Below are 114,681 nucleotides of genomic sequence, written 5' to 3' on the forward strand. Positions count from 1 at the left end.
ATACATCTTTTAACCTGCCTATCATTTTCATGACACAAAGCTTAGCAGTAAGTCCATGGACCTCTAAGCTTGCCTCTCCCTAGTTCAGAGAGTACCCCGATGCCCTATAGGGATCATCTTTCTGAACATCATTTTTCTAATTCTATTTTGTATTGTTATATTTCATGTGTATGGATGTTTTGTCTAACTGTAATGTGTGGGTATCATGTGCACCTTTGGTTCCCACAGAAGACCAAAGAGGGCATCAGATCACCTAGAACTAGAGTTACAGACTCTCGTGAGCCAGTGTGTGGGTGCTGGGAAGCAAAGCCCAGGACTCTGGAAGAGCAGCTCTCTCCAGCTCTTTATGAGAACATAAAACCTAAAGACAAGAGGGAAAAGACCTAGAAAATAGGATAAGTCACAGTTCAACGATGCATTTCAGGCTAGCGCTGTTGTTCGGTTGGTAGAGTGCCTGCCTAGCACACACCGGTCCCTACATTTGAGTTCCAGCCCCATATAATCCAGGAATGGGAGCAAGCATTTGTCACCCTAGTACTTGGAAGGTTGAGGCAGGTGCATCAGTGTAGCCATCCAGCGGCCACAGAGAACCACTGGGTTCACTTGGAAGGAGAGCTGGGGATGGACTAGGATGAGTGGATGAGAGAAATAAGGAGCCAAGGCAAAAGTTCTGATCAAGGCTCAAAGTTTAATGTTCTGCTCTGAATAGATAGGGGGAAACCCAAGGACCTATCCTCTGTTTTCAGCTGGGTTCTGTTGCTTTGTTTCAGCTGGATTGAGTTCCAAAGTAAGCTCAGTAGGCGGTCTGCTCTTCAAAGCTCAGGCAGGAAGATGCAGATGCAGCGAGGCTAAGCCCTGACTCAAGCCAGGTTGTAAAAACCATAGGAGACTAGTTTAGCCAACTCAAGCCTGGGAGAAGGGCACACACCGGGAGTTCAAGCTAGCCTGAGCTGATATTCTGAGTGTCAGGCTAGCCTGGGCTAATATTCTGAGTGTCAGGCTAGCCTGGGCTGATAGACTAAGTGTCAGGCTAGCCTGGGTTGCAGGATATTCTCTCTCAAACAAAACAGAAAATGTGTTTCAGATCATTCCAGTTAAGGAATTTATGGGGTATCTAGAATGTAAACGTTTTGCTTTGCACTATAAATAGGAAAGGTGACTATCAAAGGGATATTTTCTGCCCCACCTAGGGCTAATTCCCATGTAGGACACAGACACAGTAGACAGAACACAGTTAACACTGAGAAGTAACAGAAGCAACTAAGACCACAGCCTGAGCCTGTGGAGACCTGGTGAGGAAGAGGAGGACAGAAGGAAGAACGTGATTATAAAACGTGATTAAAGGAATTTGCAGTGGTGAAATTCTGTTGGTGTTTGAGCTCAAACAGCTCAAGGGATCACTCAAGGGTCACTCCAAACCTCATCTGCTCTGGCAGCTAAGTGACAACTGGAAACAGCTGCCTACAAAGGGACAGAAACTGCCCACCTCACCCTCATTACCAGCTGTCATGACAAGATCCAGGCCTACATTGCTCCTATCTAAGTGTCCAAAGAAGGGGAGCAGATGACATGCCCTTGGCGAGGATGGCGCACAACTCCTCCTGTCTTTTTTGCTGCATCATTGTACAGCTCAAAATTGCTGTCGTAGACATTGCCATCACCACATGGATTTTTACTAGTGAGAGAACGAAGGAAGAAGGGACTAGAACTTCCTCCTTTAGGACATTGCTGGCACCTCTTCTTGCACCGAACCAGAACCAGTCTCATTGGCATTCAGAAGCTGGGAAGGACACTAGAAGTATTCATTTACTGGGAACTGGGGAACCTAGCTGTAAGAGCCTCCTTACTCTGTTACAAACCGAAACATATTTGCCCTAACCCAGCTTACATGAGCAATAAAATCTGACCACAGGTGGACTGTCTCTCTAGTATACTGCACCCTGACTATGTATGGTCACATGGTAACCAAAGAGCTACTGAGCCTGAGCCAAACCCAAACTGAAGGTTGTCAAACCCCTAATAAAGTGTAACACCAGACTGGAGCAACTGGGTCATCTCTCTGTGTGATTATGAAAACAGCCCCTTGTGGTCAGAATGCATCCGACAGCATCCTCTGGCTGTAGCAATCAATGCCTGTTTCCAGAACCTGTTCTTGCTCAAGTTTTCTTAACTCTCAGGTTTGTTTTCCTTTTAAGGCATGTGAAGAGTAAGGGCTACTGGGGAACCACTTGTATTTACTACCACCCACGGGTCAGCAAGCAAATGATACCACATAAGGGATTTTAACTCTGTTTTCCTCCAGGTTGAACTTGGCATATCCTGACTCGGCCTCAGCATAGAATTTCTCTGTGTGTACTGAGGACAGGGAGGTTATTGAAAAGCAAACGGAAAAATATAAAAAGCATCTTTCAGCTTCTGATGACAGCTTTCACGCAAAATCAATAAGTTAAAGCTCAGATGCTTTTCCCACAGACTGCTGTTCTCACAGCCTGGAGGACCCAGGGCAGAGTGATGGGTGGGTACATTAGCACTTCTGGAAGGTGCTCTGGTCCCTCTCCAACTAGGAAAGATCACTAACATTGAAACAGACCACGGGGAAGGCTGACATTTTGCAGATCAGAGCTTTTATCCATCATGCTGGATTTCTATGCATGTTATCTAGGTTTATATCTCATCACAAGTGCACTTGCCACATGAGAACACATATGATGTGTGCAGTGGGAAAGAGCCTGCCTGTATGCTAATATATTACATGGTAAAATATATGTCAAAACAGGTGGGTATTAATTTTAATGACACAAGCAGACAGCATACCAGAAGCAGAGGGATTCAAGGAAGTCTATACTGTTCTGCTCCTCCCCGCAACACATTGAACGATGAATTCAGACCCTACAAATTAGATGCAATGGACTATTGCAAGTCCAGGTCACTTGGTCACTGTCCAGTGGAATTTAAATTCATATGTGTTTTCCTTTGGCGTGTGTGTGTGTGTGTGTGTGTGTGTGTGTTTAAATAAACGATACTGAGATACTTCTAATGGAACTGAAATTTCCAATGAGTTAATGCCTTCCATTTTAGCTCCACATTTTCGCAGTGTCTAAATTCCAAAGACACTTGAGTTTTAGACACTAACTGTGCCCCTTACTATTTTAATAACACACATACATACATGCACACACATACACACACACACAGAGGGGGCGGGGAGACTATTTAGAATAAGTTAATTCAGGAATTAGAGACTGCAAGCCAGTGTAATTGAAAAGAGACACGCTGCCATATTGCACCAGAGCGTGCAGCAAGCATGGGCATTATTTTTTAAAAAATTTCAATTAAAATATAAGTACACAATCCTTTCCCATTTCTCCCTCCAAATCCCTCATGGGATTTATTTTTTGGTAGCAGATAGCTAATGGACATTGATATAGAGGAAAAGGTTAGCTCTTCATTTTTGATTTTAACAAATAACCAAATGAATATTAAAAAAAATTTTGTCCTTGGAGTTTAGTATATGTTGTCAGGAACACAAATCATCTTTTTACTGCATTAGTGAAATTTGCCTTTGGAGGAATTTAATTTGCAAAAGTCTAATGGCCCCACAGTTGCCCAACCACTGCCAGATCTGGAAGCCAAAGGGAAAAAGTACTTACTGGTAATTGAGTGATTCATCTGCCTTCCACAGTCCTTGCAAATGGGATCTGCAGGAGTCAGGTCTGGGCCCAGAGCCATGAAAGGCTTCTTGGTAATGAGGTGGGGGTGAAGTTAAATGTTCAAAGTGCTGACTACTTCCGGACAGAAAGGCTTCTTAGGAGAGACTTGTTCATTCTGCTGACAGGGAAGAGAAACCGCAGGAAGGAGAAGGAGGTGTATTGTGCACACCAACAGGCAACTTGTTAGTTCCATGAGGGCGCTCCACAGGCGATCACTAGCTCTGGCCAGTTGTGGCAGTGTGACAGCAAAAGATAATGAAATCCGAGTCCATTAGGCAATTATGACAATTTGCCTCTTAGAGTCACGTGGAGTCAGTGAACCCTGGGGGAGAGTCGTGCACAGACTAGCAGTGATGTCCCATGATGGAGATCCTCCTACCTCCACAAGCAGGTAGCTAAACTCTACATCTATGAAGTGGGGATATCTTACCGGTTTCAAAGGAGGAATCAGGAAATGCAAAGCCTTCTCCAGTTAGAAAATGTGCCTCTCTTCTGCAGAATAAGATCATAGGCTGGCCTCTCTCAGCAGCAGACAGGCAAGGGAGAGTATTGTGGGCAGAAGCCCGTATTGTGCTTCTCACCCTTAAATCCAGCCCCACCACTCACTTGACACCAGGTCCTGGGTAAGTGGTAAATAATGCTAAATGTACCTGTCACTTGCAGGAGTTGCGTCTGGGAAGCCAGATCTGTGTACCACCTGCTAAGGGAGACCATGCCACAAGGCAGGTTATGCTGTCTCTCAGGCACCACCCATGGGTGCCTTGGAGACTTTAAGCTTCCAGAAAAATGAGATGAAGCAATCAAGCAAGCTTTTCACAGGGGCCTCCATCTCTGGCGCGGTGTCCCATGCTAAACATCATCTGTGAGTCAGAGGCAGCACAGGCATCTGGTAAATTGTGTTTCATATACTTTCGTCAGTGCATTACACTCAGCTTTTACCTGACTTGAAATCAATACTACAGAGCGTATGGGATCATAAACATTGTCTAAGGGGCGGCTAGAGAAGCTTAGCAAGCAGCCAGTATCCCTGCCTGAAGAAGTTTGTGGTGTCATTCTCTCCACCGTGTCTGAACCCAGTGGTTCCAGGTAAGATACCCTGTGCACTGGCTGGTTTTGTGTCAACTTGACACAAGCTGGAGTTATCACAGAGAAAGGAGCTACAGGTGAGGAAGTGCCTCCATGAGATACAGCTGTAAGGCATTTTCTGAGGGCCCCTTGTGGGTGGTGCCATCTCTGGGCTGGTAATCCGGGGTTCTATAAGAGAGCAAGCTGAGCATGCCAGGGGAAGCAAGCCAGTAAGGAACATCTCTCCATGGCCTCTGCGTCAGCTCCTGCTTCCTGACCTGCTTGAGTTCCAGTCCTGACTTCCTTTGGTGATGAACAGCAATGTGGAAGTGTAAGCTGAATAAACCCTTTCCTCCCCAGCTTGCATCTTGGTCATGATGTTTTGTGTAGAAATAGAAACCCTGACTAAGACACCTTGTATACAATGGGAGGAAACCACAGAGATTGCACCAGAACTTGAGGTTGCACTGGAATTCCTCAGACAGCCAGAGGCATTTGGCAATACTGTCTGCAAGGGAAAGGAAGAACCGCAGGCTTTGTTTCAGGGGGTCATGCGTCCAACTAGTCAGGAACACCAGGGCAGATGCTGGGGAGACCAGCAGCTCCAGCACCACATGTCTAAGGTCAGCAGGAGCTGCATGGCAATGCCTAGGCAGGCATTGGAATCGCACCTAAAAGAGTGCTCCACTGTGGTTTTATTGCTAAGAAGTCTCATTTCAAGTCTAGTACCATCCTGCAATTAACAAGGGCTTTGCCCAGATGCTGCTGCTGCTCAGGGCACACTGATATTGCTAAGAACTGAAAGAGTTACTTCCTTTAGGCTATTGAATAGTTTTAAATGTTTCTGTCCTCATAAGGGCACATAAACCAAAACAAATTAAATGAAGCTCAACATGCATCTTTTAAGTTCCTTTTAACCTAAAAGGAACTTGATCAGTTATGATCAGTTAAAGGAAACACTGAGAAGAAAACTACACACGAATCTGTCCTGGGTTCCAGAATCTGGAGGAATTAATCCGAATCCCGATGAGCTGATGTGAAACGGGCATTTAAAATGCATTTGTGAAGTTCATGAAAGAGAGGCTTTGTGGTGCCTTTCCGATTATAATGCAGGTGGGTTTGGGGTCACAACAAACAGCCAAAATGTAAAAATATGAATAAAATATTAATCTGAGCCGATTTGGTTGGCAGTGGTCTGCTTGCTCAATGGTTTGTTTGGGAGACTGGACTGGTGTGTTGTTAATGCTGAGATTCTCCCAGCCACCACAACATCTATGCTGTCAGTCTTCTGTGGTGTCGATGCAGAGTGAACCCACCCACAGCTGACAGGGCAAGCTCCCAGAGCTACAGATTCCCAGTGGAGGAGGAACACGGGAATGAAAGTCAGGGACCAGGCTCGCTTCCAACCTGTCTACAAGTCCAGGTTGGACAAATCTCTGAGGTTTTCCCCATTATCTAAAATATCTGCAGGTTTGTTTCCATCCTCAAATTGTGTTGTGCTCTGAGGATGGAGGGGTCTGGACTCTGTGCGTCCATCCACAGTCTCCAGCATTCAGTTGCCACTCAATGATACTTTACATTCTATTCATCTTTTCCCTCTTGTAAGAGTTCTAAGAATTTGGTTTGATTATGACTCTTTCTGAAGAATGTTAGGAACAGCTGTTTTTCTTGAAAAGTGCCAAATTTGCCAATTGCATGATCCTGTCTAAACCACTCCTGCTTCATCCTCTGGTCTAGTGTTGCTCTGGGAATATGCCACACAACCTAGAGTTGAGACTGAGAAGCGTCATTTTCGAAGCAAGTTACTAGAAGGGAAGGGACATAGATTCTTCCAATTATCACCTTAGGCTACCAAGCCCAAATGCTCTGCCTACTTGGAACAAAACCATGCATAAATCAAGGGCCCACGTTTAGGGTCCACAATTGTCAATATCCTGTCATCACAGGGTACCAACTCCAGATTGGCAGTACAGCGTCTCTTCCAAGGGGTCCTTCCATCACTATGTTACTAGCAGCATTGTTAACAGAGCTGGAGGGTCACGGGGTCACTTACAGATGGCCTCATAACCTTTAAGTGAGACCCTCCATAGGATTCTGGAAGTCCCTGGAGTGTGCCAGCTGAGTCCTTCTGGATGGGAAACAAGAATCCATTTTAGTCAAGATAAATTACTGCCCCCTTTTAAATAAAAAGAGGTTAGGGTATTTAATGTGCCACCAAATTAGTATTAGCCAGCATATCAAAGTCCCAGTCAATATTAGCGTCTATTGCCAGAAGGTTGGATTTGAAAAGTCAGATCCCAGTCCTCTGAGCTCATGTGTGACTAGATATTGACTGTGAAATGCTCCCAGGCAATACATACAAACATGGGTGAGACCACTTCCTTCTGCCAAAGACATTTTCTGTAGAGGGATTTGATAATCAGCCACCAAGGACCAAACCTTCCAGCCCTGGAGGAAATGAGTTCTTTGGCCTCACTTGGGTATCATTCCCGTCATCTTTAGCAGTCACTTTATTGTCTATCTCATGGTCGTGGATCTTTATCACACTCTGAGGATGAGATGGCAGAACAGAGGTGGATGACTGAGTCTTGGCACCATCCCTGAGCTGACAGTCAGTTTGAGGCAGCCTGCCTCTGTGGTTCTTAAGCAAATACAATGTCGTTTCTTCCAAAGACACAGATCTCCATCTGCAGGAATCAAAGGCATTATAGGTAGGTACCACCACTGATAACGGTGTCACAGTGTGTCCTGGGGGATACGTAGAGTCATGAGTCCCATCTCAGAGACGAGAGCTCCAAAGCTGAGCATGTAACTTGCTTAGGGCCACACAGCTAGAGACTGATAGAATCATGAAACTTGGCACTGTGTGGACCCTAAGTCCAAGCTCTTCATGAACTTATGCATGTCTATGAGAGGCCAGGTGGAATGGACAGGACGGTGGCCATTCTCCAGATCTGACGGGAATTGTAGCATGTGAGCCTCTAGCAAGCCACATACTCCAGCAGAGCTGCCATCAGCAAGCCTAGTGCCTCGCACCTACTGTAGTGGGTTAGTAACCCCAAATGCAAAAGTCAGCATCCAAATTGCTGGAGCCTATGTGGGAAAATAGCCTTTACAGTTCCCATTAACTTACGAATCTTAGATGGAGCTCTTCCCGGCGCTCTCTTGCCCTCCTTTATTCCTTACTCTCTCCTTTGTCTCTTGACCCCCCTGGTCCCCCTCTCTCCCCGTTCTTTTCCCCCTCTTTCCACATGGTTATGGCCAGCTCTCACCCCTCTATCTCTTCTTTCTCTCTTTACTTTTCTATCTCTTTTCTTTCCCCCTACTTTTTTACCTCTCTACCTCTCCCTTTTCACTTTATTTTTCTACAATAAAGCTTTAAAATAAAATTAAAAAAAAAGAATCTTAGCCAGAGAGATCACACTGAATGTCTGAATGGACCCCAAACCCAATGATAAATGTCTTTATAAGAGCCATACAGGGAGACCTGACAGAGGGGAAAGGGCTCAGTCTGACTCAGGAAGGAGACATGGAGGTGATGCAGTTATGAGACAAGAACCCCTAAAGGAGACAAGAACAGAATCTTTTTTTGCCAGGGCCTTTGCAGGGGGTGCACAACCAGGTTAAATCATTGACTATGGACAACTGGCCACAGAAACTGATTAGGATGGAATAAATATCCTGTTTTATGCCACCACGTTACGGCAATCCCAGAGGCTAATCAGGCAGGGAGCCTCCTCTTCTCTTCTTCATATGTTTACTCTCTTTCTCATAAACGTGAGCAGGAGGCTTACCTGCGGGTTTGACTGCTTGCCTTCCTCATGCAGTGAATTTCTATCAGATCCCTGTATGCTCTAGGGATGGAGTGCAAGTTAGTTCCTCAATGGAACGAAGTTGATCTCTTACAGAGATATGAACCCATATTTTTTCCCTTGGGAAGAGGTGCAAACCTACTATATTCTCAAGTCTGAGTCGGCTTCAAAAACACTCAAGCACTCCTGAGAGCCAGTCAGCGCAAAGGCTGTATGCAGAGAGATGCTCACAAGACAGAAGGTAGAACACACGTATAAACATACATGTACACATACATGTACACATAGACTTTAAAATACACATATACATATATACACAGAGAGAATGAGAGAGACAGAGACAGAGACAGAGACAGAGAGACAGAGAATATGCAGCTAGCTTTTAACAGGCAACAACTCCCTTACTGGACAGGATAATACATTAGAGTTCAGTGCTGGCTATGACTGGCTTCTTTTGGACCTGCTGCCCAGCGAGGTTCTGTCTTAGTTATGGTTTCTATGCCATGATGAAACAATCACAAAAAGCAACTTGGGGAGGAAAGGGTTTATTCAGCTTACACTTCCATGTCAAAGTTCATCATTCCAGGAAGCAGGACAGAAGCACAGGCAGGCCGGAACCTGGAGGCGGGATCTGATGGAGAGGGCATGGAGGATGCTGCTTGCTGGCTTGCTCCTCATGGCTTGCTCAGCCTGCTTCTTAGAGCCCTAGACCACCATCTCAGGAAGAGCACTGCCCACAGTGGGCGGGGCCCTCCCCCATCAATCACTGATTAAGAAAATGCCCTATAGGCTTGCCTGCAGCCAGATTTTAAGGAGGCATTTTCTTAATTGAGGTTCCCTCCTCTCAGATGACTTCGACTGTGTCAAGTTGACATAAAACTAGCCAGCCTTGGTACCATAGAGTCCCCAAACATTGCAGGGTACATCTATTGATCTTGACTCTATTGTTGAAGACACTACGTTTGAGTCATGGAGCATGACAAAATCCAAGGTGTACAGGCCCGGAAGCTGCATCCTTTCTGGCTAGCTTTCATGGTGCTGGAAGGTGCTGTGCAAGCTACTAGAGGGGAAAGGTCATCTCCAGTCACACAGCCATGAGCCCTGTAAGACACTCTAACAACAGATCTGAGAAGACACGCCAACGGCTGCAATGAGCTTGTGCTTCATGGAGAACCCAACAACTTTCGGATTGAACTTTATCCTACTCTATAGGGTGAAGCCCATATCTGGCACCATTATTCAACTAACCTGTAGCCGGACAGGTCAGAGGCCCTAGGGGAACACCTTCTACTACTGCGCTGCCAAATGGACAGATTATTAAACTGACATATCATCATCACTTATCAATACACCCATAGATGAAGGGATCTCTCATTCCCTATCTGAGAAGCTAATGTTTGCAGAGATAGTACTATAATGGCCCACCGTTAGCCACAGTGTAGAGAGTGAGAGACTGCAGAATTCTCGGGCCCCAAAGGAACACGTACACTGCACTCCAGTCCCAAGGCTCAAGGATCCCTCAGAGGGAAGGGAGGACAGAAAGAAGGTCAGACTCTGGTGTGGTAGATCACTGAAGGTTGAGAAACATCTCCTGAGTACAACACAGTAGTCCTAGTACCCGCACTGGCTGAAACCAGACGAATCCCGGAATGGACAGGTGGATGAGTTGGGCACACAATTCCAATACATAGCCATGGAGCTATTGGCAATTATTAGCTGCTGACGGAGGGAGAGGCAGGTTTCTTTCCTAAGAGTGCAGCCCCTGGTGAGTCTACCATACCACACTGGAAGACCTCACACCCAAGAATATTTGAGTGGCGCAAATCATTTTTAAGGAGAAAAACAAAGAGACATAGTGGGAAAGGAAAGGGTGGCCCGTTGGGAGTTAGGTGGGGGAGGTGGTGCGATACGACCTGAGCATGTGATTCGGTGCAGTCACTGTCAGTGACAGTCTTAAGGGGGGGGCGGGGCGGAGAACCACAAGAGGAAGATAAAGAAGACAGAAAGCTGGGACCAGGAGGTCTTGGAGAAGCTATGCCTTAAGCCAAGCAACTTAGACACTAGTTCCAGAAGAAAGCGGGAAGAAGCGTCAGCAGGAAGCCAGCCGAGCAGTGCTATACAAAGGGAACACAGGATATTACAAATATATCACAGGCCAAGCACGCAGTGGCCCTGGGACTGATAGCCTCGGCCCTTTAGGGTGGAAAGGGTTGGATTCTCAGGTTCTGAAGCCGCAGCTCCCCCACGGCTCTGGCCTCAGGCTACTGTTGGCCTTTTCCGGCGTATTCCTGTTTTTAGAAACGGAACTCTGTTCCTTCTCCACACTTCAGAGCCTCTGGGAAAGCCTTGGGTTGGCCTGGCTCTCAACAGAGGTATACTTTTAAAAAACGTTGTATGAGACTTTCAAACAACTAATAGAAAAGTCTAAAACAAAGATGAGGCAAATGGAAGAAAGGGGGCCACTGAACTCCGTGAGAGAGCAGAGCCAGGCCACAGACCACGCAAGATGTGGAACCTTAAAACTGAGGGAGTTTAGAAGCTGGGAACACTTGAAATGCGTCACTTTGGAACCGTGTCTGGCTTCCTCCTAAGCACAGGTGTGGAGGCAAAGGTTTGCAAAGGCCACTTAGCAGGGCAAACGTCACACAGCCAAGTGTTCTTCCTGCAACAAAAGCGTTAAAAGGATTGGAAAAGAAAAGTTCAAAGTTCTACACTTAAAACATGAAAGCATTGATGAAAGTTGAATTCTATTTCAATGGCAAATATGTAAAACACTATCTCAAAAAGAGAGTTCATTTGATACGGGGTAGAAAAAAGAAGGATACAGATTTTTAAAAAAATGAAGAATGATATGAGCTTATTCCAAGAAGGAAAAAAAAAAGAGAGAGATGTACAGTTTCAAGATGAGATTTAGATGGTATAGAAGAAGCCTCCACAGAACCAGAAGCTTCAACCAGAGTCCGAACTGCTACAACCGCAAGCTCCAGGCAAGAGGACTTTGGCTTAGAGACTTACCCCTTTACCCTCCCAGAGCATTATGGTACAAAGGACTTCACAGATGTTTACAGTTCAGGCCTGCCCCTTTGGTCACAGCCAAAATGAGTGGCCAAAACTACAGGCTGGTTTTGTTGTTGTTGTTTTTGTTTTTTGGATTTTTGGAGACAGGGTTTCTCTGTGTAGCTCTGGCTGTCCTGGAACTCACTGTGTAGACCAGGCTGGCCTCGAACTCAGAAATCCGCCTGCCTCTGCCTCCCAAGTGCTGGGATTAAAGGCGTGGGACACCACCGCCTGGCTAGGCTGGTTTTCAATAGGTATCCTAACTCTAAGAAAACATCCCTCACAAAACAGGACAGTCCATGTACTTCACGGTCACACCTCTGGAGTAGAATGCCCAGGGCTCCTTTGCAATCCATCGCTGTCACCACAGCATTGCCTCCAAGGGAAGGGAAAAGCCTGTGTGTTTGAAACAGAGTCGTTCTGCCCGACACGGGCTCTGATGCTGAATCTCCAGTAATCTGGTTGCAGGGGAAGGAGCTGATACTAAAATCTGGTTCCCTAATTGTTTCTAGATTATGTCAATAAAGACAGCAGAAGCTAATCGCTGGGTGAAAGAAAAAAGGTAGCTTTTCCAGGTCCCAGGAGGAAGAGGGGGGAAAGAGAGGGGGTGTTTTAGCCCGGCTTTGGAAGGAGGAACGTGAACCATGTAAGGCCTGCTGGTAGCTTTCCCCACCGGCGGAATTCTAAGGTAGGATAGCTGATGATGCCCAGCGGTTGTGTTATCTGGCTGGTTTTAAAATATTAAGGCTATCTGATGTTTTCCATCCACCGCGACTCAGGTGGGCAAGAGAAAGGGCATGGCCTGGGCAGTGGTCAGAGAGTTGGTTGGTTGGTCGATGTAGAGTGATCGCAGCTCCTGGCTGGCGTTCACAGGAAAAGCATGAGGTTGCAGTTTGGTGGAGCTGATAGAGACGGAAGCTACTTGGCTACTTGGCGAAGCTGCTGTGGGGGCTGGGGGAGACGGCATCTCGGAGCATAGCGCTGGGCTGCCGCACAGAGCAAGGAGCCAGTGTACATTTAAAATAACACGCGACATTTGATTATGCAAGTCCTGGGAGTTTAGGCGAACTTTGTAACATGGGCGTTCATTGTGGTTGTGGCATTTTCCTTACACGGCCCTTTGAGCTTCCTTCTCCTGTGCCCCTTCTAAGCAGGCACAAGGCATCCTGTGAGTTCCCTGCAGGCCTCTCACCTCTCACCTGACGCACACAGGCTGATCCCACAGCAACAGAGATTGGACATGGATTGTACATCGTGTCTCTCACCTTCCTGGGGCTTTGACTCTCTCTTTAATATAGTTCCTCATGTTGTGCTGACCCCAACCATACAATTATTCTGCTGCTACTTCATAACTGTAATTTTCCCACTGTTATGAATCATAATGTAAATATCTGCTAGGCAGGACATCTGATAAACCCTGTGAAAGGGAGATGTGGCCTCCAAAGGGGTTGAAATCCACAGTTGAGAACAGCTGCTCAATATAAGGTGGAGCCAGGATTTTAGTGAGTTTTCCTGTCCACTGGCCACACCAGTTATTAATTGTTATTAATGTGAAATGTTTCCAAAGGTGTTGGTCCCCAGGATGGGATTATTGAGAGACGGTAGAGCCTTGCAGACATTCTTAGGTCACTAGGGTATACTAGTCAAGGATCCCAGAATCTTCCACTATGTCTTTGTTTCTGATCTGCAGCTTAAGTTCCTCTGTGTGTGTCCTCTAGATAGGATGCCTTGCAAGAGGCTTAATGCAAATTGGCCACCTGAGATCTCTAAAACCTTGAGCCAAAATAAACCTTTTCTCTTTTAAAGTTCATAGCCTCAAGTAGTTCTCTATAGCATTAGAAAGAAGTCTAATGCCGATAGCACCCAAGACCAAAGTAGAATAAAGGTAAATGGGGCAATTTATCAACAATACTAAGAGCTTTATAGAGTCATTTCTAACACAATGCAGACTTCATTGTTTTAAAAATAAAGGACGGGCTGGGGAGGTGGCTCCGTGGTGAGGAGCACTGGCTGCTCCTCCAGAGGATCAGAGTTCAATCACATGGCAATTCACAGCTGTCTATAACTCCAAACCTGTGATCAATGCTCTTTTCTGGCCTCCCTGGGCACCAAGTGTACACATAATGCACAGACATACATTCAGGCAAAACATTCATGCACATAATAAAATCAGTATGTTAAAGATAAAGAGAGCATTCAAAAGCACAGGAAAGTTAGGGGGTTGTTCATATACACAGGTCTTAACTGTGGGTCTCTGAGTCATCCGTGTTCAGCTTTGTAGACTAACATGTAAGGAATGATGTCAGTGGTTGATAGAAAGCCAATCGCCTCTCCTGTCTGCACCCACTTCAAGTCATCAGTTATGCTTAAATTCCTCTGATCATGAAAGCAATAGGTTTTCATATGGAAGAGTCAGAAAAATACATGATGCATTCCTGAACCCAGTTGCCCAGAGTCCTTGTGCCGTCCTTTCAGAGATGTGTGCCTCCTTTCCATGTCCATAGTCACTCAACTAACTGTTCACCAGCTAAACACTTTTAAAAGTGGCTCTGTATACCGGAGGGATACACATTACTCAAGGAAAAACAAGGTTACTTAGTTTAATGTCCCAGTATGCACTAAGTATTCTGCAAGAGTTGTAAAAATCATAAAAGCAACACAACAAGGTCATAAAATCATTATTAGGCTAGAAATAAATCGTCAGTTACAAATGCCAAAGGAGTTTTTTTTTTGGTTGTTGTTCTTATCTTTATTCGTGCTAACTGGTAGAGGAACTTAAAAGCAGTTTTAAACATTTAAAATAATTATTTTATTAATTATTCGAGGATTTTATACAACACCTCACCTCCCATCCCAGTCCATCCCAGATCTACCTCACTCTCCCAGTGTCACGTCCTTTCTCTCTCTCCCACTGAGGCCAGTTTGGGTTTCTCTGACCACTTCTAGGCGTGCAACCTGGTGCCCGCAGACCAGGTGCCAGGCCCCAAACAAAGCTGACTTTCCCTCTTCCGGCCTCAATCAAACGCCAATAGTTGCTCAGCTACGGTTGTTGTTTCCCGCCCACCTGCCCTCCGCAGTGCTGAGCATTAGTCAGAGTGCCAGAGTTTTTAAAATCGCTATAATGGGTTTTGTTCACATGGTTTTATTATGTTTTCGGCACAACGTACTCCTAGGATAATGACAGTGTTTGCTTCTTATGTTCAGATTCATCGATGTGGCAGCAGCCAGCACTTTATGATCATTTCCTTAACGATTGGATTCTAAAGACAAACTAAGGCAGAGAACACAAGAACAACAGGAGAAATATCACTGCAATTCTCCTAACACTGCCTAGTAATTTTGAAGGAAACTGCCCACAACCGTGGAACATGTTGAGCCTGCTAATATGGGGCTCCACATACCCACAACTACAAGCTCCTTGTTGAGCTAGGAACGAAAAAGCAATTACTTCATACAGAACAAAGCAATCAATATCCTGAGTTAAAGCTTTTGCAGGCAAACACACAGTCATCCCTAGCACCACGATGAGCCGGAGCCATATTGTCACAGCCTAGAGGGCAGCTTCCTCTGGACTTTCCCTGTTATTTTGCCGTACGGATTGTCGAGAGGCAGCAGAACCTGTAGAGGAAGCACAGGGTTAACTTCAGAGAAAGCATTCTTCTTACCAATGTTAAAGCCAATGTTAAAGCCAGAATGTCACATTGTCAAGGAGGAAACTCCTCTGTAGGGCAATGACTTCAAGTCTATCAGGGCCCAAGATTCCTCACTATAGTTGATCTATAATTTGTTTTTTCAGAAAGTATAGGGATTTTGAGAGTTTTGTATGGGGGTTTTAGGTTATTGTATTTATGTGTAAATGTATGTGTGTGTGTGAGTGTGTGTGTGTATGTGTGAACTGAGAAGGGTGTTGCGTGTGTCACACCACTCTTGGGGAAGTCAGAAGATAATTTTGTGCAGAAGCATCTTCCTTTTACCTTTCTATGAGTTTCAGGGTTCTGACTCAGGTCATCAGGCGTATATGTCAAGTGTCTTTTCCTACTGACTATCTATCTCCCAGCCCTCAGCTTGTCAGTTCAGCTAGACTGCCTGGCCGTGAGCCCCCAGAGCCCTACAGTATCTACTTTCTTGGTGCTGTGACAACTGTGACTCATGTCACAGTGCTTGGCTGTTTCCATGGATGCTGGGACCCAAGCTCGGGTCCCCATGCTCACGAAGCAGGTAGCTTACTGACCACACCGTCGCACCAGCTGACGTGAAGCATCTTGTTTGTTAGTCATCAGGAGGATATGGATGTTTCTAAATGCATGACACAATCCTGCTTTTTAAAATCCGACGAGTAAACCTGACCTTCTCTGATAACTCATTTTGGACATCAGTCATTGCCCATAGCTATAATTCAGCCATGCCCCAAAGAGCATCTGAGGTCCACAGGGCTGTGAGCACAGTGCGAAAGGTCTAGTCGGCTGTGTTTTAGAGTCTTTCTATCTTCCCACTCTGTCAGTGTTGTTCCCCAGCCGTTGTCACTGGGCCTCAGCTTCCTGCTTCTCATAGGTTGCCTTCACGTGTGTGAGGACACTTTATTCATGGATAGGTGTGTGTGTGTGTGTGTGTGTGTGTGTGTTTGTGTAAGAGAGGGAGGGAGAGACAGACAGACAGACAGACAGAGAGGGAGAGAGGCAGAGAGAAAGGGAGGGAGAAGAGAGGAGAGGAGAGGAGAGGAGAGGCCGGGAGGGGAGAGGCCGGGAGGGGAACAGGAGAGGAGTCTTACTCCTGAGAATGCTCAGGGCTCTGATCTCCAGGCCAGGGCTAGGATCTAGGAAGGAGCTTTCTCTGCAGCTTTCTATTTTGTTCTCTGCAACTCCCGATGATAGCCCACTTCCCCTCCTCCCCCCTGATCATCCCCCCTCATTCCCCTCATCCCCCTCATCCCTATTCCTCCCATGCCCACCCCACCCTCCACCTCCCACGCTCTCTGCAGCAATGACACATCCGCTTAGCTCTGGAGGGGACGAACACAAGCCTAAGACTCAGTAGACACCTCGGAAACCCTCTGACTGTGTCGTGAACTGAGCACCAGCCTGATCGGTTTTTCGGTTTGGAGCTCCTCTGTTTTGCCTTTGGCAGACACAGCTAAGACTGCTTTCAGATCTGTCTCCTGCCATTCATCAAGAAATCATTCCTAAAGCTTCCGTCCTTATTCACAAATGCAGTGCACTGCCACCCTCCCTCCTCTAAGGAAAATAGTGCTGCCTATCCTTAGTGAACACGGGGCCGCCAAACTTTCCCTCTTCTACCAGCCGGGGCCCTAGATCACCTTGCACAAGATATGTATGCCTGGTGCTCACTGTCCAGCATCAGGGCAGGCACCCATGTGAGGCCGATGGTTCAGAGCCAGTGGAACCCACCAGCACTATTTGCAAAAGAGATATCAGGGACTGGAGGGAAGGTTGGAAGACTCCTGGTCAGCAGCTCTAAGTTTCTAGAGACTCTTTTGTTTAACTTATGCATCAGAGAGTATGGTCTCTACCTGCAGAACCATTCAAGTAGACAATCTGTTCCTTACCTCTCTCCCTCGCACACGCTAAAAGCAGTTACCCAAAATGATGCTGCAGATGGGTCAAAGGCCTATCACTGAAAATGTCCATGGGGCAGGGTCAGTTCTGATTTCCCAGGATGTGACCACAGAGGCCACCAGTCAGGGCTCTAGGATGCCTAGTCAGACAATTTGATTGTCACAGCTCAAAGGAAGTCGGGGCTGTGTATTTCCTGAGATAAAGGTTCCCTTTGAAAGCATACATTTCTTGTTCTTGCCATCGGTAGCACAAACACGCTTTCATCGTCTCCCAAGTGTATTGTGTGCTGCTGAATTGACTGTTTAATCAAAAGGTGGGCATGATAAAAGAAAATGAAAAATACAGCCTTCCTTTCCCATTGCCTCATGATGGAAGCATAGCGCAGCTGTGACCTTTGGTGGCACTTTCCCAAGGAGATCTTAGAGCTGTTTCCTTGGGCACACTCTGTTCCTTCTCTTTGTTCCTCTCTGCAACTAGCCTGCCTCCCTTGTGATCCTTCGTCCGCCTCTGGAGTACTCAGCCTCAGGCACTGAAAGACTCAGAGCCAAGGAGGGTTCCAATCAGTGGCAACTATAAATATTATCCCTGGGCAGCAGCTGCCACAGGGTTTAGGCACTGATACTGTCCCGAGTTGACAAGGAGACAGGAAGGACATAGGGCAGAAATGTGCTTTCAATGTTTCAATGTTCTTAAAGTCTCTTACCTCTTCCTTGTTGATCAGCCCCATTTTGGACATGTCGATGTTAAAGTAGTGGATGTTCGGAAGGCTGATTTCCATGTCTTCTATCTGAAATCCACAACAGCCTAGGTTAAACTGGGCACTGCAGACTCTCTCTCTTCCTCCATCTACCTCGTCCATCCTGACCACTTCTTGTGACCATGATTGTATCTTAAGGTACACTCCCATGATCCTCTGCTGCCAATTGCTCCCTCCACACTCGTCTTCCTATGAAATTGATGGCAGGTCCATTTCTTTCCCTTCAACATTAAACTTTCTCTAAAGAGCTCGGGCTCCTTGAGGTGGGAATCTGGGGGGATCCCTTCCACATCCATTGGTTTTCAGAAACCGGCCAGCCAATATTCTAACATCTTCCCTACTCCATCCCTCCTCAGAGGATGGCCACTAACACTCACAGGTCCTAGAATAAGTGTAAAATTGTAGACCCATATACATGACATAAAGATTTGGTGAACTGTATTCTGCTTTTGTAATTGACAAAAGTACTCATGTTAAGTCTTTAAGGTCATGTTGTAATTTAAAATTCTGACTCTTTGTGACCCTGTGCCAGGATATGACGTCATGGGAAAAGCCAGCCCAGCCATTGGGTGGGCCCCTCCTCCCCCTTGGGTCATGCACATAGATGTGCTCTGTGTGTGTCAAGCCATGGCCATTTCTCTGGTCCACTTCTAGGCCTAAGAATGTGTTGCTTCGTGAAATGAGCCTTCTCCCACAGAACAGGTCTCTAGTACAGATCTGTCCAGGTCCCAGGAGTCTCCAGACTACTGGGTGAAAAGTTCTGGGGGAGCTATAGGCACCTGAAGGGTTTATCAGCGTCGCTTCACCGACTCTGCCCAGTGGAGGTAGGCAGAGGCAGAGGAAGCAAAAAAAAGATGCTACAGTGCTAACCAAAAAAGGAGCAGCCAGTCTGGTCCAGGTGATGCTTCTCTCAATTCAACACAGCCTTGGCCCATGCTTTCTTGGCCACACCTCTGTAACATCATCCCACAAGTCTCCTAGCCTGTGGTCTATTATGACTTTTTTATCATACTGCTACCTGTGATCACTCTAGAATGCAAGTTTTACCATGGTATACTTTGCTATACTAAGTGGCCCCCAGTGGCTCAAAATAGAGCATAGACTATAAATAAGCCTACAATGTCCTCTTGACCCATTTACACCTTATGCCTATACACAGGAAAATGCTTTCCTCTTCGCATGTCACACACATGTGGTTGGCCCTAGACAGGAAAAGTCTGTGTCATGCCTATCTCCCATTTACACATCTATCCTGTCCCCTAGCCCTTGAGTATAAACCCAGATTACCCCTATTGTTCCTGAAGACTCAGCACATTCCTGTCCTAGAAAATCTAGCTAGCGGCACCTCTCATACTTCAGTGAGACTGCCCCCATATTCGCATAATAACCTATTATTGATCTTTTAAAACTTTTGTTTTCTTTGTTCACATAATAATGAAATATTTGAGGGCAGGGACCATGTCTAAGTTGTCTTTGTATCCCTTGGGCCCTGCCAAGTGATACAATAGATAAATAGGTGGATGGATGGATGGATGGATGGATGGATGGGTGAATGGATGGATGGATGGATGGATGGATGGATGGATGGATGGGTGGATGGATGGATGGATGGGTGGATGGGTGGATGGGTGAATGGATGGATGGATGGATGGATGGATGGATGGGTGGATGGGTGGATGGGTGGATGGATGGGTAGATGGGTAGGTAGATGGGGGTAGGTGAATGGGTGGGTAGGTAGATAGCTAGATAGGTAGATGGGTGGAAGGAAGGATGGGAAGATGGATTGAATTTCTCTACACCTATCATTTATACCTTGAAACATATAACCTGTGTCTAGTTATCTCTCTATCAAGGCATAGAAGTAGCCTGAAATTGGAGTTTAAGTCTGCAGTAGGTTGAAGGAACTCAAAAGAATTTTCAACCAAACCGCAGCACTGTGGCAGCGGCCTGTGTTTTTAGGTTGAACAGATTTTCCCACGTTCTGCTGTCTTTTCACTTGCTATAACAAGCTTTTGAACAACAACAGATGTCATTTCTCAAGTGTCTTCCACTCTCCTATTTTAGCACTAACTCTTCCTCGGAACTGACAGGAGACACAGTTCCTCTCCGTCCTCCCGATGCAAGTGACAAGGCATACCTCAGGAAGCTGGCTCAGGGACAGCACTTGTATGTCATAGAGGGTCTTCTGCACGGAAGGTGAGTATTCGCCTTTGTCATAGGGCCCAGCAAATTTCTGCAGGACAATGTCCCGGACAGCACCCCTAGGACATAAAGGTGGAGATTTGGGGAGCTCATATGATTTGTTCGGAATGCATTATAGAGCTAAAATGTAGGAGTGCCCAGAAAACCATTTTATGGACGATTTTTAGGAAGGATTCTTATTCTGTAATGCTAAAATGAAAACAAGCAGAATCCACTTCATATCCCTTCCCACTGCTCTCACTCTCAAACACACAGACACACAGACACACAGACACACAGACACACACACACACACACACACACACACACACACACACACCAACACTGCATTAAACAAGCACTAAGCAGCTAGCTCTTCTCATAGAGAAACTTGGCCCAAATAGCATCTCAGCATTAATCTTCCACCATGTATGCAGACAGGAAAGAATGACTCCCAAACAAAGACCCTCTCTCTGCTCATGGCTGTGGCCTTGAACTTCCCTTGTCAGGGGCTTAAGTCAAACACCACAGAGCCTTCAATACAGCACAGGCAGTGCTGTGATCACCCCTGTCCTCCCCTCCCCCGCCCTTTGGAGATGATAGATCTGAGCTATTTGTCTTTCCAGGGGGCCTACAACTCTCCCCCTGCCTGGCAGCCTCAGTGAGAAGATTCTCTCAACACCAATACACCAGGCTCCAGCTCCCAGCCAGAGCACTTGAAATAAGCAAGGAAAAGAGGACCCGAAGTGAGGCCCTTCCAAGCATTTAAAAGCCTCTCATATAATAAAAAAAAAGAGCAGGAAACCGACCTGTGGGAGATGCTTTGTAAGGGAGGGACAGATTCTTCCAACTCATCCCAGGGTGGAGCAGTCTAACAATTAGCATTTCCCCAAAGGAATTCAACCTCCAGAGCTCAGAGTTCAGAAGCAGACTGTTCCTTGTCAGAGTTGTGATAAAACTCACACTTTACATGGCTTACGCCTTTGTCATTTACTCTCTCCCTCTCCCTCTCCTCCCTCTCCCTCTCCCTCTCCCTCTCCCTCTCCCTCTCCCTCTCCCTCTCCCTCCCTCTCCCTCTCCCTCTCCCTCTCCCTCTGCCTCTCCCTTTCCCTCTCCCTCTCCCTCTCCCTCTCCCTCTCCCTCTCCCTCTCTGTGCAAGCACATATGTGTACATTCATGTGAGCAGCATATGTGTGCAGGTGTGTGTGTGTGTGTGTGTGTGTGTGTAGCACAGAGGTCAACCTTGGGTGCCTCTGTCAGTTGCTATTTTTTAGCACCAGGTCTCTGATATTTACCTGGATGGACTTTGGACTTTGCGGCTGCTTAGGCCAGGCTGCTGTCCAGCGGGCTGCAGGGACCAGCCTGGCTCCATCTCCCCACTGCTGGCTTTTATGGGTGAGCCCTGGGACTCAAATGCAGGTCCTCATGCTTGCAATGCAAACGCTTTACGAATGAGCTCTCTCCTCAGCCCATTTACAGAATGCTTCGGTGACAATCAGAGACTGTGGAGCTCAGCCCTGAGTGACCAGTTGTCACCATTTGCTCAGAACTGAAGTGGAAACTTCAGTATTGAAATGCAGACAGTCCCTCACAGGCTGGGCGGGGTGGGGAATCTCAGTTCAGGTCCCTTTGCATTGCTCTATGGCTAGGGATTGCCTTCATTTGAAGGAGTCCAGCCGCTGAAATGTCACTTAGGGTGTGGTTAGAGATACAGATTCTCTCAGGGGCCAAGGAGCAGGCCCAGGAGAGAGCCCAGTGATCTTTATTTTAATAATATCTTGAGTAATTCCATTGTGCACTTATGTTTGCAAGCTACTGATATAATTTGAAAAGAGGGGCTGGGACGACAGCTTGCTGTGTGAGGGGGTACCTAAGTTCCATCTCCAGCACCCACCCACATCATTATGCTGCCCCACCACAGAGAACACAGGCAGATCCTGGCCTAGCCAGCCAGCCAACTGAATCAACAAGTCCCAGGTCCCAGTAAGAGGCTGGTCATAAAAAAACAAGGGGGATAACGCATAACTCATGAGAAACGCCACCTGGAGATGTTCTCTGGTCTCCACATGCATGTGCGTACAGGTGCATGTACACACACACACACACACACACACACACACACATACCAGGGGGCAGTCCTAAAAAACTAGGATTTTGAGTTGACAGGTCTCTAGATTTCCTCTTTGCTCCAGGATCCCTTCAACCCGCCCCAGTTTTAGGTCCTAGCAGCTGCTTGTCATACCAGATAGCCTCGAAGTCCACGTCCCGTCTCTGGTAGCGCCACTTGCAGTACACTTGAGTAGCAAAGCATCGGTCCTTCACCTCTGGGAGAGTAGTGAACTGGTCCTTGATGAACCCTTCAAACCCAGACTGGGTTGTTTTCAAGACCTTGAGGTCTTTGATTCCAGAGTGAATGACTGGAGGTCCTGTGGCAGACAGAAGGGTAGGAGAGAGTGTGTATAAGCAGAACACTGTCTTTACTGATCACTTGTCTCTGCGGATTTCTTGCCAGCTTGGATTGCCAGACACTCTGCCCTCTCAATAGAAAGGTCAAGAATATATTGATCTATGCTGAGATGACACCCCACCCCTTCCTCCGGTACCTGCAAAGGTGTCTCAGGCAAGCCATCTTATGTAATGCAAGATGCCAGTCATTCAACTAGCAGTCTGGTATTAATTGATGGGATTCCCCACGGAGTATCTTCTCTCTGACACTGAATTGATGGGATTCCCTGACACTGAGGTCTCTTTCCTGCAGTATGGCCTCTGGTGGGTCTACAGTGGCTGGTGACACCAGTTTCCACTATACCCCAAGAACATCTTGGTGCCCTGGTGGGTATAATAAACTAAACTAAGGCCAGACAACCTCATTGGTGAGAAGTGATATGGACCTGTCTGAGTAAACAGAGTGGGATGAGGAGACTGTGGATCCAGGCGCTGGTCTGTATACTCAATATCCATAGAGACTTCCGACTTGGGGCAGAAGCTGCTTTGTGGGTATCAGGGGTTGCAGAAGGGGTAAAAAATAAACAAGGAAGATGATGATTTATTGTTTTCTCTCTTCCCTCATAAAAGAATGGGTGGTGGAAGGTGATGAGTACATTTAGAGGATGCTGCTTATTGGACTGCCAAGTAGTGCTAGCTCAATGCCTGTGGCAATTTCCTATTATTAAAAATTTCTTATGCTCTAAGAAACCAGAACTTTCGCTGCACCTCATAACCAGAGTTAATAATGCACCTTGAAGTTACTTAAGACTTAAGTCAGCTATCATACTGTGTACACAGCCTGTTTGCTTAGCCTGCCTCTAAAAGAAAGTGCAACAACCCATCTTACTTTCCTTGGATTTCCCATGCAATTGAGTTCTACAACTTAACCTAATAGCTTTAATCTGAAACTAGGTCCATGCCCCTAATCCAGAGAGCAAGGTAGGTAGGTAGGTAGGTAGGTAGGTAGGTAGGTAGGTAGATGGATAGATAGATAGATAGATAGATAGATAGATAGATAGATAGATAGATAGTTGTGTGTGTGTGTTCGCGCGCGCGCACGCGCGCGCAATGACAATCACTTGCTCTAAAGAGCAAACAGAACAAAAGCATTCTCATGAAATGACCATCAGCCATACATACTGAGGCCCCATGCCCTTACTGCTTGGTAGCATTGTGTCTGGGTCAGCTGGGCTCAGTAGAGTATCATTCCCTATAAACCTCCATCAAAGGTTTCTTAAAAGCACTCCTTGTTCCTTCCTCATGCCACGCATTCCGTGTCACACCCTGTTTAATGAGATGGAGTAAAAGCCCCTTGGTAGGGACAGGACAGACTGACAAAACAGGTAGGCACAGACTCAGTCAGCAGACTGGAGATAACAAGACATGAGGAGAGAGGTGGGAGATTCAGACCTGGGCTTGCTCTTGACTCTGGGAGGAAGCCTTTGATTTCTTTCCTTCCATGCAACACGGACTTACCCTGAGTTCTCTGGGGTCGTTACTAACACATTTAACCAACTCAAGGACCCAGATGATGGAGGCTTTGCATAGACTTAGGGAAGAGGAGCTTCTTTACATTTTGAACAGACTGTAGCTTTAGCAGCATAGTGGGACCTGGATAGGACATCACACTGACACACTGGAAAGCCCAGGATAGACTCGACAAGAAAGAGCTTTCTTCCTAGGAGATGTGGCAGCTGACAGCAAAAGCCAGGCAGAGTCCTGGGGCAACAGCTAGCTCCAGTGGATACAAACTTCTTCCTGAGCATGGGTAAGGCATCCTGAACAAGCTGTCACAAGGTGAAGGAGTCTGGCTGGACTCCTGGAAGTTTAGTACCAAGAAAGCTGAGGAACCACAAAAGTTTAGTAATGCAAATCCTTACGACTGTATTTGTATGTGCAGGCTCATTCAGAGGACAAAGAACAGAGGACAGAGGACAGAGGACATTTAGGGAGTGATTGAAAAGCCACAAAGTCCGAAAGCAGGATTCCTAAAGCTACTTCTCTCCAGTCTGTAAGTTGGTCCTGACAAATCCTATCCTTCATAGCCTGTCTAGTTGAAAAGGCCAAAGTCAGAGTTCCTGGAAATCACTATATGGTCTTAGTAAAAGGAGAATATAATTCACAGTCCACAATCAAAACCCAAGGGCCAGGCATGGAAGCCCATCTTTATGATATCAATACTTGGGAGGGTGAGACAGGACAAATGCTGAAAGTTAGAAGCTAGCCTAGGCTACATAGAAGCCAGCCTGGGCTACATATAGGGTTTATAGCAAGAAGGGTCAGAAGGCACCATCAAAACTCTTAAAATCCAATGGTTTCTTTTACCACCTGTGTGGCCTCAGTTGCTGTGACTCATCGAAAGACAGATAAGCAATACCTATATTTTGACATTTTCGAAGATACACAAGTCCTATCATCAGAGAACACAATGGCCAGAGGTTAGAGGTAGATCTGCTGATTCAGTATGTTCTGATTAAATAAAGGGCTCTGTATAGAATGTCCTCAGATAAACTGGCGTGGCAGAAAAATTTAACTTTCAGAAGTTCTCACTGGATGCTGCACTTGAAGAAAGCCCAGGAGGAAGGTGCCAGCGGCCCTGAATGCCTTCACCTGGCCCGGTTTGTCTAACTTTACATTTTGTATTTTTTCTTTCTGTTCCAGGCACAGACCGACACAGGTTCTTCTGTGTGCTAGGTAGGTTCTCCGCCTCCACAAGTGCACTATCAGTCTAGATTCTAAATGTACAAAGACACTGGTTCCACATCGCCAATATGCAACTGCAGTGGGTTTCAAACCCAAGAGAACAGCAGAGCCCACCACAGGTATCTGTTGAGTGGAGAAGTATAAGGTTGACTTATGTCAAGGGGCAACAACATCACAACAGAGTCCATTTCTGCCACTGTTACTGTTTCTCTTCCCCCCTCCCCCTCTCCCTATCCATTCGTTTCTCATACTCTAGGTAGCAAAGGAGAGGAAATGGACATCAACTTTGGCTGAAACCATCCAGTTTGTAAGCAAGTTTTTAGCTGCTGCCTCTCCAAGACATTTTTCTTAGTTAGTCCTCAGCAGTCTCCAGAGTAAATATCGTTGTGCAGGAGACTTTCATTTCTGCACCCATCCCCACACAGTTAGAAATGGGCAGAGGTGAGGTTTAAATTCAGCCGCACACCATGAGATTCCGTGATTTTTCTGCCCCGCTTTTAGATCCTTCTCCATCTGTGCAATGTGTCTCCTTCCTGAAGCTCCCTTTGTCTCTTTTCAGTACTTCAAAAGGGCTTCCCAGGAGAGTAGAGGGTTGCCACCTCCCATCCACAGTGAGCTTTGGGGGACTCAGCCTTCGAAAAGGATCTCCTCCATCCGCTGAAGAGGGAAGCATCACTCTCCAAAATGGCTCCTGGGCATCGTGGAAGTATGGTATTCCTTAAAATTTTACAGGGACTACAGAGATGGCTCAGCAACTAAGAACAGTCACTGTTCTTGCAGAGGACACAAGTTCAGTTCCCAACACCCACGTGGGTGGCTCACCCACAGATGAGAATGATCTAAAAGAGGGGCAGAAAAATCACGGAATCTAATGGTGTGTGGCTGAAATTAAACCTTCCCTGTAACGGCAGCCCCTGTGGGGTTTGATGCCTCTGGCCTCTGTGGGCCCCTCATGTGTACACACTCAACACAGAGACATAATTTTAAAGGGATAAAAAATAAATCTTTAAAAGAACAAATTACCTATGAGTTTCCAGTAAAAAGTAACTCCGATCATTGCATTACATACGCCATGTAATCTAATATGCTTTTCCCAATACCTCCTTCTGGAAGACATCACCCCCCTCCAAGTAAAACAGAAAACAGTCCTAAAACAGAACTAAAACAAATAGTAGGATCCCTCAAAGGTGAATGAGAAGGCAAAGGGAAACAAGGCTAAGGGCTCCGTCTCCATCTTCTCCAACGCATCTGCCTTTGGTCCCCCGCATCTACTTTGCTGCCAGCTTGGCTCCTCCCATAATCTTACTCATAAAGATGCCATTGTGTAGTGTTGTGTGTCTAGAATCCCCAGCTTTAGCATTCAAAGTTCCCTCAGATTAAGTCCCAGTGCCCTTCCTACCACAGCACTCTCCGTTTCCATGGAAACAATGCCTCTGGGGGAGTCACTTCCCTTCTTCCTGTTTTGATTTTTGTCATCTTTGGGATGGAGAATGTAGCCATGCCTGTTTTTTGGCGTTGACGTGTTTCCAGGGTAACATACATGAGGGTTTCACAGAATAGCCGCTGTGTCCAAAATACACTGTGAAAGTCTCCATGGTGACCTTGCTGCCACTGGCATTTCCACGCCCACAGTAACCACCTGTCAATGCTTTCTGAGCCCCACAGGGTCAATGGACTCTGAAACCAAAGGCTTTCGTCCTGCATTCCCCCAGCCCTGGAATGACACATATGGACCCTGGCTGAGCCATCTTGAGATGATTCACTCTCACTGCACACTGGAAACAAGAGAAAGGCCTTGCTCTTTCCAAAGTGCTTTGACACCCGATTCCCACAGCGTAAATGCCTTCTGTTCCCATGGATGATTAACTACTACCAGTTTTGTCCTAGTGGAAGCCAGCTACTCTGATGCCCTCCGTCACTCTGAACAAAACCAACAAAAACTATCCTCTTTGAATGTTGAAAGCATTTTTTCTCCTTGGCACACATTAGACAGACTGGATGAAATCAGAGTGCTTATTTTATCTTCTCTGCTGGCAGTGCCCCAGCCTGCTGAGCACTGGTAAAAACCTGAGGCTTTCAAATGCATGGGGCCATCAACTAAAAATATGCCCACACACACACACACACACACACACACACACACACACTCTAAAAAGATCCCAGTTTAAATCCGAAAGAAGTAATCCAACCAGAAGCAGTGGCATCTGGGTACCACGCCATGAAAGCACTCAACCAGCCTGTGGTCGTGCCCCTGAAGCCTGTACCCCACCTTCCCAGCACCGTCATGGTCGAGGGTTAGTGTAACAGGGAAGATTCTTCACATTTTACATCACTAGAGTATAATCTCTTCAGCTCCTAGTGTCCTCCTACACACTCAACAGATTGTGGTTTATCTCTCAGAGAAGCGTGCATCCACGGTTTAGCTCTTGAAGGGAAAGAAGCTCACTTTAAATTAATAGGAAACAAGCCCAGAACGTTACCTACGCATCAGGTGTCAAAAAAGCACAAAAGAGCTTTACTGAGCTGAGGTGGGGGAAGAACTGTCATGAAGAGGATAATTGCTTCCATAGTTAACGCCTCCAAAAAATGGACAAAAATAGCTAAAAGGAGGATATTTTAAAACCATATTAAATCATTCTACTATCAAACTGAAAACTTGTAAAAGGCTAGAAGCAAAAATTAACTAAGTCAGTGGTTCTCAACCAGTGAGTCGAGACCCCTTGGCGGTTAAACAAATCTTTTAACCTTTTACAGGGGTCACCTAAGACCATCAGACAACACAGATATTTACCTTATGAGTCACCAGAGTAGCAAAATTAGTTATGAAGCAGCAACAAAAATAATTTTGTGGTTCAGGTCATCACAACACAACAAACTGTATGAAAGGGTCACATCATTAGGAAGGTTGAGAAGCACAAAATTAGTGTTTGCCTCTGTGGATCCATTCTGGGACCTTCAAAGTCCAGGCAGTGTGATTCTGGGAGTGAAAGAGATGATGTCACCAGGCAGAGGGGTAACTTGGCTTACTTCAACTAGGCACCAAACAAGGTGATTTAGGACCTTGTGCCTGTCAAGAACTTCTCTTAAGAACCAAAGATCTGCAGTCCTGATGTCACAGGATGAAAGTCGCTGTCTTAGACGTGGTTTATCGCCCCTTAGATCTTTGGTGATAAGCACGCCAAAGACACACCCCCCCTTACTTCTTCCTTTTACCCAGCTTGTTACCCTTAAATCTACCCGCCCCCTCCTAGGGCTTTGATCACATCATGTCCTTCCTTATCTCAGCCTTCCAGTAGCCCTCATATCAGTAAGCGGGAGGGCTTCCTTTTTCCAGAATCGATACAGTATCTCTTACTTTTGTTGTTGGTTTTCCTTTGTTGTGTTTTATAGAATGGGAGCCATTGAATGCTTAAATAATTGTGAATTTTAATTCAAATATCTCAAATATGGGGGTTAATTTAGCTCAAATCAGTGATTCAGACATCACAGTGGGCGTGTCTGAATGCCCGGTGGTGCCCAGGCTCAGCTAAGCTTCCGGCCTAGCAGAGCCTTGGGAGACAAAGCCTTCACCCTGAAGATCCAATGACACTTACACCCGCAGCCCATGCTGTAGCCCGTATGCAGAGAGCCTAGTTTTCTTACTGGGACATGGGAAGTTACCAACAGCAGAACAAACCTTGACTCTAGGGTTGAACAAATTTCCCACTCCTGATTCTCTCAAGGACATAGCAGACTTTTAAATACTCAAAATTTCAACATAATGAGGTCTCTGTAAAGGACCCACCAGGAAGGAACAATGTAATGAGTTTTTTTAAATGATTATTTATTTATTACATGTGAGTTTAATGTAATGTCTTCAGACACACCAGAATAGGACATCCAATTTCATTGTGGATGGTTGTGAGCCACCATGTGGTTGCTGGGATTTGAACTCAGGATCTCCAGAAGAGCAGTCAGTGCTCTTAACCTCTGAGCCATCTCTCCAGCCCAATATAATGAGTTTTAAAGCAACATCAGGACCTAGGTCATCCAAGACTCAGCAGCTTTCCCAGACATTTGATTCAGGGAAGCAGGAAGGAGTTGAGTCCACCAGGTGAAACTCAGTCATTCTCTTGGGAAGAACCCCTGGAGATTCACATGAGTGACTGTGTGGGGGAGAAGGGCAGGATTCTCACCATTCTATTGGCCCCCAACAAACCACAGGGGCTTATAACACCAGACTTCACTGTAAGTGTTGACATGTATGGATTGATACAAGGGTATTTTTTCTTTTTTGATTTGGTTTATGTGTTGGCATGTATATTATGTGTGCATGTGAGTGTATGAGTGTATGCACCTCTGTGCATGTGTACAGTGTCTTCTAATGTTTTCCTCCTTGTTGCCTTGAGACAAAGTCTTTCTGGAAGCTCACTGTTTTTACTAGACTGACTGACCGGAAAGTTCTTAGGATCACAATGTCTTTTCCTCAAAGTATTGAGGTTTCATGCACAAGCACCCATGCAATAGTCCCAAGTCCTCCTACCTTCACAGCTGGAGCTCTGACCCACTGAGTCATCTCTCCAGTGCTCCATGCTTATGAAAATGATGATATCTCAAATTTGTATCAACTCCTTCCAGTTTAGTACTTAGATAATAAGCAAATTAGGAATTAGACATTGTCAGAAAGAGAATGTACACCTGTACTCTCAAAAGAGGGGCTGAGTAGAAATGGTCTCACATGCAGAGCCCTGTGTACACACATGTTTGCGTCCAGTGCACAAGGAAATCTGAATTCCCTTTCTATACATCAATCCTCTTACCCCACCCCTGCCGGACCTGCAGAATATCAGAGCTGCCTGAGCTTCAGATCAGTTAACTGGAACTTCTGGGCAACTGCCACAGGTCTATGTGTACCCAGAAGCTTTGCAACCATCTGCAGAGACAAAAGACTTGAACTACTCTGAGGCTGATCTTTTTACTCAGCAGTGCTGGCCTAGTGATTAGAACTCAGGTAAATGCTACCTCCTGGCTTGCAGGCTGGAAGAGAAGTCTGTTTTCTTTGATCATCAGCAGTGTCCTGGACTTAACTACTGTAACATCTGCATCCACTCCCCTGCCTGAAAATATCTTTGTGGAAATCACCAAGGATGTTTACCAACTCTAGAGTTCCTCTCCAGCTCTCTTTTAACCAAGATTTCTCAACCTTTTGTGGCAGATATCAAATCAATTTCCACTTCTGCTTGGACACTCAGTGAGGCAACATTTTGTGGCCTCCTGCAGTCAGGTGTGACTGTGGGAATCTCCCCCAGGGGAAGTGCTATGGGCCATTTATGACCTGGTACTTGTGTCTGAGGGATCCTGCCCTCTTCTTTTCTACAGTGTCTTTACAACTCCTACTTGCCCAACATAGCAATTTATGATCAAGACGAACCACAAAATAAGGACTAGCAAGGTAAGGCGGCCTAGGATTCTGTCTAACTTCCCCACAACTGATATGCATCACCTCTTACCCCCTGTCCCCCAAACTGGCCTTATAGGAAGAAGTCTTTGTGCTGGGTCATCACATATGGGTCTCTTTGCTTCTTGCTGTCCCAATAAAAACTTATTTTTCTTCTATTTCCCTGACACCACTTTCTCTAGATATCTCCTTCTTCTGCCTCTCTGACCAGTCTTCTGCCGAGGTCTTGAACTAAAGAATGTACCGAGGCCTTGAAGGCCTTATCTGCCCTTTTCTCATGCCGCATGATGACGGTCTTGGTCATCAACTAGACTAGATCTGGACACAACTACAACCCAAGCCACTAAGCATTCCTGTGAGAGACGTTCTTGATCAGATTGTTTGAAGCAGGAAGACACACCCTAATTGTGGGCAGTGCATCCAGGAGGCAGCCCCAATAAAAGGGCACAGAAGATGGAAGCTTCTGCTTTTTGCCTGCTTGCCTTTACTCTTGCTGGCAAGCCCATCTATCCTACGACGGAGGCATTCCTTCGCTGCCATTGGAAGCATGCTCCTGGGGCTTCCAACATAGATTGAAGACCAGCAGCTCGGCAGGAACGCTCCAGGCCTCCGCGCCAGGTTGGACTGCTGAGACATCCAACCTTACCAACTAGGCAACTAACTACAGGCTGCAGTTGCTGGACCATCAGGACCATATCATGTAAGCCGATTTACTAAATTACCTTCTGATGTATACGTATTTATTCCATCAGTTTTGTTTCTTTGCAGAGCCTGCCTGGTGAGTCGATATTCTTTTTGTTATTTCTGTTTTCTAGAACTATTTCCCTCCCTTTTCCATCTCTGGGGCTCCATTCACTCATCACCCATCTGTTGATGGTCTCCAAACCTATCTCCATCCACATTAGAAAATTCACTGTCCTTAGCTTCCAAACTTTATTCATGTGTATATTCTCTCTAGCTCCCAGTCCTTCCCCCTTCAAGTCCTTCACCTCCCGCCTTCCAGCTCCACTCAACCCCTAGCATGCCGGTTGCACATCTCCAAGGCCGCACAAAGTGTCTCCCACAAGCCGCCAGTCTGCGTCTCTACCTCTCTCACCTTATTCACCCCTCTCTTCATGTCTGCAGCAAATCCCCCCGTGTCTCACTCACTCCTTTCCACCTTCCAGCCTGTTCTCCACACCGGTCACAACTTGTACATAGCATATCCACAGCTTAAGGGAGGAAAGTTTTATCTGGGGTCAGGGTTTCATGGGGTTCCCACCCGAGATAGTAAGGAGAGCAGAGCAGAGGAGCCTGTGGTGAGGGGAACATGAGGCAGATTTGTGCATGTGGAACCAGATCAGGAACTAGAGAGCAGGGTCAGAACCAAGAGCTAGTCACCCCTTCTGCCAGCTAGGTCCCAGACACTCCCAACACAGCGAGCAGCTGAGAAACAAACATTCAAAATGAGTGTCTGACGAAGACCTTACGGGTTTATACATACACTACCCTCCCTCACACACATACACAAATACACTTATACACACAAATACACTTATACATACACATGCACGCACACACACACATGCACACACAAACAAACACACTCACTCACTTGACCATTACAGACCTCTGCTTTTCTGTTGTCAAACCAAGCAATAATTATGGCTACCCTGGGAAGAGTTGCGTTTGTACATCTCTGTTCCGTTAGGATGCCTCTAAATCCCTCCACTGTGGTCTCTAGCCAGTTGTGTTGCAATGACTTTGTTGGAGATCTGTCTCCCATAATGAAATCTACCATGGGTTCTCTGAGGTTAGGGAGAGTTCTGTGCATCTCTCATCCACCATCTTCTGTGGTAGCAAAGCCTGCTTGCTCGGTGGATAGAGCGTGGTGAGAGACACCAGCACTTCCCACAGATGGACTTGATTCTCATCAGCTCTCCTCAGGTGGGCGCCATTTCTGGTCTTTGACAGGGAGTTGAAGAGTGGGACCAAGAACATGCTAAGTTCCCAAACATTTGTGAAAGTGGATTGGGAGCTATGCTGACCAATCCAGTGGCCTGCAGCCATCCGCCATCAGCCAACATTGAAACATGTCTAAGGTGACTGAAGCTACACTGCAAATACAGCACAGCTACATGCTAGAGACCTGATATTCCACAGAACGAAATGACTTAGCATTTATTCCATAAATAGCATTTTTGGATTAAGCTAAATCTATCATTAAAAATATTTTTCCTCATTTCTCGTTGGTTTCCTAAAATGGCTACTAAAAATCATTATAATTACATGCAGAGTTAAGCAGAGCTGGATTAGACTCAAATTTCATGACAGTAGTCAGTGTAGATTAAGTAGGAGAACATTCCCTGTGAGTTAAAAAAAAAGTGTTTCCTTTTTGACTCTAAAATCACACATAAGGCAAGAGGAGAGGGAGAAAGAGACTGAGACCTAGGAAAAGAGGAAGGCAGGAGAGAGGACAAGATGGAGAATGAGTCTGTGCTGTTTTAGAGAACAGCTCAGCAGGGGAGGTTTACTCCCTGCCTAAGCATTTGGTAATCAAAATTGTCCTTTTGGTTCAAAATAACTTTTTGATTTCTTCCATAATAATAGTTTTATATTTTATACTATTATATTTTATTCAAATGCTGAGACAGCCTTAACTATATCTTGGTTTAACTCAAATAGAAACATTAACATATAAAGAAGGAAGAAAGGAACTAGAACAAGGCAAAGTTCAGAGTTAACACTGACTCTGTAATGGGCACTAAGGCATCTGGAGAGAGAAGTGTGGCTGCCATCTTTGCCTCTAGGCTTCGAAGTTCTTTGATCCAAATATAAATGGACTATTTAATTCTGCTTCTTATGACCTCAACAAATCGATGGGACACCAGCTTTAGGAACTTTGTTTGATCAGATTAATTATCTGATCAAATAGAAAGCTCTGTTATAATAATATTTTATAGTTTTAAATTGTAAATTAGCTCAAGAGAATAATGCATAGAATAAAGTCCTATCTCAGATGTAAAAGATTTACAAATTCTTTAAAGTTTTCCTCCATGCTAAGAAAAAGAATTGCTTAGGGCCAAAAAAACAACAAAACAAACAAAAAACCAAACCAAGTCAACAACAAAAGACACCTGCCTTCTCTTGAAGAATAAACTGTAGAACCTGGTTTCTTACCGTTCCTCATCTGCTCCACCTCACAGAAGTGCGTCCCCGTGGGGGTGTGAATGAACGCGTGGACATGCTTGACTCCATTCTGAAAGGGGAGACAAAGCTGTTGCCAATCACATTCCAGAAGAAAGCACGCAATTTCTTTTACTAAACAAGAGCCTAAATGATGAAACCTTTTCAAAACGCTTCCAGGGGACCTCTTCCACGTATACATGGGCTCGGGTGACGTGGTTAAAAGAAGAGAGGAAGTGCTCGCAGATGTTCATAGCAAAAGTCTCGATACTCTTGATCTGGAAAGAAAGAGAGAAACACTCCTGATCGAAAACATCTTATTTTAAAGACTCATCTGGCTTGCTTATTTTGTTTATTTTGAGTTTGGGGCTCACTGACTGTACCACCCTGGCTGACCTTAAACGAAAACCCCTCTGTCTACACCTAGTTCTGGGATTATAAGCTTCTGTGTCTGGTTTAAAGTATTTTTTTTGTTGTGTCGTGCTTGTTTAAGATAAGCCTCAAAGTTTAGCCCAGGCAAACCCTCAAGCTCACAGCACTCCTTCTGCATCAGCCCCCAAGGGCTGGGAAGAGAGGCAGCCACCGCTAAACGCAGCCAAGAGAAATACACGTAGCTCTTTCCTGATGAGTTGTTTCTTCCAAAGAGAGAAACACAAAATTAGGATCTAAGGAGATAAGATAGCCTGATCCTGTTTTTTCTCAACTGTTCCTGGGGTGGGTCATAGATTTCTATCACTGAGGACCCTCAATCCTGTTATTTTATTTTTTTAGTATTTTTTATTTTACATATATGGGTGTCTTGCCTGCATGCCTGTCTGTGCACCAGGTGCATGTCTGGTGCCATGGTAACCAGTGGAGGGTGTTGGATACCCTGGAACTGGTATTACAGGTGGTTGTGAGGCACCATGTTGGTCCCAGAAGTGGCACCCAGATCCTCTGGGTCTCTTAAGCCACCTCACCAGCCCCATCGTGTGTTTAAGAGAAACCTGTTTTGCACGAAAGGGGGTATCTGTGGATAAACACAAAGCAACTGTATTCCTGAATCTTTTCTCGGTGTGATTGCTAATACTGGGTTCTTCTCATAGGCCTTGCAAATAAGCTGCAGAGGTCCCAAAGAAAAAGCCAACGCGTAGGTGTGTCTGTTTGAACATTTCCATAGTGGGAAGTCCCGCCTCCGCCCCGTCCCCCAGGGTGGGCGTTCCCATCCCATCTCCTGGGTTCAGAGAGTACTGAGAAGGTGAAGGCAAGCTGAGCCCAGCTGCCATCTCTCTGCTTCCTTACTACATGACTGCCTACCCTGAATGCCAACGTGACGGACCACTTCCCAACCATGACGGAGTATAGCGGCAATTCTCAACCTGTGGCCTCAAACCCTTTAGTGGGCCCCTTATCAGATATGTACATTACATTCATAACAGTAGCAAAATCACGGTTATGAAGTAGCAATGAAATAATTTTATGGTTGGGGTCTCCACAAGGGTTGCAGCATTAGGAAACTTGAGAACCAGTAGACTATACACCCTCAAACCATGAGCCAAAATAAACTCCCTTCCCAACCTACGCTGCGCCCCCATATCCTGGAGTATGGGGTATTTTGTTACAGCAAAGAGAAAACTCAAACAGAAGACACAAAATTTGACAATGGAGTTTTCCAATAAGTAGAGTATCTTATAATCAATATTCTCTTCAGTGGCACAGCAATGGCATTTTCTACTACAAATGCACATTCTAAAAGTGATAGAGATTAAAGAAACGTGTTAAATTTAGTCTGAAATCCTCCGGTGACCTCGACTTGCCTGTTATTCCAATCTGAGGTAACCAGTTAATTTACCCAGGAACTTTTCCCCCTCAACTAACGAAGTTAAATTAAATGCATAAAATGGAGCAAGCTTTTCTGTAAGCCTGAAAAATTTAGAGTAAAAAGGAAAAATTTTAAAAATGGCACATATGCAAAAATAGGTTAAAAGGAAATGAGAGTTTAAAAAAGGCAGGTTCCGCCCCCACGCGAGCGCGCGCTCTGAATTTGCATCAAGAAGCAGCAAGCGTCTAAGAACGATTTTACCCCTCTGAGCTTCGCCAGGACATGCACTGTGTTCTTGATGGTGTCTGTGGGGATGATGTCGGAATTATCACCATGTAGGTAATCCTTTTTGGATCTCAGAGTCAGTTGCACCGAAGTTGCCACCTCTTTGATGCTGTGGTATTTTCCATCCCTTTGAATATGGAGAACTTTGACCATGTCCTTCCCATAGCCAGTTCGGACAAATTCAACTTCATCATTCTGTAACGAAAATATAACTGTCCGATTGAAGAAGGCTAGGTGACGTTAAACATGCCAGCTGCGGTCTTTCTAGCTTTTCATTTTATGAGACAACTATATCAGGTGAGATCCAGAACATGTGGGAAAGCAGTATTATGCCTGATCTTTAAACACTGGTCTTTCATGGGGAAAAGAGGCATATATGTGCATATACATACATTCATATATATATATATTTACCCTAGGGACAGACAGTCAGATGCAGGTGCTCATGGAATCCAGAGGTGTCAGGTCCCTTGGGCTGGAGTGACAGGCAGTTCTGAGTCATCTAATGTGGGTTTGTGGAATTAAGCTCTGGTCATCTGCAAGAGCAGTATATGCTCTTAACCCCTGAGCCTCTCTCCAACCTCTCTTGATAATAATTTTTGAACCTCCTATGCCAAAGCTACATCCTGTCTGTAACATGTGACCTGTCCCTGTAGCAGCTGTGGGGATTGACATCTTACAGAGCGTGGGCAAAGATGGGAGTGGCTTGCCTTCCTTCACTCGGTTTGTGAAGGGAAAGTTATATACATGCGCAGGTCTGATAACTCCGAACTATATAGAGGCCACCATGGAAACCAGCTTTCTTCTAGAAAATTCCATGACTGTATTAACTGGAAATACTTCCATGCTCCTGCATCCATTTTTTTAAAAAAGTGATATTTCTGAGAAAATGCTCTGTGATAATGGAAACAATTTGAAAATTGTTTTTTTCTATTTGCTTCCAGGAAAGAGCTGGGTAATTGGTGATGGGGTCCAGAAGAGCATCAGGAATGCAGAGCCAGGGCCATTTGTCTGCAGGGAGAGCTAAGCCTCAGATGGAGAGACATTTAATGAAGGGTTGGTGATTTATTCATTGAGATCTGTGTCTGGAGCTGGAGCTTTAGCAAGTGAACACATCCGTTTCTGCAGCTGCCATCCACCAGACTTGTTGCTAAGTGTTTGAGAGGAGCAAAGAATCGTAACCCGGATAGCTGTTTAGCATGGATATTGAACACTAAAGTGGTTATGAAAGTAGTAAAAATGCAAGCAAGCAGTGAACAACCTACAGTGCACATAGTGCACGCCCAGCACACACACAATGCACACATTGCACACACGCACAGTGCACACCCAGTGCACATCCAGTGCACACACTATGCACACATGGTACATACCCAGTGCACACACAGCTCACATACAGTGCATACACAGTGCACACACTGCACACACACACACAGTGCACACCCATTGCAGACACAGCACACACACAGTGCAACATACCACACACACGGTACATACACAGTGCACACACTGCACACACACAGTGCACACACAGCCCACACAGTGCACACACGGTGCACACACACAATGCACACATGGTGCACACACAGTGCACACACAGCACACACACACAGTGCACATAGTGCACACACAGTGCACACATGGTATATACACAGTGCACACATGGTGCACACACACAGTGCATACACAGTGCACACGTAGCCCACACACAGTGCACACACAGTGCACATATGTCTGGGTAGAAAGTCAGGAAACCTCTCCTGTTGCTCTCATTCAGGATGCCGGGAATTACCTAAAAATCTCTATATGAGAAGTCACCAGCTCCTCTGAGGAGAATTTAAAGGTATTAGCCAACATCAAAAATTATTGTTATTTCCTTAAAGAACATGAGGCATGGGAGGCTGTCGTAAATTTTGGAGATGTAGCCAGCCGGGGGAAGCTCTTGTTCATTGACATATACGAGGGTTCGGCATGTCTGGATTGAGTCATGCCTATCTAGGATAGAGACTCTTAGAGATGCACCCCCAAAGTCTTTGATCCATCCTTTGGGAACATCTTCAAAACAAAGATTAATAAGGCTCTGGTAACATAGCTCAGTGGGTAGACAGTGCTAGGTTCCATTCATCCCTAGTACCACATAAACTGGGCGTGGTGGTGCACACCTGCAGTTGTAGCTCTTGGGAAGGGGAAGCAGCAGGATCAAAAATTCAAGGTCATTTTAGGCCACTTAGGCAGGTCAAGGTCATCCAGGGATACACAAGTCCCCGTTAAAGAAACATTCATGTGGAAAAGAGGATGCCAGTAAGAAATATGACTTCCTGTCCAATATGAAATAAGAAACATCATGTTCTCTGAAAGCCTTGATGGTGGCAGAGAAGGAGAAGTTGTGTTGCTTCTGTAGCTTTGGGATTAGTCCAGACCCAATTATACTTGCCACGTTTAGCCTGGTGGCTTGGGACAAGTGGTTGGATGTCACTGAGCTTCAGTAGCATTTGCACCTCTGGGGATAACCACCGTGTGGAGTGTCTGAGGACTCTGCAAGCGCCAGCTTTGTTTCTAGTGGCAACAGTGGCCTTGCCAGGCAGTTGGATGTAGCTGCAGCAGAGACGACGACGACGACCAGTTGGTTAAGGATATTGACTTGTTAACACCAGAGTGTGCTGAGCTTTGGGGAGTCTACGGGGTGGGGGGCGGATTTGGATGCTTGAGCCTCTGTGATAGATTGGATGGTGATGGGCCAGGACCAAAAGTTTCTGAGCATATAAGTCATCTCTATCTTATGGGAGCCACTCCTCAGCTCCACTCCTCAGCTCCATCTTCTGCTATTACACATTAGAGCTGTAGTAGCTTAGCTTATGAGGACATGGGGCCCATCAGACATGCATTCATGACCCCTGAGCCTGTAGTCCACACACCATCTCTAGTGGCTGGTCTGTTCTCACCTCAGCTCTGATGCTGCCATTCTGAACTCAATGAGGGTCAGATACTTCCTCTGCCTCATCTTTCCTTTTAAACTTCCCTTTCCTTCTCACTCCCTCACTACCAAACTCTTCACCCGCCTATCTCAGGCATCTGTCATGTCTCCGGTGTTGCCTCCTGCAGGTAATCTGCCTTAGCCTTTCAAACATGGAGTAGGTGGCCCCTCTGATGTCTTGTCAAGATATTTGATATTGCCTCAGAATCTTTATCAAATTGTATCACAAGTACCACCTCGTGTGTGATTCATTCTGAAGCAATAAACTAGGAAAGCAGGAGAATGTTCTATGTTGGTCACCATGGCAACCTCAGCACTCAGCGCATTGCCTGGATCTTAAGCAGGAGCTTGATAAATGTGTTATGAATGAATGGATAGTGCTACTAACCACCTCCTCTGCCTGCCTGATGACACAGACAGCTAATGAAAACACATGAAAGATTCCAAGACAGGAAGAGTGGGTTCAGTTCTGATGCCATCAGAAAAAGTCCCCTTCCTGAGAAAACAGGAACAGGAAGGTGGGCCTTCTGATGATTAAAACTTAAGATCACAGGCATGGGCTGGCCAGAGAAGAGAGGCCCATGTTTGGTGAGGTGGCTCAGCAAATAAAGATGTCTGCCACCAATTATGTTGGTCTCCAAGTACTCATGTGGTGAAAGGAGAGAACCAACTCCCACAAGTGGTCCTCTGACCATCACACATCTCTCTCTCTCTCACACACACACACACACACACACACACACACACACACACAATCAGTCCAATAATCAATCAACAAGAAGAGGGGAGAATCCCAGAAAGACAAAATGGAGTGTAGAGAGTAGAGAGAGAGGCCATGATGTTTACATTGATAATACGACAGCATCCATGTAGAATGTAGCCATCCTAGCCCAACAATCTTTCAAGGCACATGAGAAAGAGAGGTCAGAGCTGTTGAGTAAGATCCTAAGCCAGGTGTAGAAGGGCTTGCATATAATCTCATCTAAGAAAGGATGACCATTAATTCAAGTCCAGCTGGGGTTACACAGCAAGACCTTGTCTCAGGAAACTGGACACCTGAGCAAGCTTGAGTTGGCTGAGTTTACTGAGAAATGAGTTAGACTAAAAAGGACCTAACCACCTCTATTAGTTACTTCTCTATTGCTCTGATAAAATATCCATGACCAAGGAAACTTATAGAAGAAATAGTTTATTTGGTTCCGGAGGGCAAGAGCCCACGATGGCAGGCAAAGGCGTAGTGGCAGCAAGAGGACTCACATCTTGAACAGCAAGCATGAAACAGAGAGAGTGAATTCAAAATGGCAGGACTCTTTTAACTCTCAAAGCCCGCCTCCAATGACCTACTTCCTCCAGCAAGGCCGCACCACTGGAACCAATAGTCAGTGCTCAAGATTATGGAGGACATCTCATTCTAACAACCACAGCCGTTGAACCTGAAGTGGGGGCACCAAATCCAGCATGGGATACCGGAAAGAGTCAGTAGATAGTGGCCAACGTAAGAACGAAGGCCATTCTCCCCCCGCTCTTCAGCCAAAGAATGCGAAGTCAGTGTTGGAACCCCACCCTGGACAATGCAGGTAGAGATCTACATCATGACAAGGGTTTAGTGGTACAGATGGCATCATTTGGAGAGGATAGGCTTTGACTGAGGCAGCCCTGGTGGGCATCTTTGTTCAACTACCATTAATTCCAAATGGATGTAAATGTATCCACCTATACAATTAGAGTAATAATAATGTCCCCTCTTAGAATCAATGAGACAAGTGCAAAGGACAAAGCATAAAGCAGCCAGAAGGGTGCCTGGCAAACATGTGCTCTATAAATGTTATTTATAATTATCACTGATTAAAAGAAATCACTTGCCTGATTTCACATAGACATATCCTACGGATAGAGATAAATAGGCTACATTCCAAACCAGAGCCCAAGAGGGTAAGATCAAGGAACATCTGTTCAGAGAGGGCCTGATTCCAACTGTCTCCCTTCAGGTAACAATGGCCTGATTTGAATTTTCGTCATCACTGATATCCATACCTTGGGCGGTCCTTCCTCAGGCTTGTATGACTTAAGAAGCAAAGCCACAAATGGAGAGACCATGTCCTACCGTAATACTCTGAACAAATCCTGACCAGGCTCTGTATAAGACAAATCTCGTTTCCTGGATGGCTTTTGAAATATACAGGGATTCAGACTTGTGAACTGTCTACAAATAATGTTAGCAAGACCTCTGAGATTTCAAAGGACTCATCTCGATATCCATGTCTACTAGGAATTTGTAAATTGCATTATCTCTAGCTGCACTAAAGGGGGGTTGGTTGTCGTAACAGCTTTAGGGCTTCTAAGTCTCAAGTCTGTTAAAACTCCTGGGTACCCAGTAGATGCTTTTTAGGCAGAACTATGTATTTCATGAAGATGTAACGAAATCTTTATGTGTTTGTGAGAGCAGGTGTGGGTCTTTCTAGGGCACATACTCGGATTTTATTCCATTACAAAAGAGTTGATGGCCTATGAAATATTAAGAACCATTTCTCTGTGCAACTTGGGACCCAAGCAGTTAGGGTGGCTTTGCTCAGTCTGATTTTCTAGGATCTAATCATCAGCCCTGAGACAGTGTGAAAGAGATGATTTGTCATTCTGAGTATGTGACCTTCTGGAAGCAGGGAGGCAGTAACGTGGGGGAAGAACAGTGCTTAAAGTCTGATAGCCTGAACCAACTGCCTGGACGGGGTTTTGTGCTTTTGTTTTTGTTTTATCATTCCTTCTGTCTTCCATCTATAAAATGGGATAATGACAGCGCCTATTACGTGTATTCATGAGGTTGCAAGGAACTGCTCAGAACAACGGCTGCCACGCAGTCATCGGTAAGTCAGCGAGCACTGCTGTCTGGCAGCCAGCGTGACCAGATATGATCGCTGCAACGCTTTGACACCAGCTCCATCACTGCTAAGCTCTGCTTCTCCCGTTGATAGCACAATGGTGAGAACCACAGCACACAGGTGCACACCAGTTTGAGCCATTCCTGTCTACAGATGAAACAAATCCTCATTGACATAAACTGAAGTTTGAGTGACTCCTAATTGAATAGGCACATTGAAGGAAAATATTTATAAGAGAATATTCTCCTCTGCCCAAGTACTGTGTGCTCTACTCTCTGCCCATTCCTGCATGGTTTTTTAAAAATATTAACATTTACATGTTAGTACCGACATGGAGCAGACACCCAGTGGATTCTTTTTACTTTCTAGATTTGGAACAAGGCAGAAACAGGTTCATTTCTCGAGCTACACAACTAGGAATTAACTTCAAGTTTCTGTGATTTTATCTGCCAGTCAACACCCACGCTCTATTCCTGTCTGAATATTCCTGTCTGAATGCCCTGTCTTCATTAGTACACCAGTTCTTTCCATAAAGCACGGCTCTTCCCTTTGAACTCAGGGTGGTCGCCAAGCACTAACACGGGGCTCACACACACCTTTCCTGATTCTCCTTTGCACACGTCAATGTTTTCCCAGCACTGGATCGAGAAAGCTAGAGCAGGTTCTCTCCACATCTGGCCCAGCATTCAGTGGTGCCCTGTGTCCTGCCACTAACGATTTGTCCAAGGCACAAAACTTCTCATTGGCAGACTATTTCAGGAAAGTTAGGTCATTTTTAGGTCAATAGGGGAAATTGTTTTGAGTTCTAAGACATCCTAACAAGCTGCAAGTTCTTCTCAAATGTGAAGAAGATGGAAGAGTACTAGAAGAGCTCCCCACATGAGTCTAGGATTTCCTCATGGCAATTTTTAATCAGGGTAGGAGAGATGACTGAGCAGTTATGACCACTTTCTGCTCTTTCAAAAAACCCAGGTTCAGTTTCCAGCACCCACACGGTGGTTCACAATTGTCTGTAACTCTAAATTCCAGAGCGCCTGGCACCCTCTTCTGACTTCTGCAAGCAACAGGTGCACACATGATGCACAAAAATGCAGGCAAACAAAACATTCATATATACAAAAGAGAAGTAAATCTTTTTAAACTAAGAATTCATTACAGGGAAAAATTGAGGTTGGCTTACAGACCTCAGCAGTTCAAATCATTTTCAGTCAATAGAAGAAAGAAAAACCCTTGTGGAACCAATAGAACCCCTCTCTATTGGATGTTATCTGAAATTGCAATAGTCTGTCAAGATTCATAAGAGCAGAATCATCTAACACACACCCTGGCTTTCTTTCCCTATTTGGTAGCTTCTTCCAGCACTCTGCCTTCTGTGGTCTTTCCGCTGTGCTGCACTTCAGTCCCTGCACCTCGTTACCCCATCTGCAAAGGAGGAGCCTTCAGTTGAGGCTGCCGCCACTGTTGTTAACCTCAGCTCTGTCCAATGTTTAAAAGTAAAGGATGCTGTAACATGGTGTCTGTTTGCATCTTCATAGGAATAGATTTAATGGCAGGAAAGCTACTGGGATAATCTTAGGCAAAACTAGAAGAGATTTTTTTTTAATCGATTTAAAGCAACTAGTGTTTTCCCTGGGGTCTTAGAACTAATATAAGGACCATCTCTACCTTGACAAGAAAGATTTTTTAAAAAATCTTAGCTATTTTGCATCTAAATACCACAATTCAGTTGTAGTGTGGCAAGTAAGACTTGTGGATAAGGAACTCGGTCTCTGTTTATCTGTCTCTCCTCTTCCCCCCTGGCCCTCCTCTGCCTCTCCTTTCCCTTCTGTTTCTTTCTTTCCTTGAAATCTGCCAAGGAAGTCTCTATATTCTCTACCCAGGTTTCTCCCTCCTTGAATGTTTTCTTGGGCATTATAAAATCTTCACGGAGGGGAAGGAACAATGACATAATATGAGAAAGACAAGCTCCCCTATGATCAATGTTAGTGTTGCCTTCGGAGACGTAATACATAACAATGATAAGAAGAATAAGTGATAGTGTTAGAATAAGAAGAGACAATGTTGGATGCAGCCGGTGATGGCGGTGTGTGAGCATGTGTGTGAGAGTGTGTATGAGAGTGTGTATGTGTGAATATGTGTGTGTGACACTGTATGTGAAACTGTGTGTGAGTATGTGTGTGTAGTGTGTGTGTGAATGTGTGTATGAATGTGTGTCTGAGTGTGCGTTATGATGATGTGTATGTGTGTATGTAGGGTGTGAATGTATACGTATGAATATGTGTCTAAGTGTGTGTGTATGTAGTGTGTGTTTAAGTGTGTATGTGTATGACAATGTGTGTGTATGTGTGTGTAGTGTGTGTGAATGTGGGTGTATGAATGTGTGTCTGAGTATATGTGTGGAGTGTGTGTGTGTGTGTGTGTGTGAGAGAGAGAGAGAGAGAGAGAGAGAGAGAGAGAGAGAGACAGAGAGAGAGAGAAAGAGAGAGAGATTGCATTATGTTTGCGTCATTGCATGAGATCTACAAAATATACGAGTCTGTACTGTTGTTGTGTGATTCTTCTGCGGAGTGGTTTAACACCCAGAAAGGAGATGTGCACTCTGTTTAAAGTTGACCCTAAAGGATGTTTCAAGCGATACTTCAAGAGAAGAATAAATTCCCCTTGCATGTCCATGGTGAAAAGAAAGGGTGACCTGTGAGCTCCCGGAGACCCCAACTGTAGGTGCTCAGTTGCTTTTATCTTTTACTCATCATGAAAAGAACCAAGGAAGAAGATCATTTCCCCGCCGGCCTCTTCACCAAAGCCTCAGGATAGGAAACCGGGAAGAAGGTACCCAGGGACTTCTAGAATAAGGATGGGAAAGATCACATACAGAATTGATACAGGCATCTCAAATGGACTGGAAGGAAATGCTACTGAGCTGTTTACACTAAAAAGGTCTGCTTCTCAGTGGCAAGGCTTGGAAATAAACATAAAAATAATAACCATGCATTGAGGGCTCGATATGTGTTAAGAAATCAGCATGTATGATTTCCTCTAAATCATCATGAGAGGCTTGTGAAGTACATTGTGGAGTCATTATTGAATAAGGAAGACACCAGGGCCAGTCAGGTTGCCCTCTCAGGACACACTGTGCGGGGAAAGAGGGACAAAATGAGAGCCATGTGCTGCCTACCTTTTAACCCTTTGTCTTCCTCCAGTCTGCCTGTCAGTCCCCTCTGGGTCTTCTCATGAGTGAGGGGAAGAACACACTGACCCTGACAGGGGCCACTACCAGACGACACTCTCAGTTACATAGCGTTCTGTCATCTAACTGTCCACCCACTGACTGACATCATCTTTTCTACTCCTCACGACAACTCTGTGAGCAGTCCAATAAAAACAGATCGGTAGTTTGACATTGGTAGGCTTATCAGTGAGAAAGAAGCAGCCCAGAGTCACACATGGTGCAGACTGGGGGCTGAGGCTGGACTGTCTTAGGCAGAAACTTAACAACCCCAAGCTGTCTCTTCCAGTACGCTCCCTTTTAACAGGGGAAATTCTAAACTCAGATGGCCTGTGTTGACATGGGCATATTTGTGCTGTCAGCATGAGGAGAAGTGAAAGGCAGGCCTCTCTGGAGCAGAGAAGCAGCGTGCCTTCAGCTGCAGGCGTTAATCATTCGAGGTGAACAATGACTTCCGCCTGATAAGACCGCTGGAGCCAGGAGTGAGTGAGAACGTAGAGCACCCAGCATGGGGTGCGGGCTGCCTGCCTCTCTTCACTGCAGCTGCCTCCCAGACTTACAAACACGGGATGAAATGACTGTGATGGAGTTCCCTACGACTGCATACACTCCTGTGCTGATGTCCCTCAGGCTTAATTCATTCTGCATTTTTATTTTGTGCATACGAATGTTTTGCCTACATACATCTGTCTATGTCTATGTTTGTATACATATACATACACATACACATGCACATGCACATACATCATACACATATACATATACATACATCATATACATATGCATACACATACATCATATACATATATACACACATATACATACACATACACATGCACATACATCATACATATATACATACACATACATCATATACATATGCATACATCATATATGTATATATACACATATACATACACATACACATACATCATACACATACACATACATCATATACATATATACACACATATACATACACATACACATGCACATGCACATACATCATACACATATACATATACATACATCATATATGTATATACACACATATACATACACATACACATACATCATACACATATACATACACATACATCATATACATATATATACACACACATCATATACATATATACACACATATACATACATATACACATACACATGCACAAGCACATGCACATACATCATATATATAACACATACACATACATCATACCTCATACACATATACATACACATATATCATATACATATATACACATATACATATATATGCACATATACATACACATACACATATATCATACACATATACATACACATACACATACATCATACACATACACATACATCATATACATATACATACACATACACATATATATGCACACACATACATCATATATCATATACATATACATACACATGCACATACATATACACATATACATATACATCACACACATATACACATACACATATACATATACATCATATATACACATACGATACACATACACATACAAAACACATATGCACATATATATCATATATATATACACATACACTCCACATACACATATGTTCACTACATGCTTGCCTGGCATAGCGGTCAGAAGAAAGCATCAGATCCCTTACAACTAGAGTTACAGAGCATTGTGAACCAACTGAACCAGGTCCTCCCTAAGACCAGCAAGTGCTCCTAATCTAACCACTGAGCCGCCTTTCCAGGCCCATCATTTTAAGTTCCTTATTACTCCAAACAGAAGTTTGTAAATTCATTTTGTCTACTCCACGAATCTATAAAGCTACATTGACTTAGCACTATGGAATTGACAAAGCAGTGTGCATGCTCGGAGATGGAAGGGTAGTCAAGGCAGATAGTGCTCTGCTTTCAGAGAAATGTTTCAGTAAAACATTCTTCTCCCATGAAAAATCAAATAGTTGATACCCTGAGCTTTTCAGGCTGTCTTCTAACAGCTCAGTTCTTTCATTAATGCATAAGAGAAACTAAATGCAATACATACACCAATGGGTACTACTGTGTACAAATAAAACTTTATTTATAAAAACAGCCAGTGTGCCAGATTTAGCCCACAAGAGTTTCCCTACCACTTTCTAGGAGAAGATTCAAAAAAGAAACAAGTCAGTAGTGACACATTGTGTTAACTAATTATGCTAAACATTAATCACTTGTCGGGGTTGATCATTCCACTGAAACAGTAGAGTGAGCTCTGGGGACATGGTAGGGACACCAAAGCCAGATTACGGAAGGCTTCCAGAAGGAACTGGCATTCCAAAGCAGCGTGGAGGGCAATTGGAACCAGCCTGATACAAGTGATTACCTATTCCCCGGTGACTCTCTCCTTAGCCACACACCTCGTGAACATGTCTTTGTTCTACTTTTGCTTGGCTTACTTCCTTTTTAATTTTTCTTCAACAATTCAAAGCCCCTCTCTTTCTTTGCCCTCCCCACAGGCACATATAAACTCTTCTTCAGTCTGTCACATTCTAGATTCCTCTCAGTCTATCAGCAGACTCGCAAAATCCGCTCAGAAAGAAAGCTGTGCTTAAACAGATACATCTTCTGGGATGTAAATCATGCTTCAGAAACATAAATAAATCCAGCAGCCTGACTCACAGGAGCCCTCACAGATCAAGTCAGCAGCCACAGACGCTGGAAACTCCCTAACTTTATCTTTGTCTTTTAAGCAATTTCACAGATACATTTGCAAGGACCATAAACTGAAGCCAAAAGCGAAAAGTACACACCAGTAGAGAGGTACCCACAATGAGTGGGAGAAAAAACAGCCAAGTCTAAGCTGTAAATACACGAGCTAGCTGAACCAGATGTGATGGACAAAGTAATACATTTGATATCTTGAGAGGGATAGATGATTGGGCATGAAGCAAATATTTGAAAAATTAATGTAGGGGGAATAAAATGGAGTTGTCTCAGAAGTGCTTCACATACAAACACAATGACAGGAGTCAGAGCCCCTCCACTTGTAGAGTCCCTTACACACACACACACACACACACACACACACCTACACATGTAGATACACACTTCATATAGACATATGTGGATTAATAGTCAGATAAGAACCTGTTGAACACATTTTTTGTTGTTTTAAAAAAAGAATTGGTTACTTTTGAGAGGTAGACTACATAACAGATTAATTCTCTGGAGAATGCAAAAAGCCAAATAAAGGATCAAGCGCTGGGGCGGGAGAGCAGCTCTGCAGATAGAGCCCTTGTAGCTTTGGCAGAGGAGCCGAATTTGTTTCCGGTGTCCGTGCCTAGCTGACCATAACTACCTGTCAGCTCCACCTATGGGGGGGGGGGGAGGTTCCAAGCCTCTGTCCTCTGAGTGCACTGCACCCATGAGTGTACACAGACACACACAATTAAAAAATAAAGTATAATATATGTAAGAGGAGTCCTGCACTAATGCAAACACCCAGGAGCTGGAATATGAAAGATGAAAAAATACAAGGTCATGAGAAAGGCAGAAAGAGGAAGAGGCGCCCTCCAGACAAGCAGGACTCAAATTTTCCAGAATCTCTGGGTGAACAAACACAGGGTCAGTCTATTTCCAAGCAGTGAGCTCTTCCCTGTTTCCTTGGTCACGTCAAGAAGAAAGCAATTTCTACTGTTTTTACCAATCCTTAGGCTGTGAACAAGCATGGTATATACAGTGTGGGTTCAGAAGCAAAAGACAACATGGAAACCATTTTGTCCTGTTTGCAGCTTCGTTGGTCCACAAACCTCGGGTTTCTTTCTATAATGTCACTTCATTGGTTTTAGTAAAAAGAAAAAAAAAGAAAAAAGACATATTGACATCTCGGAGTTGGGGCCCCGCTGGTATCCCTGGAAACTCTCACCAGCCGATTACAGTTTGACAGTGAAACAGTTACATAAGGAGGGTTGTTGACAGACAGCCCACATGTTAGAGTCAGCTACACCAAAAAAGAAAGCTTATTAAAAGCGTCTTTCCGGACCTTGAAATGAAATTGGACTTAGCAAATGAAACCTAAACACAAATGTCCTTTGGCCCCACTCGAAGGAAGGTAAGAATAGCCTTGGCTAGTGCTTAGGGGTCGATTACTAAAATGTCACCAGCCCAGCGCTGTGATATGTGCACTGCAAGGAGGAAAGCACAGAAGGTGTTCTCTACCCAGACCAGAGAGCTGCCATTAGGTTCCAGGAGGGAAACTGGGCTGCTTATGTTCTCGAAACAATTCAGCAAAGCCCGCATTTGATGTGCCCAACCGTGTACGCTTCTTAAGATAAAAGAAGTAAAGGTTACACTTTTTTTTTCATTTTAAAATACATCAAACTTCATGCCATGAATATTTTATTGTTCACAGCTATTGAAATTGTTTTTCTGAACACTATTTGTAACCTCTAAATCAAAATGCAGGAAAGGTAAGAAAAGTGTTTCTTGATTTAGGAGATTCTGACAGCTCTCTCGTAGAAAGCTGTTCCTCTGCTGGATTAGCACACAGCTAAGCCTCGGGGAAGTGGGTTTAAATTTTAGGACAAACCTGTCTGTACTGCCAATAAACTTATCTAAAGTATAAGTGTACTTTATACTTTAAAGTAGGGAGCCTGGAAAATTGTTCAGTTTATAAAGTACTTGCTGCCCAAGCGTAAGGATCTGAGTCCAGCCCCTCGCCCCCCCCCCCCCCCCCCCCGCCAGAGTCCACATTTAGCTGGCCTTGGTGGCAAGTGCCTGAAAGAGGATACCTAAGGATAACGGGCTAGCCAGCCCAACCAAGATAGTGAACTCCAGTCAGTGAAAATCCTTACCTCGAACAATTAAGACAGAATGACTGAGGAAAACATCTAATATGGGCTTCAGACTCACTCACACACATACACACACTATTGTACACACACACTACAGATTCCTGACCCCAGCTGGAAAGAGCCCAATTTTGACCATTTGAGATAAAGCCCAGAATTCTGCCCTTTTGTGGGTAACACAGATAGTGTGAGTTTTGTCAGTGGGTTCTTAGTGCTCCTTAGTCCTCTGTCTTAAGAGAAATAGATCCACAAGTCCTTCCTTTCCTACAAACCAGAATCCTGGAGAATACCAGCTAGGCTAGCGAGTTCATAGAAGTGACCTGATCTTCAGTGCTCTACCTTGGTCTGGGTCTCCAAGACGACTCCAATCTGAATCCATAATCATGGAAACACAGAGCAGAGCCACCATGATTTCCAGATGTGAAGTGACCGCTAAGGCATGACAGCTGAGTGTGGATTCAAGAATATGTAAAGAATGACTTGCAGATGTGTGTGTATCCATCTACCCTTTCCCTCTTCTCAAGAGCAGGGTGGCTCACCTTTCCATAGTCGCCATGGTAATGGGCCATTTTCCCCCTCAGCCTTTAACTTCAAGTTCGGTTTCAAGAATGAGAGAGAATGGTGTAAAATGAAGAGAGGTTGGTAACTGGTTTTATTCAGCCCCAGAGAGTAGGCGATCAATACTGACCTGATTACATAGTGGACAGAGAGACACAAATGCCTTTCAAAGCCAAGTGCCTCTCTGAGTGGTCAGAACCAGGGGTGTGTGGAAGATATGTCAACATTTTTGCTGAAACAAAATTGAATTTGCTCTTAGTTTGAAGCAACCTTCAGAATAGTATTTAGAAGTTATTCCTTTAAAGACAGGGGTTATTATAGGTTATTAACCTATCGTATAGGGTATTATAGGACAGAGCCTAATTATTAAGAAGGCAAAGGTTTTGTCATTTCTAGCTGATGAATGAGTTACATGCATTTACACTTAGAGGTAGTCAATTAGAAGAGAAAAAAAAACAGAATACATATCACTCAACATCAGTTTGTCAGGAATCCCTTTTCTCACACACTTTACACTATTGAATTCACTCCAAAGAGTTAACTACATACATATCTGGATAAATACCCCTTTCCCTCCAGAGTTTTCTATGACTTTGCAAACTAGTCAACAATTGAGCACAGAGGCATCCAGAGTCACGCTGGAATGTTGTGACAGAACCATCAGATGACATGGGCCTCGGTCTCTTCTGTCTGTGCCTAAACAGTGAACAGCAAAAGTGAACAGAACCTGCAGTGGAACCAGCGTGGCCTGAGAAAGACTTGACACTCTGACTCCACGGTCCACTGCATGGAATGAAGGTGACACAGAGAGAATGACAGCAAAGCCTCTGCGAACAGCTTTCTCCTTGCTCTTCTTTGCCCTCTCTGGGGTCCTGGGAGGACCAGAAATCTCATGCAAAAATGAAAATGGTGAAGCTGTGGACTGGTAAGTCAAAGAAATGGGGTGATGGTGTGTGCAAGTAGAAAGTCGGGGTGCGTCTGTGATGACCCTAAGGAAAACCTCTACCCGGCTTCCTCACTTTATAAAGAAAGAGACTAGGACTGGGGAGCGTGCCTGAAGCTCTAGGCTTAGTCTCTAGTGTCACATACACTGGGCAGGATGTCACATGTATATAATCTCAGCAGGAGGACCTGGAGTTCAAGACCCTCCTCAGCAGCAACGTGAGTTCCAGGCTAGCCTGATTTACAACATGAGTTCTAGGCTAGCCTGACTTACAATATGAGTTCCAGGCTAGCCTGACTTACAACGTGAGTTCCAGGCTAGCCTGGCTTATAGGAGATCCCCTGTGAAATAAACAAATAGATACATTAATTAACTAAAAAAGAATGAGATTAAAGAGCACGAACAGGCTCAATTCCCAGGCAGAGCTGGCTGCTGAGTGTGTGAGATAGCCCTGAGAAAGTACCAAGCAGCTCTCTGGAGCCCAAGTCGGTGCTCTTGGGAGGACAGGCTGGGAGGCAGAAAGGGACTGAGCTGGTAACTGTGCCCCTTCCCGGGGCACAAAGCTGGGAGCACATATGGCTTTTTCTAAAGCTGAGCCGTGCCTTTCTTCTGATGGGGACAAGGAGAAGTACCTGATGGTGCCCAGCAGAGAATTTGCTGAACTGTCACAAAGTTAGCGTAGTTCCTGCCATGTGTGAGGACCTGGCCTTAGGAGTAAGAATTCAGGACACTGGAACAGAAGTATAGTCTGTAGAGAACCAAGCAAGGAGGCGGGAGATGTTCTTGGGAAGACCATTGCAATGTAATGGTGTACGCATTATGTTTGGCTTACTGAGGCTCTTGGGGCTAATCACAAGGTTTCATGCTATTCTATCTGGCTAGACCAGCAGACCAGCAGACCAGCAGTTTTTAAGTTTTTAGGGAGAATTTGCCCCTGGGGAACTTTTGACAAGGTCTAGAGACAGTTTTGAGGGTCACAACATTGGGATACTATCAATATCTAAAAGTGAAGGGTCAGATATCTTACAGGACGCAGTCCAACTCAGTAAATATTAAGTTGACCACACTGGACTAGAACCCATGAGGAAACTTGGGCTGGTCGACCCAAGCCTGGCTGAACTCTACGTGGGTCCAACCACTCATCCTCACTGGGAAATAGTCAAAGGAGATAACAACCAGAAAACAATAGACACAGACAGAAAAGACCTGCTTCAAATACTTATCGAGCAAATCCTTAATCCAGAGCACTGTGGGAAACAGCTGAAGAATGTTGCTGAGGACCCAGTCTCAAGAAAGCCTCCCCCTCTGCCTAAGCCCACTCCAGATCTCATACCCGCCCCAATAGCCCCAAAAAGACCAGATGCTAAGCACTGGTGGTAAGAGAGGATCAAAAAGTTCCCCAGTGTAGACCTAGTCCTTGACCTTCTCTTCCCTGTGACCACTGGGGTGATGGGGACAACAGAGAGGATCACTCTCAGGACACATGGGCTTTCATTTCAGGGGCTCCAGCCCCCAGGCCAGCTAATGTCACACAACATACCAACCCATACCAAACTTGTACTCCCTGGAGAAAAGCAAAAAAAAAAAAAAGGGGTGGAGTAGTAGGCAGAAGCCTCAAGCCTCAACAGCAAGCCTTTCCTTAAAGGCCTCCCATGAAACACCAATGAAAGAACAAGTGTGTAACAAAAAGTGTCATCAGAAAAGCAGTCAATAAATGATAGCAAATCAAAACTCTTTGCTCTGTTAGGTTTACCTTTTATAAGTTATCCAAAAGGACTTCCAAGACAACTAAAGAGACAGGGCTGCAGTACCTGTACCTGGACTCCACAATGCAAACCTGGAGCAAGAGCCGCCACCTGATTAACAGCAGCAGGAGCGTTCTGGGAAGGACCTTAGAGCAGTTGTATGAAGCACACAACTCCAAGGTAGGTTACAGTCAACCATTTGTGGAGATCAAAGAACAAAAAAAGGATGTTTGGAATATATATTTTTTTACACTTACATTTTTAGAATATATATATATATATATGTGTGTGTGTGTGTGTGTGTGTGTGTGTGTGTATACACACACTCACACACACCCCAGAAACTTGAGATAAACTTGCTCAGAACTAGCCTATGACCACTTAATCGACCTGACCAAGGCGTTAAGAAACACACCATTATAATCCACACCAATTCGCTTTATTAAAACAAAAAATAATCCCTGTGCTGTGCAAAGGAACACATGAACCAAACCAAATCAGCAAGACAACTCTTCTTATAAAAAGGGTGTGCCAAGACCCAAAGTGGGCTAGCTAGTATACTTGGCCAAGATGGCTTCCATCTTGGAGCCCTGACTAGATGATGACACAGAGGAAACCACAAAGGTTCAGGAAATATAAGTCCCTGATGTGCTAACTACCTTTGGTTAAAACAAAACAAAACAGTTTCTCACAGTTTGGTCCTGAGTGCTACAGCACCACTGGGGAAGGTATGAACTGGTTGCTTGGACGTCTTGAGGCTATTAGACCTTTGCCAACTCACTCAGCACTCACACATCTAGTGAAAATGGGGTTAAGAGCCTTCTTGTGCTGCTGGGCAATACAGATCTGTGAGCACTGAGCTATAGATTGTTTGAATCATGGTGTTGAGTGCTAATGATTCAGGTAAAAGTTCCTCTGGGTTTTCCTTTCAATTAACTATTTTTAGAAGCAAAGGCAGGCAGCTAAGGCCTTGGCTTCAGGGGCCCAGACCTGGCTCTCCCAAGGGACGACGAAGCCTGTTACCTAGACATTAGGTGACAAACTGAATGAAGACATAGCTAAGAAAGCCTGCTGCCTCAGGGTGACCAGCCCTGCAGCATTCTGGGATGTATCTGTTTAGCAGTGACTGCTTCCCAACCAGGGTAACAAGTAACTCCAAGCTGTATGTGGCACGCACTTTCACCCCACGAATGCATTCCCTGACCGTGACAGACATGTTTAAAAAGGACTGCTCCTATATGCTGCTAGGTTTGCTGACTGTCTATAAGATGCTGGGTTCATTACTGGGGATTTTGCCTGTTAAATATTGTAAGGCTCAGCCCAAGACTGCTTTAGCTTCCATTGCTACTGCTACAGCGTACATCGGTCTGAGCATTCGCTCGGAGCTGTCACTGTGTGCGGCGGGGACATTCATTTTACCCACCTACCATTAAAGGCAAGCTTGAAGCAAAGTCCCACAGCTAAAGTGACTCTGTAGGCTGTGTGAATACACAAGATGTGCCAAGCACTGTTTCAGGTGGTTTTCAAAGTGGTTTAATCTTAACAACAACCCCGTTTTGAATAACCAGGCTATTATGTAAAATGAGAACCGACTGAGCTGCTTCTGTTTCCAAGGTCGGTGATGGCAACCTGGAACAGAAGCTATTACTGAGAAAATAAACCCCTGCATTGCTCTCATCTCGCTCCCAGGGACTCCTGGAGCAGAGAAGAGAAAAAAAAAAAAAAGGTAACATTGCCAGGCCACTGTCATGCGCAGGAAAAGATGCACATTTGATTCTCAGATTGGCAGATCCCAGTAATGACCTGAGACATGCAAAGGCAGCCCAAGACCTAGCAAAGAAAAGGTACTGCCTAGCAAAAACAAAAATGAATGCAAGGGTAAGGTGTGGTTCATACCTATAATCCTAACATTAAGAGCAGGTGGGTCATTGTGAATTCAAGGCCTGCCTGGAATCTATGTGACTTCCAGGTTCATCTGGGTTACAGACTAAAATCTTGCCCACCATCACCCTAAAACTAAAGGAAGCAAGGAATTAAAGAGCGTGAAAGAAATAAAGGAGAACTTTGGAGGCAGCCTCATGACAGTGTAAAAGCACCAGCCATCTGGGTGAAACCCAGGCACTCGGCGCTCTGGGCACTTGGTTCCAGGAAGGGGAAGGTCAGGAAAGGGACTGTTTTCCGTGCCTGATTGGCCCAAAAGAAAGCAACAGAGCAAACGAGCAAACGGCAGGTAGGTGTGACTCGTGAGAGCACACTCAGTGATGTGACTGGAAGAGAGAGCCATCTGCCCCCAGTGATGGAGGTCTCTAACCTTTGACCTGGTATTGATCATCTAATGATAGTGGGATGTAAGATCAGACCAACTAACTAATTCTGCATCACAAATGTCAAGGTGACTGAGTCCAACAGCCTGGTTATACTTGAATTGTTTTTATTAATTTATCTTTGTAAATAAGGACCCTCTATACTTCTTAATGATGAAATTACTTTGCAGTGCCTTATCCTTGCCGAACTACATCTCCTGCTAGACTAAGGTCAGAGAATAATTCCCCCTGTCCAATATCCAATAAGGCCCCGGGAGGTGGCTCAGTGTGTCAAGTGCTTGCTGTGCCAGCATAAGGACCTCAAAGCCAAGTATGGGGTGCCGTGCCTGTAGCAACAGCACTGTGGGATTGAGACAAACAGATCTCTAGGATTTAACAGCAGCCAGCTTGGCTGTACCAGTGAGCTCCAGGTTCAGTGGGAGAACCTATCTCAAAATAAGATGGAGAAGTAGTGCAAGACCACACCCCCACATCGGCTCCCGGTCCTCACATGCTCATAGTCAAATGCACCTAGAGACACACACGTTCCCTGAGCCGAGGTTAGTCAGCTAGTCTTGAACTCATGATCTGTCAGCCTTAACCTACTTATTGCTGTAATTACAGCCAGTCTATCCTGCCAGCTTTATCAGTACCATCTTCTCCATAGCTGTTGGTTACACTCATGATTACAGTGATAGATATTCTTACAATATCATCTATTGTAAGAAGAAATCTCCTCACCAGATTATCCTTCCATATGGCACCCAAAAGGCACAATGCCAGCTCAGGGTAACTGTCAGAATTCTCAGAAGAAGGATACATTATCTGTAGCTGATTTTAAAAAGGGGCGGGGAAGAGAAAGCTAATAAAACTGCTTATTTTCCTGGGAATGCCAAAACAGGCCAAACCCCTACTATGTATTTTTAAGTGTTTTTACCTGAAATAATTACCTTCGAGGATAGGGTTATTTTGTATTGTTTTTGTACAGAAATGAGTCACACTCGCTGTCCCTATTATGTCACTGAGATTTGTTTTTCAATATCAACATCATCAGTTTCAGTAAAAGCCACTGCATCATGGAGGGGATGAACCCCCCCCCCCAAACAAATATAAGCTCCCCCTAAATGACAAAGAAACACTATGAAAATAATAGCTTTCCTCTGACTTAGAGATCAAACAATGTGTTTGGAGTATCTTACCAGCAGAAAGCCAATATCACACATTAAATTTCACCACTGTTTCTAAGCGGGGAGGGGGGGAAACAGCACTGTCAGAAGGTGATTAGGCTGATGGTTTGAGGGAAAGAAAAGCTCTCACAGGAGAAAGGAAGGAGCAGGCAATAAGGAATCCTGACTAAATCAAAGCTACAGAAAGGCAGAGAGGCACAGCAGAGAAAATAAGATCCAGACAGCTCGCTGCTGTGCTGCGCCTGCAACATCAGTGGAAAAAAACAACCTTTGGCTGGTATTCCAATTTCATTTCCTGAGCAAATAATTGGGCACTGTTTATCACACGCACTGGTTGCTTAATCAGAAACCTGCTTCCAAAACAACCAGGAAAAGTGGGAAGCTCAACCTCACACACAGATCACGTGGGGCTCCTGTCACATGGGCTAAAGTGTGCTCAGGAGCTGAGGAGACAGCTTGCTCAGGAAGGAACGCACTTGGCATTCAGGCAGCAGGGTCTGAGTTTGAGCCCCAGTACTCAGGTTTTTAAAAAGAAGCTCCCCCCTCCCCCGCAGGGGTCATCCCTGCAGATGTGGCCCATGCCTGTAATCCCAGAGCTGAGGAGGGGAGTCAGGTGGATCCATGAGGTAGGGCTGGCAAGTCAGCCTACTCCATTTGGCTAGTTCTCTGCAGGCAAGATACCCCGGGTTGTTCTCTAGATCACACACATTCATGCGTGCACACATACACACTCCACAAATATGCATACATACATATAGTTCATGGGTGAAAATGGACTTCTTCCCCACCCCACCCCACCCCCGCCTCCATCTTTCATTTCACACAGAATTCATGCTCCTGTGTATGAATGAAAGCTCTGCACTATCAGGCTGCAGCTGATAAATGGTGAACGACATGGGAAATGGAAGGTCTGTGCTGTTATAACTCTTATGTGCTCTTGCAGAATGACTCAGCCTATCTAATATACAACGACGCCCCCCCTGCATCTGTGAATTACAGCAGACAGCATGGACACGCCAAAGGTACATCGACAGCTCTTGGTTTCTCTTTCCTATTGGGAATCAACATTTTCTTAAACTTTTCTTCTTGAATATCCTCATATTCCATATTAAAAAGAGTTTTTGTTTCTATGGCATATTCCCATTTACTAAGATATGAGTTTTATACAACACACTACAAAATAATCATGTGACTTGGCATGCCAATGCCTTTTTCAGAAATCCCAATTTATTTATTTTTTGTATAGAATAGAGTTTATTTAGGGCAGAGGATGGGAATTAAGTGGGGTAGTGGAGGCAGAGAAAGGCAGAGAGAGGGAGAGAGGGGAGGCCGGCCATGACCACGCGGGGAGAGGGGGTGGGGAGGAGAGCCCAAGAGGGCCAAGAGAGACATGAGAGCGATAAGAGGAGTAAGAGGTAAGAGCCCAATTTATTTTTTAATGTTTCAAAAAATGTTCTTTAAAGCAAGCACCCAAGTACTGGCTGTTCAAATATCAGTTATACATACTTACAGGTATACACATGTATACACATCCACATATATATAGTATATAGTGATAAATATTTAAAGTTTTTATTTATGGTCATCTAATATATGCTTTATCACAAATTATTACTTCACACAGTAACTCTTAAAATAGAAATATTTGTTATTTTTCATTTGCAAACTATACATAAGTATATGTGGTATAGAAAATGTAAAAATGTAGCTAAACAAAAAATCTGCAATGCTAATACTCAGTAGACTATAAAACTATGATAATTATTATTTTCCAATGCTTTCAACCTAATACCTCACAAATAACTTCTATGACAATAAGTATTCTCCAGAAAGTTCCAAACCCAAATACCTTCAAAGGAAGCCACATAAGGCCAGCATGTGACATAAGCGGAACTAACAGGTGACTAGAGAGTCCATCAAGTGCCTAACAAGGACATCCAGCACCACGAACTGTATGGATGCAATTCTTCAGGAGACACTACAAATTAATATTTTTAGAAAATATTTTGGAATTTACCAACATTTGTCAGTGAATAAATTCATGGTTAGCAATACACAGCAAACCTAATATATCATCAAGGTGCATCTGGCCCTAAGGTAGCCAATTTACCCTATCTGATTTAAAATACAGTGTAAAACCAGGCATGGTCACAAACAGCAATAATTCCTGTACTACAGAGACTGAGGCAGGGTCACTCCCATGAGTATGAGGCCAGCCTGGGCTACAGGATGAGACCCTGTCTACTCCCTACACCTCCCCAAACATAAATCGCGTGTAATGCCTGTCAAACCTTGTGAACGTAGAAAGCTTTTGATCTCATGGCTGCCCTGCGGTAACCTTGCTAACATGGAACCCACGGCCATATTTTCTACCCTCACTCCCAGTGCCTCTCATCCTTCCTCCTCCAACCTGTTAGTTGCCGCAAGGATTTGGACCACAGGTACCTGACACCCAAGAGATGGTGACACCAAGGTTGTGAGACCTGTTAGGAGACAGACTCTCCCAGTTTCCACCACACGTGTAGTGACTCTGTAAGGTGACAGTCAGCCGGCATTTGAATGGATTTGCTGGTCTGTTCATATGCGAACAAGAACGTCTCCTTAACCCACCATACACTGATAAACCCGGAACGTGTTGGACAGAGGAGATGAGAACCGACTTGCTTCCCTCACGGCTTTCATTTTAGTAGGCTCCAGAGATTTTTTTTTAAAAAAAAACACATTCAACAAGGATGCTTTTGTGTGCCTACCTGGTATTCCCCCCCCCCTTTGTCTCTTTCAAATCAGATCTGTAGAAATTGGGTTACCCTTCTCCAATGAAATGAGCAGCTGTCCCTTAAGACAAAGTGCTGCCAGAATCCTCCTTTGTTTGATCTTGCCTCTTTTGACTGACTGCCGCCGGCCCTTTGACAGTACCTTAGCTCTGAAGACTCTAGCTGAAGCTTGCCCGGTGGCTGTATGTTTACTGTATGTTTAACAAGATCAAATTTCAATTTAGTGAATTTGCAAAACTAGTTTCGACCTAGAATTACTCTTAGCTCTTTACCAAGTGTCTGCCCTGGTTATCCTTTTCAGCGGGGAGGTGGGATGGGGGTGTGGGTGGGGGGCACTGTTATGTGTAACTGAGATGTTACTTAAATTCTTGAAAAATAAGCATAATTCTCAAGGGCCTAAGAAAACATTATTAGCCTAACGTGTAAGTGGGTGTCAATATTATAGCTTTGAACTGTATTTTGAGAGATCTGTTTTTTGTTTTGTTTGGTTTTGTTTTGCCTTGTTTTATCCAAATCAAACGTCTTTCTCTGGTAGGTCTGCTGGTATGGAACAGAATGCAGGGGTTCTGGCTGATACATTCTGTTCCCAGGTTTCCCCCAGCTCCAGAACATGGCTATGACTATCCACACTCTGGGAAGCGATATGCACAAAGCGGCATCTGCATCACTTTCAAATACAGCCAGTATGAGACAATAGGTACGACCGACCAGAGCGGGAGCAGAAGCAGCGCACGCGCAGAAGGGGAAGGGCCAATATGAGAAAATAGGGAGGAGCTTGTTCACAGCAGCAGCATGCGCACATGCGTGGAGTGGGAAACAGACGTCATGTAAATAAGTGTGCCCCTTCATCTATAAGTCTGTTTGTAGATGCCCGTGTACTGTGTGTGCTGTGGCGAAACCTTGGCTAGGAGCCCTTACCCAGCTCCAGGTCCTAGTCAGTAAGGACACTGCTGAACCTGACCAGGGTAATACTTTCAAATGAATTCAGGGCCAGGTGAGCAACGAAAAACTAAAGGGGTGTAGGCCTGGGGACAGTGACAAACTTGGTTGTTGGCTTTCGCTCGGATCCCCTCAGAAACACAAGGCTACTGACTAGAGATCTCTGTACTTCTCACGGGGAACTAGAAACCGTGTTGGGGAGGAGGAGACAAGAGACAAATCATTAAGTGTAAGTTCAATGTTAAGGTTTTTTAAATTTCTTCAGACAAAATGTTGCTTCCATATCACCAATATCACACCAGCACTATATAAACTTCTGAAATATCACAAAAAGACAACAATACTTATATTTGGCAAACTATGGTGTATGAGTAAGATAATACGTAGAGTTTTGACTTCCAGGTATAGGAAGCTTAGAAAATGTTTCTCACCCAATTTTCATCCTTGTATTTGTCAGTTCTCTAGAGGAATAGAACTGATAAAATATATACATGTGATTTATAAAATACATACATAAAACATTTATAAATATGTATATGATTTATAAAATACATATATAAACATAAACATATATGTGATTTATAAAATATAAACATATTATAGTTTATAAGACATATTTGATTTTTTAAAAACATGCATATATATACGTATACACACATATATATGTATACACATATATGTGTATATATATATATATATATATATGATTTATTAGAGTGGCTTACAGCTGTCTACCAATTGAAAGTTCAAAAACTCAACAGTTATTCAGGCCGTGAGGCTGAATGTCTCAGCTGGTCTACCGTATATGCCTGAATCTGAAGAAGTAAGCTCTAATTTCAGTGAAGGATTAGGCTTGAGTTAGGAATGCAGTAGGTATGCAGGCAAACGAGGAAAAGCTCCCTGCTCTCACAGCCTTTATATACGCTGCCTAGAGAAGGTGTGCCCCAGACCGAAGATAGATCTTCCCACCTCAAAAGATTTCAGTTAGGTAGTGTTCCCACCCCAGATGACTTGAGAAAAATCCCTCACAGTGTTTACGGATGTAGTCAAGTTGACAACCAAGAAGAGCTGTCACACACACCCGTAGCAACAGAATTTCCCTAATAATGTTGGTATGAGGATTACATGAGGAATACATAAACCTCAGCCTGGGGAGAAGGCTTGGATAAACTGTTTGCCACGACCTAAGTTTAAATCCCCAGACCCCACATAAAGTCAACCATAGCAGCATTGCGTCCAGAATCCCACCGCTCCCACCCCAAGAAGAGAGGTGGAGACAGAAGCCCATGAGTCAGTAAGCTACAGTGGCAAACAGTAGACAGGCCTCAAATAAGGCAGAAGACAAGGACTGATGCCTGAGGTTGCCCTCTGACCTCCAAAGGTGGAGGTCATAAAAATACTAAAAACTACGTATACCATAAAAAAACGTATATGAGAGCTCAATAGACTTCAATTTAACCACAAGGCATTTGAAGGTTGTTGCTTAAAAAAAAAAAGTCATTTTAATCCACACAAAAATCTGTAATATCAGGAAGCATTTCCATTTGTGCTCAAGTTCTTAACTCTTCCTTATTGTCTGTTGATTTAGATTCTCAGCTCTTGGTCCTCCAACCAAACATCTACAGCTGTTTCATCCCAAGCACCTTTCAATGGGAACTCATCCACATACCCCAGATGTGTGCCAAGTCCAGTTCCTCAAAGATCCCTGGCCGGCGCCTCGCTGTACTTCAGTCAGTCCAGGGTCTAAACTTCGTCCATTTTGCAAAATCAGATTCTTATATTGATGGTATGGATGGCTATCAGCAAAGAGTGTGTCAGTAGGAATCATGGACCGCTTAGAGAAGCCAGTCTGGTTATTGCCGGACAGAGAAGTGGGAAGGAGGGGAAGCTAACAGGAGAGAAAGGAAGAGACAGTTCTGGCACCAGCTCCAGTGTCTCCCAGTCCATGGGAATGGTACAGTTGCTGATTCAACCACAGCGCATTTCGTACACATACATCAAACTGAAGCTCAGTTTCAGATTTTGCTGGCTAGGAAGCCATAGCTATTTCTGACATCTGCTGGACAGTTTTCATGAGCCTTCCTCATTCTCAAGCCCCTTACATAACACCTCCCTCCCTCTCCCTCTTCCTCCCCCCCTCCCCCTTCCTCCCTCTCCTCCTCCCTCCCCTTTTCCCTCTCCTCTGTCATTCCCTCTCCCTCTATCTCCCTCCCTCCTTCTCTTCCCCTTCCTCCCTCTCCCTCTCCCCCTCCTTCTCCCTCTCCCTTCCTTAGCTTTCTTTATGCCTTTGTACCAGGTGTGCACACATTCCGACAGCTACCACACACCACCTCTATAACCCATTCTGGCATCAAAGCACCTTGATAATTTTTTGCCTGGAGCTGCTTTCCCTTTCAAGCCTCCTACTCTCACAAGTTCTTCCCTTGCAGCTCACAAGCTTATTTAAAAAACATCTCTTGACTCTAAACTGCTATCTCTCTGGTTTTCCTTTTTCCACCCAAATTTCATTGGAAACAATCTCAGAGCTTTCGGTGACTTGACTGTCTTCAGTCTGAGCCTTGCTCCTGTCTATAAGCAACCTCTCCAGGCATGAATGCTTGTCTTACATAACCATGTGGCTGGCCATGCTTTCTGCTTTGTCCTTTCTTGTATACGGTACAGGGAATTTACTGATCACCTGGAGCCGATGTCAGACACTGGAGGTACAGGAGCTAATGGGACAGAAAAGGACACTGCAGGCTGTTGTGCTGATGAAAATCTTCCCTTCCTAGAATGTTCTCCACTGATTTTGGGAGTAGAGCCCCTTGGTCTCCTCTCTGACTTACTGAAGTCCCTGAGACCAGAGCTCCCGCCTAGGAGATGAGATTGCTGTGTGCTTTTCTGCCCTTCTTATACTACTCTGAGTTTCATGTGTCCTTGGAGGATTTCCAAGGCTGGATCCCCACCCCGGACCACTACAATGACAGATGTGAATGGGCTGTTTTCACATGGAGATAGTAGTGTTACACCAGATGCAATGGGACAAATTGGTCTCCCTGTCATCCCCCAGATACCCACTCTTTCCTTCATATTCTACACAGTATCCAAGACATTCCAGATTCCATCCTCCGTCCCTCCACAAACCACCAAATCCGTGCAGTTTCAGGTCTTGAATAGCTTTCACATTTACCATGTCCTCTCCAACTCTCTCCTGCCACCATAGTCCACACTGGTGTTTTCACCACAGTTGTGAACATCTGATCTTTCCTACCTCCTCCAAAATCCACCCTTCCAAGTTCATCCTAGACAGCATCTCTCAATAGACATTTATGATCATAAATTACTTTCCCCTCATTCTCAACTAACATTGTCCTAAAAATTTCCCCCACTGACTTCAAGAAAAAACAATCATAAGTGTATGGCTTACAAATATCCTTGAAATTGTCTCTAATTCTCTATCCTTGTTATTTCCAGAAGTCTTTTTATGGCTAAAACATATATTGCTTTCTTTGTGTGGGAGAGAAGACATCCAAAATCTTTACAATATGCCAATAACTTTTGTTTGAACACTGCTTTAGGAAATGTTTTCCCATTCACTACAGTCTAATGTGGTCGTGTTGTTACTATTGCCAAGTGTGTGGAACCAGGGACTGGGGCTTTATCGTCCCTAGGGACTTTCCATTGATTAATCTGGATGAACTCATTCATTTTCTCTCCCCTCCTGATCCCTAGACATCATTACAGCCTGGATAGCTCAAAGGTTGAAGACACATTTGCTAGCAGAAACCTGGCAGAGAAAGAACTATGAGCTTCCTTCAAACTGTTCCCTGCCTTACCATGTCTACAACATCAAAGCCATTGGGGTAACTCCCCAGTATTACTTCAGTTCTCACCTTGACCATTCCAAATGGTGTGTTTCCATAAAGAGCTCCTCAAATCGCTGGACCTGCATTGGAGACCTAAATCGAAGCCCACACCAAGCCTCGAGAGGCGGAGGATACATCTGTACAAAGAATCGGTACATTTACCAGTCATTTAATAAATTAGTTCTCCATTATGGGTTCTGTAACTAAGCTTGGGGAAGGGTCATACCCACTGTCTTGAAAACACTGGCACTGGAACATTTCACCTTTGATCTATTCTTCATTGTTAAAGGTTTCTGAGTGTGTACAGCATAGCATCCAATAAAACACTATGGGGCTACATTTACCATTCTATGTTCAAATCAGGAGAAATTTGAGTCATTTGTATTTGTCATATTAGTAATCCAAATCATGGTATGTAAATAAGAGCATGGAGGAACAGAATAAAATATTTTCTTCCAATTTAATCATCTTCAGTGGTCTATCTTGTGGATTAAATTTCATCTCTCACAAAGCAATCCTGACTGTCCTGTTTGAAGAAAATAAAAGTGCTCCCCTCCCTCTCCCCCTTCTGTTTCATACTATTTGGCCATATGGTCATATTCCCCATAAAGTTCCTTCCCCCGCTGGTTTATAGTTTAGTCCTGCCACCTTTGCAGTGAACTTTACTGCTAATATATTGTTGAGCTGCTCACTTGAGTTCTCTTGTAATTTTTTTTAATTTTAATCTAAAACAGGGAGATCACATTTGAACATGATATGAATCAAGAAATCACAAGACTTGGTTGCTTAAAAGAATGTGGGATGTGGGTTCTGAGTTCAAAAGCTTAGAGTTAAGCAAAAGTCATCTGACAGGGACTGGGCCCTGGGCTTAGTGTCTGTGACACATGCAGTCCTCAGTCACGATCCACTCTCTTATTTAAATCTTCATAGCAATTCTTTTCAGCGATGAGTTTCACTATCCTCATTCTACTGACAAGTCAACAGAGGCTTACAAAAACTTCAAACACTTGCCTAGTTTAATAGAGGTCTACTTGGCCTCTGAAGCTGTGCTTGTAACTGAGATTCCAGAAGACAATAAAGGAAGTGAATAAATATAGGATTATAACTATCTTGAGATCTCAGCATGGACTAAAGTTGGTAGAGTCTAATGGTCCAATTACAGACTGTGAAAGTTGCTTGTTTTGTGTCAAAATCAAGTACAAGAGACAGATATTTAGGATACTGTCTGCTGACTTGGGAACATAAAAAGCTGAGGAACAATGTTTTGGTCTCACAGAAAACACCCTAGTATAACAATCTCCATGAAGTGGGATTGTTAATGGGAAGGCGACGATGATTCCAGGTGGAGAGGTCAAAACTGATCCAGTAATACAGCGAAGGACAACCAAGTGTAGAGAAAGCTCAAGTGGAGGGAATCTACTGAGCCAGCATTATATGCTAGGTTTAAGTGTGTCTCAACAGACGACTCCAGTCTAGAGAATGATACATCCATACTCACATAAATAAATAAATAAATAAATAAATAAATAAATAAATAAATAAATAATAAAAATAGGAAGACAGAATAAAGTCAGGTTATACAGAAACAAAAGTGTAAAAGCAGGAGGAGAAAAGGAAGATGCTGGCCCACTGCAGACACACACCAGAAGGACATGGCTGCTGCTGCTGCTTCTTCTTCTTCTTCTTCTTCTTCTTCTTCTTCTTCTTCTTCTTCTTCTTCTTCTTCTTCTTCTTTTTCTTTTTCTTCCTCTTCCTCTTCTTCCTCTTCTTATCCTCCTCCTTTTCATCTTCTTCTCCTCCTCCTCTCCTTCTCCTCCTCCCTGTCTCTCTTAATTTAAAACTTTTTATTGATTCTTTGTGAATTTCACATCATGCACCCCAGTCCCACTCATCTCCACATCCCTTCATACCCACCCTCCACCTTTGCAACCTCCCCCAAAATAAGAAAAGAAAAAGACAAACAAAAAACGATCTTGCCATAGAAGCTACAGTGTGTCATGATGTCACAGTATACCATCTTGCCCAAACAGCTATACTCGCAATGTTCATTGCAGTGAGTCTTTGGTCTGGATGGAGGCCTCTGGCTTCTGCTACACTATCAATACTGGATCCTCACCAGGACTCCTCTCTGACATCCTGTTGTTGCACTGTTGTGTCATGGACATCCTGCAGTTTTGGATCTGCAGGACCAGCCTCTTCACATGCTCCAGCAGTTCATAGACAAATAGACGCTGGGGTGGACCAACTCAGGGTTCTGGATTTGGACCTGGGTGGAAGCTGAGCTGGTCAGCCTGCCAGCTCTCTTGCACCCGGACTACCAGGACCAGCTCTCCAGCTTTGCTCAGACAGGGGAAGGGCCATCTCTCCTCCTCTCAAGCCCTTGGGACCAGCTGTACTGTGATGATGCCACCAGATCCAGCTTTATCATATTGTCTATGTGAGGTGCATGGCCCTGCCTCCCAAGCACTGAAACTCTACTACTCTCCCTCTCTACCATCTTCTGGGCCAAAGGCGTGACTTCTGATGAAAGAGAGATGGAAATGTTTAACCTCCTGTAAGAAAGAAAAGAAAGGGAGAAAAGTAGCAACCCTATTGGTCCCAAGACTGGGAGGAGGATCTGTCTGTGTTTCTTTGTGTTGGTAATGTGTGCGGTGGAGTTTAAAGGCAGCCACAATGCTATGCAAGTAGCAAGTCATACTCTTTCTTAAGCACATTCTTCAGGAAGATCTGGGGGTGTCTTCAAGGAATTACATCATTAGAAGGAATCTGAGATACTTCAGCGGCACCATGCGTGTTTTCACTAACTTCTCTTTGAAAGAAAGGGGCGAGTATAGGACATAATAGTAGATTAAACTTAAGTCCTAAACTATGGTTGGTTTAAATATTGGAGCAAGGACCAGCGCAATCACTCATCAGGTAAAAGTGCATGTCTAGTAAACTTAGCAACATGAGCTCGGTTCCAAGAATGCACAGTGGAAAGAGATCCACAGTGGAAAGAGATTCCCAACTCCCAAAAGTTGCTGAATGTGCACACACACACACACACACACACTCACACACACACACTCACTCACACACTCATACACAGAAATAAAGTAAAAATAAAGGGCTAGAAATGTTCACATCTCAGCACCCATATGACAGCTTACAATAATCTGCAGTTCCAGTTTTAGGGGCTCCAATGCTCTCTCCTAGACTTCAAGGACCTCGGCCACATACATGCTACATGGTCAGGCATGTGGGCAAAGCACACTACACATAAAATAAAACTTAATTAACAAATTAAACATAAACTATTGTAATAAATATCTGTGTCTAAGTTTTGAGTGAATCGTACAAAAAAGAAACAAAATCTGAGAAATGACTGTGAAGAAAAGAAATTAGAGACAGATCATACGCTAGCCATTAAGATTCTGAGATGGGCTGTGCCTTCACTCTCTCCAAGAGCACCGAGCAAATGCTCCATTCCCCACTCAGGCATCGGCTGAGTTCCTTGTGGAGCCCAGCGACTTTCCTTGGTCATATATGTTCTGCAACATTGCTCTATATTTTTTCACTAAATGACCCTTTTAGCTTAGGGCAACCTGAGTAGGTTCATCCTAATTAAAGATAATATTGCTATGATGAAATAGGGTGACCAAAAAGCAAGTTGGGAGGAAAGAGTTTTTAGGCTTAAAGTTCTGCAAACTAGTCTATCACAGACATAAATCAGGACAGGAACTCAAAGCAGGAACCTAAAAGCAGGAGCTGAGTCAGAGGCCATTGAAGGGTGCTGCTTACTGGCTTTCTTATCATGGCCTGATTTTTTTTTATAGCACCAGGACCACCAACCTAGGAGTGGTCCCACCAACAGTGGACTAGACCCTCCCATATCAATCACTAATTAAGAAAATATTCTATAGGCTTGCCATAGCCCAACCTTGCAAAAGCATTCTCTCAACTGAGGAATCCTGCTCTCCTGGGACTCTAGCTTATGCAAGTTGATATAAAATTAGCTGGCACAATGGAGCCCTTGCCCCTCTTCATGCAGACGCCATCTGCCTATATGCAGATGCAGCAGTGACAGAGTGGGTTTGGCAACAGAACGTTTTCAACAGAAATAACAATTGAGACACAGAGTACACACTCCTCAAGTCCCAATTATGAGTGCTTTACACACCAACATGGAGTGTGGACCTCAGAGGACATAAGCTTGAGAATGTAACATGGGGTGAAAAAATAAGTTTTTACAAAAAGCAGTGGAAAGAAATTGGTAGGATGAGATAAAATGAAGAGCTTACGGTAGGACTTCAAATGTGCAGACATTTGTTAAAGCTGTTGCTACCCAGCTAAAAGAGTTCTTGATTGACTTTTGGCTTAATACACTGACAATTCAATCAACAAACAATCGACTCCCAAGGAACAGATGTACTTACTAGCTAGAGGAAATCCCAAAGCTGAATCTGACTCATGAAAACAAAGACTCTTAGTTAAATAAAAATAATGATATCCTCAGCTACACGGGTATCTGAATGATTGTGGGATTAGAAGACTGTGAGACCAGAGGCGCTGGTCTGGAGCAGGAGTGAGGACAAAGCATATGTAAACCTCGAAAAGCTCATCCCGAGATCTGCAGGAGTAGGGCTGCTTCCGCCCTGCCCCGGGTCTCAATGTCCTGCCTCTGCCACCCTTGAGGTAATCACATAGCCCGGTGGCCAGGTTAGCACTCATGCCTAACCCTGAGACCCGCCTAACCCACCTCTCCAGCTCCCTCCCATCCAGCCCAGGAGCTAAATGGTGCCTGGATACCCCCCAAAGGAAAAGGTGGGGGTGGGGTGGGGCAACTGATCTTTACGGAAGAGAGGTTGAATAGACTCCAAATTCATGAGATCTGAAATGGAGCCGTGAAAGAAGATACGGCTCTGTGGAAGAAGATGTTCAAAGGAAATCCAGTTCGAGATGTTAAGATGAACCAGTGACCGTGTGAGTTCTTCACTAGGAAGAGACAGTAGAGCAGCTACACAACTTCCATTTCACAAGCTCACTTAAGCCTTGAGTGACCCGAATAGCAGCTGTTTACACAAAGTGCTATGGTTATAAATATGTTACAGGGCTGGGGAGATGGCTCAGCAGGTAAAAGCACTTCTTGCATGGGCCTGACAACCTAAGTTTGGATCTCAGTTGCTCATGTAAAAGCTGGACAGAGAGGTACATATCTGTAATCCCAGCCCTCCCAGGATGAGAAGATGAGATGGGAGGCAGGGGTAGACTCTACCAGAAGCTCACAGGTTAGCTAGCCTGGGCTATAGAGCACAGTTGTCAACAGGAAAACAGCCTCAACCAAAGTAGACAGATGCCAGAGGCTGTCCTCTCACTCCCACATGGGTGCAGTAGCAAGAATGCACCCTCACACCACACACACACACACACACACACACACACACACACACACACACATATACAACATACACACATGCATGCATAAATACAACAAAAACCAATATCTAAAAATACTGTGTATTCTTATCAGAAAGTAACAATTTATGAAATCTCGATTTAAAAAAATCTTTGTCTTCTCTCTTTCTAGTGAAGTGCTAATATTTGGGTTAAGATGTAAAAAAAAATGATCAGAAATAATTCAGATTTCTATAAAGCAACTTCAGGACAACAAGCTTCCTAAAATTAAGTTGCATTCCCAGGTCAATAAATGAAAGCAAGGACTTCTTAAAGTGCAATGACCTTTGAGGAGACACAGAAGATAGAAAATAGAATCGTAATTTTAAAAGCTGGCTAGAAGTTATGTCTCAAGTACATTTCACAACCTGAATCTTCAGTGATCTCAGGAACAGGGTCATAAGAATGGAGAAAACTATCATCTAGATAGTCTACAGCGTGAACCAGCTTGTCCCTGAATCAGACATCTCAGAGGTGATGAAGATGGAACCTAGAGACTTATGCGTGCTAGTAAGTACTTTACCTCTGAGTCCAAATCCTGAACCAGACATCTCTGGATACCTCAGTTCCATTCATATGAGTTTTAAGACTGGTGAATTATAAAATTGTCAAAGGTATAGTATCCTTGAATGGCAACAACCAAAATACCTTTCTAGGTATTAACATGATCAACATAACTTTGGGTGACTGAGAGCAGAGACCTCAGCAGGACTAAACAAGGCGAGATGCTGGAGTAAAGGAACGGAGAAGGAAGAAGATATCATAAGGTGTGCTACTTTCTCCTATGTTGGTGGTCAAAGTGAAGTTTTATAAGTACTATATTATAAGAAAACACAGAAAAAGTATGGGGAAATTACTAAGAAGAGTCAGCTCCTGGGATGATAGAAAGAACAATGGGAAGAGTTGAAAATGTTTGTTTCCAAATATTCTCCTATGGACAAGCTTGGGATCATCTGCTGTGTAAAAGACTGACAGAATGGAGCATGCACTTTTTCAATATGTTGAAATAAGTCTACTTCAAACAAAGTGCAACCCTCTTGTAATAGCTGTGAACTCTAGATCTGTCTCTGGCTCGACCCCCAGTTATTCTCCCCACCGAGTCACAACATGTCATCTACCACTCTCCTCCCTATATTCCAAACGCAGCACATTTAACCATTTCACCACTCCCCAAGGCATGCGCTTGCTTTTCCAGTTGTCTAAATATTTCCCTCCAGATGTGCATGCTGGGCATTTCTCATCATTAATGTCTTCAATATTGAAATGAATTTTTGACAATGACCTAATTATTGAGATGGAGTGTTGATGCACTGAGGTCTCTCTCTAGGTTCAACTTCATGTTAGCGTCATAAAGCTAAATGCCCCAGTATTAGCTACATTAGCAATTATTGTAACTTCTTGGTGAGTTTATCCTTAATCATTATATGATGATCTTTCTGTCTCACTCTACAGGTTTGACATCTGTCTCAGAATATTGACTGCCACCCATCCAGTTCTCATTTTAATATAACAGCATATTTAATACCTTCACGTTCACCTCTGTGTCTTCAACTGTGGAATGAGATGACAAATAAACACCACAACAACGTGCTATGTCTTAAGGAAGTGATTGTGGATGGCCGAGTCCCTCCAGGTCGTCAACAGTGCATTCTTTTCTACTTTATTCCATTTTAAAGGACTCTGAAAGGCAATCCTAGCCCCAAACCAAAACCAGTGAGCCAGTGCAGGCTCAGCATGCAAGGCATTTAAATAAAAGTGTCCGTATTTTATTTCCAAATTAAAAATAACCACATTCTATGCTAACAGCCCAAGTTATGGCACGTATCTAAGAAATACTTGCTTCTATGCCATAAAACTCATTGAACATTGGCGAAGCACCTTCAAGCCATTGACTAGAAGTAGCATGCTTTCTCATTCCAATTTCTTTGCCAAGAGTGCCCCAAAGTGCTGACCAAGCACACTGAGGCAGAAAAGATATACTGTGTGGTGCATATGCAGCCCCGTGACCTACATGATGAGCCCTTATTAGAATCGTGTTCCTCAGGGGCCATTGGGAATCGCTGATTTAGCCACACTGGGCCTCTGTGAAAATGATTCCTTATCTAACCTGTCAGCACTATGTGAATACACTTCTTTCTAATTAATCACTTCCAGTGTGTGGGTAGCCAAGCCTTTTAGTGAAGGCTTAGACTGTCAGCTGCTCTGCAGGCAGAAACAGGAAGATGGTGAGTTGAAGGCCCGACTGGGGAACAGTGTGGGTTCTAGACCACCCTTGGCAGCTTACTGAGGCTTCGTCTCAAAATAAAAAATAAGAAGAGGCTGAATATGTAGCTCAGTGGTAGAGTACTCGCATAGCATGTAAAAGACCCTGAGTTCAATCCCCAGTACTGCAAGACACACACAGACACACATAGACACAGACACAGACACACACACACACACACACACACATCCTATCCCTTCCTCTCTTCCTTCCTCCCTTCCTGCCACTTCTCTTTAGAAATGATTTTAGAAGCCACACAGCAGCCAAATGATGATATCACCTCATCTTTCTGTAGCACTGACCCACGTCCTGTGACTGCCAAATGCCCTTCAGAGCAGCTGCATGCCTCCCGTCCTTCAGCTGCTGTGGGTAGAGAGCAAGATCGACTATCTCTACCCAACCCCTCTTCCCCTTCCTTGTTAACTGGCTTCTGTTTTCATCCCTTTCCACACAGACCTTCCCACATGGTCCATTTATTTCTGATACTACTTGATTTTGTTGCTATTCAGGATGGCCCATAAGTTTTTCCAAGCTCTTTGAACAAAATATTAAATATGTTCGTGTTACTTGAATCAATTAAAAGTGCAACCCTCGAGAGCCCAGACGAATTCGGGGGACATCGCAGCACTGGGTCACAGCTTTGGAATCAGCCAAGCTTGTTCCGGAATGCCACTCCAATGACCCTGAACAATTTCTAGCTGTGTGACCTTGAACAAATTGCTTAACCTTTCTATGTCGGTTTCCAAATGGAAAAGCAAGGATATTCATAAAAGGAATGAAGTAATTAAGTAAAATAGTTCAGGGCTTGGCATTTAATATCTTTCCTCTGTCTTCCATTTTCAACTGCCAGGAAAACCATCACTATGAACTATACTAATTAATCATATTAATGCAGAGGTTCAGGGAGCCAATCTTACAAACATCTATCTAACAGATGGCCCTAAGTAGAAGAGAGGCATTGGGAATACTATTTGGCCCCTCCCCCTTTCCATACTGATGGTGTTCTTCTCTCTCTCTCTCTCTCTCTCTCTCTCTCTCTCTCTCTCTCTCTCTCTCTCTCTCATATCTAAGTACATTGTAGCTTCAGACACTCCAGATGAGGGTGTCAGATCTCATTACAGATGGTTGTGAGCCACCATGTGGTTGCTGGGATTTGAACTCAGGACCTTCGGAAGAGCAGTCAGTGCTCTTAACCACTGAGCCATCTCTCCAGCCTCAATGGTGTTTTCTAAATAACAAATAAAGGAAACTTGGTCAGTTCTACTTTAGCTCACACTGGAAGAATCAAGTATAGAAGATTTTTTTAAAATCTTACAAACATCCATAAAAACTTTGCAAATGCCTTCAGCCCCACGTTCCTAACATTGCATTAACACCTGACTAAAGGACAAGGCTGCAGTTATTTGCAGAGCAAACAGGCCTGAGACCATGACAGAACGGGCGCCTTCAGCTCCAGGTTTGCCAGTGCCTAGGTACATGGGCTTTGCTTGGATCCTCAAGGGCTTGGCTTCTTGTTCATAAAATGAAGACAATTAAGGGAAAACAATACATGTAAAATCTGTAAGCAGGTACTCAGAGCGTATGAAACCCTTTTCTTCAGTGGGAAACTTCAGCTGAATCAGAGTGTGTGCTCTGACCAGGGTTGCTAAGCGACACCCTCTCAAGTACACACAGTGTTTGAGTACAAAGATGGACTTTGTATCTTGGATGTTAGGCAGGCAGGTGGTGTTCAACAAATATCTGATAGTTTGCTTTGGCTCTGATAGAAGAACTTTGTGTACCCACTACCAAGCCTGGGATCATCTTCATAACCTTTGCAGGTAGGGAAGCTCCTGATTTGCTGAGTCTCCAGCACCCTAATCTAATTCGAAGATCCTATCTCATTCAGCAATGTTTCCTTCATTTCCTGTGGTACAGAACTCTTTGCAGAAAGCAAACACTTTGACGCATTTGGATTTCTGCTAGAGCTTTCATTCTGCCCAACCGTGGGCTGTAGGGTGATGATAAGGTATTTGAGACAGACTTGAAGGAAGAGGAGTAACTCAATCATTATCTTAAATTGGCACCAATACCCTAATGATGTGCTTATATGTAATCTAAAAAGATCTGTTTCCTTTTTCAGTTTGGCAAGATGGTTGGAATAATCTTTAGAGGTCACTGACTCATGAGGAAGGTGAGAATTTTGACCTTTGAAGACAAGGCCGGTCTAAGGGAATGGGTCAGCCAAATGACTGGAGCATGTGTTTGGGACAGGCTTGAGAGTCAGAGCAAAACAAGAAAATAAAAAGCCCGCCTTTATTTTTTAAGACTCATTTTATTTTTCTTTTGGGATGTGTGTGTGTGTGTGTGTGTGTGTGTGTGTGTGTGTGCACTTAGGTGCACATGCATATGAAGTTTCCCTCAGAGGCCAGAGAAGGGCATCAGGTCCCCTGGAGCGAGAGTTTCAGCTAGCTGTGAGTTGCCTCAGATGCTACGAACTGATCCGAAGGCCTCCTGAAGAATAGCACCTGCTTTGAGCTTCTGAGCACTCTCCAGTGCCCTCAACTCTGTTTCTAACATAGCTTTACTTTAAAAAAAAAAATTACAGTCATTTATTTCTTTAGAAAATCCTCACTATAAAAGATCATAAGTCCATCTAAGCAACAGGAAAAATTCAAAGCTAACATGAAAAGGCAGATCAGCAGTCGGTGGGGGCGAAGGGAAACGTGATGGGCTAAAGGAGACAAGAAGCAAGTTTCAGAAGATATGTAAATGTTTGGCTCTTTCTTTGTTAGTAGTTGCAAACACATAGACATTTAGAAGACTTATCAAACTATATTCTCAAATGATAACCCTTGGCTGTATATAAACCAGACCCCTAGGCACTTAGTTACTTTAAAACCTACTGCTTCTTTCGTCTAAAAAAATGGTGCTAATGCACTTATACTTGTCCTATTGTGCATTTTACTATACATTTCGGTGTATTTATACAAAGGACAGCATCTCCTTTTAAATTGAATGTAAGGAGGTTTTTGCTGACTTTATTTCTTACTGCCTTACCTGATTGTGTACCAACCATTCAAGACAGTTGCCTCCACAAAGCTGACTTGGTAAAACCCACGAGGGAGCACTGGTCCCGGGGAGAGAGAGACAGGAAGCTGCTTCAGCTCTCATGGCCTCTGGGAGCTCATTATTGAAGACTTAACAACCATTACACACGTCGTGAGGAAGGCCTTGCTATATAAAGATTGTTTCGCAGCATCTGCTGTTGGTAGTTTAATGGCAACCGATTGCTGAGGGACCCCGCTGGAGGCTCCCGCTGATGTCCGTGAATGCAGCCCACTTGTTTCTGAAAAGGTGATTCAGTGTGTATTTTGTTGCCTGGCACACAACTCTGTGCATCTGGACTTTTGACAGATACATTAAGATGGAGGTTGGGGAGGGGGGCTCAAACAAGAGTACGTTCTCACTGTGTCTTCCAAAGACAAAGCTGTCGTTCTCCAGTGTTTAGAATTCTGAATCCCTAAGAACCAGGTCTGTCTTGTCTATGCAAGACCTGAGAGTGCAAGGAAGGACTCCAGGGACAAAGTCAAACCCGTCCTACTATTTCCATGGCTGCTGGCCTGGAGCCCTGGCTGTTGGACAAATGTTACACCTGGCCCTGCCTCTGCCCCTGGGAGTGCCCAGGACCATGTGAGCAGGTAGTTCTGCAGCCCCGGGAGGTATTATTTTCACGTGTGGGAAGTAAACAACACATTTTAACTATGGCATAATCCGTCTCTAGGATAGCTGGTTCCTGGAGACCAGGAAAAGTAGCTCAGGAAATAGCCAATTTTGGTAGAGAAGAAATTAATTCCACTCAAATAACAGAAAAGCAACAGGAGCAAAGCACTGAACTGGATGAGTCACGTAGACCAGTGCCCAGAGCTCAGGACCATCTGTAGATAAGGGCTTAATCAGAGCTTCCTGGTGACTCAGTTTTACACGTCTTTGAGGAGGAGGAGGAGGAGGACTGGGAACCAGGAGCAGGCTGGTCCTTGCTGTATGACTCGCTGGGTTTTCCCCAAGTCCAGGAAGTCAGGCTTGTAGCTAAATTTTAGCCCCTTCCTGATCCAGGTGGGCAGGAAGTGCCTGAGTTCTTTTGGGTCATACCTGGGGGTGGGGGACCCACCAAATGGGACTGGCTGTACCTGTGTCTTTGTACCTTGGAGGTGGTTCGCATCACTCATTCCACAAGTGTACACAAAACGAAGAAGTCAGGGCACACTGACAGCGGCAAAGAAATAACAAATGACAGGGTGGGAACACGAAGCTCTTAAGCGCTGCTGTCTGGAGCCATTTAGCTTTGGCCTGCAGCCCTGGCGTGTGCACCCCAGACGCTCCTGAGGGCACGGCTGGATTATCGCACTGCAAGATGATGGATGTCTAAAGTGAGTTATGAAGAAAAGGTCAACTTGTGTTCAGAACATTCTGTTTAAGAAGGGCAGAGTGCTACATAAAGCATCTTAGAGAAATTACTTTGCAAAATAAAAATGTTAGATTGGCAAGTTTAGGTTGCGTTATGCTGGCTTTTAATATCATCTCTACTTAAAGTATGAGATTTGTTTCAGGTTGCAGTATTAAAAATCTCATCCAAAGATAATTGGTTTTTTTAAAATGTTCTTTCTGATGTACAAGCATGAGTTGTGCATAAGTTATGCACATATACATATATATTTGTGTGTTGTTTTAAAGATGTTTCCTATTGTGTGAGTGTCTGTGTGTATGTATGTATGTGTGTATGTGTGTGCCTGTACCACATGTATGAGCTGGATCCTCTAGAACTGAAGTTACAGTTGGTTGTGAGCTGTGTGAGTGCTGAGAACTGAACCCAGGGCCTCTACAAAAACATCAAGTACTCTTAACTGATGAGCCCACAAAAGTGTGTGTGTGTGTGTGTGTGTGTGTGTGTGCATGTGCTATATGATGTGTGTGTTATGTGATGTATGTGTTTGTATGTGTATATATATGTGTGTGTGTGTATGTGTGTGGGGGATGTTATGTATGTGTATATGTGTAGTGTCTGTGTGTATGGTGTGTGTATGTATGTGTGTAAGTATGTATGTGTGTGATGTGTGTCTTCCTCCTCTCTCCTATTACCATCCTCCAAGTTTTCCTTTCTTCCATCTGAACTCGGGTTGTTTTGCTCAGTGTTCTGCCCTGGATCTCATCTCATTAGAAATACTGCCCCTACCAGGCAGTACTGGCACATGCTTTTAATCCCAGCACTTGGGAGGCAGAGGCAGGTGGATTTCTGAGTTCAAAGCCAGCCTGGTCTACAGAGTGAGTTCCAGGACAGCCAGGGCTACACAGAGAAACCCTGTCTCAAAAAACAAAACAAAAAAAACAAACAAAATATTGTCCCTGATCAATCTAATCCACTATCGATTTCTCTGATGTCCACCATATTCGTACTTATGATGTAGTTCTTACTCACATGAGACTTTATACAAGACTGTGTACAAGGATACACAGGGATGTGTGTAACACCCTGTCTGGGCAGAGGTCAGAGGGAAGGCAGGAACCAATAATGTAACTTTGGGGACATGAGGACTTTTTCAGTTCCTTCCTCCATCTTCACAATCACCTCTACCCCTCAATTCTGCCTCCTCTATGCTATTTCTCATGTGGAGTTACAATGACCAGGAAGGTAAAGTCAGCTCTGTGTCCTGAAGTATTTACAGTGCTGAGAGTCTTGCTCTACACTGAGCACTTTGTACTCAGGAAATCATGTCATGACGAGCTGGAGGGCAGCGACCAGTCTCTCCTCTGCTGTGACGGGTTAAAGACTGGGAAGGGGGGAGACTTGCCTAAACACTCAAGGCTGGCAAGAATGCAGCCAGGACTCCATTGCTGAGTCCCAGTCCTGCAGGCTTCTCGGTGCACGTGAGCTCTGGTCTAGCCTGAGAACCGGGTTCCTGAAACAGGTCTCTTTTCCTAAGCATAAGCATTCTGCAGGATTTTCCAAGGGTGATATGGAAATGCTCAGAAGTAGGTCAGGGAGCTTGATGGAGACTGTTTTAGCGAACTCAGATAACAGTCTTATTGCCTGGTCTCTGATCGGAACAGCAACAGTTTGTAAGATGAAAGGTTATATAGGCTTAGTGATGTATCCGTGGCAACAGGAATACGTAACACCTGAGGCACACAGGAATTAAACTTACTGCTTGACTCCATTAGAACCTTCGCTGAACCTCTAAGTTAACTGGCAAGATCTAATCTCACTCTGCAAGAGTTAGCAGCCAAACCTGCCCCATTGGTGCCCTTTAAATCCATTGTTGTTGTTGTTGATGATGATGTTGATGATGTTGATGATGTTGTTGTTGTGTTATTGATGATGTTATTGACGATGATGTTGTTGTTGATGATGATGATGATGCTGTTGTCAACTTCAGACTAACCCCTCTACTATCATTTAGAAACACAAACAGTTTACTATAGAAAAAAGTCAGCCATTTCGGAGCTTTGGGGAAGAAGATGTAGGGTTTCTTAGTGCTAAACTAGATTTCCTTTTCTCTTAAAATGTTCATACAATATTTTAACAGTGGGGCAAGGGGAGGATTTCTGGCAGGGTATCCAATCAGACATTTTATTGAATAAGAATGGGTGTGTATTAAAAGATTCACTGGAGGCACCATCTCTAATTCTTTCTTGATAAAAATGTGCTTGTGAAATAAATGACATAAATTTCTCTGAACCAAAAAAGAATTTTAGTTAGTAAAGGGATTTTTTTTTAATCTTTAATTTTCCTGCCTGTGAGCTATTATTAGTCTCATCAAGAAAATGGAGCAATTATTCTGAAAGTATAATCCTTTGAAAAAGAATTATCTTTATTTTGGTATGTCTGTATCGGTTCGTGCTAACTATATGCACATGTGTTTGCTAAGTAGATATAAACATATTTACATAGCTATGCATGTATACATGGTAGACATATGTCAACATGCCCAGATATCAGTCAGCCAAGCTAGGTCTCTTGTATGAATTGCTATGTAGAAATATACTGGCTTGATTTTCAAATTCATTGTATCCCTTCCTCTTTCTAAAAATACAGAACACAGAACATATTGCTTTCTTCAGAATCAAAGTAGAATCCAGGTAAGAGAGAGCCCCGTTTCTCCCATTCTCAGTCAGCTGGCTACCCACAGCCCTCTAGACAGGATCCTTCCAGCTGCCTCTGAGGACATCATGTTCCCATTTCTGTCTCCTTGAACCAATTCACTCAAACAAAAGGTCATCGCAGACAGCAGCCCAGTCTGGCCGATTTGACCATTTTAAAGAAAATGAGCAAATCAGAGTCTCTGTTTCTATGTCAGAAGATGCTGACCTGTGCTACAGTCAGCCCCCACTACCGCTTTTAACACCCCCACAGCCTTGATAAAAACACCCACATCCCCCTACTTCCACTCTACCACCCACGCCACCCCCTGCCACCCCCAATCAGAAAGTGACTGGACGGAACAGAGGAACAACAAAAGACAGCCAAGAACCCTGTCCTATGGAAACACGCCTCAATTATACTGGCAAAAAATAGCTATTTTTAAAAATAGCACAACCACGAGGGAGAAAAATGTATCGATTTTTTTTTCATTATTTTTTTCCTCCTGTTGCTAGGATGTAGTCATTATTAAAGGAGACTTGTTGCCTAGGTGAAAAATCTTCCCAGAGTAAAGGAACAGTGCGCCCCCTGCTGACCAGAAACACAGGCTGTTGGATTTGATTTCCTGAGTGCTTTCATTGTTGTTTTTCTTGGTTTTGTTTTGCCTCCTTCACCTCCAAGTTTAAAAACAAAACAGACAAAGCAGATAGACACTTTTATCAGACAGCTTCGAATTTCACCTGCAAAATTATATTCCAAGGATTTCAGCAATGCACATAAAAGAATCTGGAGAGGTTTTTCTCCCCCTCTTCTATAAGATGAGACATGAAGGGAATCTGTCAGGGCCCAGGTCTTCTGCTGCTTGTGACTCTTTATCTCTCTCTTTTTTTTTAACTTGTGGTGAGCCTGACACTTAAGGTGGCTCTTGACCTACTGATTTTAGTTATTTGGCCATCAGAAGCTGTAGGAAAACTTGAGACAAGAAAATACCCAAAGACTCACGAGGACAGCTAGGAGAGATTGCTGATGGAAAAGGGAGCATGCATTTTCTTCTGGGCCCTCTGGAAGCTAGGAACGAAACACTAGAGATTTTGAACGGAGCTGGTGAATTATGGAGGGCGGTGCTGGGATGAGAGAGAGCATGGAGTCTGGCTACATCTCCACGCCAGAGCAGCACTTCAGAAGACGAGGAAAGGAAAACTGTCAAAACAATTACAAAAGCCTTGACTGACGTGAGCAAGGCCCTGCATTGGAAGCAAAACCGGGGGGGGGGGGGGGGGGGAAGGGGGAGCGGGGAGGGGGGCGGGACGCGGGGTGGGGGGGGGGAGAAGGGGAGGAGAGAGGAGACAGAGAGAAGGCAATCTTGTCCAGGCAGTGTTGAGAGATAGGTATAGGGGTGGTTCTGAGGCTAAGGTCCTGTTCCCCAATTGGTTGTTGATCTGTCAGTAAAAATGCCATGGGCCAATTGCTGGGCGGAAGGGATCAGTGGGATTTCCAAGTCTCTAGAAAGATGCAAGGGACTTCCAGGTCCTGGAAGCAAGAGACAAATGCAAGGGAAGAGAGGAGAGAAGAGTTTGCCATGCCCCTGATGGAGATAAGTTGACCAGCCACGTGAGATCTTGAAACGGAATGGCGGCACAGGCCACTCCTATAAGCAGGTAGTCAGGCATTTAGCAGGGACTAGATGTAACTTAGCAACTAAAGTTTAGGGCAGGTGGGAGGTGCAGAATATTGAATATAAGAATATTGATAAGGGCATGCTTTTTCCAGGAGGGAGACAGTAGCGCCCAACAATTGTGTCAAAAGGCAAGTTAAAATTGAACAGCTGCGTGTCTGTGTCTTTTATCCGTCGATTGGAGGGAAGCTGCGTAGGGCTGGTAAGGCAGCCCGGTCCTGAAAGAGAGCTGAGGTGAGCCCTGAGATCATATACATACAATCAACAGTAGACCAAGCCGGCTATATTTACATACTTAGGAATGCATGCATGTAACAACTAAAGACAAGGAGGCTGTGAACTTGGGAGAGAGAAGATACACGAGAAAGGCTGGAGACAGGGAAGGGAAGGGCACTGTGACTATAATTTCAACAAAAAAAATATTTTAAAAATTGACATGGTTGAGTGGTTTTCTTCAGCTGCAACAGAACAACAAAAGGCGTTAAAAGTCAGAAATGCGGGGTGGATTCCTCTATAGATGGGAATAGCAGAGGGAAGGGGAGGAAACTGTTCTGTTAAGAACTCAGAAGTGGATGAGGCAGGTAGTGAAGCCCGTGTGGAGAGAAGGGGTTGGGGTGGGCTGACGTGCGGAATATATCGAAGAAGTCACCACGGGGTGAGAAGCACAAGTGTAGCCAGTCCCGCTTTTCTGTGCTCTCCCTTGTTCCTGAGTAATGATGTGGAGGTTTATGTTTATTAATAAATGCCTAGGCCTTAAGCTAGTCTTTGTCTATTAACTCTTAATTTATTTTAACCGTTTATACTATTCTATATCTGCCCCGTGGCTGGTTAGCGACCTCTCCCCAGTTTCATACATCCAGCTTCTGGGTGGGGAGCCTTCTGCCCGACTCTTCATCGGAGTTGTCTCTCCGCCCGAAAGGCCCACTTCACTGTCCTGCTTTTTGCTGCAAGCCATAGGCTTTTTATAAGTCAATCAGAAGATACCTTAGGCAGGCAAGGAAGGACAGAGACACAACTTCATACGGTGTACAAAAATATAACTCCAACACACAAGTCAGTGGGAGAGTTACCTGGGTCAGGAAGCCAGGGTCTAGGAAGGGCTTTGAGAACTCATGATCTTGGGAAGAGAGCCTTTCCACGTGTAGATTGTGCTGGAAATAATGATCTCTGGACACAGCGTGGACCTAGAGCCTGACGTCCAAGCCTTCATAGAATGAAGAAAGATGGCTGGGTTCTAAGGTCAGGCTGGTCTACAGAGTGAGTTCCAGGACAGCCAGGGCTACACAGAGAAACCCTGTCTCAAAAACGCAAAAAAAAAGGGGGGGGGGGCAGAAAGGTCTGGAAAACTCAATCTTTCTACTGCACCCCATGGGTGTGACTACTGCTTCTCTAGTGGGTAAGGTCTAGTTTGATGCCCAAAAATCTGGTCTCTTACTTTAAAACGTGAGGGATTCCCTTCAATCACTCCCTTCCTTGTCCTCAACTGTTTAAGGTATGGTTTTGTTTTGAAATCTGAGCCACACTAAGTTAAGAGTCCTACAGCCAGCTCCTTGGTTATACTCTGTCTGCTCTACTTTGTCTTAAGAGCCAGGTGAGAAAAACAGTCTTCCCTTCTCTTACCTGCCTATTTCTGGAACTACCCGACCCACCCTCACCCCCCACTCCCCACTCCCCAGTCCCCACCCTCCACCACCCCCCCACTCCCCACTCCCCACTCCCGAGGTGGGCAAATAGTCCAGCTTGTTCTCATAAAAGAAACAGATTAGCAAGAAACTCTGCTTTCCTTGCTGGGCCTGTCACGTGATAAAGAGAAGAGCCCTGAGGGAGGGAGCGCTTTCCCGCCAGACACTAGGAAGGAGAACGTGCTTGCAAGTCTCCATTTCGGGCTCAGTGTCCTGAAGTGCTTAATATCCTCATGGAAGGAAACACCACTTGGCAGAGGCCTTCTCACTGCTTTCCAGAGCCTCATCGATAAACCTCATCTCACGACGCAGCGGCTAAGCTCTGCTAAGCCTGCAACTTCCAGGGTCTCGTGCTTCACCCTCCTCCGCATAGGCTGGATGAAGGTAAATAAATTCTCAAGTTTATGAAAACAGAGGTTAGGCAACCCCACCCCCACATCCCCACATGCCTTTCCCCTGTACCCCCACCATCTTCAGTCCACACTCTACCCTGGATCCTGCCTCCCAGGGACCAGGAAAAGACACAAAACGCAACAGCTGGCAACCTTGGTCTTGCAAACTTGACAGTTCTGGGATCTGCAATGCTTCTGTTGCCTTCCAGGAAAATAGACCGGTGGGAGTTGGAGGCCTGTGGAGAAACCGGGTCGCCCTCCAACTTGCACGCTGTACCGTCACCTGTTCCATATACGGGGCTTCCAAGTACAGACCATGCTGATCAGCAAAGGCAAACAGCTAAGCCCTGTGATTCTTTCCAAGCCCTTCTTCCAAATTCACTGTAGTTGTGTTTAACAATCAACTATGCTAAAGCAGAATGCTGTCGTATTTTCTGGTTCAACAAGACCAAAAAGCATCAATTTATTTAAAAATCTGTTGAATACGACTACAGGGGGAGGGAGGAAGGGGTCTGGGAGATAGATGTCCAGAGTTCCCTCAGAAGGATAAAGGGCCCAGCTAGTGACCTGGAGGGGACCACAGAGAGTTTAAGGAAGGAGGTGAGGGAAGGGAGTCTACAAGCCTGCAGGGTAAGGGGCCACACACAAAGCTGTGAAGCAATTAGGAAAAGTCTACGCCAGTGACACTGGCTGTAAAGCCAGCTTGGGCAAAAGTTTGAGGTATTTTTGGTATCTCAGAAACATAATTAAGACAGGAGAAGAATCTTTCCTAGAGCTTACAGAGATGTTCCTCCAAACGCTGAGCATTGCATCTGTGCTAAACAAATAAGCTTGGATAACTGTAGGGTGAAAATAACTGTTAACGAACTTTGGAAACGGAAGGGAAGAATAAAAGAAAATAGACTCAGCATCCTGTCTGTGCAATGGGAATAAAGTCATACCCAAATCCACGGTCAAAAATGAGAAGATGGCGCCAGGATCCAGTTTCCCTGAGGTCAAGGATAAAGTGATTTGATAATTCACTTAAACTGTGTCTTAGCTGTTTAACTTCTCAGCACAGCATGCTATAAACAAACTAAGCCATGGAATCACTGAAGGCTTTCCTCAGTCAGGCAATGACAGGACCTCTGGAGGTGAAGAGCGGCTTCTCCCAAGCTCCCAGCCAAACCAACTCCTACATGTGGTTAATCTCTTTCTATAGAATTTACATCTTTGTGGCCTATCATTTTCTTCTGGGGTAACTAAATATCAAGGAGGTTTTATTTAGAAAATAAGATCAGATTTGGGAGTAGTAAAGCACACAGGAGTCTAATTTCTCTATTGATAGAAAAGTGATAAATCTGTTTAAATGTTGAAAAATTATTTTATGCATGGACCACCGTGTTTACTGCAATGATAAATCGTTATTAATAGGAAAAATTAATGACAAATCTCTATATATTAGTAGCTCCCAATGGCATGTATGTTCCAAAATAGATAATAAGGTTATTATAAAATAAAAATCCAACCTTCTAGCTAACAACTTCATTTTTTTCTTCCTTCAATTATATTCTTAACACAGGAGCTGATTAAAAAATCTAGAATATTTCAGACTTTTGATCAAATCTATAAAATGTTTAAAATACCAAGTCTTTGAGCTGGGGAGATGGATTCATGAATAAAGTACTTGTCGCCTGTATTAGTCAGGGTTCTCTAGAGTCACAGAACGTATGGATAGTCTTTATATAGTTAGGGAATTTATCAATGACTTACAGTCTATAGTCCAACTCCCCAACAATGATTAGCAGCAGCTGTGGATGGAAGTCCAAGGATCTAGCAGTTTCTTAGTCCAAGAAGCAAGCAGGCAAGGAAGAGTGAGAGCGAATCTTCCTTCTTCCAATGTCCTTATATAGATCTCCAGCAGAGGGTGTAGCCCAGATTAAAGGCTGTAGGTCTCCAACAGAGGGTGTGGCCCAGATTAAAGGCTTGTGCATCCATGCCTTTAATCCCAAATGATCTTGAACTCGGAGATCTCCTTGTCTAAACCACTATGCTTCAAGGTCTCCATGCCAAGATCCAGGTCAGAAACTTATATCCCTGAGCCTTCCAATTCTAGACTGTAGTTCATTCCAGATATAGTCAAGTTGACAACCAGGAATAGCCACCACATCGCCCAAGTGAGAGATCTGAGTTCTGGCCCCCAGCCCACATGAATACCAGAGGGACCTATAATCATAGCACTCAGGATGCAGAGTTTACTGTGAGCTAGCTGGCTAGTTAGTCTAGCTGAAACTGCAAATTAGCAAGCTCTGGGTTCAAGTGAGAGATTAAACCTCAGTAAAACGAAATGGAAGCACATCAAGGACAACACCTGGTGTCCACCTCTGACCTCCACAGGTACACACAGGCATGCCATACACTTGTAAAATAAAATAAAAGCAAAACCCTTGCAGAAACGTAAGAGTCTCTAAGACACTGCTTGCTCTTACTTCTTGTGACTCTGCTCCAGATAAACTGGCTTTCTTGTGGCTCCAGTAATCCTGGCACTAAGATCCTGACCTCCTCAGGGAAGCCTTCCCTGCTGAGCTGACCAGCACTGCATGATTCACTCCCACCCTGGAGACACCCAGTCCCTTTCCCTGCTTCCCTCCCCTCCCTCCCCCATCTCCTGTCTCTCCTGACCTTTCTCCCCTCTCCCTCCTCTCTCCCTTCTCTTCTTTCTCCTCTCCTATCTCTCCCCTCCCCACTCTCCTCTCTCTCCTTTCTCTCTCCTCTCTCCCTCCCTCTATCCCTGCCTGCCTCCCTCCCTCCTGTCCCTCCCTCCCATCTCTCTCCTAGCCCCATCCTTACTATTATCCACCATCTGCTATTACTTGGATTTTCCTTCACCGTCCATCCTGTGTCCCACCACACAGGAATATAAGAGCCACAAGGACAGACACGCCTCTTTCTTGCGCTCTGAATGATCTGTATTCAGCCCTAAGAGAGTGCCCGGCAGTCAGACCACCATGACTCCAACGTCCCACCTAGACTACAGAGTGAAAACTTGTCTTGAAACAAAACAGAATTCCTGGTTGTGAAGCATAACAGCACATGCCTGCAATCCCAGTACTCTGGAGACAGAGGCGGGGGAATAAAGAGATGGAAGCCACCACATATAGCAAGATCTTGCCTCAAGAACCATAAACTCAGTATGGTGATAAACACTGGTGTCACACAGTGAGTTCAAGGCCAGCCTAGGCTAGCTACATTGTGAGACTGCATCTTAAAACAAAGAACTGTTGTGCTTAGCCCTGGTGCAGTTTGTATTTGAGGAGTGAATCACTACTCAGGTGACTTCAAGTGAACCTTCCCCTACTGAATAAAGATTCCTGCGTTGGAGAGAGGAAAATGGGAAGCAGGAGGAAGATACTTCCTTTTTGGATGGGAGAGATGAGCATGGAAGCCAAAATATAGGTAGCAGAGATCCCCAGTTCAGATGGTGGATCCATTGGGATCCACTGGATCCACTAGTGGGGGATTTAACTTAGCTTACACATTAGGGTGCTGGTTGCTATACCCAGCAATTGTGTTACCTGTTGGTTCTTAACTAGGTTTGTGTGGTATTTTCCTTCACACTGCAACTCAACTGGGTTCCACAGAGAAAGGTACTGTGGCAAAGTGTGGGTTTACTGAGAAATGCATCCCAACTATCCCTAGGAATTTGGAAGCACGGGGCAGGTGTGGCAGTGACCTCCGCCATGGAAACTTAGCAAGCTGGGTGAAGAGATTTCAGAGCTCCAGTCAGAGAGTCTGAGAAGGGGCCAGGCCGGCCAGTCTGCCAGTGCTTTGCTGCCTGTACCATGGGCGCTTTTTTTATATTTCATGAAACAAAGAACAATGCTTGGTTCCTAACAGAAAACCAGAGATATTTGTTGAGTGAATTAAATGAAGCCAATTAGCACTGATTGGATGAAACAAGAAGGAGAAGAAGTTGAAAAAAGTGCAACTTAAATCCATCCATCTTTATCTCTCTTGACCCACTCCTTCCGAAGGTCTAATCCAAGAGCCAGCTGATCCCGGAGCCTAGATTTTCACAAGCTGGTTCCAGGAGAGGGGAATTGCTGAAGCAAATCCAAGCAGCACCCTTCCCACAGATCGCATGTTGCCTGCTTTGCAATTATCCCCTTGTTAAAGCATGATCTCATTGATACTAAATACATATTTAAATGTGATTCCAGACATTGCACGATGGCTTAGCTGAAAAAACTCCTGCTTATCAAGCCTGACAAGCGGAATTCAATCCCCAGAACATGCCTAGTGGAAGAAGAGACCCTCTGAGAGCTGACCTCTGACCTTCACATGCGCATAGTGGTCTGTGCATTCCCAATACACATATAAGTATGGACTAATTTTTCATTTTATTTTAATTTTATGTGATTTGCCTTCATATATGTCTGTACACCACCTGTGTACAGTGTCCACAGAGCTCAGAAGAGGATGTCAGATCTCATAAGAATGAAGTTTTAGACAGCTGTGAGCTGCCGTGTAGGTGGGTGTGAGATATTGAACCCAAGTCCTCTAGGAAAGCAGACAGTGATCCTAACTTCTGTGTTCTCTCTCCAGCCCCAAAGAATAATTTGTTAAATAGGAAAGGGAAACATTTTCAAAGCCGTTAGCATAGATACATGACACTGAAGGACAGAGATTGATTGGGTTCAACTCCACGCACAGCCCAGATGAGGGGGAGGGAGGGGCATGGGTCAACAGATGGAAAATTACCGAAAGGAAAGACAGATATTCTGATAAGTTCTGTCTAAGCCGACCAGGCTGGTGGAAGGCCAAGGTGATCAGACACCACTTGGGGTTTGGTGGATAAGGAACCTGAGGAAATGTCAGTGCTGGTTATGATAGAGACAAGGAATCCTGTGAAATGGCGCCAAGTCTGTCAACCCAGAAGAGAGAAGGAAGCACACAGGTGAGCCAAGCAGATGTTGGAGTGTGAGTTGGCCCCGCAGAATCTCTGTCACTCTATGAAATCAGTGTTGGCGTGTATTTGCATTTGAGGTGAAGTAGACGGACCGCAGGTGATTTGCACATAACAGGGTCACCGGAACAGGCATTGCTGTCCAAAGCAAGACTGTTGTTCTTCAGTAGAAAACTCAAGACACTCAACAATTCCACTGAAATCAGATGTAACGGACTATGTATCACGCATGGACAAGAAATCGGAACTGTATGCTCTTGACAAAAGCGAAAATATGAAAGCAAGGGAGTATGGGTGTGCTCAGTCCCTTTTATTTTATCATATAAATTTCTAAACTTCGGGGAACGAGCCATCGGGCACCCTGGTGACTGTTACGTCACTCTATGATGGGGTTTCCAGGCATTGTTTCATACTGCCGCTCTCGGAGACGCTGGCGGTCCATAAATGTGTGACTGACATGCTGGGGACTTACTGGAAGACTAATTTTTTTTTTCAGTACTTGGCCAAACTCACACCAAGAGCTGAGCAGAAATGATGATTAGTAAGAGTTACCCCTAAAGCTCTTGTCCATTCCTTCTCTAGGTCAGAGATTCTGAAAGATCTAGGGGAGAGATTTTGAAAAATTTTATGAAGGCAGAGACTTCTTAGAAGTGAATCCTATTTAGAATCCCGGCAGGTAAGTAAATAAAAGCAAGACCATGCATGTTGAAGAGGGTGTGGAGACTCAGTCTCTGCCTCCCTCACATAGCTCTGTCCAACCTGAACTCTGCAGTACGTGAGCTGAACCCAGTGTTTTACTGCTGAGGCAAGGCAAAGTATCAGGAAGGGGAACATATCTGAGCAGCGATGTGGGTCCTTGTAAAAATAATTCTGCAAGTACTAAATCAAATTTACTCAGATTTCATTCCTTTATATTAAAGGGTGGTTAAATTTGTTTAAGAGGTAACCCAATGGCCTGTATTACCTATGTTCGTGTATAGAAGAGAGGTCAGTGAGGTGGACTTTGAGGCTAGATTTCAAATCCCTTTTTTAGTGGATCTGCCTTGTCTATGTAGATTATCAACCCTGCTGTAGCTTTGCCTCTTCTCTGTAAAAGGGGACTGGGATAGCGACAGAATCTGTTTCAAAGACTGTCCCAAAGAATGTGAGGTGGCACATTCTCTGGATGGCCTTTCCTTCAGTCTCTGGTCCACACTGTGTCTCTGTATCTCCTCCCATGAGTATTTCGTTCCCCTTCTAAGAAGGACCGAAGTATCTACACTTTGGTCTTCCTTCTTCTTGAGCTTCATGTGGTCTGTGAATTGTATCTTGGGTATTCTGAGCTTCTGGGCTAATATCCACTTATCAATGAGTGCATTCCATGTGTGTTCTTTTGTGATTGGGTTACCTCACTCAGGATATTTTCTAGTTCCATCCATTTGCCTAAGAATTTCATGAATTTATTGTTTTTAATAGCTGAGCAGTACTCCATTGTGTAAATGTAGCACATTTTCTGGTATCCATTTCTCTGTTGAGGGACATCTGGGTTGTTTCCAGCTTCTGATTATTATAAAAAAGGCTGTTATGAACATAGTGGAGCATGTGTCTTTATTACATATTGGAACATCATTTGAGTATATGCCCAGGATTGGTATAGCTGGGTTGTCAGGTACTACTATGTCCAGTTTTCTGAAGAACCTCCAGACTGATTCATCCCATATACAGTTACCAAACCTAGATACTATTGTGGATGCCAGCATGTGATTGCTGACTGGAGTCTAATATAACTGTCTCCTGAGAGATTCTGCCAGTGCCTGACAAATACAGAGGGGGACACTCTCAGCCAACCATTAGACTAAGCACAGGGTCCCCAATGGAGGAGTTAGAGAATCTGCAGCTCTGAAGGAGCTGAAGAGGTTTGCAGCCCCATAGGAGGAGCAACAATATGAACCAACCAGTACCCCCCAGAGTTTCCAGGGTCTAAACCACCAACCAAAGAGTGCACATGGAGGGACCCATGGCTCCAGCCACATATGTAACAGAGGGTGGTCTTGTTGGGCATCAATGGGAGGAGAGGCCCTTGGTCCTGAGAAGGCTTGATGCCCCAGTATAGGGAAATGCCAGGACATGTAAGGAGAAGTGCATGGGTTGGTGAGCAGGGAGAGAGGAGATGGGATGGGGGTTTTCAGAGGGGAAACCAGGAAATGGAATATCATTTGAAATGTAATAAAGGAAATAAATAAATAAATAAATAAATAAATAAATAAATAAATAAATAAATAAATAAGAGGAATGGTGGGCAGGGTTTATGGAGAGCCCTGGAGAATTCTTTAGCCTTGAGTAGAATGAAAATGTAACTTAACCCTAAAAACTGTATTATTGTGAAAGATTGGGGATACTTCTTAATTGGGGTGAAATACAGGAATGAATGTCCACTTGTGCATCCGGACTCTCGGAAGGCCCAACCAGCCAGTCCTCCCCTCTGACAGCCCTGGTCTCCACAGAGCTTCTTCTACCTAGGCCCACCTACTGCTAATCCAGGCAAGAAGTACTCCACCCACCAAGCTGTCCTGTAACATAAAGAGCAGAAACTTCCAGATGAACGATAAGGCAGGAAATAGCTACCCGGAGCATTCATTCATAAACCAGGAAAACACGTGCGAGTTTCCATTCATTCACCAAATACTCACATTGACTAAGGTTTTTAGTTAAAACACGCCACTTGTGTTAAATAATATGATCCCCATAACCTTCTAAGGCAGTACGATTATCCCTGTCTTACACACAGGAAAACTGGAGCAGAGGGTAGTTAATCGACTCTCCAGAATCACACAGATAGCAAACGGTATCCCAAGCATCCATCCCATTGAAGAAAATGGCTTTTCACCACACTTGGATGATGCCTCTGTGGAGACGAGAAAGAGAGCTGAGCAGCAGAGCCAGACCACAGAAGGAGGAACCTGCTAGAAGGAAATAGGTTGGAGGGAAGAAGGAAGAGGTAACACCGCCACTGCGTGCTGACACGCATTATACGGTAAGCACTCACCTGACTACTTTGCATAATTTGTGTCATTGAATTCCCACAATTCTATGGGATCCTTTCCATCTTACCAGAACAGTGACTAAGGATGGGAGAGATTAAGCAATGGTATATTAGTAATCAGTAAGAGCTGAGACTCAAAGTGGATCTGACCACCTCTAACCTATCCTTCTAACTGGAAAACACCAGGACTGAAGAGCTAAGATTGGCGCCAGGCATACCTAATGTTTCAATGTAGTGAAAGAGGGAGGGAAAAAGGAGGGACTCCATGATGAAGTGGAGGGGGATGGGGAAGGACAGACTCCATGATGAGTCACTTCGAGGGTAGTGATAATGTTCAAAGAAATAGCGGAGTCAGATAGAGCCCAGCCACTGAGGAGAACCTGGCTTCTGTTTTGATGACTCCCTTCCTAAGCAGGAAGACTGCAGAGCAGACACCTAATGTAGTTCATTCCACTTGTCCATCAGACTCCCAGGTGGAGTGTGGACTAGCCCCCCACCACGTTTTGGTTGCTTAAAGAGTCCTCCCCTGCCCAACTTCCTTCACTAATTGAACAACTGTCATGACTTGAAAAACAAAGTCTGAAGGAGAAATTGTGAGCACCCTCTTTTTCTCTAAGGGCTTGCTGTCTGGGTTGAACCCCTAATGCAGCTAACACATGACTAAGTATGACAACCTCTGATTCTACCACAAGATATATAGGGGCTATCACAATAGAGAATGCCAGAGAGGCGGGGGGAGGAGGAGGGGGAGGGAATGAGGGAGGGGGAGGGGGAGATCCAGCATGTTCTGGAAACATCTGCCTCCTCCGCCTCTCACTACCACTGAAAGGTCACCAGGACCATGGTTGACAGTAACAATATGCCAAGTTATGTGATTAAAGTCACTCCTCGAGAAACTAAGTGGTTTGGGAGATTAAATTAAATTATACTCAGATCTACCAGACACTTGCTGAATAGATGGTAGGGTTCATTTAAATATTTAGTTTTCTATTATTCATAAAGTGGAGCCTATGGTCTCCTGCCCAAACAGAGCCTGAAATCTTGAATACTGTGTCACAGTTCATGGGAGAGATTCCTTCACTTCACCGACAAAGTGAGGCTGAGGATTTTGGCTTATTCTAGATAAAAAGCCGGTTAGACCTGGATCCTTACTTGCAACTGTGTGTGTGTGTGTGTGTGTGTGTGTGTGTGTGTGTTCTCTAACTGGCTAGTTTTTTTTTGGGGGGGGGGAGCACCTGGGATGAACTCTGAATGAATTACAAGGTAGGGGGAGGGGGAATGTCCAAGTCTAGTTGACCTGAGAAAAATTTATGTGTTGAAGTTGAGTTCTTATAAAATGAAATCCCACAACACTTCGGCTACAACATAAAAGTATTAGGGCTGAGTAACATGCTTTTTATAGCCCTGTATATACTGGCTAAAAAGCCTCACACAGAACTTCTGGTCTTCCTCCTGCAGACACAGCACAACTGCTCATGTCACTCTGAAGCCAAGGCCCCTGACACCACACAAGGAAGGTTATGCCCCCCCATGGGAGAGCCCCTGCCACGTCTGCATTTTGTGTCTACTTGAGTTTTATTGCTGGAGGAACGAGACAGGAAGTGTGTGTTCCAGGCTAAGTAGATAGGGAAGAAGAGGGAGGCGGAGACTGAGTCTTCCACCAGAATCTCAGCTTGTCATCTTTAACACCCAGGATTTTACTGCTAGCCCAGAAGGGTGAAAATAAAGAAAAGAATAACAAATGTGAATTTAAAAAAAAAAAAATGGAGCTCAAGTGAAACTTTGATTGGCACTTCCTGAAAGCTGTGGGTAGATGCATACCTACCTGCCCTGGGACCCGACTGTACTAACAACCTCCAGGCTGAGCTCTGGGGTTCAATGACTGGCCTACTTGGTCCCTAAAGATTCCCAAAACATAGGCTGTAATTAACGTAGGAAAAGCTAATCAATGAAATGGACTCATAGTTTTTATGCCTCAGTTCCTTTTTACCTTATAACCAAGAGAGACAAAGAAAACAAATGTGAACAAGCCATGTGCTTCCTTTAAGGAAAATATCGAGGACATAAAATAGCTGCCCAGTCTGTGCACACAAAGATGTGCTCTCTGACTCTGGCTTCCCAGAGCTTTTTTATGAAAAGTGAACTTCATTACACTCACAAAGTATATAAGTATGTAAAATAACTCCTGCCACAAATACATTAATCACTTGAGAAGGTTTGGGGTTTTTTTGTTGTTTGTTCAATCAGCCAGTCAGTCATCAGCAAATATCCAGTGAGTGATAAGTCACTTCTATCTCTATGAGGAGACCCCAGTTTGAGGAACACAGCAGAGAAACAAATATACAAATACCCAGAACTCACGGAGCTACATTCTATTTGAGATCTATCTACTTTCCAATTGCCAATTGAATACACGCTGACGATGTGTTAAATAATAGCTGATATAACTCATGGGACTCAAACTATGTTATAAAGACGGGCTGTAAGGCACATAAAACATAGGAAAGGTGCATGTACGTCACTAATTAAAGGTGTCACTAATTTCATCTTCACTTGCCATCAAGTTTCCTGCTCATTTTTGGCCAACCAAGAAGTAAAGGTAGTTCCTAGGAAGTATTTTCATCAAGGCATACAGTGTAAAGTAGGTTTTACAAACAAAAGTGAGCCTACTGCTGCTCACCCTCATTTGTGAGACTCTACCTTGAAACACCCAGACTTACATGGCAAGCAAAAAAAAAAGTAAAAGCCACCAAAGCGGCATCACAAAAGCCAGCAGAAAAATAATCCTGTGAAAACTTACCTCAAGGAGGTTGGGAGGGAACGCTCTACAGCCTGGCCCTGGGGCTTCCATGTTGACTGAAGTGCATCTGTAGCCAGCACGGCTCTACCAACCTCCAGCCAGGCCAATGCATCTTTTAAATGTCCTGGGTGGTGCAGCCGGGAGGGGTGGGTCAGGCAAACCCGGGTGTTTCATAATCCAGCCAGGTACAGAGCACGTACTTGCCTCTGGGAAATGAAGTTACGAGGGTGAAAGCTTCTGAGGACAATCAGCTACAGCATCAAGGAATGGGAGCAAAACTGGAAACATAAACATCAAAGCTAGGGAATTATAAAAGCATGTCTCTAAAAGAAAGGTCCTCATTGCACCAAGCTGCTTTAGGTGCTTCCCTTGTGGGCCAATTGGATGAGGGAACAGGGGGGTTTCTTATTATATCAGGAAGGAGGGAGGGAAGGAAGGATGGAAGGGAGGGAGGGAGGGAGGGAGGGAGGGAGGGAGGGAGGGAGGAAAGAAGGGAGGGAGAGATAGAGGAAGGGAGGGAAGGAGGGAGAAAGGGAGGGCAGGAGGGGAGGAAGAGGGGGAAGAAGGGAGGTAGGGAGGGAGGGAGCGTATGTCAGAAAGGAAATAACAGAAGAATATCAGTATTTACAGGAATCATGGTACCTTCATGTAAGATACACGTGAGTAGAAGGCAGATCTGTAATAAGGAATGAACGAAGCTTTCTTCACTGTCATGCTTAACAAACCAGCATTTATATGAATATCAGCCACATTCATATACAACAGAGGGAAAGCTAAGAAAACCAGCAAATACTAGCAATAAGGTACAGTTTTTTTTTTAAATGCCATAGGAAATAAAGTATATACATGAACAAGAACACAGAGTGGTCCTAGGAAGTCCAGGACACGAGCTACCTCCATTCTGAGGATAGCAGAAGGAGCTGAGTTCAAATTCTGATCCCACCATTAAGCATTATCTTAGGCGGCCCCTAGAAGATGGTCAACATCACGCCACAGCAATAAGGCATTAGATGTAACTTCTTATTTAATTGGAGGAACCCAACAAATAACATGCCATCGCCCTGAGTCAAATAGCCATCATAATGCATGTGGCTTTGTAAGATGGCTCTCCTTATACACAGCTGAAATTTTCGGTATCAAAAAGGCTTGGGGAAGGGGAGACAGATGGGGGTGGGGTGCAGGCGTGTGAAGACAGCAGGCAAATGTGACATTTTAGTCTCCTTTTCTCGTTGGCTAAATTTAAGCCTTTGCCTTTGAATACTTTCAAAATATTTTAAAGATGTTGGTCTCTCCTTCGCACTCATTTCTCACTGTCGTCTCCGATTCTTTTGTTAGTTGATCTCTTCAGTACCTTTCCTTTTTGCCTCCATTGTTTGTGGGACTGTGAAATTCCAAGTTTCTGTAGCAAAGAAAAAAAGTGACATGAGTTGCAGGTCTCCCTGCTCTCGTGGATCACTGGCCAGTGCAGTCCACTGGGGGAGGGAACAGAGATGATGAGGGAAGCCCTGTGAGTACAGATGTAGAATAACCACCCTGGGACCAGATACAAGGGGGCAGATCACTTCACATAGGGTGATTCAAGTCTTAGAAAGTTTTGGGGGAATTCAGAGTAAGAACATCCAGGATGGGCAAAGGTCATTGACTGAAGGCTTAGGGTACCAAAATGCCTCATTCACATGGGGAAGCATCAGGAATCTCAGGTGCTAGCTGAACATGTTCTTATCAGGAAAAAGGCAATTGATCCTGAAATCTAATCAGGTAGAGACATGTGTGAGGGCCTAGATTTCCCCAGACAAAGTCAGAGAAGAAGAAACCCCACTAATAAAGGGAGTCTTCCATTACTTGCTGAGCCCAGAGGTTATCTGATCAATGGTAGACTTTAAAGTTAATTAGCAGTTTCCCCACAATGAGTAGAAAAAGTCTGAGCGTATTCAGGCCAGAGAACTCTGGTTCTGCCCATGTGTATTTTTTTTGTGTCTCTGTTGCTGGGATTAAACACTGGCCAAAAGCCACTTGAGGCGAAAAGGATTTATTTGATCCTTTCCACATTTATTTGATCCAGACTTCCACATCGTAGCCCACCATTGTGGAAAGTCAGGGTGGAAACTCAAGTCAGGAACCTGCAGGCATGAGAGAGGCAGAGAGAGAGAGCCACAGAGGAATGCTGTCCACTGGCTTGCTTTCCAAGGCTTACTCAGCTAGCTTTCTTATATAGCCAAAGACCACCCACCCAGAGTGGTCCCACCTACAGTGGACTAAGCCCCCCATCAATCAAAAGTCAACCATCAATCAAAAAAAGTCCCCCATCCATATGTCCACGGGCTACCCCAATATAGGTTAATTACACAGTTGAGGTCCTCTTATCCCAGTTAACTCTCGTTTGTATCATGTTGACAAAATATTAGTCAGCACACCACACTTCTTAACCTGGTGATGATTGTTATAGTGTGTGTCTGGGTTGGTGACTCAGGAAAGATATGTCAGCATTAAAGTAAACCAAGCAGCACATTAAAACGCTCATGTACTCTGGGTCTCCCACATTCTGGGCTGGTGATAATCTACAAAAGATGGCAAGGAACTTTGTATTCCAGAAGTCACAAGGCATGCATTGAAAAGACTGCTATGTGAGCCAGGCATAGTGGTTCACACCTGTGCTCCCTTCCCCCAGGAGGTTGAGCAAAAGAATCACTATGAATTCAAGGTCGGCATGAGGTCTCTAGTGAGACCTTTTCTTAGAAAAAAGAAGAGGAGGGGGGAGGGAGGGAAGGAGGGGGGGGGGACAAAGAAGGAAGGGAGGGAGGAACAAAGGGAGGAAGGAAAGACTACTGAATGCCAATCCCTTTCAGGGACCCAAAAACCAATAGCCATAGCAGAATACTGACAGTCTACACCCTAAACATTCTGGCAAGAAGTAAGGCTCCTGGGTAATTACTCATGTTCCAACACAGTGTAATTACTGCTGGAATTTCTGTGACTACAAAGAACCATGTTGGAGTTTGTGGTTCCGTTCGGTTCATCTAGCTTGAAGCTCTGCATTCAGTCCTTACTGCCACCGAAATGGGTCAAAGTGGCATATGCTGGTGATTCCAGCACTTAGGCTATGGAGTCAGGAGGAGAAGAAATTCAAAACCACCTCAGCTACTTAGACGTGAGACACACCTGGACGACATGGGGCCCTGCCACTACCACAACAAAACCCCACTCTGTACCAATGACACTACCCTAACAAAAACCAATGATGTCCCAAAGGAAACATTTAACAATAAATATACACTATCTGTTATAAATAAATATTAAAAATAAAATAAAAAAATACACAAAACAACTGTAAAGTTAATACATGACAGCGTAGGCAACATTGTTTTGTTATTAAACGGCAGAGCATTTTGAAATGTTCATTTGTTCCTCTCCATTCTTCACGCCCTTTCATTTAGATTCTGTTTGCATCCTGTCTCCCGATTCAAGCACATAATTATACATTTACAGACTTTAAGTAGCCCTGGGGCGGGAGGAAGACAGAAAACAGCAAAGGCCTGTGAGGTTGGAATCTATATCCTTCCATGGTCATAAAAACACATGGGCATTTAGTAGAGAAGGTGAGTTTTGATGTTAAAGTGGCATGTGGGTCAACTATAAAGTAAAAAAGAATTTCCTAATTCTGTCTGCTCCAACAAGAGGCTGAGGAGACCACCTTCACCAGATTCCTGAACCATACAGGTAAGCTTACCTTCCCCCACCCATCTTCCCTGCTCTCTGAGCCCTCTGGGCCAAGCAGCCTGCTATCCCAGGGGACCTCCATTCTCCCGCTGCCCCTCCCCCCACCTCCATCAGACCTGAGACTCCTGAACCATACAGGTTAGCTGCCCTTCCCCCACTCTGCCTGAGCCCCATTATTCTTGGAGTCTTCACCTCCACCTGAACCCGTGGCAGATTGGTGTGCCTGCCCCCCCCCACCCTACCTGCCTCAAAGGAGGTCTGCTACAACACAAGTGAGACCCCCTACCCCAATATCTACATCAGCTGGGACCCCCACAGAGCCCAGCAGACTGCAATCTATCCTGCTCTGCCTGAGCCCTATTGTCTTTCAGGTCTGCACTTCCATGTGAATCAGAGGCAGATGGTGCCTGCCTCAGACATCAAAACCAACCTGTCTCTCAGGAGGTCTGCCCTAACCAGGAACACAGGGACACACACAGGAGGCCTGCTCTAACCATGAACAAAGGAGGTCTGGCCTAACCAGAGACAGCACCGCCTGCCTCCACGGAGGCCTGCTCCTATACGGAAATAACCAGGCCAGTTAACGCCAGAGATAACCAGATGACACAAGGCAAGTGCAAGAACATAAGCAACATACCAATACTCTAAACTATTCCACAAGGTAGAAGCAGTTCATTCTATGAAGCCACAGTTACACTGATACCTGTTAGGATTCTAAGCTCCACCCCACAGTTACCTGGCAAAAGCCAGGTAGTTCTGGCCCACTGTAAAAGGGGCTTCTTGCCCCTCCTCTCTCTCTCTCTTGCTTCTCTTGCCACTCTTACTCTCTCTTCTCTTTTCTCTTCTCTTGTCCTCTTGGGCTCTTCCCTTCCCCCTTCCCTTCTCCCCTCTCTCCATGTGGTCATGGCCTGCCTCTACTTCTCTGCTCTCTCCTTCTCACTGCCTTTCTCTGCCTCTACCACCCTTTAACTCCCTTCCCCATGCCTGAATAAATGCTATTCTATACTATACTACTATACTATATTATACTGTACTATATATACTATACTATACTATACTATGTCTAGTCCCTCATGGGGAAGGGATGCCTTGGCATGGGCCCACTAAGGCACCCTCTTCCCCAACACCACCATAGAACATATTCTTACACCACTTTCTCTTTTCATGATCACAACAATACCTAAACCACACAAAGACCCTAAAAATAAAGAGAACTTCAGCCCAATTTCCCTTATGAATATCCATGCAAAAATACTCAATAAAATTCTCCCAAACAGAATCCAAGAACACATCAAAACAATCATTCACCATGATTAAATAGGCTTCATTCCAAGGATGCAGGAATGGTTCAATATAAGGAAATCCAACAATGTAATCCACTATATAAGCAAACTCAAAGAAAAATAACCACATGATCATCTCATTAGATGCTGAGAAAGCACTTGACAAAATTCAACACCTCTTCATGGTAAAAGTCTTGGAAAGAACAGGAATTCAAGGCCCATACCTAAACATGGTAAAACCAATATACAGCAAACCAGTAGCCAACATCAAACTAAATGGAGAGAAACTTGAAGCAATCCCACTGAAATCAGGGACTAGACAAGGCTACCCACTCTCTCCCTTCCTATTCAATATAGTACTCAAAGTCCTAGCTAGAACAGTTAGACAGCAAAGGGAGGTCAAAGGGAAACAAATTGGAAAGGAAGAAGTCAAACTATCACTATTTATAGATGATATGATAGTATACTTAAGTGACCCCAAAAATGCCCTCAGAGACCTCTTACAGCTGATAAACAACTTCAGCATAGTGGCTTAATGTAAAAATTAACTCAAACAAATCAGTAGCCTTCCTCTACTCAGAGAGCAAACAGGCTGAGAAAGAAATTGGGGAAACAACACCTTTTACAATAGTTACAAATAATATAAAATATCTGGTGTGACTCTAACCAAGTAAGTGAAAGATCTGTATTACAAGAACTTCAGGTCTCTGAAGAAAGAAATCGAGGAAGATCTCAGAAGATAGAAAGGTCTCCCATGCTCATAGATTGGCAGGATTAATATAGTAAAAATGGCCATCTTGCTGAAAGTAATCTACAGATTCAATGCAATCCCCATCAAAATTCCAACTCAATTCTTCATAGAATTAGAAAGAGCAATTTTCATATTCATTTGGAATAACCAAAAATCCAGGATAGTGAAAACTATTCTCAACAATAAAAGAACTTCTGTGGGAGTCACCATCCCTGACCTCAAGCTGTATTACAGAGCAATAGTGATAAAAACGGCATGGTATTGGTACAGAAACAGGCAGGTAGATCAATGGAACAGAACTGAAGACCCAGAAATGAACCCACACACCTATGGTCACATGATCTTTGACAAAAGAGCTAAATCAATCCAGTGGGAAAATGACAGCATTTTCAACAAACGGTGCTGGTTCAACTGGATATCAACATGTAGAAGAATACTAAACAATCCATTCTTATCTCCTTGTAAAAAACGCATGTCCAAGTGGATCAAGGACCTCCACATCAAACCAGATACACTGAATCTAACAGATGAGAAAGTGGAGAAGAGCCTTGAACACATGGACACAGAGGAAAAGTTCCTGAATAGAACACCAGTGGCTTACTCTCTAAGATCAACAATCGACAAATGGGATCTCATAAAATTGTAAAGCTTCTGTAAGGTAAAGCAATGTCAATAGGACAAAATGGCAACCAAGAGATTGGGAAAAGATCTTTATCAATCCTACAACTGATAGAGGGCTAAGATCCAAGATATACAAAGAACTCAATAAGTTAGACTCTAGAGAACCAAATAACCCTATTTAAAATGCGGTACAGAATTAAACAAAGGATTCTCAACTGAGGAATACCAAATGGCTGAGCAGCACCTAAAGAAATGTCCAACATCCTTAGTCATCAGGAAAATGCAAATGAAAACAACCCTGAGATTCCCCCCCACACCAGTCAGAATGGCTAAGATCAAAAACTCAGGTGATAGCAGATGCTGGCTGTTGGGGTTTTGTCTAAACTCCACCCCACACCTACCTGGCAATAGTCAGGTATGCCCCGCCCCAGAGATCTGGCCCACTATAAGAGGGGCTACTTGCTCCTCCTCTCTCTCTTTTGCTCTCTGCTCTCCTACACTCTCTCACCTCTCTGCCCCTGGGGCTCTCCCCCCCTCCATGTGGTCATGGTCGGCCTCCACTCTCTCACTCTCTCTCTATTCTCTCTCTCTCCCTCTCTCTCTCCCTCTATCTCTCCTCTCTCTACGACTAACTCCCATCCCCTACTCTAAATAAACTCTATTCTATACCATGTCTGTGTATGGTCCCTCAGGGGCAGAGGTGCCCAGGCAAGAGCCCGCCTGGACACCTTTCCCCACGCCACCTAGCCACACTCACCTAACCCCCTATACTCCCCCCCCCCCTTTTAAGCCCTTTCATCTTGGTGCTGAAAGTCCTTTCACTGGCAAGGATGTGGAGAAAGAGGAACACTCCTCCATTGCTGGTGGGATTGCACGCTGGTACAAGCACTGTGGAAATCAGTCTGGAGGTTCCTTAGAAAATTGGACATAGTACTACCTGAGGACTCAGCTATACCACTCCTGAGTACCAAAAGGTGCTCCAACATTTAACAAGGACAGGTGTTCCACTATGTTCATAGCAACCTCATTTATAATAGCCAGAAGCTGGAAAGGACCCAGATGTTCTTCAACAGAGGAATAGGTACAGAAAATGTGGTACATTTACACAATGGAGTACTACTCAGCTATTAAAAACAATGAATTCATGAAATTCTTAGGCAAATGGATGAACCTAGAAAGTATCATCCTGAGTGAGGCAATCCAGTCACAAAATAACACACATAATGCTATGCATTCACTGATAAATTGATATTAGCTTAAAAGTTCGGAATACCCAAGACACAATTCTCAGACCATATGAAGCTCAAAAAGAAGGAAGACCAACATGTGGATGCTTCAGTCCTTCTTAGAAGGGGGAACAAAATACTCAGGGAAAATAGAGAGTAGGAGGGACTTGGGAGGAAGAAAGGAGGGGGAGGGGGAAAACAGGGGCAGGATCAGATGTGGGAGGACACAGGGATGGCATACAGAGGGTCAGGAATTTGAACAGAGGTGTGTAGCAATGGGGGATGGGGAACAAGGGTAGCCACCAGCAAGTCCCAGCAGGGATGACATTAGCTGAAATGCCCAACAAGGAGAGAGAGAACTTGTAGAGACCATATCCAGAGGTTAGGCAAAGCCCCCAGCTGGGGAATGGGGCCACCCACTCATCTCCAAATACTTAACCCAGAAGGGCTCCTGTCTAAAAGAAATACAGGGACAAAGTGTGGAGCAGAGACTGAAGGAAAGGCCATCCAAAGACTGCCCCACCTGGGGATCCATCCTATATGCAGACACCAAACTCAAACACTATTGTGAACACCAACAAGTGCTTGTTGACAGGAGCCTGGTATAGCTGTCTCCTGAGAGGCTCTGCCAGAGCCTAACATACAGAGATGGATGCTTGCAGCCAACCATTGGACTGAGCATGGGGTCCCCAATGGAGAAGTTAGAGAAACGTTCGAAGGAGCTGAAGGGGTTTGCAACCCGATAGGAAGAACAACAATATCTACCAACCAGACCCCTCCCCCCATCCCCCATCCCCAAACCCCCATCCTCGAGCTCCCAAAAAGTACACATGGAGGGACCCATGGCTCCTGCCTCATATGTAGCAGAGGATGACCTTGTCTGGCATCAACAGGAGGAGAGGCCCTTGGTCCTGTTAAGGCTCGATTCCCCAGCGCAGGGGAATGCCAGGATGGTGAAGTGGGAGGGGAAGAAGCTGGGGAGGGATTGGAAAGGGGGGATTCGGCAAAGGGGGTGGGGAAACTGTGAAAGGGGAAAACATTTGAAATGTAAATACTTAAAATATACAATAAAAAAGATTAAAAAATGGAAGAAAAAGTAATTACTGCTAATGTAAGCTGAGTAATTCCTGTTTTCTATAATGGATTTCTTCTTCTTCTTCTTCTTCTTCTTCTTCTTCTTCTTCTTCTTCTTCTTCTTCTTCTTCTTCTTCTTCTTCTTCTTCTTCTCCTCTCCCTCCCTCCCTCTCTCTCTTTTTCTCTCTCTTTCTCTTTCTCCCCCCCCCCCCGCCCATTTGAAAATGTCTTAAGGGCAAATCTTATTGTAATATAACTGCTACTCACCCAAAGTTCCAAATATATTTCTATACCCCCCCCCAAAAGAACATAAGCAACAGAAGCCAATGTAATTTGTCACCATCAGAACCCAGTTCTCCTCCCAGAGCAAGCCTTGCATACCCGAACACACCTGTAAAGCAAGATTCTGACCTAAAACCCCACCTCATGAAGATCATTGAAGCCTTTAAGGATAAAAATAACTCTCTTAAAGAAATATAGAAAAACATAGGCAACATAGAAGCCCATTAAAAGGAAACAAATCCTTCAAAGTAATATAGGAAAATACAATCAAACAGATGAAGGAATTGAACAAAATAGTTCAAAGGCCTAAAAATGGAATTAGAAACAAAAAGAAATCACAAACAGAGAAACTCTGGAGATGAAAAACATAGGAAAGAAATCAGGAGCTACAGATGCAAACATCACCAACAGAGAACAGGAGATGAAAGAGAGACTCTCAGGCATAGAAGATACCATAGAAGATATCAACACATATGTTAAAGAAAATATAAAATTAAACCCAAAACAGCCAAGAAATTTGGGACACGTTGAAAAGACCAAACCTAAGAATAATAGGAATAGAAGAGAGTAAAGGTTCCCATTCCAAAGGTCAGAGAACTTCTTCAACAAAATCATAGAAGAAAACTTCCCTAACCTAAAGAATGAGATGGCCATAAACATACAAGAAGCCTATAGAAGACCAAATAGATCAGGCCAGAAAAGAAAATCCTCTCACCATATAATAATCAAAGCACAAAATGTACACAACAAAGAAAGAATATTAAAAGCTGTAAGGGAAAATGTCCAAGTAATATATAAAGGCAGACCTATCAGAATTACACCAGGCTTCTCAAGTGTGATGCTAAAAGCTAGAAGATCTTGGACAGATGTCATGCAGACCCTAAGAGAACACAGATGCCAGACCAGGCTACTATACCCAGAAAAACTCTCCTTCACCATAGATGTAGAAACCAAGATATTCCATTAAAAAAAAAAAGAAAGAAATTTAAATAATATCTTTCTATTAGGACACTAGAAAGAAAATTCCAGCCAGGCAGTGGTGGCGCATGCCTGTAATCCCAGCACTCTGGGAGACAGAGGCAGGCAGATTTCTGAGTTCGAGGCCAGCCTGGTCTACAGAGTGAGTTCCAGAACAGCCAGGGCTATACAGAGAAACCCTGTCTTGAAAAAAACAAATCCAAAAAACCAAAATAAAAAAAAAAGGGAATTCCAGCACAAGGAAAGTAATTACACCCAAGAAAACACAAGAAATTAATCATCTCACAATAAATCCAAAAGAAGAGAGTCACACATACACAAACATAATACCACCTGCAACTACAAAAATAAGGGGAACTAACAATCATTGGTCTTTAATATCCCTAATGTCAATGGACTCAATTTCCCAATAAAAAGACATAGGTTAACAGACTGGATATGCAAACAGGATCCATCATTTTCCTGAATATAAGAAACACACTTCAGCAACAAAGACAGACACTACCTCAAGGTAAAGGACTGAGAAAAATTTTCCAAGCAAATGGTCCCAAGAAATAAGTTGGTGTTGCCATTCTAATATCCGATAAAATAGACTTTCAACCAAAAGTAATCAAAAGAGATGATTTTGATGAATCATACTCACCAAAGGAAAACTCCACTAAGATGAAGTCTCAATTCTGAACATTCATGCCCCAAATACAAGAGCACCCACATTTATAAAAGAGAAACTTTACTAAAGCTCAAAACACACAATGACCCTCACATACTAATAGTTGGGGACTTCAACACCCCACTCTCACCACTGGACAGGCCATTGAACCAAAAACTAAACAGAGACACAGTGAAACTAACCAAAGTTAGGAACCAAATGGATTTAACAGATATCTACAGAACATTCTACCCCAAAACAAAAGAATATACATTTTTCTTAGCACCTCATGGAACCATATCCAAAACTGATCATATAACTGAACAAAAAACAAGCCTCAACAGATATAAGAAGATTAAAATAATTTCATGAGTCCTATCAGATCACCATGGTCTAAAGCTGGACTTCAATAAAAACAAAAACAACAGAGAGCCCACACACTCATGGGAACTGAACAACTCTCTCTACTCAGTGATAACTTGGTCAGGGAAGAAATAAAGAAATTAAAGACTTTATAGAATTCAATGAAAATGAAGACATAGCACACCCAAACTTATGGAATACAATGAAAGGAAAATTCATAGTACTAAGTACCTTCACAAAGAAATTAAAGAGACCCTCCCATACAAGCAACTTAACAGCACACCTGAAAGCTCTATAACAAAAAGAAGCAAACACACCAAAGAGAAATGGATAGCAGGAAACAGTCAAACTGAAATCAATTAATTAGAAATAAAGAGTGCTGGGGACAGTATACAATGACAGAGACTGCCTGCTGTAGCCAGAATGGCAAATCTCAGTAGCCCGCGGCAGCTCTTTGTAACGACAGTTGTTCCCATTTCTTCTAACCTTAGCCCTGGTTAATGGAAGTATAGATTTCATTTGTGTCTGACTGCTTTTCAATTGGCCTTGGTGTGCATAATTATTCTATTATATCTGACTTTCTTACTTCTTTCTCCTTCTGCTCTGGTGAATTCTGTGAAACTAGATGTTCCTTGATGATTCTTGGACAATTAAAATTTGAGACACAGGGGCACAGCACAGCACTGTCCTAATGGCCCAGGTGCATGCTATGTGCTCTCATCTTGGAAACAATGTAAAAACTGCACAATGGTAGTTCCAGATTAATGTTTGACTTGCAAAGAAAGTTTGAAGAAGAAAATGAAATAGAACCAACATTCGGATCTCAAAAAAGGAAAACACAATTGAAGTTATGAAATAATTTTTGCACAACATTTAAGAGTGGTTCCTGGAAAAGCAAATAGAGAATACATAAAATTATATACGAGTAAAATTAAGTCAAAGCACTCGGACTCTTAGGAGAGTCATCGTGTGCAATGTGCAGAAGCAGAAAGCTAGCAGAACAGCTGAGTTAAGGATTAACCTGACTCTCTCTCTGGCCACTGCCTGGCAGCTTGGCCCATATCATTTATCATTAGAGCTTCATAAGAAAATGCAAGTAGCTGACCTCAGAGCTCTGAGCTCTAAAGTATAATAAGTCAAAGTTAAAGTTTAAATAATGATAAATTTGCAATTATTATTATTTTGGCCACAGGCCTGGGAATAGGGGAAGCTTGAAACTTTGGGGAACAATTATAATTCTTGATTCTTTGTGGGATGTGGTGGTTCTTTTGAATTTGATTTGGCAATGATTATACAATGTCCTTTTTTCTACATGCTTTTGGAATATCAATAAAGACTGGGGCAGGAAAAGGGCGGGAGAGCAAGTGGAGAGCAAGTGAAGTGCCTCATGCCCAAAATTCTACTAGAGAACTCCTACAGCAAACAACGTTAGCAAAGTGGGGCTGGAGAGCTGGCTCAGCAGTTACAAGTACTGACTGCTTTCCCATAGGTACTGAGTTCAATTCCCAGCAACCACCTGATGGCTCACAACCATCTGACGCCCTCTTCTGATATGCATGAAGACAGCTACAGTGTACTCATAAAATAAATAAACAAGCCAGGCAGCAGTGGTGGTGGTGGCAGCGCACGCCTTGAATCCCAGCACTTGGGAGGCAAAGGTAGGCGGATTTCTGAGTTCCAGGCCAGCCTGGTCTACAGAGTGAGTTCCAAAACAGCCAGGACTACAAAGAGAAACCCTGTCTTGAAAAACAAAAAATAAAAAAATAATAAATACATAAATAAATCTTTAATATATATGTATACACACACATATATAATTTAAAAAATCTTCAGCAAAGTGGGTGGATATAAAATTAGGTCAAATCAGTAGCCTTTCTTTATACAAATGATAAACAGGCTGAGAAAGAAATTAGGGAAACAACACCTTTCACAATATTTACAAATAATATAAAATGTCTTGGTGTAACTCTAATCAAGCAAATGAAAAATTTGTATATCAAGAACTTCAAGTCCTTGAAAAAAGAAATTGGAGAAGACCTCAGAAGATGGAAAGATCTCCCATGCTCATGCATAGGTAGGATTAACTCAGTAAAAATGGCCATCTTACAAAAAAAAAATCTACATGTTCAATGCAATCCCCATCAAAATTCCAGCACAATTCTTCACAGACATGGAAAGAGCAATTCTCAACTTCATATGGAAAAATAAAAAATACAGAATAGCGGAAAAAATTCTCATCAATTAAAGAACTTCTGGGGGAAATCACCATCCCTGACCTCAAGCTGTACTACAGAGCAATAGTTATAAAAACCACATGGTATTGGTACACAGACAGGCCAAACACTGGAATAGATTTGAAGACCCAGAAATGAACCCATACATCTATGGACACTTGATATTTGGCAAGGAAGCCAAAACCATACAGTGGATAAAAAGAAAGCATCTTCAACAAATGGTGCTGGTTCACCTGGAGGTCTGCTTGTAGAAGAATTCAAATTGATCCATATTTATCGCCTTTTACAAAGTTCAAATTCAAGTTAATCAAGGACCTCAACATAAAACCAGTACACTGAATAGAAACGAAGAGAAAGTGTGAAAGAGTCTTTTTTTATCTTTGTTTTTTTGATGTTTTGGATTTGTTTTTTTTCAAGACAGGGCTTCTCTGTATAGCCCTGGCTGTCCTGGAACTCACTCTGTAGACCAGGCTGGCCTCTAACTCAGAAACCTGCTTGCCTCTGCCTCCCAAGTGCTGGGATTAAAGGTGTGCACCACCACCGCACACCGGCGAAAGAGTCTTAAATGCAGAGGCACAGGGGAATTTTTCCTGAACGGAGAATACCAATGGCTCAGGCCCTAAGATTATCAATTGACAAATGGGACTTTATGAAACTGAAAAGCTTCTATAAGGCAAAGGACACTGTCAATAAGCTAAAATAGCAACCTATAGATTGGGAAAAATCCTCACCTGGCCTATGTCCAATCAAGGGCTAATATCCAAAATATATAAAGAACTCAAGAAGGTCGAGTCCAAAAAACCAAATAACCCAATTTTAAAATGGGGTGCAGAGGTAAACAGAATTCTCAACTGAGGAATCTTGATTGGCCAAGAAGCACTTAAAGAAATGTTCAATATCCTTAGTTATCAGGAAAATGCAAATAAAAATGACCCTGAGATTCCACCTTACATCAACCAGAATGGCTAAGATAAAAAAAAAAAAAAAACTCAAGAGATAGCACATGCTGGTGAGGATGTAGAAAAAGGGCAACACTCCTCCATTGCTGGTCGGATTCCAAACTGGTACAACCACTCCACAATTTGGTGGTTCCTCAGAAAATTGCAAATTTTTCTACCTGAAGACCCAGCAATACCACTCCTAGGAATATACCCAAAAGATGCTCTACCATACCACAAGGATAAGTGTTACATCGTAGCAGTCTTATTTGTGATAGCCAGAAACTGGAAACAGCTCAGATGCTCCTCAGTGGAAGAATGGATAAATAAAATCTGTTTCAGTTACACAATGGAATACTATCCAGCAATTAAAAATGAGGACATCATGAATTTTGCAGACAAATGGATGGAATGGAGCTAGAAAATATCATCTTGAGTGACCCAGACCCAAAAGGACATGCATGCATGGTATGTACTCACTGATAAATGGATATTAGCCAAAAGTACAGAATACCCATGATACAACCCACAGACCATAAAAAGTTTAACAAGAAGGAATGCCCAATGAGGATGCTTCAGTACAAGAAACAAAATAATCATGGAAAGGAGAAGGAGGGAGAGAGATGGGTGGGAGAGAGGAGGGGAAATGCAGGACAGGTTTAGGTATGGCAAGAGACAGGAGAGAAGCCCAGAGGGACAGAAGAATGAATAGAAATGTGCAGCTGTGGAGTGGGGGATCAGGGGGAACCTCTAGAAAGTCCCAGAGACCTGGGATGTGTGAAGCACCTAGGACCCAATGGAGATGACCTTAGCAGAAATGCCCAACAGTGGAGAGACCACTTCCTATAGACAGAAAAGGCCCTCAGTGGAGGGATGGGGCCACCAGCCTTCCTTCAAAATATTTGACGCAGAATTGTTTTTGTCTAAAAAAAAAAAAAAAAAAAAAAAATGCAGGGACAGAAATGGAGCAGAGACTGAAGGAAAAGTCATCCAGTCATCAGCCCAACTTGGGATCCATCCCATGACCAGGCACCAAACCATGACACTATTACTGATGCCATATTGTGCTTGCAGACAGGAGCCTAGCATGGCTGTCCTCTGAGAGGTTCTACTAGCAGCTGACTGAGACAGATGCAGATACTTAGAGCCATCCATTGGACTGAGGTCGGGGACTATTATGGCAGAGTTAGGGGAAGGACTGAAGGAGTTGAAGGCATGGTAACCCCACAGGAAGACCAAGAGTAACAACGAACCAGACCTCTGGACGTTCCCAGTGACTAAGACTAAGAGCATACACCAGCCAAAGAGCACAGATGATCCGTGCCCCTTCCCAGAAGCAGAGGACTGCCTTGTCTGGCGTCAGTGGGAGAGGATGTGCTTAATCCTGTAAAGGTAGGGACTTGATGCCCCAGGGAAGGGAGGGGTAGAGGGTAAGGTAGAGACTGTGGGAGGTGAGGGGTTGGGAGTGAGGGAGTGAGGTGTGGGGTAGGGGGTTGGACCTTTCAGAAGCAAAGGGGAAGGGGGACAGGGTGAAAACTTGTTGTGGATGGGCGGTGCTGTTCTTGTGAACCAATCCCCTTAATGAATAAAAGAGCCAATCACTGGGCGAGTAGGATGGACTTCCGGGTTGGATGGAAGAGAGGAAGCAGGAGAGAGGTCTTTTTTGGATGAGGATAGCAAGAGGACAAGATATATAGCTACAAGTGTCTCCCGGTTTCATTGGCAGATCTGTCAGGATTTGCCACCTAATGAGTTAGATTGAATAAGGCTTACATGATTAGGATTTTAGTTGCTGTACCCAGCGATAGAGTTGGTACATCGTTTCTGAAGTATGTGTTTTCCTTCACGTTGCAGCTAGTTTGGTTTCAAGAGAGAAGGTGGCCAAGGGTACGTTTGCCTGAGGTGCACCACAAAGACTGTGGGGGTTTAAGGCACAGGGTGGGTGTGGTAGTGACCCACCAGTGGGAACCTAGCGAGCTGGGTGGGGAGATTATTATGGAGTTCTGAGTCAGAGTCTCCAGGAGATACAAATTGATTGGCCTTTGCCCGCCAGTGAGTGCATGGCTGACCAGGCTGCCAGGGCAGAGGGACAAGCGAAGGAACAAGACCGCTCTATTTTTTAAATATTTCCCACCACAGAAACTCTTGGAGGGGATCCAGGAAGGGGAGCAACATTTGGAATGTAAAGAGATAAAACAATTTAATAATTAAAATAAGGCTGAGGAGAGACGAGGCTAATGAGATCTGGCCGTTCTGAGAGCAAAGCAAGCCAGGGTCCTGTTGTATACTGATGCAGCTTCAAGAGCCACAGAGATAGGGACCGCCTGCTGGGCTCTGGCAAGCAAAGTAAACGTCATGTAAAATTTCCAGCTAACTTCAGCAGGTAAAAGTAAGAAAATCAACTCTTCACAGAGGGTCTCATCTTGGAAACAAAGGACATGTTGTTTGAACTGATCTTACCTCATGCAAAAAATAGGATGTCTATTGGTAGCTTGTGGAGAAGTTTAGAAGTGAACCTTCAAAAAGGGAAGGCTGAGGCACTAGAGAGCCTGCCTTCCGGAAGCATAGGGGACAATCAGTTGGATCCATTTTCAAGTCCTTGGGGAGCATCTCTGGGACCCACCAGCTTATCTAGGTACTAAATCCTTTCTTCTACTACTGACTGCTACTATTCATGCCCTATTCATGCTACTGTTCGTTGGCTCTAATGAGTCCCCATTTCTGCATATTCTTCTAGTCTCCACCGACTCTTCCAGCTCCTCTCCAGTTCTCTTCCTTACCTGCACCCATAGCTCCATAATGCCAAGGGATTTATAATTCCTTTGATACCCTGTCCAATTTCATAATCACTAACTTCCCTCATACCATTTACTCAACCTGGGAAGCACTTCTCCGTTCCTTGTCTACCTGGAGACAAACTTGCCCAGTTCAAACACTTCCTCTTTGAAGATGCCTCCCAGGTGACTTCTCGGCAATTACATCCTTTCCCGTCACTGCTCTTCAACCACCTGGCAAATCCTCCGTGGCTTACAATTTAATTTTACTCTATTGTAGTTGTTTACATTAGTGTTTGTATGCTTATGGATCTTTGAACTTTGGGAAGATTTTAAATAGCAATTGTTGAGTAAGTTAAGGAACTTTTCCGGTAGAAACCAACACTGCACAATGGAGCATTTTGCTTAGACTCACATATAAACTGTTTACTAAGGCAGTTGCTCCCTGGCATGGGCAGACAGGCCATCCATAGAGCGGGACAGTTAAATAGATGAGACAGGAGATTTTATTATTAGGATCTGCAAGCATATGTTCTTCCTAACTCCTACCTTTACTTGCAAACATACCATGTCCTTTTTGCCTACTCGATTCACCAATATTTAATAACTTTTTGTTTTATGTCGGTTGTGGAATTTTTAAACCTAAACTCCAAAATAACATTATACATTTAATTACTAGCAAGATACTCTGATTTACATATTGTACATATTACTCTGATTTACATATTACATACATTCCATAGTATGGCCACTGAGAATTCAGGCTTAAGAGCCACATTGCTTGGGTATGAATTCTGGTTCTGACCAGGTAGTCAACTTCCCTGTGCCTCAGATCTCCACTCCGTAAAGTGAGGCATCGGTGTGCCCAGTCGTTTGGATCATCAAGGTGATTAAGTGGATCACAGAGAGAAAGCACTGGGAACACTGGGGGAGTCAGTAATGAAATGCATGCTAGTAGGCTCGCTTGCTGCAATCAAATGCAAACCTTATTATGTGACCAGGATATTTGGTCATTATCAGCATCTAATTAATATGTAAATGAGAAACATAGTGACACAAGGAATAGAAAATCATGAGATTCTGTTTCTGTCATAATAGCATCCATGGTCTTTGGTAATGTAACCCTTAGGAAAAAAGGATTAATTCAAAACCACTGTAACTAAGAATGTTCTATAAGGAAAAAAGTCATGACCAGGACTGGAAAAGGAGCTGCCTTTCAGTTTGTCAAGAAGGCAGCTATGAAAAAGACAACAAAGCCTTCATCTAAATGGAGGAAAAAGCTTTGGGCCCGTCCCTGCCTGAGGGATTGAAACTGATTATGGATTCCCGTCAGCCATGAGTCAGTTTGTCTCTGTTTTCAGTCAGTCTTGTTCCCTGGAGTTAGATAGCAATCTTAACAGAAACTGATTTTATTAAGGGATATATAAGGAATTTATTTTCTCTCGTGTAAGCATATAGTTTAATTGAAATTGGTGGCATCCAGAATTGGTAGTTTTAGTTGTTTGTTATTCTTGAGAGTGGTTTTTTACTTGTTTGGGTGTGCTAGCCTCTTAATAGCATTTATTTAATGGGATTTACTTTAAGTTTGTTCAGAAGTCTACACATTGTCACCTTTTAAACATATCTTTAATGGGTCTCATGCAACCGAAACTAGAATGGCCCCATCCTCCTGCCTCCACAGCCTGTATTTTGGGTTCATATGCATATGGCACTATAACCAAATTATCACTTCCATTTGGGGGAAGATTTCTGTCAATCCAAACTTATTTCTGTATGTTTTGCTTCTTTAATTTTTTTTTTCCATTGGGGCTGGAGAGATGGCTCAGCAGTTAAGAGCACTGACTGCTCTTCCAGAGGTCCTGAGTTTAATTCCCAGCAACCACATGGAGGCTCACAACTATCTGTAATGGGATATGATGCCCTTTTCTGGTGTGTCTGCAGACAGTAATAGTGTACTTACATACATAAAATAAATAAATCTTTTTTAAAAATGTATTGATTCTTTGTGAATTTCACATCATGCACCCCAATCCCATTCATCTCTCCAGCCCTTCATTCCTGCCCTCTGCCCTTGCAACCTCCCCCTGCAAAGAAAACAAAACAAAAATAAAATAAAAAGATAAATAAGTTAAAAAATAAAATTTAAAAAGAAAATCTCACTGTGGAAGCTGTGGTGTGTCTTGGGGTGGTGTGTTTCAGTGTGTCACAGTGTGTCATGGTGTCTCACATAGTACACCCTTTTGCCCAAAAAGCTTTACTTGCAAATGTTCTTTGCAGTGAATCATGGGTCAGGTTTGAGGCCTCTAGCTTCTGCCACACTATCAATACTGGATCCTCAGTGAGATTCCTCTTGGATAATCTACTGTTGTCCTGTGTTATGGAGGCCATGAAGCTTTGGATCTGCAGGGCCAGCCTCTTCACATGCTCCATCAGTTCATAGACAGCATAGATGTTGTGATGGCCCAACTCAAAGCCCTAGATCTAGGCCTGGGGGATAACTGACCTGGTCAGACCACCTGTTCTCCCTCATCTGCATCACTGTGTAAGCTCTCCCACACTGCCCAGGTGAAGGACAAGGACAGATCTGTCACATGGGGCAAGGCCATCTCTGCCCAGCCCTCAGACATCAATATGGCCCCAGACAGCAGACCAGATCATGGATGTCCACACGGCCTTTGGTGATAACATGGGCCACAGACATCGATACAGACCCCTACTGCAGCAGGGCCATGCATGGCTCTCAGCAGCATCACAAGCCTGGACACCACCAAGGCCTCAGGTGGCAGCACAGGCTGTTCCTCACCACCCTGGAGTCTCTAGTTCTGCCTCTCTTCATAGTGCACACACCATTCCCTTCTTTTTCTCTCCCATCTCTCCACCACATCCTTGCTCATCAAAGTGGCGCCATCCCGCAGGCCTGTCTTCCGCCCCCTGCACCACATTGTTTTGCTTCTTAAGAGCTGACTGCAGATGTCGTTTTTCACAGTATTTGTGAAAGCAAGCGTCTGCTCTTAATGACTAGGGAGAAAGCCAAAGTCATAATCAAGTCTTTAGACTTCTGAGATTAATGACATATTTTACATTCTTTCTAATCTCTCTTAATTTAACTCTAGTACAGGATATATATTCATGAGCAAACTGAGATTATTCGTTATGTGAGAGATGAATTGTAGGGGCTGGAGAGATGGTTAAGCAGTTAGAGAATTTACACTTAGAGCAGTGGACCAGAGTTTGGGTCCCAGCACCCATGTCAGGGGGTTCATAAACTCCTGTTACTTCAGCCCCAGACAATCTGATGTTACATTTCTGCCCTCTGGAGGCACCCATGTGCATGTGCACACAATGCATGTGCACATGTGTGTGTGTATACACACACACACACATACATATACATATATATATATATATATATACATATATATATATGTATGTGTATATGTATGTGTGTATACATATGTATATATACACACAGACACAATTAAATCTCTAAAATTTTGCTTTAAAAAAAGATGACTTGTATCTTAATTTGTTTGAAAAAAAAACATAGGGATGTTGTGAAAGGCAAGAAGAACATGTTTCCTTGGAAATAAGTCAGGTGAAATGGAATCTGATGCCTAAAGGCTCCTAAAATCACAAGGCAAAAACAAGATGAATGCTTTCGTTTTATGAAACTAAAATCTCCTTGCTTAGCTTCACCTCATTGTGTTATTCATTCATATCTTAGAAAGGGAGACTCAGCTCTTACTTCCTTCTCTCTTCTCTCACCTCCACTAGTTAGCATTGGGGTGATAACTGTTCTTGCGCTGTGTGCTGCGTTTTCAGAATTGCTACCTACACTCCAAAGTTGAAAACAATAGATATCAAAGAGCTCCGATCATCTAGAGAGAATCATTGAATCACTAAGAGTCATCAAAAGATGTGGGAGTTGGAGAGATGGCTTAGTGGCTAAGAGCACTGGCTGCCCTTTCAGAGGTTGTTGAGGTCAATTCCGAGCAACATGGTGGCTCACAATCATCTGTAATGGGATCAGATGCCCTCTTCTGGTATGTTTGAACACAGCAACTATGTACTCATACATTAAAGAAAGAAAGAAAGAAAGAAAGAAAGAAAGAAAGAAAGAAAGAAAGAAAGAAAGAAAGAAAGAAAGCATCCATCTTCTTCCTCTCCTCTTCCCTGTCTTATCCATGTCTTTATTATACATTATTTATATACTAGGCACACAAAGAAGCCTCTGGAAACAA

General features: G+C 44.1%; 2 protein-coding genes across 3 annotated transcripts; one reads left to right on the plus strand and one right to left on the minus strand.

The window, feature by feature from the left end:
• Nucleotides 1–14,290: 14,290 nt before the first annotated feature.
• On the minus strand, nucleotides 14,291–84,607 carry LOC127682574 (uricase). Of its 2 annotated transcripts, none has more exons than XM_052178988.1 (8): nucleotides 84,536–84,607; nucleotides 36,010–36,228; nucleotides 34,109–34,225; nucleotides 33,942–34,020; nucleotides 22,398–22,581; nucleotides 20,112–20,235; nucleotides 17,921–18,004; nucleotides 14,291–15,262 (listed from the first exon to the last, which is right to left on the minus strand). In XM_052178988.1, the coding sequence occupies exons 2-8, from the start codon at nucleotides 36,184–36,186 to the stop codon at nucleotides 15,188–15,190; spliced, it is 840 nt and encodes a 279-aa protein (XP_052034948.1). In that variant the 5' UTR covers nucleotides 36,187–36,228; nucleotides 84,536–84,607; the 3' UTR covers nucleotides 14,291–15,187. The 2 variants fall into 2 exon arrangements, with proteins under 2 accessions (XP_052034948.1, XP_052034947.1); XM_052178987.1 differs by lacking the exon at nucleotides 84,536–84,607 and adding an exon at nucleotides 36,448–36,597.
• Dnase2b (deoxyribonuclease 2 beta) lies at nucleotides 31,232–64,656 on the plus strand. Its single transcript, XM_052178986.1, has 7 exons — nucleotides 31,232–31,482; nucleotides 51,190–51,410; nucleotides 53,176–53,353; nucleotides 57,607–57,685; nucleotides 59,973–60,134; nucleotides 61,965–62,162; nucleotides 64,088–64,656. The coding sequence occupies exons 2-7, from the start codon at nucleotides 51,298–51,300 to the stop codon at nucleotides 64,426–64,428; spliced, it is 1,071 nt and encodes a 356-aa protein (XP_052034946.1). The 5' UTR covers nucleotides 31,232–31,482; nucleotides 51,190–51,297; the 3' UTR covers nucleotides 64,429–64,656.
• Nucleotides 84,608–114,681: the final 30,074 nt, after the last annotated feature.

Source organism: Apodemus sylvaticus, chromosome 4 (genome assembly GCF_947179515.1).
Source record: "Apodemus sylvaticus chromosome 4, mApoSyl1.1, whole genome shotgun sequence".
Classification (NCBI taxonomy): Eukaryota; Metazoa; Chordata; class Mammalia; order Rodentia; family Muridae; genus Apodemus; species Apodemus sylvaticus.

Bases quoted from the DNA above. Each gene is read 5' to 3' on its own strand.
- Dnase2b (XM_052178986.1), top strand. From the start codon at position 51,298: ATGACAGCAAAGCCTCTGCGAACAGCTTTCTCCTTGCTCTTCTTTGCC. The intron at 53,354-57,606 runs GTAGGTTACAGT...GTGCTCTTGCAG, and splicing joins ATGAAGCACACAACTCCAAG to AATGACTCAGCCTATCTAAT. The intron at 57,686-59,972 runs GTACATCGACAG...TTTCTCTGGTAG, and splicing joins ACAGCATGGACACGCCAAAG to GTCTGCTGGTATGGAACAGA.
- LOC127682574 (XM_052178988.1), bottom strand. From the start codon at position 36,186: ATGGTCAAAGTTCTCCATATTCAAAGGGATGGAAAATACCACAGCATC. The intron at 22,582-33,941 runs GTAAGAAACCAG...TGTCTGCCACAG, and splicing joins GGTGGAGCAGATGAGGAACG to GACCTCCAGTCATTCACTCT. The intron at 18,005-20,111 runs GTATGCCTTGTC...TGTGGATTTCAG, and splicing joins CCCTGAGCCAGCTTCCTGAG to ATAGAAGACATGGAAATCAG.